Here is a 116,191-nt window from a genome sequence, read left to right as displayed (position 1 = left end):
GTTATCCTTACTCAAAGGAGCATTAACCTCAGTGGTTTTATGAGAGGAGGCTTAAAAAATATACATTTGTGGTGTTAACTTAGCTCCCAGATGAAACTGTGTTGTAGGGAGTTAATGTGAATCTGCCTGTTAAATATCTATTAGATAAATAAATAAATACTTTTCCTTTGCCCAGGCATGGTGGGAGAGTCTCTGTTTTCCATTTTTAGAAAGTTATTGTCTGAGAGATATCCTCTTGTGAGAATTTACAAAGCACTGTAATACAAATCTAACACTTTACTCATTTTAACTTAATTTTCCTTGATAGTCTCCAAACATGTGTTAATGCTTTGGTGTGTCATTGTGTTTGATATGAAAAATGAGCTTCCTATTTAACTGCCCTTAAATACTATTGCTTGGTGATTGTAACTGAAATGGTTACAATCTATCTATGGTTGTGAACATGGATTTCTGATTAGTGTTCTGTTAGTAGAGCTGACAGAACTGCATTTGAGTACAGGTCTTCAATCATACTTCTAAGCTGTTTTTTAACTGCATTAACATTTTAACTTTCCTAATAAGGTTTTTTGTTGATTTGTAAAATTATCTATGCAGTGTTAGGATGCTGCATGTACCACACATGCCTGTATACTTGCCACTGTCTATTCCATGCACAGGTGTTAGCAAGGAGTGTTAGCATTTGGTCATAGGTCTTTGTTAAACTTCTTAAACAGAAACTGATAAAATAGTTTCCCTCGCTGTGGTCTGAGGAAAGTGAGAGTTACGAAGATTAAACTAAAAGCTAGTACTTTTTAACCTTTTTTAATTTCAAATGTTGGAAAACATTCTCCTTTTGAGTTAGAAAAAAAAAAATAGGCTCTAACAAACTTCAAACTGCGAAGCTTCTCAGTGACTTATGTGCTTTGATTCAGGGCATGCTTATTTACTTTAGAAATTAACTGCCATTTTCTTTAAGTTTCTCAGGCAGCAAAGAAATTAATGCCATTTAGTACTTCACTACTTCACTAGCTCTCTTAATCATTATGAAATTTAAAGAAATTTCCTGGCCATCTATGTATCTGCTCTAGTTACATACTCATAGAAGTCCCAGGCAACAATTTAAAAGCTGAAACCAATGTCATTGTTTTTTTCTCACTGTGCTGAAATAGAGCCAAATCCTGGACACCAGACAGAACACAAGTAAACATGTATGGGTAGAGGTACGTATATGAACCACAAAACCCATGAGATCTTAAGAGTGTTAAAAACAATATGGGACAGTTTCACTTCAGCAGAAGCATGCATTTATTTCCCCTGTATGGCATGCAATGCACTTTCCTTTGTAATATTTTTTCAGAAATTGATTGAATATTCGGTGTTCAGATACTCGGGTGAGAGGGAATGGCAGATGAATTGTTTGCAGGGGCATCAGAATGATAGGATTTCAGAAAGCTGGAATATTGAGACTGTAGGATTAAGCCAGTAAATCACTGTACAGTTAGACCATGATGCCTACCTGCCACATCAGTGATACGGTAATTCTCGTTCACCGACTTGCTGCCCTGTGACATTCTCTTATTACAGCTGATACCAGCTTTCATATTTTGCTCTGCCTGAGAATGGAAAGCAGTTGTAGTACTTACAATGTTTGTAGCCCTTAGGCTATATAAATACTGCATTGTGAATGCTGAATTAATAGAGATTTAATAAATTATCTTTCTCTCCCATTAACTTTTATCAGCATGTTAAATGTTGCAGTGTAGACTGTAAAATCAGTGGTAGTTTCCTCAGTAGTAGAGGTAACATATAAGATTATGCAGTGTGATCCAAAACGTGTGTGTATCCTGTAATGGCAGTGATGCAGGGGTGAAGGGATAAATAGAGGGGAAAAAAAAAAAGAAAACTAGTAACTGACATCTTTCTGTACAGTAGTACTAGTTTAGCATTTACCCATTTTTCTCCTGTTCATATTCAGTATATAAACTCTTGTGAGTCTGTAGGAGAAGGATTCTCCATTCTTTGTTAGACACAAAATGTGTAACACACCATTTATTTAAAATGATGCCCTATGCCGCTGTGTTACGGAAGCAAATGCAGCTCAAAATATGATGGTGGACAGAGTTTCCATTTCGTTTCTTGTAGAGAAACACACTGAAGACAAACAGATTTGTTCCACCCCCACTTTGTTATTTTTTTCATACATCTTAATTTTTTTAAAAAAGTAATTTAGATTAAAAGATTTTCCAGAAGGGCTTGATGTATTTCCATGAAAGGAAGAGCTAACCTCATCCTGTTAAAAAACATCTTGCATCTTCACCTATCACTGCTAGACTGCCATTATGTGTACTGTTTTCCCCTCAGCCCAGCCTATGAATTCACCGGATCATCACCTGGTCTGAGAGAATGTTTCGCCCACACAGTTCACTCTTCTCACTTCCCCTGTGCTTTAGAACTGCACATGCACACTGTCATTGTACTGACGTCCTATATGGCCCAACAAAACAAGGCAATAATGATGTTTCTGTGTGAATGCACATATGAAAAGCAAACACTGTCCTTTACAAATTTTACAGGGTTTATGGGAGCCAAGTGTGATCCTCAAGCCATGAAAACTTCCCCTCTTGGGAAAATTAAGAGAGGTAATGTAGTAGCTGTCTTGTTTTAGGACATTCTAATCCTCTAATTATATACTTAGAAACTGGGTACCCAGGGCCAATAGAGAATGTTTCTGTTACAAGGCCAGAATTCTCACCTAGGTCTGTAGTTTATTTCAGCTGGTTGCAAAGATAAAAGTGCCTATCAGCAGATAGGAGGGATATTCCTCAGTTTAGTATGCAGTGATACTCTTTTTTTTTTTTTTTTTAAACAGTTCTAGGATCCTAGACTCACAGAAAGCAGCTAACTTTATTCCTTCTTGCATTAGTAAGTTTGGATGGCTTTTCTATAGCTGTGACTTAAACTGATTTTTACTTAATACAGCTCGGCCTTTAGAGAAGAAGTTGTCTGTAACTTTTTAACAGATTATGGGATACTGACAAAAGCTCATCTTAGTTTATTGAGGGTACTCTTCACTCAGGTCAGTGTGGATGGGGAAGAGAGGGTTTCAAATGGTAATTCAGAATAGTTTCTGCTCTGTTGTTTTCTTAGCCTTACTAAGCTAAAGTTAGCTTTTGTAAATACCATTCTTCCACCTAAATATTTAGAGTAGGCATGTCAACCTGACCAGTATTTTAGGTGAACATAAATTGCATCCCTGGGTGAACTAAAATAAATTTGGGATGCCGCTGTTACACCTGAGTTACTGGAACAGTATTGTGTAGGTGCTGACTTCTATTCAAGTAGGCATTTAGCTGGGATGACAAAAAAGTGTATCTCTTGTCTTCCTGTCTTTTCTTGGCAATGATTGCTTCTGTAGGTAGAAATCATTAAACAGCACAAACATATCTTCCTTGACTTCTGTAGTGCACAGCTGGTAGCACTCAACTAGTGTCAGTGTTGGTTTTTGTGGCGTTACTTCCCTATGCTGTAACTGAGGTCATCAAGAACACATGCATATCCCTTCAGCAGGGGCATCTAGCACAGGGGCAGAGCAAGCACCTGGGAGTGGCCACCACCTCTGCTGGCCCCAGCAAATTCTGCCACCAAATGTCAGTCAACAACTGCAGCGCCTTGACATGTAAAGACTGGCTAGAACAGCCAGGTGGCAAGAGTACCTCAGATGAATTGTGAAGATGGAAAACACAACTGGATGGGGAGCCTTTTGCTCTAGCACCTGCATTCACGATAATACCTGTGCACGTAGTAAGGCTGTTATAACTAAAGTGGAATGAGCTGTTGGCTACAGTCCAGTTCTTAGCATGAAACGTCCAGTTGACAACCTCAGCACGAACATCAGTGGCAGAAAAAGGGCAATTAATTTTGTTTTAGTCCTTTCAAGTACAGTATCTCCAGATCAAGACTCAGGGTTAGCAATACGGGCTTCTGTGAGTTTGTACTGTTACTGTCTATGATGTAGCTGGTCTCCTAAAAGAATGTAATAATTTATATTCGTTGACACTTCTATGCAAATTAGCACAGAAATAGGTGTAATGAGAAGATACAGGCCAACTGGGTGTGCAGTTATCTGATACGCTTCCTTGTGATTCAAGAAATGGAACTGGGAAATGTCTGGCATATTTCTATCCACTATAGTTCCCAGTATATTGACTGCTCAGTATTTTGCAGACAAGTTCATAACCTTCACATGGCAGATAAAAGCTATAAAATTTATTCTGCTAATTTGTATAGATTAGTCTATTAATGAACAAAATACAATGTTGAGCTCTGTCAGCAACCTGTGCATGTATATTATAAACACACCCACAGTGCATTATGAACTGCTGTAGTTTAACATAAGACTAGCACCAAGAGGATCTTCTTTGATAAGCGAGGAAGTGGCATGATCTGTCATTAGTTTCCTCCTAACGAGAAACAAGTATCTTCAACCACATCTTTAGACTCCCACACCATTGTGGATATCAAGATCTTAAGCTCGGTTTATTTTAAAGGTCATCATGTGAGATCTAACACACAATTTCTAAACTATAAACATAACTCTACAAAAGGAAAATGCAGATTATCAAAAGTGAGTGAAACTTAACACGATGTCTAAAAATAGACTCCAGCATTACTTTTATGACCTAAAAACATTAGCAGTTATACACAAGGTTTCTTGGGATTTTTTTGTTGTGAGATGAAACTCAGGCCTGTGTGGAATACAGTTTTATCATCTATATTATAGCAATATCCAGAACAGGTCAAGTGTTAAAAGTGTATGGACCATCGGCTATGAAGAATTTACCATCTAAGAGAACAAACATGAAAGGTAGGGCAGACAGGATATAACCGTATACAAAGGGTGTAAGGTAGGGAGGAGCACAAAGCTGACCCATTTTTCACAAGAGTAGAGGAGAAGCTGGAGTATATCTTCTTGTGCTCTCTGTGACAAACATGGTTGTGATAAAGGAGGAGGAAGCTGAGGGACTTGGCGTGGACTCGTGTCATAGTCAAGACATGGGAGAAAGGAAATCTTGGTATGAAGCAGCTTAAAGAATGTGTTGTAGAAGGAACCAGTGAGAAGAAAGTTAAACCAACCAGGGATTGAACTGGGGTTACGTGAAGCCATATCAATGTCAGCGTAGAATGATTTACCATCTCCCTGAGTGCTTTTATTGGTCATTTAAATATGGTTCTGAGATGCTGAATAATGTCCTGAATTCAGATCTACCCACTACAAATACGGGAAGTAGTGACATACTTTCTTATATATGATTCTTGTCAGGAGATGATTTAAAATGGAGACCAGCGTTTCAAGTTTTTGTTAGTTGACTATAAAGCTTTAGAGTTAATTACTTATAAAGGATTAAATGCTGGGTAAATTAGATGGATTAAAGTAAAATATTTTGCATCTAAGTTCTCACAAACTTAAAAGCTATTTAGGCAAGGAATTCTGCCTCAAGCCCTCTTCTGTTTGAGATTTTTTAAATGTGTGCCTAAGAAGGAATTGGTATCCAGTACTTCATGGGGACTGCATGAGATTTTTTTGTGAAATGTATTATATTTTAGTGAGATGGGAGATGAACTGAAGAGTGGCAAAAAGGGATACTGAATGACCATCTATTAAGGAAGTTGCTACCTGTCCTCTGGTCTCATATGTATTTTGACACTGTGTTCAAACTATGTTGCCGGTGTATTCTGGGGACTAATTATTCCTGAAACAAATACTAGATTATCAAGGCTTACATACTAGGCTGTGGTTCAAACCAAGTTATGAAGTCCTTGCCTCCTGCTTCTTGTTGCAACCTCCATCGCTTATTACCTCTTCCATTGTGCCAGCACAGATGCTTGCTTATGGTTGCTTTACCTGAAAAATAAAATCAATTCCCTGATCTGATTTACTCTGGGACCACACAAGAATTAGTGGTGACACAACAGCAAGGGTGGCACTTGGCAGTACCTGGGAATGGAGGGTGCCTAACGAGGGGAAATGGGGGCCGCTGAAGTCAGCAGTCATCACCTAGGAAAGGTCAGTACAGCCACAGCCTCGTTGGCTTCAGGCCCAGAGAAGCACCTCCTGGCAGCCTAACCTTTGCATTTGTAGATCTTGTTTATGGCCAGGGTTTATATTAGTCAATTTGGAGTTGTATTTTTTTGCATCAAATGATCCCTACAAATGGTGAGAATCACGGCAACAGAGCCCTCCTGAATAAGAACACTGTACACTGGGAAACAGTTTGCTTTGCAAGTTCTGGGATTTCTGAGAGCAGCTAAGACAAATGTTATTTCCATGTAATTGAAGTTGTATTGTTAAAATGACTGGCTACTGGCAGAACAGCCAGACCAAAACAGATCTCAGAGCTGGCTAAAACTTCTCAAGTATTTATTCAGTTTCGCAGAACATCATGGTCCCCTACAATGAAATCTGTGCTGCAGGGGTTCTGTTAGCAACAGCTAATACAGCTGCTTTATCGCCAGGCTGGCTGTGCCTACATGAACTGTAGCTCTAAAAATGCCTACAGTGTACATACACCCTTGGTCATAGCAGGAGAAGTTGGTGGGCCAGCATCTGCATTACTTAATGGTAAAACAGTTGTAATTCTGGTGGACTACCCATCGATTTTGATGCATATGTCAGCAATGCTATTTTGTAATTAAAATCTCCGTTTCTGAGTGTAGATTGTGATTTTAAGGAAGACCGTATCTTTTAAAGTGTAGACAGTTTATTGCCTCTTGGTAGTGCACAACAGAGATCTGTCAGTATCTAACATTAAATACCTTGGTTTACCTCTTTTGTCCTCCCACTATTGTTTCCTGAAAATTAAGAATATTTTTGAAATAACTGTTGAATCCGCAGCACACTTCTAAATGTTTGTCTAGGGAATTAGCACTTTGGAAAAGGTTTGTATAGGCTGAAGTCCTCTGCCTTTGATTCGGATACAGTGTGGTCCAGTCAGTTTTACAAGTGTGTCTTGTGAAGTCAATTCTAGAAAAATGACCCTGGACATCTCTTCCTGCCCGTGCATTGCCCTCTCAGTTCTGCAAGTGCAACTATGTATGCAACCGTTTGGCTAACTAGACTGGTGAACTGATGCAGAGTTAAAACAAGACAGCAAAATAGAGTGTTTCTGTTGGGTGGAATTTTTTGATAACCAAGGGCCACTGCTGCCAGAAGAACTGCTCAGGAAACATTCTTATTCTCCTCTAGGATGACTCTGAACCAGGGTCTATAGTTCCTGGGCTATCCAGGGCCTCACAGTTCACATTACCAGATGCTTTGGACAGTGTCTCATTCCTAAATGAAAGATGAAAATAGATAATTTTTCAACACAGAAGTGGCAGCTGTAAGTATTTAAAGGGTAGATATTGGCAACTACAAATGAGCTGAAATGGAAGCTAAGTGGATTCTTGCACGGCTAACAGAGAAATAGCATTCTTGTACAGGGTTGTCTTTCCTGGCAGTAAGGCAGTCAGAGTTGTTTCTTAACTGTGTAACAGATGCTGTGCCTTTTCTGTGTGCACGTAAGATAGCAGCATTTAATGTTTGGAGGGGGGTTAGTCTGCAGCAAGCAAAAGTTGTGGCAATTCAAAACATGGACAAGAGATCAAATGTATATCATCTTGCAGGAGTTTCTGAGCTAACTGGTCTTAATTGTAAAAGATTATTTTTAAAATAGAACTGCCAGAGGCTAAACTTTACAGATCATTAAAATATAAATACTTTTTTCCAAATGGTCATCAGTTTCTCTCTTTAAAGAAGCTGCTATACAGTTGCCTACTCCTATGATATTCCTAGGGCTTCCTAGTGAGATTTCACTCCTTTCGTCTAAATCATGGTATTCATTCACTTTGTTTCGGGGTATTAATAGCCATGGTAACCAACTGTCAGTGAGAACCTTGTCCAGTTCGTAGAGTAACAGGAGCCAACAAAAAGGAACATTTTTCTTTCATTGCTTTCCTATAGTTCTCTGATCGTTTGCCACAAAAAGCAGATTATTTTGACAGAACCAGGTTGGGGAGTGCCTCTGTGTGTAGTCAGAGTGGCAGATCTGAGAGGACTGGAAATTACAGGTGGTGTGAAGGAGTTCACCCCTTCATACAGATCAGCTGCACAAGTCCGACTATGTCCTCAAGTTCAGTAATGCTCCCTTTCAGATCAAGGCAGGGAAGATGGAAACTCCATTCTCAAGGTGCTTTGTGATACCAGTTCTTCATTCCAAAAAGACGAGGCCAAATAAATGCTCGGTTTATGGTCCGTATGATTCTGAATGATAAACTTGAAGTTCTGATTGCTCTAGACAGGCAAATGAGCTTGATCCTTTGCTTTACTTGGCTGTGAGTGAAGCCAGGGTTTGCAGAGAGATCATACTGGACTGGTCCCAAAGAGCATAAGGGATGGAAAAATGTAAGGAAAGGTTCAGGGGAAAGATTTGAGAGAAAACTTGTTCCAGGATCCACACTAACCTTTTTTGAATACTCTTTGATGCTGTTTCTGAGGATCTACTCTTTTCTAAACTAACAAGGTGATGACATCTTCTACGGTATGTCTTCTTGATGAATCCAGGAACTTCTTACAGCTGCTGAGATAGGTGACAGTCAAACTAGACATTGTGAACCATATAACGTATATCTGGGAAAGCATATAAACTTTTTGACATTATTTACTCTTGAACTTTAAGGCAGATTGGCAAAAATAATATAGTTGGCTCCGACCTCCATGTTCTTACCACATCTATATAAGCCTAGATAAGATAGAAGTTCCTTTAAAAGGATTTATGCATTTTAGTTTTCATCTGACTCCTGGCTCCATATTTTTGTCTATAGATTAAAAAAACCCAAACATGCAGGATTACCAAGAGTCATTTCTAAAGGGAAAGGTTTGAGAGGGGAGGAGCAAAACAAGAATGTCCCTCTGTTCCCTAAAACAAAAGGATATTCTTTGGATCTCTTTACAGAGATTCTACACAGGAAGCATATACACTGGTCGGTGTGTGAAAGGTACTCAGTCTAGTCCCACTGCCCTTCAGAAAATTTACCAGGCTCTGGCAGTATCACTGGGGAGGTAGATGTGACCTGTAAATAGACCAAGCATTAGGGATTACCTCCTACCTTATGCCAAAACAAGTACTGTATTATATGGAGTAATAACTCAGTCCTCTATTCATAAAAGTGGGGAATGAGCAGCTGCTTAACACTTCTTTTCTGAGTGTTAGAGAGCCTTTAAAAATCTGTCTATGAATTTTTCCCTACAAATGCCTATATTGTATAATCTGGTTTGGGGATAGGCAAACATACTGGATCTTGGAAGTTTGTAAATTTATGTGCGGTTATAAAATAGTCTGCATATTGTAATTTTTAATCTTCCAATAAACTGCAAGAGTCAGTAACAACAAGCTTGTTCATACAAAAGCAATATGCAACTGCAACAGTACTGGGGTGGGAAGGAGAAAGAGGGACCCCCTTGAAGATTAAGCAGAGTGAGTTTATTATAATGTGATCTTAACTGTGTGTGACCGTTTTTAAGTGGATATCTCCTTGATCCTCATAACCCAAGTCTTGAATTACAGGTAGATGTTCTTTTTTGAAAGAAAAGGGCAATGTCATGTAGTCTGTGCACAGACAAAATGCCAGCTGAACTATGACTTCTAAATACAATAATATTGAGAAATATGACCCTTCACAAATTTTGAAATTTTAATAAGAGCTGTCTCTACCACACAAGCCTTGTGTAAACAAGCCCAGTTTTGCACACTTGGTAAATGTGCTATAATATAGATTTGCAAAGAAGCAACCAAAAGTGTATATTGCAAGAAACTCACTGAACTGTACTCAGACTATTTAAATGGCAACCTTATGGTTTCAGTTCAAAGGGGAGTTTTCTTATTTAAAGGACAAGTTTTGTTGCCATCTTTAACTGACACCTTTTGCTTTCCAAGAATTCTCCTTCAATTGGCTGCCTAGATAGGTAGCAGAAACATCTTATGCTCAGACAGGATGGCTGCTGTAGTTTGATGAACACCTTTTCTTGTGTCAATGCTCCTCAATCCCCAACTGTTTATTCCCCACATCTTTGTCACTGTCTCAGCTGTAGCAGTACAATTGTTCATGGGACGTTGTGGTAAAACAGACTAGGGAATTGATACAGGTTAAAACCAGCCTCTTCTCCACACCTCTTCCACCAACCCTCCAAACAGTTGTTTGGAGGCAACAAGGGAGAAAGAAAAAAAAAAAGGAACAAGGAGCCTGGAGGCAAGGGTGGTCTAAGTGGGCACTGCTGACAAAAGCTGTATTTATCAGATTATGTTCTGTAGATATTAGCTACCTGGTTGACTTGGATGTCTGTGCCATAGAAATCTGTGAAAGACTTCCCAGTAGAGCTAGTCCAAGGAAGTATAAATCATAACCATTTGTTTCAGCAAAATAATACCTGATCTGTCAAAAGGGAGAATTGCTGTTGTGGAAGTGATGTCCTATTTCTCTAGCTGCCCTTTGGTGAGGTAGAGCAGTCTACTGGAGCTACAACATGAAAATTTATGTGCACATGTACACTGTAGCCTGTCCCTGCGAATTTGTCGCATAAACCTGTTGGTAAAAAAATTTCAACAAGTACTTTAAAAGTTCAAGTTCCATTTTTACAACTGATACTGGAGACTACATCCCACTGACTTATAGTAGAAGACTGATAAATTTCTAAGGCATTTTGGAAATTAAATTTAGTTTTTGGAAGTAACTTATCTCCTGTAGACAATTTACTCTGTCCATAGCTAAGTTCCTAGTCCTACTTCTGTGTAAAGCCAAGCTTCCTTTCAAGGCACTGCCATAAGAACTTGGTGGTTGTCAGAGTTATTATTCAAGTTAATTGAGAGAGGCATTTTCGATTTAGTGCTACGTAACAAAATCAGAAGTTGTCTTTCACAGAATCACAGAATCATCTAGGTTGGAAAGGACCCTGAAGATCATCTAAGTCCAACCGTTCGCCTAGCACAGTTCCCACCTACAGCATATCCTTAAGCTCTAAATCGACCCTACTCTTGAACATCTCCAGGGATGGGGACTCCACCACCTCCCTGGGCAGCCCCTCCCAACGCCTAACAGCCCGTTCTGTAAAGAAATGCTTCCTAATATCTAGTCTGAACTTTCCCTGGCACAACTTGAGGCCATTCCCTCTTGTCCTGTCGCTTTCTACTAGGCTAAAGAGGCTCATCCCCAGCTCTCTGCAGCTTCCTTTCAGGTAGCTGTAGAGGGTGATGAGGTCTCCCCTCAGCCTCCTCTTCTCCAGACTGAACAATCCCAGTTCCCTCAGCCGCTCCTCATAGGACATGTGTTCCAGACCCTGCACCAGCTTTGTTGTCCTTCTCTGGACATGTTCGAGTAACTCTATGTCCTTTTTGTAGTGAGGGGCCCAAAACTGAACACAGGAATCGAGGTGTGGCCTCACCAGTGCCGAGTACAGGGGCAAGATCCCTTCCCTGTCCCTGCTGGCCACGCTATTGCTGACACAAGCCAGGATGCCATTGGCCTTCTTGGCCACCTGGGCACACTGCTGGCTCCTGTTCAGCCGGCTGTCAAACAACACCCCCAGGTCCCTCTCTGACTGGCAGCTCTCCAGCCACTCCTCCCCAGGCCTGTAGCGCTGCTGGGGGTTGTTGTGGCCCAAGGGCAGCCCCCGGCATTTGCCCTTAGTGAAACTCCCCCAGTTGGCCTCAGCCCATGGCTCCAGCCTGTCCAGGTCTCTCTGCAGAGCCTCCCTACCCTCGAGCAGATCAACACTCCCACCCAACTGGGTGTCATCTGCAAACTGACTGAGGGTGCACTCGATCCCCTTGTCCAGATCATCAATAAAGATGTTAAACAGGAGTGGCCCCAGAACCGAGCCCTGGGGGACACCACTCGTGACCGGCCACCAACTGGATTTAACTCCTTTCACCACAACTCTCTGGGCCCAGTCGTCCAGCCAGTTTTTAACCCAGCGAAGTGTGCGATTGTCCAAACCTTGAGCAGTCATTTTTGCCAGGAGAATGCTGTGGGAAACGGTGTCAAAAGCCTCGCTAAAGTCAAGGTAAATTACATCCACAGCCTTTCCCTCATCCAATAAGCAGGTCATCCTGTCATAGAAGGGGATCACGTTTGTCAAGCAGGACCTGCCTTTCATAAACCCATGCTGACTGGGCCTGAGCATCTGGCATATTCAAGTTGAATATGTGGGGATTTTTTCAACTTGTAAAATGGAAACAGTGATTTCTTCTTTAACTGCATGCAACTCCTCAGTTTTCAGCGAAATTTTACTTTACCGTCGCATTGTCTCTTTTAGTAACAAGAGGCAAAGTCAGTTTACATAGGATAAGAGTCTCACCGTAATCTTCTATTTTTAGAACAGAACTTTTTCCCCACAACTCTTGAAGACAAAACACCATGTGAGAAGTTGACTACTCTCATCGTATTCCAGCTGAGAACAGAAATAAAAGTGCCAGCAACATCACAAATAAGCCTTTTTCTCACGAGACTTACAGCACATTTTTTTCTGACAGAAAACGTTCAGATGAATTTCCAAACTCTTAGATGTTTATCTGAACTATACCCACATTTTTTAACCCTTTGTAGCTCTTATATCTGAGGCTAAAAAGTATATTCACTGGGGCCATGGCTTAGAACAAGTCATCCCTATCGGATAGATTGTTTGTTTTCAGAGTTACTAATATGAATTGGGAGGGGGATAAATTGATGAATTGTTGCCTAAGTGTTTTAAAGATTCTCTCTGACTTGAAGTAAGTTTCACTCTGCTTTTCCAGATGATTTACTATTGTATATGACTTATTTCTGACAATGATCCTTTGAAGTGATTATCTTTCTCTTTACTGCATACAAAATATATCTCTAAAACTAAGGTTAACAAGAGAAAATCCTGTAGCAAATAATTCGATAACCTGGACTTTATCACTTGTAATAAACCTCATTATTTACTTTTCAGACTTACTTTCTCCAAGTATCACTACTGATCAGCCTCATCACAGGTTTTCTTCTAAAGTCGCTCTACAGCAATGTATTCACAACATTTAGCTTTGAGATACCATCTGCTCACTTATATACCTGTTCACGTTTTTTTTTACTGTAGTTTGTAAAGAACATTGATACAACAGCAGTGTGTTAGGGAGTTTCTCTCAGGCTATTGCCGCTTGTGGGCATGCACAGGGGCTAGTACTGCTCTTGCACTTTTCTCTCACGACACAAAGCATTTGGCAGCAGTAGTAACTTAGGATATCCTTGGTCTGCATTGCTTATTGCAGCCACTACACCATCCCTGAACAGTTGTGCTGACACAGCTTTTAGTGGGGCCACACTGTGGATCAGACCGGGGAACGTACCTGACGTGACCAATCTTCCCCCACTGCCCCCGTTAAAGAATGAAGCTGGGTCGGTTCCCTTGGCCTGGCTCACAGGGGGGGCTCAAAAATGGTTGTGCCGAACCAGCTGAGCAGGTGGCATACTTCATGATGCAGAGAGAAGGAAGAAACCATTAAGCTGGTATTGCCTAATACCATATTCTTATTAAAGTACAAGCAGATGCAAATATTAAGTTTATTTCCTTGTTATTATAACTGTAATTTACCTTAATGGCTAGGTTGCTGATTTTAAGTATAAATTAGTAAAGGAGGGGGTTTTGAGACTTAGTTGTTATAATTATGTAGTCTAAATTAATTTATTTAAATTGATCAAAATGTTGTTAGAGAAAGTTCTGTACTTAATATACCTAGTTGGCATTAATGGCTGTGGATCAAAGCGTTGCTTCTTTTGATAATTATTCTTTAATTGCTAAGTTAGTATCATCTTTGGTTTCTTATCTGGCACAGTAAAGATACATGTTTAAAACAGCAACAGAGGTCCTGCAAATGGGGTCAGGTTTGGCTCTGTTCCCTAGATTAGAGTGTGCTCTGGCATTCAGTCAAATTGAACGGATTCCAGTGATCTCTGTACTGTACCTGACTTGGGCTGGCTTTTCCTGCAAGTCTTGTAGGTCAGAAACCTGTGATTGTGCATTTGCTGCCCTGCATTCATTCTCCATAGATTGTTCTTTGATACAACCTTTGATACAACCATGTTTTAAAGGCTTTTTTTTTTTCCTCTCTACACTTTTGCACAAGGCAGGCAATCAACAGTTTCTGTTGTAGCAGCAGGTTCATCCTTAGCAGTACCTTATTTTTTTGAAACTAGGTATGTTCAGTTGGTATAAATTACTTTTTTTTCTTTTGTTTTGTTTTATGGTGAAGGTGCATTGAAGGCACAACAATAGAGGAACAGGAAAGGGCTATATGCAAAGCCTTGTCTTTCACATGCCTGTTGTGGCCTCATTGCAAAATAGGTGCACAGTGAGAGATATCTTGATACACACCCACAAGATACCTTAGAGAACTGGCTCTGGGGCATAGGCAGGTGGGATGTTGGTGAAGAAAACTAAGGTGATAAAGTTATGACCAAAGCACAGGTTCTATCTTGATTTTCAAAGGGAGTTAATGAAGATCTGCTGTTTAAGCTGCGTGGGCTAATGTGGCTTATTTTAACTGTAGCTGAAAAGGGAGTGCTCACTGCTTTGCTGTGTAGGTGGATGGGACAGGTAACTACCTCACTGAACCCAGGACATGCACCCATAGCCTCAGAGGCAAAGGCAGCAGGCTGAGCTGAGCTTCCAAGAAAAAGTGATTCCATTCCCACCTTATGCTGCCCCAGGCAGCAAATTAACAGCAAAAGTGAGTGAGCCATTTCCATCTGGTTTAGTGAGTTAAGTCAGTTCTCTGAGGGTCATATCAGAGAAAGTATGCAGAAACCCTCCTTTCCATAACAGGGAAGGGTTAAGACTGGTGCAGCTATCTCACTGCACCTTTACTCTGTTGGCTCTAGTTTACAATTTATAACGAGTCATGCTGGGTGATTTGTGACTTTCTGCTGAAAGATGTTACTGTTCCCTTGTCAGAAGTATCAGATTTAGTGAAGTTTCATCTGTTTAATTTACTAGCTGCCATATTAGTGGAACCTAAAGCTAATTATAGTTTAAGTTAGTATTTAGACTGTGAACTATGGGGCTCATATAAAGATGGTTAGCCACTGGCTGCTGGACAGCTGACGGTCCCAGGGGTTCTCTAGGACCTTACATCAAACATGCGTGAAACTGAGCTAGCCAAGGTCCCTCCCTTGTGCCACTCACGCTACCATATAATGAGCCAGTTCAGGGAACCGAGACAAAAAGTTGCTTTCTTTGGAGAGCTAGTTTTTAACTGGCTCAAATCCCTGAGCTGACTTACTGCACAGTGCTCACATCAGCACAAATCACTGAGCAGCTAAGGGTAGGGTGGAGGGCCAGCCTATGGCAACTGTAAATTAGGTTGGCTTAAGATGTTACAGAAATACACCCTAAAGTGAAGCAGAAAAAAAATGTATAAACTTCCCTTTAAGACTACTGTTTTTCTTAAGTGATTGAGCCACTGCTGAAAAATGCAGAGATCTTAGGTACAAAGGAATTTAAATCCTACACAATTCTAATTTAATTTTTAATTTGGTCATATTTGGGCCAGTTATGTTATAAATATTGAAGATTTCTCAAAAAGGAATTACTCCCACTCTTTTGTTTAAATACCTGTCATTCTGGTGATTTTATGGGTTAATTAGTTCATTTTCTGAAATGTATTTCTGGGATATTTTCCCTTTAACTACTTCGACCCATAACCTCATGTTCTGAGAGTTACTTAACCTTTGGTCTTGTACAGCTTACTGGCAACCATTCCTTTCCTTTTAGGATCTTTCTTATTTGTGATTCTCCTAGCAATATAAACCACATATAGCTACTATTTCCTAACATGTAGCCTCACACAGTGAATTGATGTTACATTTAAATAACAGAAGACTTTTAGATACTTCACAGGGTTATTGGCACCAGGGACACTGTACATTAATACCAAATGTTTGACATCATTTACTGTAATAAGAGATTGTAATCCCAGATTAAAATCGTATTAAAAAATGGATCAAATTTATTTTCCGACTGAAGGGCTGCTATAGGAAAGAGTTAACATTGCTTGGATATACTATATGAAGTTCTATGCCTTAACAAGTTTGGATTTCTTTCAAGTTTTAGTCTAACATTTCTTGGCTTACAGTTGTTTTCTACTCTGATTTTAAACTTTTACAATCAATTTTATAACAGCCTCGGTATAATTTGTTAGGGCATTCCCAATGAGAAAAAGTCCAAAAAATCCAGTAAGACTGTTTTTAATGCTCTGAAGGTATATAAATACTGATGTTGGAACTATTTTTAGTTTGATCTTTTGTCTGATTCACTGTTACATACCAATTGTTGTGTACCAAGCACAGTCAGAGCCTGGTAGCCAGTTGAACTGGGTTTACAGCTTCGGAAGCTGCTAGACAAATAACTTTCATGTACTGTCTTGACTGGAACAGATTCATTTCCAGTTTATGGTCATGCTGTAGCAGACACACCCCTCCCTTTGTGATAATAAATATGAAACAGTATTCTGTGATATGGATCTTTAATATATTGACTGGTTTTGGAAGGTGCTACTGTAAAAACTTTAAAAGCATAGAATACGCTTTTTCTTACTATAGATAAAACTTTGAGTAAGTAGTTTACAATTTGGTGCCTCCGGTGCTTTAGAAGGCTTTTGCTTTTAGTGTTTCTTGAACAACTGTATAAACCCAGAGGATTAGAGTCTGCCTAAAGGAGAGCACCAAGAAGGGCAGCTGTTGTTCTCTTCAGCATTTTTTTGCTGAGCAAAAGCATGTCAAAGCCATCAGGACAGCTTAATGCTACTACATGCTAAAAAAGTCATGCATTACAGTGATTGTGGGTATATGCAGTCTTGCTGACTACTTCCTGCTGAATCTCTGCCCAGCAGAAACCACTTCACGGCTGATTGATTGTTTCTTCTTTCTTAATTGAGCAAAACTGGAGAAGAGGTATATGTTTTAATTCAAATGGAAAACTAAGTAGCAGATTCCAGAGACTTTGCCTTTTCTTGTCTGTGAATACATTTAGTTCAGCAAAAGGGTTTATTAAGTTAATGAAGAAATTTTCACAAAAGTACTAGCCACCTCCCTGTGTTTTATAATTTTAGGTTAGTTTATAAATATTAAAATATTTTTTCAAAAAAATAACTTAGTTCCATCCTTTCATTTAGAAACCTGACATTTTGGTGGTTTAATGGGTTAATTCATTACTTATTTTCAACTGTGTTTATGATGTATTTTCACTTCAACTGCTTCAACCCATAACCTCCTCCTCTAAGAGGAACTTAACCAAATGCATATTACTACTACGCACACTATTGCTAAGGCACATGTTATTCCTCAGGATCTTCCCCTTGACTAAAATTTTCTTTTTACATGTTTCAGAAAACATTTTGGACTGTTTAGTTGCAGACTGAACAAAACTTGGAAAAGGGGTGTGTTTGGTTTTATTTAAATAGGAAATAGGCTGATACCATCCTGATATTTATTATCGCCAGCTAGTGTGCCATGAACATTTATTTACAGTGACAGTGTTGCAGTCATACTACTGTAATCTTTTGAAAATGTGCCCTTTGTTCTCCTACCCTGGATTTTAGCCCGATACCCTCTGTTCCTGCTGTCTCAGTGGCTGACCAGGTAAGAGTCTGTATATACAGCACCTATTTCCATTAGTTTATTTGCTGTGGTTCTGTGGAGGGCACTGTCAGCGGTGCCTGCGTGCAAGTGTACTTAATCATCTCTTTACATCACTCTCATAACTTCTAGATGTTTACATTAAAACCCTTATATCTACAGTCTGCCTATTTTCTTTGTTTATAATGGGATAAAAGTTAGATGCCGTATCAGCAGTGCATGTTTTACCTGGAAAAATTACCCATCTTTTCGATTATGTCTTGCTTGGCTTTTAGTCTATAAAAATAGAAAGAGTAAAGGGAGACAGAATAGGCAAAACAATAGTCTTCAAGCTTTTTTCTTTTGTATTTAGATGAATTCTCAGTTAGAATATCTTTTTTGCTGTGTTCTTGATTTTTTTTTTTTCTTTCTCAAATGGCCATCAAACTCTTTCTTTTTGTGAGTTTTCCCCATTGTATTATCTTTATCAAAAATGTATCTTTAAAACCTCATTATGTCCCTATGAAACAACACTTTACTCAATGCCATGCAGTAGTTCTGACTTTTTTTAGATATTCAGGGGTTTTGCATTCTTTTTCATCCAGATATTTGTTTCATAGCAGTCATTGCTAAAACCCTGGTTTGTTTTAGTCTTCTATGTGTGGAAAAGGCCTTGAAGATGTACATGGCATCTTTTTAATCTTCAGGATATTGGTTGAAGGTGTACCTTCAGCTGGTAGACCAGAAGGTGTACCAAATCAGTTCTGACCAGAATCTGTTTCCAACCAATAGTTGAGCAGTGTTAGTCTGCAGGTGTCAATATAACAATGATACCTCCATCTCTGGTATCATTATTGCAAATGTCAGTCCTCCTGCCCTGGAGTGACGATCACTGAAGTGTACTCGCTGGAGTTCACAGTGTAGGGCATCGGTTCGTTTAGAATTTGGTGCCTAAAGTGGGTTTTGTGCTAATTACTTTTCTTTGCTGTTATCAACCCAGCATCTTTTACAAACCTTGTCTCCCTCTTGGTTTTGTTTAAGGAACTTTATTTTTCAAGGACAAAACATCACTTTGCTGTGTTTCTGCTACTTCGTGCATGTTACATATATAGTATATAGAGGTTTTCTAATATATTTTTTGTCTTCTATTCTACTTTGTCCCTAAATGGCTTTTAACTTTGATATAGTGCCTTTCATTTAGGGATATTAAACTGCTTGTTACCAATCACTTACCTTTATCATGGAGGTGACCAGTTTCCATTACCTTATATTCTTTGCCTCCCAGCTGTTACTACCATTCTGGATGGAGCTGCTATGACTTTTTTGCCTAACAATGACAGAAACTAGATGTAATTGGCCAGATTAGATAGAGAGTAGCCTGCATGCTGAGCAGTTTTCTAATGATACATTTTGCAATTGTTGGCTGCTTTCTGATCAATCAACGGATTGTGAACCTTGGTTTATAAGGAAATGCTTTATAAAAAAATCAAACTGAATAAGAATTAAAGTGAATAATTTTTTTACCAGTAACCAGTGCAGTCTTGAACACTTTCAAAGTAAACTAGATAACATTTTAAGTAATAAAGGCATATAACATATTGTACACATAATCATATCTTCAGTCTGTCAAAGCCAAGCAATGTTAATGCCTCAAAGTTAATGCAATGAGTATATGAGAAAAAAGATTCTGACCACTCAAAATCTGTATCATGATTTAGAATGGATGTATTCTTTATTTTAACATGAATTGCTGTTAATGTTATAGTTTATACAATTGTTTCAGACAAATTTCATTTTTTAATGGGATGAGAATCTATTTAAATTTGGTAAGGACTTCACAGAATTATTTACTGATCAAGTAATGTCATAATGTTGAACTTAACAAGTTTGGCCTTTTCTCTTACTGGTTTTCTTAATCTGAAAATATTTGTTCTGTAGCTTGTCATTAGTTACCTCCTCGTGGCTTATTGGTATTATTTCTTAACATATGGGAGCACCAGGCCCTGGTCTGCATTTGTAGACAAATTATTTCTGCATATTCAGATATTTGTGGCCTTTTTGATAATGAAAGCAAAAGGACTGATCATGTGATTTGTTTTTGTTCGCCAACTAGATGACATGAATCCTTGGGATAAAATATCTAGTTTGAATACATGTTAAAAATCCATTGTATGTAAGCATTCATTGAAATTCTGTTGTTTTGTTCAATATAAATTAACAGCTAAATCATTCTTTATACATACCTGGTGAATTAATATATGGAATCTGCAAAGACAGCAATAAATGGGTGAACCTCTACTGAGCACTATTTTTGCAGAGCTGACTGGGATCACTTTATTAACTGAATAGCTCATTCTCCATCTCGCAAGAATACAGAGATAGTATTTAATCAGTTATTCCTTTCTGTGTTTTGTCTTTTCTACTTTCTATACATTTTTAATACACAGCAATACCTTTATCCCAATCCAGCCTGACATATAAGTAGCCAGAGCATGCAGCTAAGCCTATTCCTGGGAAGGAGTTAGAGTAGAAAGACAAGGACCGGGACCAGCAGCATAATATCAGATGACTGACTGTAGCAAGGATTGATTCAGTGACTGAATCAAATAGTTAAACCTCCCAACCCTTGCTCTGTCAAAGAAGAATCAATCCTCTTACATGCAATCTGGATAGCAAGCCAGGTAGAAACTCTGTCAACTAAAAAACTGAGAGGCAAGAGTTGCTAATGAAAACTATTGCCTCTATTCCAATGCAAAGGAAAAAATAAATGTAAACCACCTGACTGGCCTGTTTGACTTTATGCGGGAATGGATCACAGCAAAAAGACACACAAACACCTGCCACAGCTGGGATATGGCAATCGTGTTCCACACTTGTCTCTCAGCTGAAACCTGTTGTATCCAAATTAAGACGTTGGGTCAGAAACTTCATTAGGCACAGACTAAGCAAGTGGTATGAGCATATGTGATCTAATGACTGCAAAATGGATCCAGTTCCACAGAGAAAAGGTAGAAGTTCAAGATCCAAACTACCAGGGAGCCTTTAAAGTTTTCCACAGCATTAGAACCTATTGTTTTATGTTGGCTTAGTCTGATCTGAGTCAAGGACAAAAGAGTGGTTTGCACAAGGCTGATGGTCCCTCTGTCTGAAGAGTGAGCCTATCGGGTTTCATACAGAAACGGGGAATATGCGTATGAAGAAAAGATTAGTAATACATTTATTCTGGTTGCTTATTATGAATTATGGTAAAAAGATGTAAGAGGGAAAATATTCTTTTGCTACCCCTGAAGACAATTAATATACTGATAAATAAACCTTAGTTTACAGATAAGCAAAGGCTATGTATCACGGATTAAATTACAGTATAAGGAGGAATGACTTAAGCACATGAAATTGTGGTTATATCTAAGGTAACCAAAGGACATCAAATGTATATATGGAATACAGAAAAGCTGGTGCACCTGAAACTGCACATGCATTACACTTGAACAAAACAGAACCATATCCTAGCAGTATCATAGTATATATAGATCCTAGAACAGAGTAGCTAAAGTCTCAGAGACTGGGGTTTCATTTTGCTATACCAGTTGGATGATGCTTCTCCTTTTCCAGTACAAAGAGAAATATTAGCCCAAATCATCTAGCCAGGCTGCTTGACTGTTCAAAGACAATGTATAAGAAGTATTCCAGACTTGAGAGTCCTTACTCAGAGGCATTTGCAGTCTAAGTGAGAGGAGGAACAACAGAAGCTGTATTATGCTCACCTTAGAGGGAAATTAAGACAGTGTTTTAAGTGTCTATATAAATAGCAAGGTACTTCTGCTGCTTTGAGAAAGTCTGAAAATTAGACTACAAGAAATTGGAAGCTTGGAACAGAACCTGTATTTTTTTTATATCCCAGTCTTGTACAAGAGGGCTGTCTGCTGGCTAATGAACAGTCAGAAATGAAAGTTAAAATATGGAAAAGTCAAATGCCACCTTAGTCTTTGTATCAAGACTAAGAGCTTTTATGAAACCTCATTTGAGTTTCCACAAATATTTATCTTACGCAAACATCACTGTGCATTAAAGGAGTTTGCTCTTGTTCCGTTAGCAATCTCGGTTGTCATCTGATTTCACTCACAAACCACTTTTAGGCTTTGTAATAAGACTTTAAGGTATCTGTAAAAGCAGTCATTTCAGAAGCAAATAGTCATGCCTGGAGTGTCCTTATATATTTATATCAGTAATAATGCAGCTGATAAATTTGCTTTCACTTGATGATTTGAGAGCAAAATACTATGAATATGAAGTCTGTGAAGAGAGCCATGCAGTTAAGAGCCAGATTTCTAGACCCTCAAGTCTTTTAACATGTGTGATGGTAACCTCCAAATGGGAGGATTCCAACCTGCTCTGTAAAACTATAGAAATATAAAACAGCAGCAAACTTTATGAAGTAATGTCTGCTTTACATGGCAGAATGTTAAACAAACAATAAAGCAAAGCAATGATTGTTTAATGTAAAAATATATTGAAGAAAAATATATTAAAGTGTACTAATAAGTCTGCAGTCAGTTTAGGAGAGCGATGAAACTTCTTGGGGAAAACTGTAAAATGGTTAAATGAGACTGTGGCCTCATTAAGTTTTTATGTAGGTATGTTTTGGTCAACACACAGCTTGTAGGCAATCTTTTTTTTTTTTTTTTTAAACTTTGTAATCTTGTTATTACAAATGCCCCATTGATGAAATGCTGAGCACCAGATCTAGATAGGAGTGTTGCAGTTAACAGTCATGGCATAGGGAATCTTAAAAGGATGGCTGCAGATTTTCACTGAAAACTTAAAATATATCCAAGTTCATTCAGATTACTCCCTTTTATGCTATCTTCTGTTACCATGTATTCTAATGCCTGAATTAGGACAACTCCTAATTTTCCTACAAAACTTTCCAATGCTAGGCAATCTAATTTTGTTTCTGTTTTCCCTTTAATTCCCCAATGGCAGAAGTTTCACATTTCACCCAGGCACGGGTAATTAGCCAAGGAAATTATTTAAAATGCCAGATGTCACATATTAAATATAAATAACCTCTGACCTTGTGTGCAGAATGCAAACCCCTTTCCTATATGACTGCTGAATTTAACTTTCTTGAACATAGCTTCTATACTGAAATAGTATCTTTCTCCTACATAACACCATTCTGCATGCTTAAAAAATGGATGTGCCTTGTTAGCTGTAAGAGGCATAAAGGCTGTGATAATTTGCTTATATGCCGTTTGCAAATGAGTTTTAAGTGTGTAAATATACGTTCACACTGGTCAAAAAATTTCCCTTATTTTACTCATGCTTTTTTCAATAGCAGCTGTAAAAGGCATAACCACAGATGCAGCCAAGGACCCCTATCTGCTGATTCCAGGAGTCTTTGTGCTTTCTCATCTGCCCTTTCTAAGCCACGCTGGTGTGTGTGGCTTCTAAACAGGTCCAGATTCAACCACAAACGGGAACAAGATCAAGCGCATGAAATACAACCTTATGCGTTGTATTCTTAATTTGAGGCTGTTTGGTTTATTGAATCATGCAGAACGAATGCCTGACCATGCTTCTTCCAAAGCCTATTCTGGCTACAATTGCACAGCTGGGTTTGATTTGCTGCCCATAGGAAGGGGGGAGGAATCCCCATAACTCCAAGACAAATACAGATCTGGGATGTGGCTGTAGATCCAGAATTCCTAGCTATCCAGCATAGGATGATGTGTGGAAAATAAAACACGGCACAACGTAGCCCTCAGGTTTTTGGAGCTGAAAGTCACAACACGCCTAGAAAATAGCCCCAGTTTGGCAAGGGTTCAAATACGACAGGAAGCGCGTTCCTTCCTTCTCAAGGCACATGCAATAACTCCAGCTTCTGACCAGATCAAGGTGTATCCCCATCTGGATGCAATAACACAGCCTAAAAGCAGCAAGGACAGAAACCACCTATGCATATTAAATAAATGAATAAATAAAAGCACTCCCTCCTCACAAAACCACAAGTGAAATTAAGTCGCCCTCGTTACTGCCACCATTTAATCTCTCAATAGCAAGCCAAACGCAAATCAGCCATGCCTGCCGTGGCCCTCAAGCACAGAGGTTGACATAAGTCCCTGGAAATGGATGTAAGCCCATGTCAGTCATTTTAAGGCTTCTGCCAACTCACTCTCAGTCACACCCCAATAACTCTTTAGCTGTATAGAAAGGGTTGGAAGGTGTTTTTCTTTTCACTAATTCAAATACAGAAAGGATGCGCATTTTGGAGCAGTAGGACAGAGACAGCAGAATGAAAAATATGGTGAAGACAAGACAAAAAGAAAGGATATTGCTGGCAAGAAATGCAGATTGTGAAATCAAAGAGATATATCTGTTGTAAAAAGCTTTATAAAGATTACTGTAAATAACTATTAAGTGCTTACAATGCCACCTTACCTTCTATATATTCTGTAAATTCTTATCTTGTTAGCTAGATGATCATGACATAACCAATTACTCTATTTTAGGACTGACATTTATTTTTAATTGACAGCTGTAGGTAGGACTAAAAGCACTGCCTAATGACCTGCATGTATCATAGTCTTCTGAATGAATACTGCCTCAAACATGGGAGAAAAGATTTGTTTTACAGTTAAGGGAAAGGAACAAGACAATAATATACATATTTTTCATTTAGTATACTAATTATAAATACACTCTGAGCATCTTTATCAAAGAACATGGACCAAATACTTGTTTGTGTTGAAATTTCCCCTTATGGAGAGAACAAGTTTGGTTGTATTTTTCTCTGGGGACATGCATAATGAATAATCTACTAGTATAGCAGAACAGGAAACTGCTATGGTTACTCCACGTGCTGTAATCTGACACAACAGTTGTTTAACAGTAAGACAAATTCTAATATATCTGCTTTGAAAATGTGAAAGATTACACAAAAGTTTTTAGAAAAAATTACCAGCTAAGAGCCATTTTTTATATAGTATATTTTACTGAATCATTCATTGTAGACCTGTTTTCATTCAAGAATGCATGAGGGTTTTTCTTAACCGTGGTTAATCCAATTACACATTCTTTTCCAGCTTGTCTTGCTACATGACCTTGGATTTAGAGGTAAAAAGAGGCTACAGGCCAACTGGGTGTGAGCTTCTTATAAAAGTTCGGGCTTCCTTCACGTGAGGGAGTTGGCTACCCTAACAAGAGCATCAACGTTTGGATTAAGTATTGTAGGAGCAGTGGCTACAGTTGCTCGTGTATTTTAGGTAAAGAAATAGCTAGTGGTGTGTGGAAAGTGACTATAGAAAGGACGGTGCATTAGAAGATTAAGTAAAATATCAACATGAGGCTGCTTTGTATTCTGGGCACTAGAAGTAGCTTCCCGTTTTCACTTGGGCAATCTCCTCCTGTCCCAAGTTCTACATAGTACTTTTTAATGATGCTTTCTGTTTCCGCTAAAATTGCAGGGTCACACAGTAACTTTTCATGTAGTCTTGCTTTCTTCAGCATAGATTACCGTTCTTCCTTAGGAGTTCACAGATAGATACAATTAACTGAACTCTGTTAAAAGCCTGCTGGACTGACAATGTTGCACTGTAGCCATTTCTCTTCATGTTAGCCTGCTTTTCTCACTTTCATTCACAGTCTGTGAAGAGCACATCTGGATACAAATGCACGCATGGGATTATGATGTGTCTGTTTGGATCAGTCTAAACAGAAACAAACATGAAAAGATCCTGTGCACAGAAACAACTTGTATTAGCTATTTATGAATCAAACAGTATTAACAGATAAACCTATGATTTCCACATGGCCAAAGAGTCACGACACACTACTCTAGTTCGGTTAATTTTTCAATTAAGTAATGAAACCTGGTCCTTTAATTTTAAACAGATATAGCAATAATATTTCTGGTTAATACGAGTTTTCTGTTCAGTCCGTAACATAAACAAAACTATCACATAACTATCTATAAGCAAATGTGAGACTGGCTGCAAATAGTAATTTAATTCCCATCAATGCCCAAGTTTCAGCACAAACCTAAAATCTTCCTGGATCACGTATATTGAGGATTAATCTCCTGCTAATTTCACAGCACCCAGTGCTGGTTTCACTAAATTGTAGGATTAAACCAGGATTAGACTGCAAATTCCAGACACATCAGGCCAGTTACGGTTTCTACACTGCCATCGGCTGCAGGGAACAGATGCTTCTCCTGTAAGAACAACTTAAATTCTACATTTTATCTTGCCCTTTTGTCTTTCCAACCTTAACACAAGGTAAAACAATAGGTGGTGGTGCGTTACTGTGCAGTCAGTGTTCTGAAACTTCTGTGCTGTTCCTAATGATTTCTTGGCTCCCTTTATGGGTGCCGTACGTTGCTAAAAAGTATTTTAATTAGTCTCCTCACAGTTGCTTCATCGCCACTGTTTCCAAGGAGCCTGGAAGGTAAGTGGCTAACTGCTTGGAGCCCTTCAGCCAGCATCTGTTATCCCAGCTACATTCCTCGGTTTACGCCAGCCTACCTAATTACCCGAGTCATTAGCTGGTGCCAAGGACACCGCCTATTTACGTGCGGGCGTCCACAGAACTCTACCGCGAACCCCGCGCCCCGGAGGGTTTCTGCCCCGCTGTGCTCGCAGGCGGCCGTGGGCGCCTCGCGGGGCGGCTCCCACGCGGGACCCCGAACCGGCCGCGTCCCGGCTCCGGCAGACGCTCCGCCCGCTCGCTCTCTCCCCGTCCCTCCCCTCCCCGTTCCGCCCCCCCTCCCTCCAGCTCTCTCTCCCCGGGAACGAGCCGCGCGGCGACACGTGGCGCCCCCACCCCTGGCGGCCGCCCCGCCCCTTTGGGCTCGGCTGGCTGCAGCCGATTGGGCGCCCGCTCCGGGCCGACCAACCAACTACAGCCCCCGGCAGCCCTCGCGGCGCGCGGGGGGGGCGGGCTCTCCGCGCCACGTGACCTGCCGCCCGCCGTCCCTCCCCCTCTAGAGGCACCGGCGGCGGGTCACGAGGCGCCCTCGGTGCCGCCGACGTCACCGCGTGAGAGAGAGACCGACTGTGGGAACCGCCGGGGGCGGGGCCGCGGGGCGGGGCCGCCCGGGGGCACGGCGCGGGGAGGGGCCGGCGGGCGCGCGGGCCGGGGCGGGGCCAGCCGCGGCCCGTAGCAGGCGCCCGCCCTCCCTGAGTGACAGAAGGCGCCCGGACACGGGAGCTCGCGCTGGGGCTGGAGTCGCCGCTCGCGCCACCGCCTCCCCGCGCGCTCCCCTCCCCCGACCGCCCCCTCCCCTCCGGCCGCGGCGCCATCCGGTGTTATGAGGCGGCCCTGAGGGGCGGCGGCGGGGAGCGCAGCCCGGCAGGAGTCCGGCGCGGCCCGGCAGGGCGACGGGGTCTCGCTTCGCCTCGCCGGCCAAACCCATGACTACGGCAAACTGCGGCGCCGCCGACGAGTTCGATTTCAGGCTGATCTTCGGGGAAGACGGGCAGCCCGGCCCCGGGCCGCCGCTGGGGCCTGCAGGTGCGCTCCGCCGCAGCCGGGTCGCGGCCGCTCCCCTCCCGCTCCGCCGGGGCCGGGGGGGGGGCGGGTGGGGGTGTCGGCTTCCTGTTTTCCTCCGAGTAAGGCGAGGGCGGGGAGGGGGGGAGCTGCCGCCGCCGCGGGAGGCGGGAGACCGGGGCGGGAAGCGGCGCCGCCGTCCCTTCTCCCTCAGGTTGCTGCCGCTTCACGGCGCCGCTCCGCTCCCTCGCGGGACGCGGGGCTGCGGAGGCGCCCCGGGGACTGAGGGAGGGCGATACCGCCAGCGGAGCCCGGCCGGGGCTCTCCGGGCCTCTCGCCGCCGTTACAACTTTCTTTGGGAAAAAGGAAACCCCAGAACTCGCGTCGTGCGGGAGGAGCCTCCCCCGGGGCGCGGTGGCTGTGGCGGGGGGCAGGCCCCGGCGCTCGCGGAGGCAGGGGCGGCCCGGGGCTGGCGGGCCTGCCCCCCTTCCCCGGCTCGGGGGCGGCCCCGCGTCCCTCTGGCGCAGGTGGCGCCGGGGGGTCCCGCCTGCCCTCCCCGTGCCTGCGGCGCCGAGCCTGGGTCGCGTCGCAGGGCTCGGGGGAGGGCAGGCGGCGGGGGGTCCCGGTGTGGCACAGCGCGCCGTTAAACTCGGCGTAGGGCAGTGAGCAACCCGATGTTAACGGGCTGGGCTAGAGACTTGTCTGGGACTCTTGCGGTGAAAAGTTTCGACCTAACTGTTCCTTGTATATAAAGCATCATAGTTTTGTCGCTGCGTCCTTATAAATTTTGTGTACGTGCGCGTCTATTTGTGTGGATGGGCAAAACGCAGCGTGTTGAGATGTGATGGCTGTTTGGGTCCATATGTACGGATATAAACCCACCATTTCCCAGTGGTTCCATTTTATTGTTTTGTAGCATTGGAGCCCGAAAATCTCGTTTAAAAGAACTTGTATTTCTTTAAACAGCACGAAATAAAGTATTCCCTGTAAACTGTGATGTGGGGAATCAATAAGAGCCAGCTCTGCAGTGTGTAGCTGTACCGGAGTTCGATGGCTGTGTGCTTTTTTTCCTGACCTGCTTGAAATAAGTATTAATTGGTAGTGCACTGTCTTAAGTCTAACTTGTTAGATAATAAGGTAGCTCTGAAACATGACTGTATCTAGGCTAGATGATGTAGCCATGTTGTTTTGATCTCAGACTTGGTTGTCTGCACAAGTTGATTAGGAAAAGAATTGTTTGATGCACTCTGTGTATGTAATCCAGGGTGAACACTTGGGATTAATTGCTTACAAAATTTCGAACTTTATTGATGCTAAGACTTAGCTTACAGATTCCTTCGGATAAGGGGATATTTTCTTTGCCTATTTTCCAACTTAATGGAATAGCAGATGGTGCTTTTGGGAAGGGGGCCTGAGTTCTGCAAGCCAAATATATGGTACAGTAAAGTATTTGAAAACAGTGGGGAATGTTAACAAATTACAACAAAAATAATTGACATCCCTGTTTCTATTCTTTTCACATAAAACTAGCAGTCTTAAACTATGGTCCTCTCAATGATAGATGAGAATGAGAAAACAAGTTGCTCAGAAAACTGGAAATACTAGTGGAACTTGCTTCACTTTCATAATATTTGTATTTTGGTAGCATTCCTTAACTAGCTGTTCAGATATTATTCTGAATATAGAGAATTTTCCATGCTTGATAAGTTAAAACTGTTTTTAAGGCAAATTTTAAAATTGGTATTTCAGATCATGAACTGATTTGTTTATTGTAGCTTGCAGTAAGAAATCCTGCATCTGCATGTGTAACTCAGTAATTTCATGGTTTTGTGGAGTACTGGAGATTATATTGCCTGCTCTGCACAGGTGTGGTCTTAGAATAGGTCTCTGCCTTCAAGTATTCTAATAAAAGGATTGCCAGGGTTTAGCTGTTAATTCTGTCTATGTATTTTGCATGTGAAGAGCTAGATTTCATATGAGGGGACTCATATTGGAAATCTGGTATTTTTCCCTTTCCCCTCTTCCAAGTATATTAGTTGGATGAACAAAAGTTCTTCGATCTCCCGAAGGCATATATTTCATAATCCCATGTCACTTACTTCAATAGTGTTGTCCATTGTGCAGCAAAGTCAGTGCAAGGGTATTTTTTTCTAATGTATACTAATAATAAAACATGTAGGTTACACGGAAAGTTACTTAATAAGAAATAATATCAAAATTACTCATCTTCCATGATCATGGAGAACGCTTGAAAACATGTCCTCTTGCTTTGTGGTGTATCTCTAGAAGTTTGGGATTGGCATCCTTGTGAAAGAATTTTCTAGTACCAAGTTCTTGGGTAAATAACATGGAAATCTACATTAGTGCTTTCTTTTATGCTGAGGCTACTGCAATGTTGTGGGGATTTTATTCTTTATATATGTACATACATAAGTATACTTATATAATTTCTTGCTTTTGATTTAAAAATGCAAGTAAAGATAAAAAGTGAGCTATTCTTTCATTACATTTAATATACGTTTGATTTCTGGACTACTAAGAAAATGCTAGTCCCAGGCAGTAGATTACCCTTTTTATTACATTAAAAGGACAATAAGGGAAATTAAATCAACTGGGATTCTCAGTTACTATACAGAACAATTTCAGTGAGTTGCAGGATAGTAGAACTAACATACTTAGTTTTGTGCTAAGTGGCAGGAATTTAGACTAATGTTCTGCAGTAGTGCTTGTGTGCTTGATCTGAAAGTTGTAGTTCCTGCTGCAGATGGGAATGCATCAAAGATGTTTTACAAGTGCTTGAAAGTCTGTAGTCTAATACTGCTGTCTGCAGCATACTTGTTGAAATCAAAGGGATAGCCCATTTCATATGGCTTGTGAACTGAAATAAAAATCTGCTTAGGTGGTTGGTAAATAGGAGATTGTCAGAAGCTCTTCAGCTCCTTTTAAGTGGAAGTTAGGGTCCAAAGCACCTTCTGCAAAACCTTGCTCTCTTTCTCTGATAGTTTAGTGTCCTTGTCCCAAAGAAAAAGGAAATTAGCACTGATTTTTTAGCATTCAGCACTCAAAGCAAGCGGTACAGTTCTCGGTACTAATGAGTCTCATCTTTTCCTGACAAAATAATTCAGGCCTCAAGTGCCCAAAGGTAATGCTATAGAGTGCTCTGAAGTGAACCAAATCTCTTTGGTATACTCTTTCTTGTGAAACTGTTTGGTTAGTTGCAGTAGCATCTGATTGCATCTTCCCACCTTGTATCAGTTGCATTTGAAATGCCTAAGTAGGCATTTGAATTACAATATCGTTCAGATCCCGTAAGGTCTACTAAAATAGACTGTAATGTAATTACCTTTGTCATTTAATGTATTTGAGGTGCCACCATGTTTACTCTTTAAAGAAGAGATTTTTGAGATGTAATACATGACCCTTGAATATTTCTCTAATGATGCCCCTATCCCCTTCCCCCCTGCCACCCTATTTTTTACAATACTGTTCAGTATAATTTTGGGAAGTTCACTTAGAATTTATTAAGCATTAAAGTCTTAACACTACAGTTAAAGAGTGTACCACATCCTCAGCAGAGTTTTAAAATGCCAGACAGTGCAAAAGGGGAGCAAATACAAGTGCTATAATTGATTAAGTTTAATTTTTATTTTAAGGGTTCCTCTTCTATGTTGAATAATGAATTTTTACAAAGTAAGGGCCTTTAAAGAACTTGGGATATGTAGTATTAAGTTGGGAATTTGGGATCTTGTAAGGTTCTGTAACATATGAAACTATTTCTTGTTGGTATGTGAAATCGGGACTGGCTTAAAATTAGAGGCCGCAAACTGATCAATGTTCAGGAAATTAATTATTTAATTATTTAGGGAATTCTGACAGATGAGTGACTGACACTGCTGTTTAGAATCCTAAAATGTTATTTCTAATTAAATCTTATAAGAGCAAAGAGGGGCTAAGATTTTGCTACCCAGTAAAATAGGGTGAAATTCCACATAATACTCTAACATCTACCTTTTGTTCTTGGGTCATGAAGTAGAGGAGGAGAAACTAATACTATATTTGGATGTAAATAATCATCCTTGGTTGATTTTTTTGTTTGCTTTCCCAAAATATGAGTGCTTTAAAGGTACCTTCTTGGACTTCTGGTTCACAATATCTGTTGTATTTTTTTGGAAGCTATGAAACAAGCTGAAAAGAGGTTCTCCACATTTCCTGTGACTTAGTATTTGGTTAAGTAATGTGTAGTAATCTTGTTACAGATGAATCCCACAGTCTCTTACTTTTCTCCTGAAAAGTATGAAAAATATTCTAGTTCTGTGATGAATGTAGTGACATCTTTGTGAGCTGGAGCCTCACTCTGGATAAGGATAGTATATCTGGATTTGCATCTTTAGTTTATCTGAAAACTTCCATAATCTTGTTCTCCTTTGAGGCTTTTTTTTTCTCTAGCTGAGATATTAGCTTATTGGTTTGAGGCTGTTGCTGAATGTCAAGGTTAAAATACACATTTTGCCGTCGTGACTGTCAAAGTAATACCTGATCTTTTCTTTTGAAGGTTTCTGCGTCTGACCTTCTTTCTCTATGAGCATCTGCGAGCTGCTTGGGCTGCTCTGCCCATGCGTTAAGTGCTCTGAAGTGATGACAGGCACTGAATTTTTCTTCAGTAGCTAGGCAGAGTTCTCGATAGCAAAAACTGGTGCTATATATGTGTAATTTAATTTAGATATGTAGTGAAAGTGTTAAAACCAATTACTTGTGCTGAAACACCATCACAATACTAGTCTTTATAGCTTTGCTTTGATCATTAATATGTAAAGTATTCTTTTTCACTTCTTAAATGTGTATTAATGACAGGTGTTGCTGTCAGAGATTGTTGGTAAAGTAGAGAACAGCCTTGGCTGTTTACGGAAGTTTGCACTGTGCTTGAACTTTTTGTTCTTTTACCTAAGATGGTGATTAAGGTAAGCCATACTAAGAAAGTCAAGTTGTGGCAATAATTGTGAACTTGAGGTGTGAGCTGACTGAGGGTTGTTCTTGGTGAAATTAACTTTTATGATCACGTACATCTGATCCAGAAGTGGTACAAAGTTTTTGTTTTCCTTGGCTGAGTAAGAGAAACTCATGAGATATGATCTTCTGAAGTCTTTTTAGCAGACTGTCTTGCACACCTGTATGGTTCACCAGAAGTTTTATTCCTTTTTAAAGTCTTTTTATTGTTTAGATTTGGTTGCCTATGTAAATGGGCAGGAGAGAAAGTCTTTGCACAAGATGGTAACTCTGTGGTTAATATGTATAATTTGAGCCATCCATATAAATACAGCGCTCTGTGCTGGTCTGTAAACATTTGCTATACAAAAGAGTGCTCATGTGGATTAAGACTAGGATCAACTGGTGCAACTTTAAGAAAGGAATGAGTGAATGAATGGACAAGTTGCTCAAATCCACTTTTCTTTTTCTCCCTTAGACATAAATGATACTTTATTCCATGTTGAGCATTAAATGTATTGTGATACAAACCACCCCTTCAGGGAAATTTAGTTACTATAATTTTATTTTACAAGCTAGTGGATGCTGCTATCTGTGCATGTAAAAGATTGACACATGGGGACACAATGCAAATCAGTCATGGGCTGTGGTTATATAATCTGCTGATGGAGGGGAGGAGGGAAAACCAAACAGCTGCATCTGACCAAAAATAGAGGGTCTGTAACAAGAACCTTGTGACTTTGAGATAACTTAGAGACATTGAGGAAGAACCAAAGGAAAATGTGTATTAAAGTCAAATCTGGTATCAGTGGAGTCAAGAGGTGCCTGGCTATTAAGAGTAACAGATTAAGATTGTAATCATGGGAAGATGATGTGTTCAAATATGTTGTGTTTTTTCACAGTATGCTGGCTAAATGAAGGCTTGCCGATTTGGATAAAGCTTGACCAGGACGAGACCATTGGGAAAAATACCAAACTCTCTTGGGTGCTGTTGCAAAGCAGTTGTAGTTGCACCTGATCTAATGTCATAACTTTTATGGTTTGGCATATGCTTCTTGGATCACTACACAGTGCATTGAGAATCACTATGTAGTGAGTCACTACGTAGTGCAGGGATTTGAAACCGATCCCCAGTTTGGCAAAATGTCACTTTTGTGTGTGAATTCATAGTTGCACTTCACCCTCTGTCCCCTTCCCTCCCATCTGAATTATGGGCACGGTGCAAATGAAAACAAATCCTGAGAGCTGGGATGTGGGAGATAGGGTACAAAAGCATTTGTGCTAATGCTTTTATCTCCTATATTTCTGAAAATTATAAATAAGCTCTTTTTCTTCAAAGTAAAAAGTAGCCCCCTGCTTTAAACATGATGGGATTTTTTTCTTTTGTTTGTGTTGTACAACTGCAAGCAGTTTATCATATCCCACCTGAAGAGTAGCCAAATAAGTAATGTCACCGGGAATGTGTGAGAAATGAGAGTAGATTGAGCCTGGCTCAATAGTAAGCAGCAGTTCGGCTGTTCACAGCAATAACGTAAATACAGGAGTTGTTGCCTAAAGCTGCCCTAGTGGGCCAGGGAAGTACATGGAGCAGACTTGGCAGGAAGCCCAGCCTGTAAAACAACATCCAAGTTCTTGCATTTGTCCAGGCATGCTATGGGGGGTTCGAATGACAGTGGAATTTAAGATGAGTGAAATGATCAGTAAGGCTAAGTAAAATGGCAAGGCAGGAGCAAGCTTATTAACAAGCCAACTTTCTCTTCTACCTTGAGTACGCCTGTCTTGTGGGTATTCTTGTGAAATACTGGCGAAAGAGAACATAAAAAATTTGTGGAACTGTTCAAAGTCATTCAGAGAAGATGAGCTGAAATCTGAAAAACTGCAGAACTGGTTTGATAAGCAGGCTCTCAGGCTGTGTTGTGGCCTGCACATCTCATGAGCTAGCTGAACTTAATCATTTACGTGGCTCTTCTGATTAAATGTCTCAGTGGCATTGAATGCTTGTGGTTACTTTTCAGACAAAGGACGATAGGTGTGATAGAAGAGAAGATACTTCTGTCAGTTTTCTTTGGGAGGCCCAGTCCTCATTTTTATGTACCTGGGGGAAAGAGAGAAGAATCAACTTTCTGGGGACCTGACTACAAACCCATGATCTTTCAGCAATGAACTAATGAAAATAGAACTTTGGGTTTAGTTTAAGTTTGTGTTTGTTATGTTGTAGTTTTGTTGGGTTTTTTTTTAAAAAGCAGAAACAAAAAGTTCATTTGAGGCTTCATAAAAGACATCTGTATGTAGAAATGTGAGCAGGTACTTAACAGCTAATTTATTACTCCCAGAAATGTAGAATCATATTATTCATATTAATATTAAGATTAATAGCAGTTGCTTGTTTTAAAAATGGTTTCTCAGACAGAATTTCAAAGGTTTTGAAGATTAGCCATCACTACTAAAAATGAGAAATACTTTTAATATAGCAAAGTTGCTGGATGGAGTTGGATTTTTCTGTTTTTTAACAGGTTGGTGGAGACGTTATTTTCAAAATCTTGTGAATATTCCTTTTTTGTATTTACTCTTAGGTCCTTTCAAACCAAGATCTTTCGATTTTCTTATGTATGAGGTTATTCACAATTGCAGGAGGCAAATAACTTTGAATTCACTGCTTAATCAGTCTTCATGCTTTAGTGGCTGGTAACTTTGCTTTTTAGGAACAAATGCTGGGAGAAGTGTTTATTTAATCCCAGATTTTAGTTTTTTTAAATGGTTTTGGTAAATAGAAAAAATGGGAAGACCACTTAGACATAGATTCAGTGATAAGCAGCATTTGTACAGTGCTGGAATTAGGACTGATTGTAGCTGGGACAGGGCACAAGCTGTTACCTTCTAACTAAAGCTGTTTACAGAGTAACTCTTTGTATCTTCATACCCAAAATGAAAGCATACACTAAAACCAGAGTGACAAGCTGATAACACAGTCAAGGTGCGTGTATTAACCATTAGTGACAGTGATTCACTGCTTTTGATGGCTGCATAATGGGCTGTAATAATGTCTGCAATGATTTATAGCTGCTCATGTGTATCATAGTTGCTTTCTAGTAGTTGTTCTCTAAATCGGGAACAAAAAGGAGATGAGATGGAGTAACTGTATGATTACAAAAGGCTTTAACGGTGTCATTTAGGATAACTGTACTCAAGTGACAAGGCCACAAGAGAATGTGTACTTGAATCTGAAGAACAACTAAGAAAACCTGTCAACATTTTGTATTTTGCATAGCTTCTTTAAATTAGATCAGAGTACCTATGTATTTCATCGGTGTAATTTGTTAAATTTAGCTTTTTGAAAGCAAAGGCTGCTGTCTTTCCAACTGCCTAGCTTTTTTGGTTGGGGACAGCAGGTTAGGCTAATAAAGTACAGTAGGTGGTGAAACCTCCACTTCTGCTGGAATAAATGCAACGTATTTAGGACTCTGAAGAGATGCAAAGTTGCAGGGCTTGCATGTGGCACAGTCATGAGGCATGCTAATATGTCTCCCTTGTATTTTGTGGGATCAGTTTGAAAGTGGCTGAAAAAAGGGCATTCATGCTCTGCTTCAGCCACCCCTTTCTCATTTGGCTGTTTCATTCCTGATTCTGCCTGTTATGCTTACTGTGTTACTGTGTCAATCTTAGCAAAGTGAATTCGAGGTGTTTCTGATTCTACATTCATGTGAGCAGCTGGGAAAACAGGAACGTTTCAGATTATCATTCTGGCTCATTTCAGTTCTTTGATGTGTGTGAGTTTTGCGCACCTGAAGTCTGCATTAAAGCTGTATTATAAAATACATTGGTGAAAAGCTCTAATATTAATGATTTGAAATACTGAGTTAACTATATGGTAGGATAGCCTGCTGTGGAATGGTTTGCCCTCTGTCATGTTGCAGAAGTACAGTGTAATTTTGCTGAGGTGTGAAGAGTTTCAAAACTAGTTTGTTCAGATAGTATCAGTACCAGTTCTCAGCCTCTGTGTCATACTCTGTTTGATAAACAGAAAGAAGCATGCCCCCATTTTGGTCTCCCCTCCTCTTACTGTGTAACCTCTCCCCACTCGAATTTCTTGCCTTGGTTTATTGCATTCCTTTTCTACCAATTTTCATGGAGACTCTAGCCTATGTCACTGTACTCTTCTATAAACTACCCATTTTCTTGCACACTCCTGTCTCTTGTCTTGTTTGCTGTGGCCCTACTTACACATTCTGATCTTGGAAACTTGGGTTCTGCTCAGTGTTTGGTTCAGGAGGTGTCTCTGTATAAAGGAGGAGGTTGCTATCAGCATGCTCACTGGTGTTAGAAGTTGACCGATGGTAAAGGCCTCCATGTAGGTAGGTAGGTGAGGGTTCAGTTTATAGGTACAGCATCAACCAGAACTTTGAATAACTGGAGATCCTTTTATGGAGTCCTTTAGTTTTGCTCCCACAAAGGAAGAGTTAGGCTGTGGATAATAAATTGGCCTGCAATACCAGGAATCTAGACCAACCTTCAGCTGGCAAGTACAGCACATAATTCCCTTATTCTCTTCAGTCAGTATTTGTCTAATGTCCTCACTTATCTTTGCGATCAGTCTTCTTCCTGTGGATCAGGCACAACACACCAGTTTTGGAGTGCCCAGTCTTGTCCTGGTTCCCATGTCTGCACATACCAGACACCTGGGGATTGCAGGGCTGCAGTCCTTTCACAGATTATAACTGATGATACAGAATAATGTACTTCATCCTCAGCACAGCAGTGACAAATAGGCTGTTAATACTGTATGTTAGTAACTGATGCATGGGTGTATTGTGTCCTTTTAAGAATCTCCCCAAAGGCCACACTGTATTTCTTAATATCTCTAAACTACTGGGTTGTGTTAAGCTGACTTTCTGTCTAACACTGCATGACAAATAAGGCTTCACCAAACTGGAGGGCAACAGCTTCCATTTTGTCTACAAGGGTATTAGGCAGTAAAATACTATGCCCTCTTGAATGGTGTGCTCACAGAGGAAAAAAAGGAAGCAAAGAGGAGCCATAGAACTTAGAGATGTTTTTAAAGCACGAAATAAATATTTTTTTTTCTTTTAACCTGTTATGAGTGTTAATGAATAATCCTTAAATACTGAACCACAAGCTCTGTAAAGTTTTTTCATTTAAAGTCATGCTTCATAATCAACCAGAAATACCAGGAAAGCTGGAGAAGGCACAGGTATAAACACTGCCTAGCACTTCCGGTTGCTATTTTCTGTGCTTGTAACTGAATTTAGAATGACTCATTCTTGTTGAACCTTACAGTTACAAGCTGGATTCTTTACCTGCTTTGTATATCACTTTTTATCAGCATATCTCAAAGCACTCTGCTATGAAAGATTCTGAGAAATTTTTTTTTTTAAAAAAAAGGAAAAAAAAACCTCAGCTGAGAGTAACTCCATTTGCTGCAACAGAAATACCTAATTTTCTGATACGTGCTTATGGCTTAAGCAGATGCATCTGATTTTCATGTTTATTTACTGTTTTTCTTATATGCCAAATAAAATGTCATGACTGTTATTTCCCTATTTGGTGCTTTGGGGTGAAGCTGGGTGCACTCTAAGACAGCCATTGTAGTTTAAACGCATGCCAAGCTGTGGCCTAAGGGTGTAGTTGCATGTTACACTTCTATTTGAGAGTGAAAACACCTGCAGTTCTTGTCCTTGTTGCTCGTTTCTCCCCATGTCCTAAAGCTTACCATCCTGTCCATTGTATACATACAGGTGTTTATGTTAGTGCACTGCAAATCTTATTACCAAAATCATCTGGGTTAAAAATACCTCTTCTCATTTCCCCTCCTCCTTTGTGTGTGAGTGTGTGTGGGAGGGTAGCTGCTGCTGAAAAAACCATGTAGCTACGCCCTAAGAGCCACTATGTTCTTATTTTATTCGATGTCAGTTGTAAACATTTGATATGCTCTATTATTATTCTCTTGCTTGAACTAGTGCAGCTTCATTATTCTTCTGCATTTCTATTGAGGATAATAAATTGTCATCCAGACTAGAATTTGGAAGAGACTCATTGACGAGCTCCCACTGTTGAGAAGATTGTTTTTCTTGTACATTTCCAGTATTCTTGCTTAACACAAGAATAGAAGTGAAATTCTGATGAGAACAACAGAGCTGCCTCTGGTGTACATGATTGACAGAAGTAAAATTTATTTTTATCCTTTTTGAGTAATCTGATATGACCATGAAATGGAGCACAAAACCACTGAAGAGAGAGAACTGCTTTGTAAAATGACAGTTGTTGTAAATAATCCTTTTCTGAAAGCTAAAACTTGCACTACTGTTTTGTGTGTTGGTGAACTTGGTCTACAAGGATGTGTTTTCCCCCTTTTCCAACTTGCTACCTTAATTGTTTTCACAATTTATACTTTTTAGTACCATATTTGGTGGCTTACTGATCAGTTATACTTATAACCTAATGCATTGCTGTGTGTTTTAGGGGGTTTTTTGGGTTGTGTTTTTTAAGTTGGTGTTTAAGCTTGTAGGAAGTGTCTCTGCAGAACTTATAGCTTGCAGTGGAAAACTGCAGTTAAATATCCAATTTTAGAGCTTTAGTGTGGTAGTGTGCCAGCAAGAACTCTGATTGTCTTTTTAAGTGCACAAAAGGAAAACTATGACTATTGGGTGTTGCAGATACTTTGTGAAGATTAAGACTCCTCTTTCATCCCAAGAAATACATGAATTGATGTGAATCAGTAGGATAATGAAATCAACAAATGGAGCTGCATATTCTATTTGCTCTTATTTACAGATATTTCTGTGGCATTCTTTCCAATACCATCGTTTTCAGAAGGAGGAATTGTAACTCTCAGAACTGAAAAGCAGAAGAGGCTGTTACTCTTTTTAAAGTTTGGGAGTGAAGACAGATTATATGACTTGCTTGAGAACACACAAGATGACTGTGGCAATGCTCAAGTCTTTCCCAGTGCTATTTAAAGGACTTGATTACTGATCCTGTTTTCACAGCAGTATTTTTATAAGACCTAGGTCATGTTGCGTTTTCTTAGTACCTTATAACAACTTCTATTGTCTGAACCTGTTTGTTTATGGGCTTACAAACATAGAATACTAAAGTGGTTTGGATAATTCTGGCATGGGGCTTGTGTTCAGACATTTGATAGTAATTGACCTTCCTTATGTGGAGAAATTGGGCTCACTGCACAGCTGCACATATGCATGTGCCAGTACATCATTGAGGAGTGAACAACTGGTGGGCAAGCATTATTAGTCCTGAATGCGTAGTCTGCTACAGGAAATAGCAAGCAAAATGTACTTTAGGAGCAGTTGTTCTGGATATTATTTAACCATATTCTCCAGTTAGACGGTTAGCAGCTTAGAAAGGGATGAGCCAGTGTTGATTTAATACTGAACAGAAGCTTCTGTGAACTAGCGTGTTTCCAGACAGTTGCAAATGTACATTCAGAATGACAGACCTGGTCCTCATGGATAAAGGATGACACCGATGTAAGATTGCAGTGGAAGTCTGCAGCTTTATGTAGCTTATGTGCACTGTGTGAATATAGAGCATCTGCTAGCTTTTGTGATCCCTCAGTAGTAAATCTGATCTCAGCAGGGTGGGGAAGTCGACTTCACTGAATTTCTAAAGACTCAGTGGCTTCTCCATGCATGGTAATGCTAAAAGTCCTAAGTTAAAACGAAGTTGAGTTTCTTTCTATGCTAGCTATCCAGAAGACCTCATTTGATTGTAAAATAAAATTTGTTGACACAGTTCTTGTTCTTAGCAAATATTGACTTGTTTTGTTTCCCTGACTCCTTTTAAATGCTTACTGGAACAAATAAACTATTAATACTACTTCTAAAACTGAAGTTCAACTTATTGGGATGTAATTCTTCAGTACTTTTTAACCTTTTATCTAGTCTAGTGTTCCTTACTCTGCGTTGCTATTAACTTTGTTAGCAATTTACTTGGCTGACTTTACTAAAGCCAAAAGCATTTAACACACCTGCCTTTTCAGGGTCATGGCAGACTTTTGATGTGAATGGCACTGCTTCTCTTGGTCTTTGAATTTTGCTGTGTCTGTCATATCTAGCATCTCATCCCCACATGCTTGTGGTAGTTTTTATGTTCTACCTTAGTAATCTAACCTAGTTTCTGTTTCCTGAATACTTTCTGGTATTTCATGGTCAGTGAAGGCCTCATGATTTGACCAACTTCACTTTACCGTCTTTCCTCCCCCAGTAGGATTGTTGGGATGTAATAGCTCTCCTGCTAAGTAACCAGATATCCATAACTCTGTTTTTTGCCTTGGGCTTCTCCATAACTTTTTGCCTTTCACTTGTGTATTGCGAGACATCCCTGAGTTTGTTTGCCCTCTGGTTTCTTGAAACCCTGTGTTGGATATTTTTTTGAGCTATTCTCATTCCTTTCTATCTTAAGGGTTGTCAGCTGTTTGTTTTTTTTTTTATTATTTTTTCCCCATTTCTTTCACCCAAGTTATATTCATCTTTGTATGTTTACTAGTTCCTTCAAATTGGTTAGAAGGCTCTTCCAGATTGGATTTTCTCTACAGTCTTTAATAGGACAAAAATAATTATTGGTCTAGTAGAATTAATGACATGATTTGTAAAGGTCTTAGTAGTTAGTGCTGTCCTTTGTATGAGCAGCTAACAGGTTATTTTAATGCATGCCTCTAAGGGGGAGGATTTGTGTGTGCAAACTAAAATAAGTTTACCTGTTTATTGATGGTGTCTGAAAATGGTTTGGGTGATTTAGACTTCAAAATATATTGTTTCCACAGTCTTAAGCATGCTTTTAGGATTTGGTGTTCATTAGATGCGTAGTTCCTACTCTAGGTTTCTAGCTTCCTGTTTTTTGAGTGTATGTGTGTATGCTGCTGGAGAGGTGTAATGGGAGAGCACGATGCCAAACTCTAGAAGTTGTTTGTCGTGGAGAGGGACCAAAGAAGCCTGAGTCAGAAGAGTGCTCTCCTGCCTTCTCCATCTCTTGCCCAGTTCTTCCCAGCTGGTGTTGATAATTCTGTGTGAGTTTGATCTTCCACCTCAGCTCCATGAAATTTAAATTTTGAATATGTATCTGCTTTTTGTAAACCCCAGTGACATTGAAAGTGGAGAAATTGTCTTAAATATTTTAAGATTTCTTAATTATTGCTGCAAGAGAAATAAGGCTTTTTGCAATGGTGAGAGTTTTAGCACAGTGTCCTAAAGCTATTACTGACAGTAAATGGTTACACACCGGACTTGAAGACTTCCAGCTGTTGCTTTCCTATAACATTTTTTTATTATTTCAAAATTTCTGTAACTGTTCTAAGTTTTGAATAGCTGGATAATAGCTTTGTTTTAGGATTGTCTTTTTCTTCCCTTTACACTTCTAATACTGAGTTAGGAAACAAGGACATCTGTGATCTTGCATGTGAATATATGATAGATGTGGGAAACTAACTACTGTCTGCATTTCATGTTTTGTGATGGGGAAACAGCAAAAAGAAAGGCTTCCAGACATTAAAAAAAAAAAAGTTTGTTATCCTTAGAGAAAGGATATGCAGTTCTGATAGTGTTCAATGTAGTGAGCTTGTGTTAATTAGTTGTATGATATACAAAACAGTCCTTCCTGAGTATCCTAATCCTTTTAGTGTGTGCATATTTAGAAATTAACCTATACCCATATTTTGTGCTCTTAACAGTTAATGATATATATAATATATATATGATCACACAATGCTTATAAAACTACTTAGGACTAGTCTTAAATGCAATTTTGTGCCTCCTTTAATAGATAGATTACTAATAGAGCTCTTCCCTGCCCATGAATCTTCTTTGGTTTTGGTTTGTGGTGTTTTGTTTTTTTTTAAAGTCTGAATAACATAATCTGTTCCTTGGTAACAATATGCTTTATCACCATTTGAAAATGCTTCCTTGTAATTTCTGAGATGTTGTTTTGTTTTCTGTTTTAGTTAATTTTAAGCTGATTACAATTAGTGAAACTGATAATAAAATGACTTCATTAACATACTAATTTTTTTCATTATGGAAAGGCCTAAAATACATGGCTTCCTGTCTAGATATTTTATCTGATTATGACAGACTAGACATTTTAAAACAAATATTAATATTCTACTGATATTCAGAATAAAAGCAATTTTTTTAAAAAGAGCAAATACCCAAAGATGCAATTAATGTCATCCAGTCTGGATTTATGGAAAATAATTGCATGAACATGATGTCTCATTGTTACATTTGACACAGGAGCACTTCAGTTTGCAGAAACATTTCTGCTTTCCCTACTCCTGAAAAAATACTTCTAAAAAATAAAAACCCACATGCAAAGCACTAGAAACTATAACTTTAATGATGTTGTTAAATGTTAGTGATGGGTGAAAAGCTCTCAAAGTGATTCAGCATTAAAACAAATTACTTGGGTTGTAGAGCCAATATTGTTAACAGGTTTTGAGACTAATTTCAGTGTCTGATGGGGACGGTCCAAGTACGTTTAATTTCATTTGCTAGGAGAGGATAGACTAGTGAACTGCCTGAGGTCTCCTGGTTACTTTCTATCATTATAGCCGGAAGGCTCTATTTTACAAGGGACAGTAAACAAGAGTGGAAGCATAATGGTTACACAATAAGAAAAAAGCTGTTTTTTACTGTTGTTTCAGACAAATGTCTAATACTGGCAGTTAATTCAATATCGAGAAGCAGGGCAAGAAAATCTGCTTCAGTTCTGTGAGACAAAGCTGCTGGTTTTTGTAACTGGACTTGCACTCCCTCTCAATTGCTTGTTTTTCTTTGGAATATTTCCTGTGTTTTGGATAAGTTAGTGAGATCTGAGAATATTTTGTTTTGTCTTTTTTTTGCTGAATAACTTGTGCTCAAACTTTGTGAGACTGCACTTGAAAAATGCCATTCTGTGGGACAGACACTTGAGAGTTTTCTAAGCAACCAAGAAAGATCTTTGGAATAAGATCCTTCATGTCTTTAACAATGTTCTTTGTTAGACATCTTTTGATTGCATGTTTTTAGTTGTTTATAATCTTCATTGAAGTTTGAGTCACTGTAAGATGCTTTCTAGTGTTAGATAAATATTACGTATGAGATATTCTGGTGCTTGTAGGTATTGACTAGGGGGCTTGCAGAAAGTATCCTACTCCTATTCATGCCAAAAAATTTTAATTTTTAATGGATTATGATTAAAAATGTTTAATTATGAATGGAATGTAGTTCTGAAAAATAAAGTTTGAATTGAGTGTTTCATCTTAGATCCCTTCAAGATTTTAAACTAATTTTCTGTATGTATTCAACCACTGAAGACATGTATAAACCGTGGAATCTGGTTGAAAACAATATTTATGACAGAAAACTATGATGTAGTCATAGTTAGCTGTAAATATGGCTGGGGAAAATGTAAAATTAGGAATTAGCTTTATTTTGTGTAGCTAGTGCAATGGGAAATGTCTGGGATGTTGAAAACAGGCCATACCTGGGAAACAAAGGGTTTATGGCATTTTTCACGTATTGCGTTCTGACTGTTGTTTTTAATTTCGTTTTCAGATCTTGAGTCAGATGACTGTGCGTCCATATACATCTTTAATGTAGACCAACCATCATCCTCTGTAAATCAGCCAATTTGTATTCCTCGTCATGGATTGCAGTCTCACTCCTCTCCTCTGTCACCACCAACAAGACTTCAGAGTCATAAGAACTATGAAGGAACTTGTGAGGTACCAGAGTCCAAATATAGTCCACTAGGTGGACCCAAACCCTTTGAGTGCCCTAGTATTCAAATTACATCTATTTCACCTAACTGTCATCAAGGGATTGAAGCGAATGAAGATGAATTGCACACAAATGGCACAGAAAATGAGTATATGGAAAGGCCTTCACGGGACCATCTCTATCTTCCTCTTGAGCCATCATATAGGGAATCATCCCTTAGTCCAAGCCCCGCCAGCAGCATTTCTTCCAGAAGTTGGTTTTCAGATGCTTCCTCTTGTGAATCCATTTCCCATGTTTATGATGATGTAGACTCAGAGCTAAATGAAGCAGCTGCTCGATTTACCCTTGGCTCTCCTTTGGCATCTCCTGGTGGTTCTCCAAGAGGTCCCAGTGATGAATCTTGGCAGCAGCCTTATGGATTTGGGCATGCCTTGTCACCTAGACAGTCTCCCTGTCATTCTCCTAGAACTAGTATTACAGATGAAAATTGGCTAAGCCCTAGACCAACATCAAGGCCCTCATCGAGACCTACATCCCCCTGTGGGAAACGCCGACACTCCAGTGCTGAGATTTGCTATGCTGGTTCTCTCTCTCCTCACCATTCTCCAACTCCATCACCTGGCCATTCTCCCAGAGGAAGCATAACAGAAGACACGTGGCTAAACGCTTCCATCCATAACGTACAAGGCCTTAATTCTGGCCTTTCACCATTTCAGTGTTGTACAGAGACTGATATTCCTCTAAAAACAAGAAAGACCTCAGAGGATCAGACTGCCACTTTATCTGGAAAAATAGATATCTGTCCTGAAGAACAGGTTAGCTTATCATCGTCCCTTGAAACTGCAGTAGATGACTGCTCTGGATCTCAGCACACATTGAAAAAAGATTTGCCTGGAGACCAATTTCTTTCTGTTCCTTCGCACTTTACCTGGAACAAACCAAAGCCTGGTCATACTCCTATATTTCGGTGAGTGATTAGAAAGTCTTTCCCTCCCACTTTTCCCCTCCTGTGCATCTTAATTAGAAATATAACAGTGCTTATGTTTCATTACGTTTTATTTTATATAACAGTACTTATATTTCAGTGATGCATTACAACTTCTTAAAGACGACAACTTGCAGACAGGTAGATGATATAATTATGAAAAAGCAAGTTAGGACACCAAATACCTATCTTTTTTATTTTAAAAACACAGTAGATGCATTGTAACATAGGATTACTTTTATTTAAATAAAGTTTGCTTGCATACGTGCACAGAGCCCAGCTGAATCAAATGTCTGCAGATTGTGTACATTGTGCAGTTCTGTCTAATCTGAGCAGTTAACATTTTAATATAGCTAAAGAAACCTGATTTACATGATTTTATAAAACTGTGAGACCACAAAAGAGGTGCGGAGTTTATTTGCTTTTGGTTTTACTTGCTGCTTTGGGCTGACAGGAATCTAGAAATAGAATAGACAAAAAAATTTGCATGCTATACTGAAAATCATCCAGAAAGAATTGGTTTCTGGGTGGTAGTTCCAAGGGTATTTCCACCATCATGGTGCTGAGTTAAACTAGCTCTTTTCCTTTTGTAGTCCTGTCATGAAGCTAGCAGGACGATTTGTGGAGGCTCTGAAGAGGGAAATAGTCTTCTTGGGGGGGAAAAATTCATCCTCCTTTTTATCTGTTACTTCTTAGATGGAGCAGTTCTGTGATCTTTCCAACTATTATAGCTTCTGGAATCACTTTGCCAGTCTAGTGCAGTGGATGGAGTAGAAATGATAACTCCTTAAGCAGCACTTCTGCTGGGTGAACAGATATTGTGATTACTGAGCTTGTTTTCCATTTGATTCTTGAACCTTTTTCTTCCTTTATGAGGTTTTAAAAGTAAGGGGTAGGGAGGTACTGGGAGAAGTGGTAGATGTTTTGTACGAAAGGTATCTGTATAAAAGCCATATTATACGTTTAAATGTCAGTGCTTTCATGGTAGTTTGTACTGATTTTAAAATAACTTTGATTAAAATAGTATCATTCTGTCCACGAGACAATCCTTGAGATTTGCTCTTGAAGGATGTAGTGGATGAAGCAGTTCCTCTTTCTTCTGGAGGTGGGGAAGATAGGGTAGGATTCTCCACGCATAGACTTTGTTTTGAAAAAGGCAAAGCTGAAATCCTAGAAGTTAATGATAAAATATAGTGTTCTCATTGTAAAGTCATCTTTGAAAAGCACTTGGTTTTTACACTCTGTATTTTGAATTTTAGAAAGAATGGCTTATAAAATATTCATGGTTTTATCATTTTTCTCCTTGCTACCACCTCCTCCCCCAAAATAAGTGAAGCAAAATAAAGAAACAAGTGTTTCTGACCAAGCTTCAGAAATGCCCTATAGGAGGCTTTTTTCCCTGGCTCTGAGAGTTTTAAATTCTTAGCAGAAAACTGGAATTAACTGTTGCCCAGTAAGTTAAGCTTACTGGAGAGGTACTCTTTTTGGGGACCTCCCTCAAAAGCACCATGTGTTGAAAAGTGGCTGAGGGCTTTCATGGCAACATGCTAGCTTTTATACAGTTCCCCTTTGTATAGTGGCTTTTTCCAAATTCAGATCTCATTCTTGCATCACTTTAACATCTTGATGTTTGTCCAACAAGTCATCAGGAAATAATACAAGCCTGTTGAAAAAAATGTTTTAGAATACCTGCTCTTCTTCTCTGTCAGGTACATGAATATTCTCAGGACTGTCCACCTTGTGGAATACAGAAGCACTCAGTCATCTTTTAAAGATTGCTATAGCTGACCCTTCCCATGTGTGTTTTAGGCAGAGAACTAATGGAGAAAACTGAGCTGTAACTTCTACTGTTGAGTACCTAAGAAGGAAGGTGCAAACACAAATGGATGAAATATGAACCAATACTTTCAGGGTACAGTGAAACATCCTTAAAACAAATGGAAGATAAGTGAATCATAGCTTTAAGAGCTTCCCAAAGGGTAACTTCTAATGGGTACTACCAAATAGATGTCAGCATTCATCCGAGTTCATTGTTAGAACTTTTCAGTTTTACTGCTGAACGTATCCTATGTGTTGATAGATAAGTGTCACACAGAAGGCTCATTTTTATTAATACCAAACTTCTGTTTATTTTAAAACTTAGGTTTTGTATAAATTCTTTAGAAGTTATCAACTAGCTTAGATTGTTAATATCCAAGTATATTTAAACAGTGCTTATTCAGCCATTTGGTCACGTCTACATGATTGTATAAGTGCAGATTTTAGTTTCTCCTCTCCTCAGAGATGTATCAGTTTTGGTGAGTAGAAGTTTGGTTTGTTTTTTCTTCTTTAATGTCCTTCCACATAACTGTGTATGAACATTAAGCTTAACAGTAAGACACAAAGCTGCTAGTTGGAAAATTCTGTTTTACCAGATCTGAAAGTACTATATTGACAGATACATTAACTGTCTTGAAGGGGGTTTTTTGTATTCTTTTGCAGTCTTCTCATCTGTTATTAAAGGTGTTCAGTCTGTTACTAGAATCTTTTCATTCTAACTAAAACAATGATCACTATTTTTCCTTAATTTGTGTATTTTGGAATTGCATTATATTTATGTAGGATACTCAGCAATCCTAACTTGGCATTTCTGTTAGCTCACAGGCTAACATAGTTCATAGAATGTGAGCACTACTGAAGGGTAAAAGCACATGAACAGGATGGGCTGTGGATCAATGGTTCCTTTGTGGGATGACCAAAATAGTTACAAAAATGGCTATTCAGTCAAACCTGCTTCCTCTTGTAGCGGGGAAAACGGAGTAAAAGTCAATTTTACTTTTTTCCATTAAGAAGTAAAAATACTTTTTAAATGTCAGAATTTATTTAGAAGCTGGCAATGAAGAACTTCTCTAAATATAAAATGGGCAAACAGGCAGAAGACAATAAAGACTACACCTATTCACAAGTAAAACTAAATAAAATATTAAGCTGTATACATTTGCTGCCAAAAATGTAGTCTGACTATTGAATTAGTGGCAATAGCTGCATCCTCAGTGAAATGTTGAATTACTTAGTGGTTGTAGCCTGTTCCACAGGTGCTATGAGAGTGTGTATCTTCAGCATGTTAAAACATTTCATTCTGACATATAATATTTTAAAATTTTGGCCCTTATAAAGTAGGGGAGACAAATTGACTCTTCTTTTATGAATAAAAATAAAATGCAAGAAGATCCACTGTTCGTTAAATAGCTTGACAGTGACCAAAAGTTAGCACCTTAATTGTCATAGTTATTAATTGCAATTTATATCTTTTATTACATATTCTACATAGCCATACATTAATTGTAATATAAATTACAATATATAATACAATTAATACACTTTTTAAATGTCTTGATTGTCTTGTCAAGTACAAAGTAGTGCATGAAGTAAACTGGAGTATTGATTCCAAGCATATGAAGTGACTCTGACCAGTGTGCACACTCAACTGTAATATATTGACCCCTGGTAGAGGTAGGGAGAACTTGCCTCTCATGTGACATGGCATGAAATGTGCAGCTAGCACCTTCTTCTCTGAATACTATCTAAAGTTTTGTAAACCTGTAATCTAGTTTATCAAGTCCTGACTGTGTTTTCCTTCTTTATTCTGTGTTCAATAAGTGTGCAATACTTAACAAAATTTAAAAACGTGTAACATACTTTTGAGCAATTTAGTCGTATTTCAGATGCCATCCAAACAATTTTGTTAGGTGACAGCTTGTTATTTGGTCACAGAAACCCATATTCTGCCGGTGTGTAGCACATGAAAAATGTATGTGTATTATGTGCCCTGAGTCCTATTTTTGCTTCTTTGTCAAAGATAAGGCTGTAGACAAGTGTCAATGGACAAATGATGCAGCGATTCCTTTCAAACAGGTTAAAAGGAACTATTAGGTAGTGTCTTCTATATCTAGGAATAGTGAAGGTATCTATGATGATGTCATTAACCAATTATCTTGGCAGATGAGCACTCATTCAATGGCACATTAAATTGGTCATTATACAGATATTCAGCAATTAATTATTTGATAATTTTATTTACTACATTGTTACTTTTGTTATTTAAGATACCTTTCTTCCACCCCCAGCCTCCCCCAGAATGATGGATAAGAAATGGCTTTATCTATGTGTCTCATGTTTCCCTCATCTCCACCTGGAAAATCCCTTTTTTGGAGGGATTTTAATGTAGTGATAGTACATCTGACCTACCCATTTGGTTATTACCGCAACATTTCATGAAGGTGCTGACTTTATGACTTTTTCTTGCATATCTAGTGATGGAGCTTGAGTTTTACTCACAGAAAAAAACTCAGGTGTTTTTTCATTAAACCTCATTAAAAGATCTATTTCTAGGCTTTTGCATAAAGTTATTTCAGATTTATTTATTAAATGGATTCTCTTTTTCACTCCTTTCCCAAATTCTGTACTGGCTGTTGGAATGTAAGCATAGATGCCTGAAGTTCACTTTCTTATACAGATAGCCTATGTCAGTATAGGTTATAAATAGTCCAGAAGAATACCAGAGAAAGTGCTTCTTCCTAGAGTCTATTCATATTCAAATATCTGAATGTGATCTGCTTGCTCACGCTGAGGCACCATCTGAAAGGAGTTAGTATGCTCATGTGAATTATCTTAAGTGTATCATTAAATCTTTGAAACTTTGTGAAATTTCTATTTAGTAGGTATTTAGTGAATATTTCTGAAACTGTATAATATTGGGAAGCTCTTCAAGACTTACCCCTTTTTAAAAATTAAGATTTTCTTGTTTAGATTCCAGTCAGCCTTCTTGAGTACAAAGCTGTTGTATTAGGAAGATGAGTAGTCAATAGTATATTGAAGTGATATGTATACTTGTTTTACAAAAATTAATGTTCTCAGTTACAGTGTATATAGCTCTTCTGGGCCGATCCATCTCCCCTGAAAGTGGTTCACAGTTGTAAGATTTCCAGAAAATGAAAAAAAAAAAATTCAAACCAAACAAGAAAAACCTACCAAGTCTATTTTACAATACTTTTTAAAAAACTTGATCAAGGGGAATAAAAAGAGTATTAGGGATGACCCAGAAAACATCTACTGAGCAATCAATATAATAATACCTTTTGGTGAAGACTTGTCACTAAAAGTACTAAGAGATCAGCAACATCTATGGTGTTAACAGCTGTGGTTACATTGTTCTGGAGTTAACAACCAGCACAGACGTGGCCATTACTGATGCATGGGGCATTTCTTTAGAAGAGTGGTCGGTGATAATGCAATGGAAAATGATGGAGGTTCTGTTATTTTTGCTTTTAGGTTTGTTGGTTTGTTTTCTTTTACTTTAAACTTAATGACTTTTCACATGAATGCCTAGTGGAACAGTAAATTTTAGGTTCTATGAAGTAGATCTTGAGAGTCTCATTTGTGTCTCAAGCAGATAGGCACTTTGCAGGGTAATAAACTTAATGATTTTTTTTTTCTTTTTCTTTTTTTAACCCCTGAAGTATTTGATGGGAACAAATGGTGCTTTTGTGTCTGGGTAGATAACGAGGCAATATTCACTAATGGTCAAAAATCTTGAAATAAAGCCTAGTTTCTTTTACTGTGTCTTCCCTTGTGGAGGTCTTAGAGACTTGATTTAAAAACTGCTGTATGAACTGATGTTTGTCTTCAGACTACAATGGCACAAATTTAATCTAGAGCACTGAGAAGTGACAGTATCAAGTAGTTTCTTTGTTCCAGGGGTGATGAACAAACAGGCTTTGATAGATGTATTTACAGCTCAGGAATCTCTTTAGTGATGGATACATAATGACAGTTTGACAGTATTTTACCTGCAATTATCTGGCAGCTACTGCTGGAAACCAGGATTGATGACAATGTTGCTTACTGTCGCAGGAAAAAAATAGTTTAAATAGTGGTAGATGGTCAAATACCGTGAAAAGCTTCTTGCCTTGTCTGAATCCTTCTCTTGGAAATCTGGGGAGTAGAGAGAAATAGAATTATGTTCCATTTTTAACATAACTATTGGAACTTTGGTCTTAATTTTAAGAAGAATAAATCTTTCAATGTGAATGGACTATAGGCAAACTTAGTCTGCCCAGCACTTACCATATTATTTTGATAAATAGAAATTAACACCAGCTGTGCTACCTTAGCAAAACTTTAAAGTTAAAATATTTGCAAATAGCTGACTTTGAAGATAAGGACCCACTTAAGTGAGACAAGCAAGAGAACTTTGAACCTATTAGATTTTTCATAAGCTAGGCTATCGCTGTAATGTTTACACACCATTAATGAGTCCAGAGAAATTCAGGTAGTGTTTAATGTGGTACCTTTGTGCTGTACATGTGAATCGGCACTCTACCTTGTTCTGAAATGATAGAATTTAGATTTTACTTGGCAGTATACTATCAATACTCTGAAAGCATAGTTAACTGTGGACTTTCTAGTAGTAGAACAGTGATATTTTTGGCGTAAACAGTATTTAAAAGTCTACTGATACGCCAGTGTGGCAATTGGATGACCCTAAAATTCTTAATTTCAGAATTACTCCACCAGGGAAAATGTTGCCTTGTTCTAGGTAGTGAGGAGCAGCTACAGCAGTATGTTGGCTCTACAAGCATTCTTGAAAAGGACTGTAGTATTGGGTCATAATTACAGTTTGAGATTCTTAGGGGTTTGCTGAGTTGCAACATTGACTTGTCACAGGATATGCTGTTGGTTAATCTCTGCAAAAACTTGGGTGGAGGAGAAAATGTGGAATATCCATTGTATGGGCAGTGAGCTTTTTCCCTTTTGATGTGTTGGGAGGAGTTGTAACTTTAGTGGAAACTTATTTTTGCTGCAACTAAGAAATAATAAAAAGAGTCATTCCAGGAAATCTGTGAATCTCAACCAATGAAGGAAATAAAAACTTTCATAAGCATCTTGACATTCTAGTGGGTATCTTCAAAAGGTTATTACTAGAGTTAATGAATACAAAGAGGCAGGAAGATGTTCACACAGAGTGTCTAATATGAGTTCTTCTATGGGTTCCACCTGTGCTCAGATTTTCTAAGGAGTCTAGGAGAGCATTAGACTAAAACCCAGCTAATGGCATGTGTGCTTCAGCTAAGGTACCAGAGTTAGCAGTTTACCTGCACAAATCCCCAGCTACTTGTCCAGTAGATTACCCAGGAAGAGTGCTACAAATGGAAGGTAACTGTTTCAAGTTTTTAACTGGATTGTTTTTAGTGACTCTCATGGGCCTTGTTATTTCTTCTGTCCCACATGTACTGCTGTGGGGCCACAGTCAAATGCAAACAGTCAGTCTTTGTTTCTTCCTGTGTGAGAGGCATAGTCAGCCCATGAGCTAGGCCCTGACTTCTATAGGTCTGAATACTGAGGTCTGCATGGACACATTTGGCTGTTCTTATGCTGAACATTAGATATTTCCTCATCGATTTGTGCAGCCTCAGTTGGTTCTGGCTTAGAGGTAATGATTGCAGAAGAACATATCTGTTAAATTAATACTGATAAAATTATCACTTCAGTGATAACTTTAAATGCAGTGGCTTCTGCTGAAGATGCTACTGAAGCATTCCTTCTTTACTTCTGAGTTTCCTTTAATAGCTGCTGTTCTCTGAAGTCTTTAATCTTGATGTGATAGGAGTCTGAGCTTTTGGAGGCTTGCATTAATCGGATTGTAAAACTCTCTTGGTATTACTGGAAGAACATTTGTAGGTTTACAAATTGGTGTTGTTTCAACAGTGTGATAATATTAATGAAAGTTTTAGAATGACTGTCACTCATTATTTCTGTTTCCTGACATGTGATTTGGTGCTTTAGCAGGTTATTGCATTTTTAGTAAGTTTTTTGCTCATTTAAAGAGAAGATTAAAATAGAGAAACTTCTTTAAAAGACTAAGTTACAAGCTACTGTATCAGTAATTTGACTATGAACTGAATAGAATTTTGTAATGAAACATGTGGAAGTGTGTGCAAAGTGTTGCTTCCCCATCAAGTCTGAAAAGTGAGGGGGCTTAAATAACAAAGATTCTTATTTCTCTTAATCTTTGAATCTAAAATGAGTTAGAAAAAAAACTCAGAATCAGCAGCTGATCTGGATTCTGGGTTGTGAATGCCAAGTTAGATGGCTTTATTGATAATGCAAATGCTATCATGCTGTGTGTAAGCTGGGGGAGACAGAAATCTTTTTGTAACCCCAAATTTTTGCTCATTTCTAAAGTGACTGAGCTTCTTAAACATGTTCCAGGTATTTTAAGAGTAATGCAGCACTAAAGTTTGAACTTATGTAAGTTTTGAACTATCAGAGATCACTGGAGTTCAATGCAGTTTACAGCTGATAAAGTAACTGATGAGTTAAAAGTCTAGGAGTTTTCCTGCTGATGCTCACCTAGTAGTGTAGACTAAACAATATTTTCTTGAGAACAGATCCTTAAATGCAGTAAAGTTATCAGCTTCAGACTTATTTTCCCATAGCCAGCATCTGGTACAAAAATAACATTTCTACACATTGAAAAGTGTTCAAAATCTATGCAAACTTGTTACCTCTTGCACCCAAATGCTGACATGATTCTTCTTATTTGATACCGATTTCTGTGTAGTAAAAAAAAAAAAAAAAAATAATTCCAGGTGTTTGTAGACTGTATTCTGATTTTTAAAAAAAATTTAGTATCCAGAGTTTGTGGGTTCATGTGACTTTCAGAAGGTGATAGTACTGGCTAGGAAGTTCCCACTGTGCTTCTCTCCCACTAGTTCTGTTTGAAGAAGCTGTAATAGACAACTGGGACTCTGGTAAATTAACAGGATTCAAAAATTTACCTTTCAAAATGAAATAAAGTTAGATCACTGATCTAGTTCAGTATGTATCTGCACAGAATTTGTCTCAAAGTGAAAGGGTGATGTGGAAGCAGAAATACACTAAACTGATATCCTCACAGGACAGAAAGGTGCATGACAGTGTACCCTAAAACTTTTTAAGTTTCCACTGCTGCTGAGAAGTTGAGGGTGCTAGAGACAGCAAGAAAAATACTCAGAGCAACAACAGTTTGGGTATCCAACAGAAAACTCGAAAGGGAAGCAGCTGTAACTCTCTAGCTTGCTAAATCTAGAAAACATCCATTTGGTGCAGCACAGCCTCAAAGGCCATGTAATTTATTTGGAGGACTGTGTTCTGAAAGCTTTCAATTTTTTTTATGTTTTAGGCATCTACACATGTGTTGTGTGCTTGCTTGCTCTCTCATGCTGGTATTTTCTATTTGTTTTCAAAGAATGACAAAATCTTGAGACTCGGTTGTTTTCTTGTCTCCATGTTTGTGCTAGTATTCTGACTATTTTTTTCAGGAGTCTGATACAGCTTGTGCCACGTTTTTATTAGTTGCAGAAGGAGTAAACCTCTCTGAGAGGCTGTATGGAGAGCGGTCACAACCAACAGATAGTTTTTCTTGACTGAGTTTATTATTAAACTTTCAGTAGTACCTGCCAGTAATTGGTATACAGTCTATGGTGTGTGTTACACCAAGTCCTCTTAGGGACCATATCTGTTCACTGTCTATACCAACTATTTTGACATAGAATATTTTGTTATATGGGGGGGAAAAAGGTTTCTAGAAATACCAAAGAAAAATTTCTCCCATGCTATATTTCTTTTTAAACTCTTTTTAGTATCTTCTAATCCTGACATTTTCTTTCCTTTTTCAGACTGAAGACTTGAGACCTCTTCTTCAGTAGCTTTAAAAGTGAATGGCAAGGTCTAGTTGATAGCCAGTAGTAGCATTTAGGCAGTGCGCCTTGGCCTGGGGTAAGTATCTGGAAGGATTGGGCTTACACTGCATTCCTGTCAGTTTGTTCTTTCATTGCTGACGTCACCAGTCCTCTCCTACCCAGTAAAGACGATTGCTGTGGAAGGACCAGTCATCAGACCTCCTTACTGGGGAAGAACAGTTTTTGCTGTACACTGAATGCTTGTGGAGATGATCTATTGCTCACACTTCTTCCTTTCAGTAAGAAGAAAGGGAAATACTCTTCCTCCCATTGCTTTCAGAAGGGAGCTTCAGGAGATGAGACTTTATATTACATTAGCTCTCTCCTGAAGTGCACAGCATAGCTACTCCATGAAGCAGCAGGTCAACAGGCTTGTAGGTTGTTCTCCTGTAGGAGGAAGCCAGCAAGTGGTGCTGTTTCTTCTCCCTCTTTTCCGTGCTTAGTGACAGTGATTTTTGTGGTAAAAAGTAGATGTATGGTGCTGCAGGCTGAGCCCAAGTCCATCCAGATACTTCCTAAAGACAAAGCTTCGTTGTTTTTTTTTTTTTTTTAATCCAAACATTATTTTCTTTCACAGCTGTGGATATGTTTTATAAGTCTTAGCTAAATTATCCAGAAGGTATAATTTGTCTTTCTTGGACCCGTGGCTATTCATGTTTGTAGAAATTTGCATGGCTTTGGATTGGTGGTGGGGTTTTTCTTGACTTCCTGTAAAGCAGAAAGAAATGGAATTGAGCTTTCTCATATGATGATACAACCCAATATTTGTCCATCTCTTTTTAAAACTTAATTTGATTTGCCTGTCAGTCAGACTAAGGTAGTACAAAAATAGAAGCTTATGTTTATTTGTAAATGTTCTTGTTTGGTACACAATACTATAAATGTTTACTTTTAAATGTTCATAAATTAATTCTCTATACCAGGTAATTACTGACTTGAATCTGACTGTTCATCTTATTAGAATCATAAGTATAGATCTATGCAGGTAAAAGGATGATAGGTATGAAAACACTGGTGATACCATGTGGCTTATTCCCCTTTGCAGTTCTTCCATATTACTTGTATTTTGTTCTCCTTCTTCTCTGGAGTGACTTTGGTACTATCTGTAAGGGTATATATAGTCTGTGGATAAGCTAAGCATGTACTTCATTGCAGTAAGTCTTTATGCTTAGATAGAACTACTAGCTTTAAAATTTTAGTTTGTCATATGGTGTTCATTGTTAACTATCATTAAAAAGTGCAGTGCTTACCAATCTTAGAAAAACAAAAATAACAAGCTGGAAGGTGTTAATGCAGAGATTAAAAATATAATGATTTAGAGACTGAATTTAGACTTCCTACTAAACAACATTTGAACTTGCTTGCTGATATACTTGAGGCATTATAGAATATCACTGGTCATGTGGGGTGGGTGAGTGGGTCATACAGTACCTTTCTTTTAATCAGGTATTGGAAGGAAGAAGTTCCACTCTAACAACCTCAAAAGAAAGACTTAATTAAAGAATTTAATGTACCAGCAAAAGTTTGGAATTTTCCAGTAGCAGTTTTAGGCTAATAGCTTTTCTTATTTTGTCTTCATTTGATAGGAAAGTGACATCATTGTCTGCATCTTCCAGTTACTTTGTTTGTACTGTGCCAAATGGTATACTTCATTTAACCATAGTGTGCCGGTCTTGATTGCAGCACATCTTCGTTGCCACCTCTTGACTGGCCTTTACCAAGTCATTATGGGCAGTGTGAACTGAAAATAGAAGTCCAGCCTAAAACTCATCACAGAGCTCACTATGAAACAGAAGGAAGCAGAGGAGCAGTAAAAGCATCTACTGGAGGACACCCTGTAGTGAAGGTAGGAAGTCTGGCTTTCTTGAATAGAAGATATTTTTTTAACTACAATTACCTACAATTAACTACAATTAAACTGGTATTTACAGTGCTGTGAATTGTTACCTTGTGTGAAGCTTACAGTATTTTCTGGGTAAGATTTTCTCCCTTAAATGTAACTTGTTCAACACAAAAGTTAGTTTTAGATGTTTAAAAATTTAGTTTGCTACAGTTACAGTCTATGGCACAATTTTATGCTGTATGCAGTTTTATGTTTGTGAATGGATTCATGGTGCAATAGTGTATTACTTAACGTGTTCACCGTGAACTTTAAGGAGGAAGGGAGCGTGCATGGGCACAGACAAGAGAAGACATGATAATAGATTAGTTAAAGCTATACTGCAATATGATGTAGCTTCATTTGAGTCAGAAATTGTCTTTTGGTGTTGAGACAGCTTCTGAACACTATAAATGCCTCTTGTTCATGTTTTTATTAGGTTATTTCTGTGAAAAGGTACCTATAAATTCTTCTAACTTTCACTTAAATGTTTGGAGTAAATTAAACTTAACTCCCTTCTTCAGCATGAACCAAAGGTGGTTACAGTTTAATGGTAGCCATCTCCTTAAAATGGCATCACCTAGTTTCATTAGATTTGAACTGGTTATCTGTAAGGGCAAGTAAGACTTGTTTCTTTCTTCTTTTTGACCACATTTCCATTGTCTCAAGAGTCCTGTAAGCTTTCTTGTCTTTCAGAACAGTTTCAAGAAAAGCAATAGTGCAAGCAACAGTTCTTATGTGGGTAACAGAGGGTGGTGACATACTGACTGTTCTGATAACTGCTACCTGCCACTAACAGTTGCTTTGGCTGGCTTCTTCAGCTAATGCTAAATATTCCAAATGCTAATGGCCTCCAAAGCATATTATTTAAATACATTGCAAACACCCAATTATTTTTGAGCTCGGAATTAGATGTAAGGTCCTGGTAAATTAGGCTTGACTTTCATAAGAAAGCTTTGCTATCATATTCTTTTTGAAGGGAAAGGTGTGGGGGTTTGGTACTGTGTGTATACTGTGTGCACAAGCTGTGATGTGTTCCTCTCTGACTGAGTTCAGGTGCGTGCACAAGTATCTTACTCTATGCTGTGAAGGCTTCTGGATTAGTTAGGAGTAGTCACAGATGTCTCCTTTAATATCTGCTGTGCCAGCTGGCTCATGCAGCTTGAGAGGGAACCCACCCTCTCATTCACTGGACATGGGGAAGGTTGTGCTGAGGAACTGTGGGGCTTCCTAAGATGCCTTGACTTATCCCTTTGCCACATCCTTCAGTGAAAGCAATGTCTCTTATTCACCTCAACCTTGTTTAATGGTGTTTATCTTCATCCTAAACCAGGTTAAAATAAAAAATTAACTGTTCATTTGTAAGTCAAATCAGACAACAGTTAAAATTTTTATAAGACAAATAGGAAAAAAATACTAATCCATTTACATTAAGGTTACAGCAGGGTTTGTCTTCCCCCCAAGTCTAGGATATATTCTGTTCGGGTTTTTTTCCAGCAAAATGGCAGTCAGGTTTTCAGTCCTCAGTCTTTCACTGTTGAATCATAGAACACCAGGTGGGAAGGGACCTCAAGGATCATCTGGTTCAACCTTTCTGGTGAAAGCACAGTCTAGACAAGATGGGCCCACACCCTGTCCAGCTGAATCTTAAAGTGTCCAATGTTGGTGAATCCACCACTTCCCTGGGGGGATTATTCCAGTGGCTGATTGTTTCATTGTGAAACGCTTTCCTCTTGTGTCCAATCGGGATATCCCCAGGAGTAACTTGTACCCATTACTCCTCCTCTTTTCCGTGTGATTCCTTGTAGAAAGGGAGTCTCCATCTTCTTTGTAGCCACCCTTTAAATATTGCAACGTGGTGATAAGATCTCCCCTAACCCCTCTCTTCTCAAGGCTCAACAAACACAATTCTCTCAGCCTTTCCTTACATGGCAGACTGCTCAGCCTTTTGATCATCTTTGTGGCCCTTCTCTGGACCCTCTCCAGCCTGTCCACATCTTTTTTGTATAGCGGGGACCAAAACTGGACACACATTCCAGGTGCAGCCTGACAAGGGCACAGTAGAGTGGGATGATGACTTCTTTATCTCATCTGCTGATGCCCTTGTTGATGCAGCCCAGCATCCCCCTGGCTTTATCTGCCGCAGCAGCTTGCTGGTCATTCCAGTTGAGCTTGTTGTCCACCAGGACCCTCAGGTCCCTTTCCACAGAGCAGATCCCAGCCGGGTAGATTCCAGCCTGTGCTGTGCTCCTGGGTGATGCTTTCCCAGGTGCAAGACCTTACCCTTGTCCTCACTGAACCTTCATAAGGTTCTTGTAAGCCAATCTTCCAGCATATTCAGGTCTTCCTGCAGGGTGGCTCTCCCTTCTGAGCGTCCACTTCCCCACTCAGTTTGGTATCATCAGCAAAGTTCATCAGGCTACACTTGATTCCATCATCCAGATCGCTTATGAAGATATTAAACAGCGTTGGGCTCAATATCGATCCCTGGGGGACCCCACTTGTGACAGGTTGCCAGTTTGAAAGGGAGCTATTTCCCACCACCCTCTGGGTGCGGCCTGTCAGCCAGTTCCCCACCCACCACACCAACCACTTGTCTAGACCATAACTGTCATTTTATCTAGATGGAGGCTGTGGGGAACTGTAGCAGTCTATACATTAAAAATGTATTTGATAAGTTTATCCTATTCTAGTAGTTGGAAGTAACACATTACTATTTGTGACCAGAAAAAACAGATCTGTAATCTATGTGACTTACACCAGTGATTTTAAAAGCTATTTATTTGTATTAGAATTGTGAAATACCTTGCTATGACAAGAATGCTGTTTTTAAAATGGGGATAGTATTTATGTGTCTGACAGTCTCATGCTTAAACATATGGATTGTACTATGCCTTTCTAAATTAAAATGAATACAAATGAAAATCAATATTCTATTTTGCAATTTGGTCTCTTCCAGCTGGATTAGAAATTGTGCTTGATGGGGGGAGGAAGTTGTTATGAAACAAACCATCGATTTGTATTAACTTTTACTCACTGCCTGGAAAAACAGTATGCTAAGGGACAAGTTTGGTGAAAGGTAAATAAATACCGAATAGCTGTGAACAGATGAAAATTACTTTATTTAAATACAAAAGTGAAATATTTTCCAGCACTTCTGGAAGCTTATTACACAAATCCATTCCACAATATGCATTACTATTTGTTTATGACTTAGTTAACTTTTCTTTTTGGTGCTCTTAGCTTTATACTAGTGACTTCCACATGTGTGATCATTGCAATAAAGTAGCATTTCATTGTCTGAAATAACTGCATGTTAACCAATGTCAGAGACAAGAAAGATGTGGGTGAATAGAATAGAGTATTTCAGTTGGAAGGTACCTACAATGATCATCAAGTCCAACTGGCACATCTTTGGGTGCCTGAAGGCCTATGTGCTTTTGCTTCCTACACAATTTGCTTTGCTCCTGAACATTATTTTATAGAAAGATAGAGTATTTACTTTATGAACTGTGAAACCGCTGTAGTTTTGCATGTGTAGTTGATGCATTATTTAAAATAAAGATTTGAAGATAGTACATAGCTTCAAGCCATTAATCTATTAGTGCATGTCATTAATCTATTACTAATACTGTACCATACCTGTTGCTAAGAGACTAAGCTCCTGACAAATTTGGCATCATCTGTTGTGAATAACTTTAATCAGCTTATTTCCAAATGTGAGGAAACAAAATGAGTGGAGCATCATGCTTTACTTAGCAAATCCATTGACTTTAAGGAAGCAAATGCTATAAGGAAGTTGTCCTGTTTTCAGCTTTTTTAATGCAAAATGTTCTAAATAGCAGATAATCTGTCATTTCTCTTTTTTAGGATTATGTTCCAGCTAATGCATGTCATCTGGAATAATTTCTCTTACCTTGGTAGGGAATCTGCAAGATAACACCGACAATTTTTACAGAGGGAATAAATAACTTGGCAGAATGGTTAGCAAGGAGAAAGGTGGCATGTTGAACTTTTGTCATCCAAATTATGTAAAAGATTTTGTATTGCACTGTCATAAGTCATAGGAAGCCTCTGAGCACTATCTACCTTTACCATTCTAATTCAATAGATGAAAGTACTTTGTAGATGGGTACACTAAGCCTTTTAAAGAAATAGCTACCACATTTCATCTGACTCTAAATGAATTATCATCATTGCTTGAATTTCCCACCCTTTGCATAGGTCAATTTGTACATAATAAAATGTTCACACTTATGTGCTAGACTGAGTTTTACTGTTATCTAAAATGGTTAATGTTTGTCATGAGGCTTCACTTGGATCAAAAACACAGAGGCATTTTAGAGCAGATAGGCACATGATAAAGATAGTTTATTTTTATTTCCATATTTTAGCTTTCTGATCTAAAATTACTTTTTTGTTTTTAAAACAAAGCTGTTTTGTATACTGTCCTCCTGCTTATTCATGTTTACTTCTGCAATTTTCTGAGTCTTCTTAAGTATTTTAAATTTAATTATATCTTTCGGTAGTAAATGCCATAAGATGTGTTATGCACAACAAAGTATTTCCTTTTTGTCATTTGTCCTGTTGCTAGTGAAGAAGGTGATCTGCATGGTATTCTTCTTGATAACCATACAGTATGATGTACTGAGGGACTGTTGAGCTAACAGCTACTTATTGGCACCATTCTCTATGCAAGAAGGAGTATCTGTCCTGTGGCCATTCACCAGAGTGGAAATCAGTTTTAGATGTGTACTATTAGGAGGGTAATTTATTCTAAAATGGTAGATGTGTCAGCAACAGGCACTGTATAGAATCCAGTTATGCCCCATGCATGCGAGACAAATTTGGGGCAGTGGTAGCTATTAAGAACTCACTGGTACCAGAAGTCTTTTTGCCATACTATGAAGGACTTAAGGATAGAATCATTCATCAATTACCCTGTTGTAAGCAAAATTCTTACTGTAGTTGCTTCTGCAGTAACCGAGGAGGGGGAAGGATTGTGTAATCCAGACGGACAACTCAGCAGTATTACAGCTGAAGAAAGTTGTATGATCAAAAATGACAGAGATGTTAAATAAAACCTGGTTTATTTAAATGGTTATACCCTTCTAGTCACTGACAAGCGAACAGTAACTTCCTATGTGAGGTTTAATGGAGACCTGCGAAAGAGGGATTGAATGTCAGCTCTGTTTAAAGTGATTGCAGAGCTTGAAGTTATGACTGAAGAGCTCCAGTGGAAGAAAAAGTAAACTAATTGAGCTAAAGTAAACTAATTTTGAACTACTTTGAAAATTCTGAAACAGGAATGTGTTTTCAAAAAGCCTCTCAAACTCTGAGTTCTGGTGGAACAAACTGTAATCTACAAGAGAGGATCTAACCAAGCAATGTCAGAGATGATCTGATAAAAATAAATTATCAAAGGATTGTCTAAATGAGTGTGTGTTTCCTGACCTGTAATTCTGTGGCTGTTACCTTTTCCCAGGTGTTCTGTGTGGCCATTTCATGTAATTATTTCAATAACAGGAATAATATCAGAGTTCTCCCTGTTCTCTAAGCCAAATAAACTGAATGCCTTTTCTGTGTTTCATGACCCTTCCCATTCTTCCTGCCTTTCACTTTTCAATTTTTACTTTTGTCTTGAATTCTTCCCTATTTTGTACAGAGCCAGAAGGCAGGCTGTATCTCAGCTCTAATTCCCTACTGTTGGTTGGTGACAACCACCTGCAAATAAATCTAGAAGGCAGAAGGTCGGTCGTGGGCTGTATTGGGAAAAACACTGACCTTTGGAAGAGAATCTAAAAACATTTATCTGTTAAGAACAGTTTGAATATTTAGGCATCGTCTGCTTCAGAATCCCCCAAATAAATAGTAAAAGCCATACTGCTGCTTCTACTACGTTTGAATACTCAATCTAGAAAATGCAGTGATTAACAGGAAAAACATTAAGAATGGCACACTGCATGACAGTGTCATCTGCTTTTTGCATCATATGTTTACGAAAATGTGGAAACATAGTAATTTTTTTACAAAGTAAAATGAATTAATTTTTTTTTTTTTTGCTATATATTATGCTGGAATAACCTATTTCTATCCTGGAAATGCTTGTCCAAAAACTGCCTTTAGCATCATATAGCACTGGGAGTGTATTTCAGGAATAGCACACTTTTTTCAAGAGTGTAGAGCAAACTGCAGATAGGTAGTGTATTGTGATGGCTAGTTAGATGTGACTGGCAATTCTGCACTGTGTGAATTCATACTCTTGGTCTAACACTGGTTAAGCTATGAATTAATCTCCTTTTTTGGGTAGTGTAGAATGGGACAGGACTCTGAGCGAAAACACTCTTCAAAATATACCTGAAATCACTATTTAAAACGCTTTCAATTCAGTCTGCAAGCAGTGAGTGTGTAAGAGTGAGATTTCAGAAACAGAAATCCAAGTTTTTTAAACCTCAAAGGATGTTCTATACGTTGTGTAAACATGTGGTATCATGACCAGTAAGCACTGATATTTGCAATTACATATTTGTTTTAGACCTCTGCAGGACCTGTTTGTCTTTGACCTTTAAAATTGGACTTGTGCCACTACCTAATAGTTTATTAAAGTTTGTTCCTTTTATGTCTCATTATTTTTTTTTCAGAATTGCAAAGGTCTGTACTATTTTAAAGTCTTGAAGTCAGTCTACTCGATAAGCTTATTTAGCAAAAGAGGAAGGAGTATGCTTTTTTGATATGCATAGTCTTCCTTCTCAGTTGATGGAAAGGTACATCAAATGACTGATAGAAAATAGTACTGCACTTCAGGAAAGGGAAGTAGGTGTTGTTTTTGTTTAACATATTGTAAAATCAGATATTTAACTTTTTGTAACATTATAACCTTCACAGAATCAGAATGAAATAATAAAATAAATTCCCATGTGCTGTTAAGACTTTCTGAGCCTGTGGTTGGGGTATTGCCTAATAGATCTGAGTGGAGTCTTCCATGAATTTATTCAGTTTCTTTTAAACAGTCCATTGAAGATTATAGGTCAGCACTTAGTGCACCTCTGCAAGGCCACAAGGGATGACTGTGGTCAGCCTGACTTTTCATAATGTCCCTGAACTCTACTTTCTTGGTTCTATATATATGGTTTGTTTCAAGCTATTCAAAATGTAACTTGATAAACTAATGATAAATTGTACCACTGGTGTTAGCCATTATGTGTGTTTTGTCAGAAATTATGTTCATCTTCATGCCTTTGGATCTTTGTCATCCCTTGCATATATTCCCAGGTCATTGTAAATAAGCGTGCTGTACTGTGCAGCTTGGCAGAGTAGCGCTTCAAGTTAAACCAGCAGTCTTCACAGTTCTTTAGGAATGTTGCTGCATGCCACTCTGAAATTCCTATGGAGAAATGTCTGAAGAAAAAATTTGGTTCTTCAAAGCCATGCATCAGTGCCCCTTTGACATTGCTGTCCAAAAGATTCAAAACTTGTGGGTCACATCTCCATTGTCTCAAGGTGCAAAACATGTCAAAGGCATGCTTTGCTTTTTTTCCTTTAAGTGAAATTTAAAAAAAAAAAAAAAAAAAATTTAGAAGGGGACTGAAATTTTAGCAGTGGAAGTTCTTTCTCTTTAGTACTGTTTAGGTTTCACAGTGAATGATATCTTTACTCATACAGTCTTCTAAAGTAAAAATTAAAATAGCTAATTCAAGAGAGTAGCTTTATCTTTCCTTTCACCTCTGCATAATGGGACCTCAATTCTCCTCTTTTGCCTTCCTTTCCTTGTAACTTTGGAGGGTGTTCTAGGGAATACAGAAGTTGCTGAAATGCATCCAGCTGCCATGAGACTATCAAGGAGGCAATAACTAGTTAGGACATGCTTTTCATATCAAGGTGTCAAAGTCTAAGAAATCTGTCTGAAGTAAATGCTTAGTAAATGCCTATAGTTCTTGACACAGCTGTGTGTTTCCTTCCCCATTCTTCATGTTGGAACTGAGGATTTGTATATGGATACTAGTACATTTGGTGAAGATAGAGTTGTTAACTTCAGTGAACGAAAGACTTTATTGTCTCATACTTTTCCCCTGATCTATCTTGTCTTTCACAACTGTGCCTTATTTTTAGGGAGGCCTGTTTATATGTAAAATCTTTCTTTCTAATCAGCCTATTTTACCAACCCAATAATGCCATAAGCAGTGAATTAATTGTGCAAAGGAGCACTAAAGTGTTGATAGAATCTTCAATTTAGCCAGCAAAGAAAAGGCACGTAAAAGATACAAGTATAAGTATTAAACCCCAATGAAAATTTGGTTAAACATGGCAATTTCCTAATAAATGCTGGAAAGTTTGGCAGGAAAACTGCTTAAAAAATACAATCATATGGGGTTTGGCACTGTCTGAATGTCATTACTATTGTTCAATTGATGAGTGTAAAACTTCGGTAATTAAATTATTTTCTAACTCCCCCCCCAAGTTTTAGTTGCATTTCTTTTTTTCCTTAGTTTTTAGTCTGAAAGAGTAGGCATGTGAAACCCTGACACGACTTCTGGATTCAGTACACTATCAGGTATTTTGTTTTTTGTAAATAAACAAAGGGGGTTTGGTTCACAAAACCAGACTATTTTGAAGTATACTAGTATTGTCTGATAAGTACCTGTTTACTGTGAAGTGTGTATTTTCTGTTGAATATTTTTCTCAAGTCTTATTACAGGTGATAACTTCTTTTTTCCAGGTTGATGCCTCTTATGTGACCTATTTGCTTTTGCAAGGAAAATGTTCTCACCACTGACACAAAATTGCAAGTTTACATGCTGCTGTCTTCAGTGATCAAATTAATCTATATAGTCTCTAATGTTATACAGTTTTAAGGGTTTTCCATATGTGCATTAAGAACATATGAATGGTTTTATCACATACAACTTCTTGATGATCCAAAAATTCTCTCATTAACTTACTCTCTTCTAGCTACTTGTTAAAAATTGTAAATTAAGTATTGACATGCTTGCATGAGTTTACCGCATTGCAATATAATAATGTGGCTGGAACTGCTTTGGCGTGAAGCCCTTCTGGCTTATCCTGTAGTGACCTTCAGTCTTTAGCCTTCCAGCTTTAGTTTAACTTACGCATGCACTGACCTTTGCTATGGAAACGATATAGAAACACAAAAACAACTTGGCTGAGTTTCCTCTGCAAAGCAGTGGGTGGTGTATCAGTATTCTATTACAGAGGAGGAGGGTTTCTAGAGGTCAGTAGTGACAGTGTGCAGTAACTTACTAGTTGTCTACAGTATGGTGTTTGCTACTCCTGGGAAAGTGAAGTTTGTTGTTGGTTATTTTTTTTTTTAAGTAAAATAGTTGGTTTGTTGTTTTGGTTTTTTTTTTTTTTTTGTAGCATGCAGCTCTAGGATTGTACATTAGTAGAGTAAATGCTGGAAGGCATGCTTGAAAATACACCTAGTGTTCAACCAGTAGTTTCAGTTACTGCCTTTCTGTAAGTGACCCATGACTGAATCCTGGGCAGGCTGATACTGAAGCAATTGATTGCCAGTAGGTTGTAAAGTGGTTTGTCAATTTAAATACTTATGGTCTGTATAGAGACACTATGTTCTTATTTGTATATATTATGTATTCTTCACTATGGTGAACTAAAGGTACAGGTACCATGGCTTCATTAGGTATTTGGACAGAACACAGTATCTGTTCTTTCAAGTTAATTAGGCAGGTATTTTTCTTGAGGAACAACTAGCAATTTTTTTTTTTATATACTGACTTACACATTTGGGCTGTTAAACATACAGAACTGTGCGTAAAGCAGATGAGGTAATAGTGTGTGTCACACCACTGTCAGTGAAACTAAGAACAATCAAGTTTTCTGAATTAAAACAAAACTGTACTTAAAAGAATGCATTTTAAATTCCAAAATACATCATTTTTTCTTGACTTGAAGTTGATTTTGAATAGTAAGTCTCTTTCACTATTCACAAGATAGTATTCCATCACTAATGGCAATTCAGGCTTCAAATATCATCTTTCTTTTGGGGAACAATTGACACCATTCCTGGGAGGGAGAAGGTAGTTCAGATTCTGTGATAATTCAGTCTCCAGTGGGGACCGAGTGTGATGGGCAGAAAGTTTTTCTTTGCTTACTATGTAAAGGTTTTGTGTAAAGAGAGACACCCAAGCAATTATTCATATAATGGACTTCAGAGTACTTTCATACTTTTCAGCAAGCTGCTGAATGCAGCTGCAGTTAAATAAGGTAGGAGCACTTTCAGGTGAATTAACAAAGTAATCCAGCGTTGTCCTCTGTTCGCAGGAGTGGTACGATATAGACTGTCTTTAATTATGTGGCGCTAGCTAGGCACAGCGTGTTGGTTTCGCTGAAGGCTTTGAATGATTATGTAATAGAAATGAGATGGGATATGCAGGCATCATCTCCACAAGCTGTTGGATCACTTTGTACTTACCCCTTAGCTCACTGGCCCCCGCAGACTCTTCTCTTTGATTAGACATGCTGTAAATTTTCAATTTTACTCTTGCAGGATCCATGTTATGCCTAGAGTTGTCAGCTCAGTTAGACAAGATTTAAGGGGAAACTGTTAATTCTAAAGCACAAATTTATAATAAAGGTTTTTTTATCAGCATGTTTTGACAGTCTCTCTAGCTGCCTCAGTCTTGGCTAGTGCGTAAGGCTATCTCATTAGCATCCACAGCCTATTAAGCTTACTGTCTCTTGCTGTAAATATGGCTGTTGGAAACATGAGGACCCTGTGCAACCTCCTCATAGCTTGCTTAAGACTGTGATATATTTCCTTTTTATGTGTGCCTATTACTGTGATCAGGCCTTGAATTACAGTCTATAATGTGGGAGAAAGGGTTATTCTTTTCTTCCCCACCCCCCAGCTTCCTTAATTGCCTCACTTACTTGCACGTATCAGTTAGTTATATTTATGCCTTTACATTGTTTTCCTTTTATGCTGTTCTCTTTATTTTAAACCTTGAATAAATGCAATAAATCATCTGTAATGCTAAGTACAAATTTATGAAGTCTCTGCTACCTTGCCAATATGTTACTACTCTGCCAAACCATATATAGATATATATGTTCCGGTGCCTTTAACAGGACTTGATTGCAGATCCTTTGCAGAAAATCATTTGAGACAAAGCTATAGTGTAAGCATCTGATTGACATAGTTTGGGGGGCCCTTGTTGGCCTGTTGGTTTGTTTTGAGACTGGTTTACACTAGCATGGCTATTAAGTACATATGAAATTTTCAGGGATTTGTCCTGATGCTATTACAGACCATTTTTGAGATGCCTTCTTTATATGTTTCTGCATTATAACATGCTTATGTTTCTTCTAAATAACTATAACATATATATTATTAATTTTATATATAAATATATTTTATAATATTTTATAAAGTTAATATATAATATTGTATATTATAATCTTTGTAGTTTCTTTGGGGCATTTGAGTTCTTGTTTGTTTTGATTTAGTATGTAAACCAGAAGGAGAATGACTAAAGGTGGTACTGCTGTGTGGGGTCTTGTTGTAGGGTTTTTATTATTTCTTCTGAAATGGTAGTAACTTAGTTTCAAATTTCTACACTGGTATAGCTAATGTACTGCAGTGATGTGAGACAGTCAACAAGTACACAAGCCTGTATCACAAGAGCATCATACAGAAAATGCACTTGATAACCTATTGATACATAACTAATCTGTTGGTCAGGTGGGCATTTTTTTTGTCAGACCACCTTCCCCTCCCACAACGTGCTTTGCAGAAATGAGGCCTTATATGTCTTCTGTAGCATATCTGGGTGAGCATAGAGGGTGAAACTTTGCTCAAGAACAATGGAAGCAAAACTAGCATTAGACCAGCTTTGGGCAATTGTATATGGCCATGGAGTCTCATGGGCAATACCACTGCAGCTGCTGGCATGGGGTGTATTTTACTTCACTAAATTAAGCTCCTGGTCTCTGTAGGCTTCTGTGGAAGAGTTTCTCCACTAACTACACATAGACAGACCTGCTTAGTTTTACGAGTATCCCTCTCTTTCTACTCCCCACCCCGCCAGCCCTTTCTCTCCTATCAGTAGTATCTTCAGAACTGTTGTGTACATGGCCATTGTTAAGGAAGGGGAAGATAGCTTTAATTGGAAATGAGCTTAGTCACAGTGACCCCATTTGGAAGTTATTCAAATTTTTGAATAGGTCTGGCTTGTAATTTATATAATTCCCAGTATTAGAATGAATGCATTTAACAGACGTCACATGTAGGCTGTATTCCATTGTGTTAAGATTTAATTTTAACTTTGAGGAAAATGGATGGTGGAGTCACAGGCTTGAGAACTTGGGACAAGATGGCTGCTGTAAATGCTAAACTAATACATGTCCTTAATTTTTCTTTAAACTCCTAAAATAATTCAGACTCACAGAGTTCTGAAAATATTCATTTAGTATTTAAAAAAAAAAAAAATCTTTTGAAAAGATGTTGCAGACCTGCATCAAGGTTTGTTGTTTGTTGTTTTTTTTTTCCCCTGGATTTAGGTCTGTTTGTGGTGAGATCTCCAGTGAGAACAAAAATATTTTACATATTTGACAGAACAAAAGCCTGCAAATAATAAAATAAAACACAAATAAATGCAATCATATAGGAAATTAGTTAGAAATATGTCAATTATAGGACAGAACATTGTATTTGATAAAAGCTGACATGACTTTTAAAGATTGCTTGGCTTTTTGTGGCAGATTTTTTCAACCTCAGCTGTAGTCTGTGCACAACGCAGTACAAATGTAGCCTACATTTTATGGTAAGAGTTGAACTAGACTGGCCCCTTAAAGGCACAACAGGGAGAAGATGGTGTGCATCTCCCAAGAAAGGTACAAGGAGATTTGAGGACAACGGAATTTGGAATTCTTTGTCTACAGTCCTGAAGAGCAGCACAGTCTCCTTACTGCAGTAATCACCTAGGGATCTCCCACCTAGCAAAAGCAATAGAAGCAGTAATTCTGAGCTGTTTCCTTTCTTTTCATTCACTTAAAAAAAATAAACAACCCCAAAAAATAAAGGTAGATTGGGCATGTTCTGAGAGCAATCTCATAATGCGGTGATTGTAACAAATAATGAATTCAGTCTATCAACCTTTCATGTCAGCTGCTCAAGATATGTATGTTGTTGGTCAGTAACAGGTGTATGCTGTAGCTTGTCTGTAGTATGTGTTGCTCAGAAACTGTTTTAGATTGTGTGTGTGCTGGATATGAAGAGGTGAAGAACAAGCCTCAGTTGTTCTGGGTTTGAGTAAGCTCAACTTTGTCTTAGGTGGTCTAGATTTTTGCTCTTCTGCTTCTTAATCACATTTAACCTCATTGAGCAAATGGGAAGAATGCTAACTAAAATATGACCAACACTGTTGTATCTAAATGGTTTAATTAATGAGTATTACATCTTGGACAAAAGCATTCATGTAAGGCTGAAAGCTTTGAGAATGGCTCTTTAAAGTTCCAGACTTCTGTCATAAATTGAATTTTTCTTCTTGGTTGAGAAAACTCTAATAAATGTGACAGGAGTGGCAGGTGCCATCATAACCAATTGAATATAGAAAACAGGCGTCTGTTTGGCGTACGTAAAACTTACTGCCAATAGTAGCGCATCAAGATCCGAGGAATCTAGAGTGGTGCTTCTGACTTCTGGGTGTGGGTGTGCTTTGGGTTTTTTGTACTGCTGACTACTGGCATTAAATTACTCTTATGAGTAGGTTAAATTGACATGGCTTTGTTTGTTTTTTAAGTGTTAGTTCTGTAAAGAGCTTGGATAATATTGTTGTGTGACCAAATAACTCTTCCCTAGAGACAAAAATATTGACGTGACAAAACTACATTTAAAGAATGGCTGTCTGGCCCTCCCTCCAGTTTGAACATAAGTTGATGTCAAAGTCAGTGAACTGTAAATTTGTTGCACTGCTTTTTAGAAATTATATAACTTAGTGTGCATCAATTTGCCGGTTGCAGGGAGGTGAAGTCAACTTCATGGATTTATAAGACATGTTTTATAGGCTTCAGATTTAAAATTGCAGCGGCTAAAGGAACCTTGCATATTACTGTTGGTTAAATTTGTTTCCTTTTATCTTCTGGATGATATGTTACCAATGTACTGTCATGAAACTAGTTTTTCCTTTTAGAGTTAGATGAGGTTTTTTTTTGATGTTTTAATATGTTTTACGTCTAGAATTACTACTGTTAGCTCAAGCAACAGGTGATTTTATAACAACTGAGTGCATTGGTGCTTAGTCTTCTATTTAAGAAAAAAAAAAAAAGCATGAATTAACAGATAACAAATTTTAGGCTGTAAAGCATTTTCTTTGCAAAAAACCCCAAACCCCATGCCTGATTTTGTAGCTAAGAATTTTCTTTGTCCTCACATAAGAGGTTTTGTGAATGCAAATGTATTAATAAAACTCACTGGTATCCATAGAAGAAAAAATAAACTTCAAAATTTTTAGTATTCTAGAAACTAGGTGTATCTCACTAAAACTAATAATTCAGCTTTGATTAAAAACAGTATCAGAAATGCACCTACAACATAGCATAGCTTTGATGTAGAAATTCTATAGGTAAAATGATTCTTTTCTCTTTCAGAAATTCAAAGGTAATAAAGATATTTTGATATCCATTTGTTCAAGTAATTGTTGTTGCTGATACTTTTATTCGGGAATGTATCTGTATTCAGTTTGCTGATTTCTGAAGAGATTGAAGAAGTTGGTAATTAAATACCACTATTTGACTCTTAATCCTTTGTACTAGTTGTGGATTATATATTATGCACACACAAATGCAGTAAAAGTCAACTAAAATTTTAATACTACATCTGCTTTTTCATCAGCTCCTGGGCTACAGCGAGAAGCCAGTAAACCTACAAATGTTCATCGGAACAGCAGATGATCGCTACTTAAGACCTCATGCATTCTACCAGGTGCACCGAATCACTGGAAAAACAGTTGCAACAGCTAGTCAAGAGATAATAATTGCCAGCACAAAAGTCTTGGAAATACCACTTCTTCCTGAAAATAATATGTCAGCCAGGTACATCACAGCATAAAGTAGCTGTTTGGTTGCTATGTGTCTTTTTTTTGGTGTGTGTGTAAAGATGAAAGAAAAAACCTTGTAGAACAGCGTATTTTCCACAAATATATGGCTCATGACTAAGATAGACACATCACTGTAAACACGCAAATGTTTAGGTAGTCGGAAGTAGAGGGATGGGGAGGTAGAAGAGTGCTGCTGGGACTATGCTTCCTCATACAATCCATATGTGTATATGACTCCACATTTGTAGAACTGCATGTGAGTGACTGGCTGGTAGAATTTTTGATTTTACAAAGGCATAAGACTTTTTTCTATGAAAATACAGTCATGCAATTTAGCTATTTGTTTCTTGATTGAATGTGGTGATATAATTTCTGGCATCTTGGTAAGCCTTTTTCTTGTTTCGGTTATTTATTTTTAGCAGTTGCATTATTCTGACTTCAGGTATTGCCAAATAGAATGTGCTAGATAATAGTTTAATGGTTAGTTGTAGCAACGATTAACTGGCTCTGTTCTAGCTGGCTAGTCAGTGAACAGCGTAAAGCACAATCGTTTGTTTATGTAGCACATTTATTTCGTATGTAGACTTCTGAAGTCAACTTGAATTTCCTTAGTTGCAGACTTGGTGCTAGTTCCATTGAATGCTGTGAACCCACAGTGATGTGCAAGATAACACTCCTCACAGCTTATATATGTGTTACTTGATTAAAGTATCTGTGTCTCATATGGATAATTAGTAACTATGTGGAAGGGTAGCTGGAATTTGATGGCTATACTTTTGTCATTCTCTAGTCCTTCCTAAGGCAGAACTAAATATAGGCCTCTTGCTCCTTGTAAATGATGTTTAATATGTACAATAACTTTGAAGGTTAAACTATGTGCAATGACATATAACCTTTAAAGGTTCAAAAAAGCAGCAGCTAGACATTTACAAGACAAAATGTTTCAACAGTGTACCTGCTGCCATTTTTGACACTAACAGATCTTTTAATCTCAGACATTTAAAATAGCATAACATGGGGAGAAAATAGTGCTCTTTATTCTTTAACAAAAGAAAGGTTTACAGAACATACTTTGGCAATAGTTTGATTCATTTTCTTCCATTTCTTTTCTGATCCATCCGTCCTCGCCTATCTTCAGTATCGATTGTGCTGGTATTTTGAAACTTCGCAATTCAGATATAGAGCTCCGTAAAGGAGAGACAGATATTGGAAGAAAGAATACCAGAGTGCGACTTGTGTTTCGTGTTCACATCCCACAGCCTAGTGGAAAAGTCTTATCTCTGCAGACTGCTTCCATACCTGTTGAATGCTGTAAGATTGCTTTAACTATACATCATTTATACTCATCTTTTCTGCATGTCTCAGTAGTGTTGTCATTCTGACAGTGTTTATTGTCAGAATTATATAACAAGTGTGTGTAAAAAGCATTGTGTGTAAAGAACTAGATTTTAAAAAATTAATGTATCTTTAAAGATGGTACTTGCCAAGTGGCAGCCTAAAGGTTTGGAAGAAACAAGGTGTTTTAGGCTTTAAACTTCATAGTGCAGTCACACAGCTAGCAGCTAAGGTAATTCCTGTATATGAGCAGAGGCAGCTGATATATCTCAGTGAAAATAAATATTCATTTCAGGAAGAACTAATACCATTTCATTTACAAGAGTCTACACCATTACTTGTCTTTATACAGTATTATCTAACAAACAACTTCTAGAGTTCACTTGTTAAATGCTGGCACTAAGAAATCAAAACATAACCTTAAACAATCTGAATTTCTCCTAGAATTCATTTTATCTATAAAATACTAAAGTAATTTTTGAACCAATATTCCTAAACTAAAAATTTAATTTTCTGTAACAGTAGAGATTGTTGTGATTCATGGATTCTTGGTGGTTCATTTCTATAATTATATAATTTCAACATAATTTTAAACCCAAAGATAAATCATATACAAATATGATTTATATATGTAAATAGATGGACATTTGTTTCACCCCTGGTTATTCTAGTTATGATCATAAAAGAAATGTCATTATGATTAAAATTGAGAGTAGTAATTTTTCCCTTAATATTTTTTTAAAGCTCAGCGATCTGCTCAAGAACTTCCTCAGATTGAGAAGTACAGCATCAATAGTTGCTCAGTAAATGGAGGCCATGAAATGGTGGTGACAGGATCAAATTTTCTTCCAGAATCCAAAATTATATTTTTTGAAAAAGGACAAGGTAAATGAATATCTCTGTTTTGTTTTCAAGCAAAAAAGAACACTATCTGAGCTTGATTTTTAGGAAGTAAGGATGTTTTAAAAAGAAAAGACTTAAGTCACAAGCAGCAATCTGAAACTTCAGTTTGGACACCTATCTATATATGCTGGTTGGCAATTATCAATTAAATAGTACTTGTGATCCAGGAAGACAATTACAGGCTAACTGAATTGTGTGTATTGGAAAGATGCTGTTGACAGATAATACCATGTATTTTCTTTCTTATTACAAAAAAAAAAAAAAAAAAAAAAAAGAAAATGGGAATTAATGGCAATGTACTATTTGGCATGGATGTCATCATGTAACATCTGATTTAATCATTGCATAAGAACTGACTTACTCCTAATGGAATAAATGTTAGTGAGAAAACGCTACTGATTTTTTTCCATATATTTGCATAAGATTTTCTGTAGGAGTTACTCTTAAGGGAGACGCATTTTTTTAAAAAGTCTCAAGATCTGGCTCAGATTTGGTGTGCAGTGTCTGCTTCAGCTGTGTCTGTGCCTCATTTGCATCTGTAAACAGGCAAGTGTGCATGGAGGTAAAATAGTGGCAATAAGCAGTGGTATGAACAGCAGCGACCTTTTGTACATGTATTAAACATTTGTGTGCTTGACCAGCTCGTCAAGTACTGAATTGCCAGGAAATCAGAAATGTTGTGGTCAGTTGTATTACAAGGTGCTCATTCTCTAGAATCCAAGTTCAGTCTTCTAGGCAACGCTTAGTTACGAGTGAGAACTGCAGCAGGCTTACACTCGTTCATTAGCAGAGTTAAAAATTATCTTGCAGACATGCATTTCGGTTAAGGTATACTAAAGACTTGGTGTTTCCTTCATGCAGTGAAATCTGTAGGAAAATTTAACTGATTCATATTGATCTCATGAAATAAAACAAATTATTCTTTGAGAGGGTAGCAGATTAAATTTTTCAGTCTAATATACAGGAAATAGAATCTCAAAGTAAGCAAGAAACTTACAGATTTTGGACGAATATTTCTAAAACCTCTTTAAATGTAATGAAAGTTGTATTTTTTTTCCTTAAACCCACGTTCATCCTCTTTCCTATCACGTTCATAATGATTCAACTCCATAAACTAGAGAATTTAACACCAAAAAAACCCCTATCAAATATTTTCTATTTTTATTGACTACGAACAGATATAATGAATGTTTTTTTTCAAGTTTTCTTTGGTTTTGTTTGGTATTATACACGGGTGCGCATATACACTCGGGTACATATATGCATATTACTCAAAGATGTTCAATTACTCAGCATTCCTACCTGATTCTGCAGCTCTTCTGGATATATGTCTTGATCTTAATATTTCTGACTTAGACTGAAATGCATGAAAAATGACTGAAAATTTAGGACTAGCTGTCTTAATATGTTGAGTTCCTTTTCTTCCCTGATTGTCCCTTTAATATAGAGAGTATAGAATCTGAACAACTGAAATTATCATTGCTGTGACTTGAACACCTGATTTGAACTTTTGGGGAAACAGTAGCAAAAGTAAATCATTAAAAATAGAAGTCTGCAGCCAAGTCCAGTTCTTCTACATCTTATTATTTCCTTAAATATTTAAGTAAAAGAGTTGAGATTTTTTTTTATTAGCAAATACAACATAAGTAGGGGGTTTCTGTATCAAGGTGAATGCCTTTTAAAGAACTACTGCTGCTGAACAGCAGGCTCTCTGATAACATGTACAAAACCCAGTAACCAAGCAAACTGAGTGTCAGATTAAGGATAATGAGTTAGACTAGGTCAGAGCAGGGAGAAGTTCACCAAGGTGATTTGCTTCTCTCAATGCTGACAACTTGCCTGGTTTTTGAACTACCGGCTCTTTTGGTTAGGGGTGGGTGTTTGTTTTCAGTGTATAACCTGGGGGTACATGAAGATGTGGTGTATGTTATCTCTCATCTGGTGCCTTGTAGGTTAAGTCATCAGCATGTTTGAGTAATCACAAGTGTCAGTAGTAATTTAACTACCTTTCAAAAACGTTTTTAGAAAAACAGGGGAAAAAAATCTCTTTACGCTTACAGTGCACACTGCCTCCTTTGGAATGAAATGTAACTGTAATCGGCAGGTTCTGTTAAAATGCAGAATCCTGCACAACAAACCTCTAAATCATCTCTATACTTCAAACTTTGTTTACAATATATGTCAGCTGAATGGCCTCTATGACTGAAAATAAAAGCAGTTTTATATTAAGTATGTAAGTATTTTTCAGCTTAAGTATTTAAGTGGTTTAGAAAATGCTTTTTGCTTGAATTATTTGTAAATTTCTCTCAACAGATGGACGACCTCAGTGGGAGGTAGAAGGGAAAATAATTAGGGAAAAGTGTCAAGGGGTGAGAAACAATTTTTCTTACTTTAGAAAGCTTTCTGTTTTAAAATGAGAAACTAGCCATCTTCATTGTTATTCTGAAATGTAGACTTCATTTAGTAAAGTAGATCAGTGGCTAATTCAGAGAGACAACTGGAGACTTCTAAATTGGCTTAATACTATAGAGTAGCCATTAAGAGGATGCTTTGAAGGAACTGCAAATAGTGTGCTTGTTGTGAAAGCAGTGGAAAAAAAATTAAAAATTGAAAAAAGAAAACAAGATAAATTTGCTAGGATGACAGATAATTTCCAGTGCATTAAAATTTTTCCTAAAAGCTTAATGATCCAAAATGCAGTTCTTTGACTACTAATCTTCTTATGCTCTGGCAGATAAATAAAGCATCCTTTAGAAGATGTGTCTATTTAGTTAAAAGCACTACCTTCAGAACACTTGTGTTTAAAAGAAGAAAGTCTCCAAATAAAAGTTTGCATATAGTACTGTTTCACTATGTAATATGCATAAACTTGAAGTTTACCAATTTCAAAATATCATTTTGCTTTAGTTCTGCAATAAGTGTTTTAGTTTTTCAGTAATTAAGAACAGTTTCATTTTCATTTGATACGTAAAACTTATTTATTTCAACTTTTATACAGGCAAACATTATACTTGAAGTTCCTCCATACCATAACAAAACCATTACAAATGCAGTTCAGGTGCAGTTCTATCTCTGCAATGGCAAGAGGAAAAAAAGCCAGTCTCAACGTTTTACTTATACACCAGGTATTAAAGAAAAAATAAAGTTGCATTTTATTTTGTTTTTTTAAAGTAGACATTTGAAAATAATCCAGTCTTGTATCTTTGACAGGTAGATAAGAAGTCTAGCTTCAAATTGTTTGTAAAACAACTTACTTAAGCTTGTCTAATTAAAAAGCTGAAATTTAGAGTAATGAGCTACAGGGCTATAATTACAGCCAGGTATTTCTTCGTTACGCTTTTTACAGAATAATTTGCATTCTATTTTTCATTGAGAATAATGGCGAATCTCAGAAGCTGCTTTTCTAAATAATGCTAGTGATGACATGGAGGATAGTGAGATCATAGAACAACAGGTTTCACACACACATGCACACCCTGCCCCCAAATGTCAACTTGCCCCCCCTAGGTTTAGATACAAGGAAGATAAAATATTTTTTCCCCCTTCTAGACACATTGCAGCATGTTGAGAGGAAACGGTTTGTAACTTAGCCAAAAGCAAAAACTGTATGTGTTAACTGTAAATGTAGTTAAAACATCTTAATCCCTGCCCTTTGGTGTTGAGGAAGTGGTTACCACTAGATATGCAATGCCTGCTCCTTTGCCTGATAATTTTCTTGTACAAAATTCATACCCATTTAGAGTAGTCACAATTCACAAGGTCCTAGTGATGGTGCTAGACCATGTTAGTACTGTTTGGAGGATCTGAAGGAGTCTTTGAACTCAGATATGGATATTAATATTAACTTCTTAAAGCTAATGTGTACGCTGACAACGCCAACTACCATTAGTTTACACTATTTAAAGTAAGTTTTGCTCACTTGTGCTTTAAAAGTACCTGCTTCATACCTTCATGTGCCATTTAATCAATGTTACCTGGGTATTTGGTACACTAAGTATACATAAATTGTGTTTTCAACCATTCTTAAGAATATCAACTTCCAAGATAGTTACATCTTAAACTATATTTTTGTTTGAGAAATCCATATTTTAAACTATTTAAATGGTGAAATGAAGTAATGACATTTACTGCTTAAATAAGAAGCAAGTTTAATTATAACTGCAGCTGTTATTGCACAAACATTTTAAAATCCATTTTGTCTATAAATAAATATAAGTTTCCTTAACAGTGTATTGTATCAAGGAGGAATTGAGCAGTTAAGTGTTAGCATTTTTCTGCTATTTGTACTTAAAGTCAGTATCTTCTCATGTGCCTACCAGTAGCTTAAAAAAAAAAATCCTGTAACTGAAAGTGTGTCAGTTGGTAACTCTCTGCACTATAAGACCAATTGTTGCTATCACTGAAATTGGGGGATATGGTGAAAGAGCTGGTGTAATTAAAACAACACCCACTACTCAACTAATTTAACTGTGTTGGCAGAGTTCAGCTCTCATCTTGATCAGAGGCTAAGGAAAGTGAGAAGCCAGTTAAAAATTTCATTCCCCTTTTCCTGGTGCCTGATACTGAACTCTTATCTGCGTGTTTTCAGTGGAGCCCAGCAGCAGCCCCCGCCCCCACCCGGATGAGCAGTATCCTTTAGATGTACTGGACTTTCTCTGGCTGGGTTTCAAATGTCTTCAAAAACATACGTTGCATAGAAGGGTATTTTAAAGGGAAGGTAACTGCCTTTGAGTAAATGCTAGGAGAGTTCTTCTGGCTTTAAAGAGTTAATATAGCAGGCATAAAGTTTTTTAAAAAAAAAAAAAGCAGAGCAAAAGAGGGAAAATTAGAGCAAGAACATTAACAATACTGTTGTGGCTGTTAAACAGCAATTGGTGTGTATTTATCGCAGGATACAAATGGATTGGAATTCTAATAGTGTTTTACTTTTTCTAGTTATAATGAAGCAAGAGCACAGAGATGAGGTGGATTTGTCTGCTGTTCCATCTTTGGCCCTGCCTCACACAAGCAATGTCCAGGGCCTGCATTCTATCCGAACTCAATTGCCTTCACCAGAGCAAGGGCATCCCCATGACAATTTACTGTCTACATCACCCAGGAGCCTTGTGTGTCCAGTTCAACCACCATACCCAGCAATGGTGACCTCAGCAGTACCCCACCTGCCACACATGCAAGGTAGAAACCTTAGTCCAAGTGAAGAATGTCATGTTTTGCCTCCTGCTGTGGTTCAGTCTTTTCAGGTAACATCAGCACCTCCTGTGAGGCCTTCTTACCAGCCTATGCAGTCTAATGATGTATACAATGGACAGTCTGGTCTTCCTATGAACTCTGCCTCCAGTCAAGGATTTGATACCATTTCATTTCAGCAAGACACAGCTGTACCTCATTTGATAAATCTCAGCTGCCAAGCTCTACCACCAATGCAGTTTCATGCTTCAAATCCAGGTTCTGTGTCAACATCAAGTACCACAGGGCACCCGCTAGCACACCCAGCTCATTCGGGACAGTCACCTGCTCACCTACCGTCGATGGGATACCACTGCCCAAGCGCTGGGCAGGGCTCCATCCCTTCTGCAATGAGTCGGTCCCTTGGGCCATCTTCTCCCCAGCTGCAGCAAGTCCCATACCATTCTACAAATCCAGCATCCGCCTCATCCCCATCCCCAACCGCTTCCCACCCTCTGGTCCATTCACCCCTGTCTGGACCTTCTTCACCCCAGCTCCAGCCTATGCCTTATCAATCTCCTAGCTCAGGACCTGCCTCCTCTCCCCCTCCAACCACTGTCAGTCACTCGGGACAGCACTCCCCTCAAGCACACAGTCCAGCACTGGGAGCCCTTAATGCAGCATCATCCCTAGTGCACCATACCGTATGTGATTCATCTCCATTTTCACCAGATGGGGCAGCTATTAACATTAAACCAGAACCCGAAGATCGAGAATTGAATTTTCAAACAATAGGACTACAAGACATCACGCTAGATGATGGTAAGTAGATACAGTATTTTAATACTGGGATATAATCTACATTAAACTACAAAGTGGGTGTGGGAGGGTTATTTTGTTTAGAACACACTCCTCTTCACAGAAGTAAATTTGTATCATCAAAATGGAGTCCTATTTTTGTCCAAAGCAATGACTGACTTAAATCTAATGATATTAGCTGTAAATCTGTAGTTATACAATTCAGGTACTTTAATCTAATTTGCCCATAGACTTTGTTTTCGTCATAAAACAGGGCCTGAGGATTAACTCTTACACATTGACACTTTATATACAAGGAATTAATTTGAAGCCTTTTCTCTTTGTCTTGGTATCTTTCAGCAAAAGTCATAATAATATGTCTTAAGTTGCATAAATGTAGTTTGGAGTCTTCTTTCTTGGAGTCATCCCAGTTTTGAAGGGCAGACTAGTTTTTTTAAAATACATCATATGCATTTTGGCACTGTCTTAGTCTCCTCACAGACATTCTGTAGATAAACTGCCATCATTCAGCACCTCTGCTGACAGTAGCTGTTTGCTTTCTCCTTACCCCTCTGGCTACCTTTTTGAGAAACTCACTTGTTTAACATGAACAGAACAAGGACATTCTAGTGCTAAAGGCCAGGCTATAAAGTTCTCTAAATTAACACTGTCCAGGTATTTACAAAACTTGTCCAACCAAGTGAAAAGAAAGAGGTATCAGATCCTAAATGTCAGCCCATTTGAGGCATGGATGCCAAGCAATTTAAAGAACATGTCATGTTAATAAGATTGGAAGAACAGAAGGTCTGGCCTTAAAAGGTGTGTGTTTGGTATTGATGATGGGAATCTTTGTGGTATCTCTTTTCTACAAGAGCTTTAACTGTTGTGGGGTGTTTTCTGTTTGCTTGGTTTTTTTAATCATCCTTAGTAATTATTTACTGCATCAGCAGCAGTGTAAACACTTAAGTGCAGGCCATCTGTTAAATATCCATGTCAGTGCCAGTTTCCTGCAGAAATGGATCTTTGCTATTGTTACCTCCAGTCAGTAGTAAGACAATTTAGTAAGAAATGCCTTTAAAGTCACAGCATACTAGGAAGAAAATGAGAGAAACTGATAATATAGTTGGGCTTTCAGTTAAATAGCCACCCTGATTAAACAAAGCTCTCTTTTTAGAAACACTGTTTATCAGTCAACCTAACTTTTTTTAGAAAGGAAGGATGAGACTGCTTTGATCAAGGACTTGCTGCGGGGAGAAGAGCAAGGCTTTATCAAACAATGCAACAAAACCACCAGCATGTTCTACTTCGGTACTAGGGGAGTGAGAAAGAAATCTCATGTTTCAAGAAGTGTCATGTTAGAACCTACATTTTCTCATCCTTCTTCCCTCCACCCCCACAAAAAAGACCTAGAAATAAATAAAGCACAACTAAATACTGTAGTCAAACTTTTCACAATATAAGCAGAAGTGTTTAGCATTTATGAGCATCTTGGCAGTTCATTTATACTTGTTCAGAAATTAGAATGAATGCACAGTAAAAAGAAAGCCTTTTTTTCCCCTATATCACAAATGTTAGTTGCTTTTAGAAACTATTTCAGTTGATTAGCACAGTGAAAATGCCAAGTTGTTTCTCTGCTGACAAAGACACTGAATCACAGGAAAACTGCAAGAGCCACACTTAGAGCATGGCCGCTTGCTGATAGTTTAGAGAAGTATAATCAATATACATATGAGTCAAATGGCCACAGTCTTATTAATTTCTTTTTTAAAATAATGTTTGCTATAGAAGTTTAAAGAAGATCTGATAACTGGTAATTAAACTATACACTTCCTATACGGAAAATTGAACATGGTTTTAAATGCTAAACTAGCACTTGGCAGCAACAACACCTTTGCAAACACAGAGACCACCTTCATTTCAGTTTCATATTACTGCCACTCAGTGATTGCTTGGGGGGTTGGGTTCGGTTGATTTTTTTTTTTTTTTTTTTCCCCCCCCCCCCCACTTCCAATCTGCAAATACAAATCAGATGTCTAGCTTGAAACCTGCTGTTCCAAAAATCTTGAAGGGCATAGTGACAAGAAACAAGCTGCTCAAATCTCTCAACATGAGTAACTACTTCCTCTGCTTAATCAGCTTTAAATAAAAAAATCATGTTTCACCGGGAACGCTTTTTATAACGTATCTAACATATTGCTGTGGTTTAAAAAAATAACTTCAAAATTTTTATTTTGTGTATAATTGCATTTTAGTTTCTGTACAAATAGAGCTAATAGACACAAATAGCAAACCAGTTACTCTACATTAACATTCAATTAAGGAAAAAATCCAAACATAATTGCATACATAAATTAAGGTTGATACAGTATGTTCTCCCAGCTAATATATCAAACCTGAAAGCTATACTTAGTTGGAAAATAGGCTTTTAAGGGTTACCAATTAAGGCAAATAAACCTCTCAAAATAAAACACGAAGGCAAAGCCAACTGAAGATTTTGTAAATCATGTCTGAATTACTGACCTTAAATATTTAAGTCAGTAGTCTCAGAAAAAGTAAACAAAAAAACTCAAAAGACCTCCACTACATAAATAATGCTTTCTTTTAAGTAACATTCACTATTTCAAAATTAGCATACTAGATATCTTCTTTGCCAAGAAAATAAAATATTTTAAGAAATTTTAACAAAACTTGAGTGTAGTATGGACGTGCTACCTCATGACAAAATTAGTTCTGGAATTACAAAGCTGTTTAGCCTGACAGAGGAGGATTTAAAATTATGTAAACAAAAACCAACAAAACCCCACAACACAATAAAAAACCCCCGAAGAACTCTGCCTATAGAAGTGGCAGCCTGAATAGTAGTTACATAAATTCCTTTCAGCAAGACTCCTCAAAGTGAATCTTACTGCCTCTTCAGCCAACATTCAGGCTTCTTCTTCAAAGCACACCAAAAAACTCCAAATCTGCTACTTAGTACAGAATTACAAAGCTGCTTCATCCAACAGTGCTCAAGGCAAGAGCATCTGGATTAATCTTGATCCAGCATCTGGAAGGTATAACACATGTGGATTCACCATTTATAGCTTCTCTGCAAAGTCCAGTATGCTTGCCAACGACCAGAATAGAGTATCTTTTTAAATTCTTGTATTTGTATTGTATTTTTAGTATTTAAAATTGTATTTAAAGTTGTATTCCTTTACCAGTTAGAGCAAGCTGGACTTTGTTCAGACTGACTGAAAAAGGATTACATAATTTAAAGGCAGAAACTCTACCTGGCTGTCTGCATAATGTACACTTTTTTTATACCCCACCACCTCCCCGAGTTTGTGTGGCTCTTTGGCTTCTTGTTTTTCAACAGGATCTGATTGATGTCTTTAGACTTTTCTAATCTCTACCTTGAATTTGCTTTTCAGTTTGGCTTCCCAACTCTTCCCATCCTTTCTTCCAACAGGAAACACTTTCTAATTCACTTGATGAAGGGATCAAAACGCATGAGGACACGTAGATATGAAATTCAATGATATTACAAAAAACATTTGCAACCTAACATAATTTCAAAGTAATTTGTACTGTATGCTACACTTAAAAGGTGTTCTGAAAACTAGTACTTTTTTCTGTTTAGGTCTTTGCAATAGTCTATCTGCACAAGCTGGGTAAACTTTTGGACTGAAACTACATAAAAGCAGCTTCTTGATCTTTATTTGCCCCCTCTGCTTTTCCTTTCCCCCAGGCTGCTAACGTATCCCTGTATAGATGGTGCAATATTTAGGGCTGCAAATAGGCAAGGCAGCTGAAATGACAAGAAACAGGCAGTTGGTCATTCCTGTCCTTTCCCATAACCATCATCCATCCTGTGTGCTGTTGTATGCTCAGCTAACAAAGGTGCCATTTCTTCCCCATTTGGAAAAAAAAAAAAAAAAAAAAAAGCTAGTCAAAGTTAGACTCAGTCTAATTATATGATGAGGCCTTGTTAATTTTTTCCCCCACTGTTTTTAAAAAGTGTTCCTAGTGTGTTGGTTTACCTATCCCACTGTCAAGTTTTAGATTTAAATCTATTCTATACTGTTGATCTGAAACTTACTCTCTTGTGGTTTGCAGTTTAGGAGTGAGTTTACCTTGGATTTCATGGCTTTCTACAGTGATGATATTTCTAACATGTACAACTCTAACCATTTTTAAGGTATTATGTTAGGCTGTATTCAGCAAATCAGGATGACCTTCTACTAATCCTCTTACATTTTGTTACTCATTGCATCTCCATTACATAAAGCTGGAGATTAGAAAATCCAGTATGTGGATTTACTATAAATCATAACTAGAAATCCTCTAACTGTTTTGTGTACATAAAGCAGTAAGTCTGCTTTGTCAGACACGTTCCATGTAGAATTCTAAGCCATTTGCATTCATTCATTTTAATAGTTCTGTGATAACTCTCTAGTTGATAAATTCTCTTGCTGGGAAGATCAGAGATTATTCTGATCTTTGCTAGAAAATTTGTATGTCTTTTCCAGGTAGCTTTTTTCTGTAGCTGCAGTTTAACTTCTGGAGAATCACAGTAGTAACTAATAACTATTGGAGAATGACTGTACTTTTTATATTTAAAAGCTGCATTAACAGGTCATTCTTAATTAAGGCAGCATCATGTCAAACAGAGCACTGAAGTTCTACAGAAACACAAAGAATACTGAATGCTAGAGTCTAGTTTAGTATGGAGGAGAGTGGCTCAAAAACCCAGTGCAGCTGAAACTTGAGATGTTCATCTCAAACTTCAGGTTTTTTTACTGTCTCCTAAGCACAGAACAAAATGTTGCATCTTGCAGTATGCCTGAAATGGATTTGTGTGACAAAAACTAGCCTACATTGTACATGGAACTCTCCCAATATTCCTGCTGATAAAAGGCATTCTGAAAATTGTACTAGTATAAATTGTTTAATAAGGTTGTGTTCAAACTCCTTTCTTAGTATTCTGTATATAATATATATATTGGCAAGCAGTATGGAGGGAGCAATGAAAAAGCAGTTTACAGTTCTAATTTTTCTGTTAAGTTTATGGGTTTCTGCATTGAGATGTGGAGGTTGAGTAAGGTGATAAGGCAGAAACTGAAATGTGTTGGAAGAGAATGGGGATCTACTTTTAGAAATGGGTGTTATGAATGAAATAGAGAAGGATCCAGACTGAGTCGTAGATTAAAAGGCAACAGTTGGAACAGTAAGGAACAGTGAAGAGAATGTAACCCATCTGGGGCTGTCAGCAGTTAAAGGATGCTATGACCATATCTTCTAGAGGGTTCATTCACTGTGTTCATAAAATCTGTGCTAGCAAGGCATCTCATGAGAAGACCAGTTATAGACTGATAATGAGTAAAGAACTTCAGAGAAATCCTCAGGCATCTATGACTAGCTAATGTATGAAACTTCCTATTTGCCTCCAAGAGCTACAGAACACCTTGTAACTAATTCAAAGTAGAGCTAAATTAGTTGCACCACCACATAAAGATTCCCATTTAAGAATTAGAAGAGGTTAGAAACCTACTCTGTGAGTGCAAGTGGCATGTTTACATCATGGTGCAGACACTTGCAATAGCAGCAGCACTGGGCAGAGTTGGGCACACCCGCGTGACACTGGCAAAAAGTCGTGCAGACACTTTTGCACCGCTTTCCGCTGCGCAGCATGTGTCCTCTAGCTCAGAGGTCCTTGCTTAATTCTTACTGTGTTAGTCATCTGTCTCCTTGTGTGAGAGAATGGGGTAAACATGACTTAAATGAGTTGGTTTCACTGTGATATGTAAATGCAGAGTGTGATGTCATAACCATGACGTGAACAGGGATATCTGTTACCATGCCCCTGCAGGCACATCCTACCTATACAGCTATAAACATAATGGGCACAGGAAAACTATACTCCTCCTAACATTTCACACAGCCTTATTTCATCAGTTAATTTTAAAAAAAGGTACTACTTAGTAAAGCTGGCATAGAACCTGAAATTACTGCCAGTAAGCCTGTCTTATGACTTGAAATGGTAACCTGCAAGGCAACCCACTATGTCCTTGATAAATCTGCCATTGCAAACATGGCCTGCCACGTAACTCTCTGATAACAGACCAACAGAATCAGCTGGCTTCTCCACAGCAGAAGACAACTGAGGGTTAATTACAGCCTGGCAGCTTCAATTTTTTTTTTGTTAGGGAAAGTTGACACTGTACTTGCTGGTCATGTGGCAAAACCAGGCTAAATATACTGCACTAACCAATGTACTGTAGCTACAGAGATTCTTCACATAAATGCAGCCAATGGAGTTCTATCTGGGGCTGACAGAAGAAAGCCTCTATCTGAGGAAGCATGTGCTGCACTTGTCTGTATTGTTCTTAGAGGTTTATTGATGCTCATTGCCTCAGTAAATAAAGCAATTCACTCATCTCTCCTCTAAAACACATGTATTCATATGTGGATGCAGCAATAGTACCAAACCTCAACAGTTGATATGGCCTGCCATACAGTTATATCAATCTTATTTTTGCAAAGCACAGTAAAAACCCTCATTCTGTGCTACTTTAGCAACACTGCAAACAATTATGCATTCTAGAATATTTTGGAGGATCTACTTTTCTAAAATCAGTACATCTTCAAGTTTAAGTCCCCTTGCCCATACAACCTAATTCAGTTCAGTAGTAGTAAAGGATACACAGGTGAAACTTTTAATCACATAGTGGTACAAAAATTAACTTGCTTGACTATTGTAGGAAGAGATCCTGAAAACCAAATGGTATAACTCCAGCAGCTTTTTGGTCTGCCTGTATCCATAATATAACTCTAATTTTAAGGTGACTTACTGCTTTGATCCAAATCTGGTGCAGATAATTGAGAGTTTAAAGTTGGGTGGGTTTCTTAACCTTTCTTTACTTAAGAGAGGAGCCTGGACAAAGAGGTGGATCATAAAAGTATGAATTTTTGGTCAGTTAAATAGATCTACAGGATGTCCATTTTCTTGATTTCTATTTCAATTTAATAGTGTTAATTTTAGTGTTGCATTCTTTGGGTACAAAGCACATTTTAGTATTGCTTAAGGAAGTAGAAACTTTTCTCAAATGTTTATGAAATTGAGGTAGAAAGCTATTTTTAATGTCTGTTTATCTGGCACCTTGAGTTCTATCTAACTTCAGTGTGCACTGAACAAAATCTTTATGCTATATTGCACACTTTAAAAGGCTGTTGCTTTATTTACCACATTTCACAAACAACAAATATTGTGTGCCTGAGGCAAGTGCATGCTTCATTCCAGAAGGTGCTGGCTGGAGACATGTTACACGTGCTATGCATGACATGTTTTGTCAGGGATTTATAAAAGCAAAAACTCAATACTGTCAACAGCTTTGTTAGAACATGCAAGAACCTCAGAATCCCTCTATGTATGAAATTAATCAGAAAAATAGCTCATAATCATAATTCTCTGCTAAAATGACAGCTAATCCTTATTGTATAAGCTATGCAGACTTTATGGTGTAGAGACTGTTGCTAATTAAGGCCACTGTTCTCTGGAGGCTTTTTGTCAGTGTCTTTGTTGTGTGCTCCTTTGAAAGCCTGAGCTTTAAAGAGGATTGCTGGTAAAAGTTTATTTCATCCCAAGGTAGTTTTCTGCCCATCTCCTTGGACTGATTAGATCTTTATTTAAATGTCGCTTTCTTGCTGATTCTACCATAGTTGGTGGGGAAAAAATATTCTTTTCTTAATCTATTATTTGACAAGAATTTATCCTTCATCTATTCCTTTCCTTCAAAACGGCAGTGGACATTTTCATTGAAACCAAGATAATGCTTTCTGCTTCCAGTTTAAATACACGTAACTTTATGCTTTAAACAATTAAGCATAAGAAGTCATCCAAAGTAGTAATTTGAACTGCTTGAGTTTCAGGAGGGGGTAAGAATAGGCTCTTTCATTCTCCCAGGAGTCATCCCTGAGCAGGGCTTAGGTATCATGCTGGCAAAGCAAATGTGTGGCTCTATCCAGAAGGCACAAATTAGCCAGTTTCCAGTGTAATTTTGTTAATTGTATTAAAGCCTAATTTACTAAACTCACAGCTCTGTCTCCAGCAGGGGAAAAAACCAAACCCAACCCCATATATTGTTGTAAGCTCTCTACAGTCACTAATCATAACTGAATAAACATGCACTTGTTGGTTAAAGTAATAAATACACTATTCTATGTTCATTTTTCCTCCAGGAAAACCAGTTCAGTGGAACACAGTTCTCCACTTCCTCCTTGGTTTCTTACACTGCCTTGGTCTGATAGAGCCATCTATACCAGGATAATACTTAGCATTCTGACACTTCAAACTGTGTGTGGCCTGACCGCAGATCAGTACCTTGGGCAAAACGTGCAGGTAGTCTGACAAGGAAAGGGGAAGCTAACAGCCATTTACAGCAACAGCTTCCTTTGTTTAAAGGAGGGGAAAAATAAAAATAAAAGTTTTACTTACTAGTACTCTTTCGCCTACCTTGTTCAGTGGAGGTGCTGTCAACAGGCATAAGCACGTTTAATTTGACCGCAGTAAGTAAAGCAGATGGAGAAAATTGGAGGAATGTTCTAAACTAACACAAGTACTAAAATTAAATTTATGTAGTATAAAATTCATGATGATACAACTAGGCAGACATCCAAAAATATTAACCATTACCTTTATGGCTCTGGCTGCTAACCGAAAAGTAACTAAATATACAAGATAAGTGATATTGTTTTTAATAGGCACTCTGATAATTTATAAATAGTTACTTATGTCAACATATGTAGTAGTTGTGAATGAAACTGGGTATTTAAAGTTAGTGCTATTAAAAGAAAACTGAAAGTCACTTCCTGGTTGAGTGAACTGTAACTTCTTGGTTTAGTCCAGTCAGTAGTTATGTCTGTCTTCTTCTCTGACACAGACAGTTTTATCTCTGACCTGGAATACCAGCCATCAGGTTCAACAGAGAAATGGACTCAACATTCAGCACTCATGTCCAACTCCTATGTGGAAAATCTAGAGGGTGAGTCTGCTTACTGAAATGCTTCAATGTTTGAAATTGGAGCACAAAGGAAAGGGGAAAGTGTTTTAATAGTCTTAACATCTACAGGTGAAAAGTGCTATGTAATATTGAAGTACTGCTATAATTGGACACCTGTGTATTCTGAAATAATCGCAAATTCAGAAGTTGTGAACCAGGTGTACACTCATTCGGTAAAAACCTCCACTTAAAGTATGTATAGCTGCCACAGAACTTCCTGAGTGCTGTAGGATCAGTAGAACAACAGAAGAGGATACGAAAATCTTAAGCCAAATATGAGCAAGGTTGTAGAGTGGCCAGATCAGTTAACTATGAGAAATTGAGAATGTTCTTCCTTTTTTTAAAAAGATGAAGTATTGTCAATTTAAATAGATAGAATCCAGTGGTGTACACTACTAAGCTAAGGATTAGGAATACAGATTCATAAATAGATTTCTAGTTGAATGTGCATTGTAATTGGGAAGGATCATCTGGATTTATTTTAAGATGCTTTCAGCTTCTATTTCACATATAATAATTACACACTATGACTTTTAAAAATAGTAACTATATTAGAAATTGACTCATGGTATACTGGTTGTGTTTGTGTTTATGCTCATTCTTAAGTGTTTTTCACTTGATTACAAACATGCCTAAAATGCCCAAGAACTGTAGGGTCTTTTTTTTGTCAATATATATACACACACATATATTTTAACACATACAACAGATTTTACTTTCCCCATAGATTTTTAAAGGGGATACCTGTAAGTGTACAGTAGATTGTTAACAGTGAAGTAACCAAGCTCTGTGTATAGCCTTAATAAAACTCACGCAATTAGTGTGTAGACTGGTCTTAAATTTGCCCATGAAACTAAAATAAATCACAATGTTGGACTTTTACCGTCTTTCAAAAAATTGACTTAGTTCTGCTTTCTTTACCTTACTAGTAAATTTTTGCTATGTAAGTAGCTACTATTCAGAATGGTAAAACTAGGAAAAGAACTCTGTACACTAAATTGACATTTCTATATCTTGAAACAGCAAATTGATTAGTAAAATACAAGTTATGGCTCAGATTATTTCTGTGTTCCAGACTGTATCCTGTGCAACTCAGAATCTCGTAGGTACAGAATAATTGTTGAAGATCAAAGTTCTTGAAAAATGAAAACTCAATAATAACATAACCTCCAGATATCAGTATCATCAACTAAAGAGTGACACACAGATTGGCAAACCCCAGACTTAGAATTACGAAACACACGCCAAACAGGTCCCTTTTAAAAAGGGCACACAAACAGAAAACTAGACCCAGAGAGAAATACTCTTACACACAAATGCTAGAATCTGAGAAAAACAATTGAGAAACATGGCATTTTTAAAAATTTAAAGTAATGGGTATTTTAGGTCTTGGGTGTAAGAAATATAGTCAGTGTGGTATCAATGTGAGAGAGATGTTTACATAGGGAAGTTAGTAGAATGGTTCTGTACCTTGAAGAATGCATAAGTCAACTCAGACAAGGTAACTGTACTAGTAGTACAGAATGCTTACAGATCTTTCAGGCTTGAAATCGGAAGAGCATAGCTTCTAAATTATACTGCTGAACAGGAGCGCAACCATAACTCTAGTGTGCTGCAGGAGATCAGACAATATGTAAAGGCAGGAAATACACTAATGGAATACTTGAGTCATCCTTTATAGAATGGGTACGTGTGATGACTGCTTCATGGAGCACTAAGTCATGAGAAGAACCCACAAGGGCAAACATCTCTTTATTTGGTCCAAAGGAGCGTACAGGAACTGCTTAAAAAAAAAAAAAAAAAAAGTAACAAAATCTTTCTTCGTATGTAGCAGTTTCAGCACTACAGGCTATGACAAACTTTCAAAAGGGGAACTGTAGGAAAACAATAAAACTTAAGAAAAAATAGGTGGTCAAGGATAAAATAGATGCAAGCAGTCTGCAAACTATTTATGAAGCTTCAGATTAAGTGTACAACTACACTGCAGTGAGAGAGACCACAGGCTGCTTCCAAATGCAGAAAATGGGAAAAAACCTGAAAATTATTAGGTTAAATGTGAAACCTGGCCAACAGATGACAAATCAGGAATTCAGTTAAAATTAGATAAATGAACTTATAAATTAATGCTCATAGCTAAGGAACTAGAGCTTTTCATGCCAAAGTTCTTTGAAAAAGGGAGATGTTGCAGGACCTGTCTCAAGTAAAAACTTTTCAGAACAAACAGATAAACAGACAGTGGCAATCACCTCAACTAGGTGACATGCCGGACAACAGCTCTAAAAGAGTAAGCATCCGCTGAACTATTAACTGTGGTGTAAATCTCCTTAAATCTGATTTGGAGCCAGGGCACTGGAAGTTAATAAATGTGACACTGATGCTGCTCAGCTATTCAGAGTAGTGAAAACCAAAAACTGTTTAGAAACCTCTATAAGAAGACCTTGTGATTAAAGAAAATGAGTGGAAATTAGGGTAATGGAAGGAAAAAGAACCCTTCTCTAATTGCATACATACAGTGACAAGCTCTCTGAACTATGCTCATTTAAAGTAATCTTGAATTTAAAATGGATAATTCCATGAAAACTTGCTCAGTAGTGTTAAAAGTAGTCTTAAAAGGGTGGATAAATCCTATGAGTATTTAGGAAACCAGCAGAGAATGAAGAAATGCTACCATATAGTTCTGCTACGTGCCCACACCTTGTCCCTGATGTCACAAAAGCATCAGATGCATAAGTGTTGTTTTGTGGGGTGTTTTGGTTAGGGACAACTAATATGACCAACGAGTTGGAACAGAAGTTACATTGAATCAGCTAGGACTCTCCAGGCAGAAAAACAAATTAGGGGACTATGCCAAGTGTAATAAAATTAATGGGTGGCATGGAAAAGGTAATGGACAATACTTCTTGGGAGAGATGATAGTAAGTGTCCACCAAGTAATCATGCAGCAAGTTCAACACACATAAAAAACATTGTAAGAGCTAGACATAATTAAGCTTTGGAACTTACTGTTTCAGACTGTTGCAGATGACAATTTTGCACAGACCTTACAGACCCCAGGGAGAAAAAAAACACATGAGACCATTCAGCACAAAAGATACTGCCTCTGGCTTGGGAATTTCCTAGGACAAAGACATTTTGGAGGCTGATGGAACATCCTGGGGAAGCATGTTGGTGTGTTTTCCCTAGGTCTGCTGTTTCCCATTACATGTCTTTGTAATCTGAACTGGTTGGCTTGTAGTTCTCCATAGAAGTTTTCAGGCAGTATTTTTAACCTAAGAAACCTAAAATGCTTGGTAACTGCCTATTAGAGAGATTCACTTGCCCTGTAGAAAGTATAGATGCTGATTATAGATTACCAGCTTCCTGCAAGGGAAAAAAAAGTCACTTGCACTATTCCCAGAAAGGCCTTTAGGTTCAGGAACTGCTTATGCTTACTTTGTGGTCTAGTACAAAATATTTGACTCTTGGCATTCACAGAGATAGGGGGAATTAAGTACAAAGCAATTTTGAAGTATGCTAGTATTTGTTTATCATTTGATTTAAAAAGATAATGCCTTTACTTCTGATGTTAGAATTTTAAATGCCTATCCTGGAGATCATGCTACAACTAAATGTGGTTTTATTCTAATATAAAATCCTGAGTAAGGTGGTACAGGTGCACAAGCTGGCTGACAAATTATGAATTGGTCTGACAGGTTAATTTAACCAAATCTACAATGTCACCTTAAACAAACCAGTGAGAAAAAAACATAGATCTTACAAACATACCAAATCACCAGTTCCTCTTTTAAGAACTTGTTACTCCAAATTTTTATTTTACTTTATCCAAAACACTCAGCAACTTATTATTAAAAGCACCAGCTTTCATGATATTGTCACGCTTCATAACACAAGAGCTTTGTTCTGTTCAAATCAGCTAACATGAGTAACTTTTTGTAGGTGAGAATTTCTCCTGAGAGGTTGGTCAGTGCTGCTGACAGGACCCATCCCTGTTGGAACAGCTGATGATGAGGTTACTTCCCCTAGGTCTACATGTCACCTGCTGCACAAATGGCTGAGCTGTTCAACCTAATTTTAGTTTATCTTAAAACTCTGGCTTGCAGATTGCAACAGTTTTAAGACCTCTTCATGAACAGTCTGGCTGTCGATGCAGCAAACAGCTGGAGCAGTAACTTTATCAGCTGTCCCAGTGCAAGTCTTCAGTGACCAAGCAGCAAAGCCTCAGCCTGAAAGATAAGGGCAGGGAGTGGGGGGAAGAGGTGTCCATGGGGCTGTGACCCAGTTTTGTCAGCCTCAGTGGCTCGGCTATCTTTCATGTGTGCAGTCAGTAGGGACTTAAAAAAGCAAGCAGAACACTATGTGAAATCAAAACAGTGGGAACAACCCACTAAAACAGAATATGTGGTTGCTCTTGTTTTACAAGCTTGACAGCAGATCCAAAAGTCACAGCTAGTCTGACTATCTTCTACTCTGTGCCTCTGGTACTGATGTTAGTATGCTGCTTAATTTTCTTGAAATCTCATCAGCCTCCAGATGACTTCCAGTGCTTTTTCAGGGCAACGTGTTCATGCTTTTTCGATGCAGCACAGAGGGGGAAGAACAAAACCAAAAAAACCACTTTGGAATACAATACTACAGTATTACCAGTATTGACAGGTCCAAATCTAATCTGTCTGTAGGAGAAGATTTTCTCACCAGTGTTCTGTTCTGCACATTCTATTTTTAACTATTAGCATAAATTTACCAGCCAGCTTACACTATGTATAAATACTAGGGAAGAAAAAGGTGAAACTATTGCAACTAAAGTAACAGCTGAAATTCTGAAATCTGGGATAACTGTCAAAGATGTCAATTAAATAGACATAGGAAAGTTGTTAATTCCCATTTCACAGCCTGATTGGGGGGGGGGGGGGAAGCTGTATTGCGTTTTGAACCATGCCATATCTGACAAACAAGATTTCAAAATCTAGTTATCACTTCTGTAGTAGAGGAATCTGCCACATTTCTATAGTGTGGTCTGTGCCACCCCTCCCTTCTGATCTCATCCAGTCATTATTTCCACATTAGCAACCTTGATTGCTAGCACATAAAACATGTGATAACACTTTTGTTGTTACCCACTCACTTGACACTGATCATCCCAAACAATTTCAGGTGATCAGCAGGTAACAAATAAAACTAGCTAGACCTTTGTAATTATTTAGTACATAACATATTTCTGGTTCCTTCTCTTGACAGTAGAGGCCCAGGGTGTGGGATCAGTGATCAGAACCCCTGGCACCAAACATACCGACTTGGGGGTGGGAAGAAAGTAGGAGATTGACAGTTACGGTCCTACTCATCTAACTGTTCACTTCTATCTTAAATCTCATAAGATGGGGTCTCTTCAGAGAGGCAACAGAAGTGTAAACTGCATAACACAAATGAACCTGGCAGACAGACCATGGAGAACCTCAACATACTTGAGATCTCTGTTACTGAATTCCAAAAAAGCTCTGCAGCCTTCCCCTAGAAACTTGTGCTGAAAAAAAAAATGTTTTTTAAAAATAAGTGTGTGTATTAAAAAAGCCATGCATCTTGGTTTCCCAGTATCTACCTGATAACTGAATGTCTTTTAAGGTTAAGCAAAAGGGTATATGAAATCTTTCTAGCTATGTTTCTAGGACAGTGTAGCTCATGTATCCCACAGTCAAAAACAGGAAAGGTGGAATAAAATGTTCTTCTGAAAGTATAGAAAAGGGAGTTTTGTCTGTAAAGCGTTATCAGTATAGGCTGAGCTCTGTCCTTTCTCAGGACTGTTGAAATGGACTTCCTCTCCCAATTTGACACCTAAGAACTTAGATTTTGCTAGACAATGTCACAGAAAACCTGCGTTCATGCTCATGAATTAAGTTTTAATCACAGACCACTAACTGTTCTGTGATTGATCCTGTGTGGAAGAAGGTAATGTGTCCTGCATTCAAAGACTAACCTTTGGATTTCTGTTTTAGTCTTTAAACTAATACAATTTTCTTCATCACAAGTTAAGATTAAAAGGAAAATGCTATATGATTTCACCTTCAGTCTTGTACATTTCTATGCAGGATTTTAACTCTTCTTACTGACTACATGATTTACATTTTAAACTAATTTATACCACTCGCCTGTCAGAAAGATAAGTTAGTTATGTGCTGGTAAACACAGGATGTCCTTCATATAAAGCCAAATGTTTCCCAATTTAGATATATGCAGGCATCTCATTATTTGCTGCCGAGTTGTACATCTCTTCAGTCAGCTGTTCCACAAAAGCCTTCCAGCCTGTCTACCTTTGATAAATATTCAGTGTGGCTGCTTAACAATGCTTTTTTCAGGCTTTAAAAGACCAGCCTTCTCTAGAAAAGCTGCTTTCCTGGTTTAAAGGCCCACTCCTCCACCCGCTAGCCTGCGTGCTGGCTGGGTACTCCCCACTGTCCCTTCCACTGCCTCTTGGGCACAACCCATCTGGCAGCAGCCCAGGGCCCTGCTGGGCCTGACCATGTCACCCCAACACTGCCCTGCCCGGCTGCCTCAAACCTGGCAGCCAGGCTACTGCCCTGCAAGAGGTTAGCACGCTTTCATCTCAGCTGCTGCCTTCTGCAGGCTCTGCTTGCTTTGAAACATTTTTACCATCATCTGTACATAATCTAAACCAATGTATAGTCTTCCGGAGTCTGCAGGCTTTCCCCATCCACTTGTTGCCTACAGCCTTCCAGACAGCTGAAATGGGCACACTTGGAAGGTATAAAATAGTAAGATGTGTTAGTCAAGAGGCTATAGTCAGTGGAAGAGTGAAAACACACCTTTGCCAGACACAGCAGAAAAAGTATTCTGGACTTTTATTTAGGCCTGCCCAGTGCTCTGACAAAACACTGATTTAGATACTACTTTAAAAAAAGAAAAAAAAAAAAAAAAGAAAGCACACTTGATTGGGTTTAAAAATTAGCAATCCTAACAAAATTACTGTATCAAGTAAAATTTCTGTTGGGAAGAAGACAAGGTACTGAATTTCCCTTAGAAATGGTAGATGTTTCTAATGTAAATCCATATAAACCAGATAAATCTGTATTGGCCACATGCTAAAAATGTTGCCAAAAACATTCTCCAGCAGCAAAATGAAAGGTTATGACAGCCATAGCACTGAGCTACACAACAGCTTCTTGTAAACAAGTTGATTAGTTAAAAAACCCAAACCAACATAAACTCACCTGCAACTTAAATTTAATACTCTACATAATGAATTATGCAGAACTTTGGCAAATAAAACACCGCATGATCAGCTATTGTATTCAGTGTAATGTGATTTTGGAAAATTTACTGCTACATGCTGTTCAATTAAACACCTCTGCCTGTGGGAACTACAAAACATTGCAACAATATAGACCAGTTTGTTCTGATGTTGGCAGTACAGTTTAGATATCATCTATCAAGACTTAAAGGAAGTAACCATCTAATAATTTCAAAATATAAAGGGTATTTAGCTACGTTGCTTTTTATGGTGTCAATCGCTCATCAGTTTTAGTAGTACTGAACAGCTGCAGTATTTGATTTGCACAAAGCAACTGTTCCATAGCACACAGTAGATAATAGCTGTTAGGGGTCCTGTAGTTAGAGCAAGCTGATGGAGCATAGTTCTGAGAAGTGAACATCTGCATTTTGGTTTAAAAAAAAAAAAAAAAAAAAGTCTTGTATTTTAACAGCTGTTTACTTAGGCATTGTGTTGGCATAATAAAAATACCTGGAAAAGTATCCTACCTGCAGTCACAATTTTCAGTGTCATAGTGCCAGTTAAGTTCCTTGAATTAAAGATTTTTTTTTGAAGCCAAATAAATTGCAAGTCTTGTAACGCTGGAGGGAACTGGTTATTATGTAGCTCATCTGAACTGTTTTAACCTTTGGGCTGCAATAATGTGTATTTTTAACAAGCTGTCCTTGTATTCATGCAAGAGAATACCATTGCCATTGACTGACTTTCAGATCAGAGGCACCTCATCCGTGGTTACATACGGGTATGTGACATACGGCGATTTTAAAGCTTTCCTAAGTAAACTAAAAGAATATAGCCAACACCTGTTTTCAGACTTGGATTGTATATACATTATACATACTGCAGAGCGTTCACACTATTATAACATTCTCTTTCAGACCCATTCATGCTATTGCTGCAGCAAAAGACAATGCTCAGGCTGTTGAACACTCTATAAACAGAAAGAGTAATTCACACTACCTGTAGGTTGGTTTTGTTATGCTTCTACCAGACAGGAATGGTTAGTAGGAAGCTAAATCCTGCTAGGGAGAATTAAGGAAGCATTAAGAAGGGTGGTGAAGTATATCAATTTTGTTGTGTGAAGTTACCCAGTGGAGAACAAAAGAGCAAAAGCCTAGGTTCCAAATCTGTTAAGATTTTCAATAGAAGCAGCTTGCCAGCAAAACAAGAAGTTCTTGTTTTTACTAGTAATGGTCCTTACTCAACAAAAGGATCCCATTAAATATCTGTTTATAGAGGTCCAAACAAACTCCTGTCAGAGGCTTTTCTTTTATTACTATAATTCAGCATATTCAAAGTCTTGTTGAAGAAGCAATGCTGTACATCTACTGATACTCAGTCATGGAAAACAATATGATTGGCTGCCTCTTCAAACCATTAAATAGTAGTTAATATTAGATGATACAATACCAAAAATATTTATCATAAGTGTGTTGTTACTATTTAATGTGATTTTTTCATCTCCACTTAGACTATCACTCAGTTTTCTTAAACTTACCATTGCCCATCTTGTAAAATGGACATTTATATCACTCCATTTACTCTTATCCATTAAAATAATTACTTTTGTAATCTTCCAAACTCAAGTGTACTGCAATCAGTTATCCAGGCATTAGAGTAACATGTTAAAATTGTCTTTGTTGATAACTTAAGTGCTACTTTGTCATACTCACAGTGGGGTCCCTCACTTGAAAATAGCGACAGTTGACTAATTGTTGCTGAATTTGACACTCACACAGACACACAAACCAACCTGACATGCATATTAGACAACCTTAATTCTTCCCTATAGAAAAGCTGACTGATAACTAAGGAAGATTTTGTAACTGCAGTTTCAGTAATGCAAATATTCAGAAAACTGGCCGATTAAATAGGTATATAGTATTAGAAGAATATTCTATTAACCCAAATCCGAGTTCTGAGGAAGTTCTGTAAGTAGCTTGAAAGCACCAAGAGTTATTAGTTATTTGTTGTGCCTGTGACACTCTTGAACAGAGAGTTCTGTGGGGAGATTTGTACTGAACTGACCTGTGCTGTGCCTTTCAGTTACCGGCTTGCCATGAATATGTATGTGCTTATTTTCTTCAAGTGTTCTAGGGACTCTCCAACATGGATTATAGTAAGTACAAAGTGTAACACTAAGAGAAACTAGGACACTATTTTTTCCCCCCTTGCTCACCTGTTACGGAAGTTAGGTTCCTCCTTCATCCTCTATTACTTAAACTGCATCAAGGCTTAGGACTGAAATATTTCTTTTAAAAGGGCTACACTGATGCGTTCTGCCTTTCGAAAAGCATAATAACAGTCACTTTTAATTTTTTTTTTTATTGTAGTGAATGAGATCATAGGAAGAGATATGTCACAGATCTCAGTGTCACATGGAACAGCAGTGGCCAGCCAGTCTGCACGTACATGTCCTGGATCTCTGGAGACAAGAATATCTGATGGAATCCAGTAACGGATAAACTTACAACTAAACATCCATGAAAACCATTTTTTTGAATATTTCTTCGTCCTCTTCCTCTTTAGACTTACTGTGCTTCCAACTCTGTGGCCTTTATGAACTGGAACAGTGGATCCTTGCAAAGCCCTTTTAGTGGGTTACATTTTTGATGTAGAGACAGAGCATTTTAATTATAGTTCCTCAGATGCTGTAAAGAGACTTAAAACAGACACACAGAATCTACACCAGATATTTTAACTGTTTTAAAGTTACAAACAAGCTTTGCTTTTTGCATTTAAATAGCATACTTTTATATTGTAAGTGCTTCAGATGTGTGGAGATGTTAGTTTGCTCTTATAATATTCACAGTACTGAATGTGGAAAAAGATTTTAATACACATCTTCAGTGTGCTGCTTTCCCTTAGAGATAGTATAGTTTGTAACTGATGATTTGTAACACCTTTTGGTCATTTTGGAAAGCCTTTAAAGCTTCTATTGTTTAATTTTTTTTAATATGATCTTCCAGTGGCAAATCATACCTGTCATCTGAAGCCAATGCCACGGAAGCCATTGTGTATGCAAATACTGTAGTGTTTTCTTTCTTAGATTCATAGGAAGCAAAGCCAAATGTAGATCTGCACTTGTTTATAAACTGAAAATGTTACTTGATAGGCTGCAAAAAGACCATTCCATCATGAAAGTGTTGGGATAGAAATGACATTCCAAAATTTAACTTTTATAACTTTGTGGATAATCTTCCTGTTCTTTATTAGCACAGGCTCCTTCTTGAAATAGCTTTTTCTTAGAAAGTTACATTTGTAATCAAATTTGAGCAGTAGGATTTTAGATTAATGAACAGCAACATCAAAGCCATGTTAGATACAGGAGAAGTTTTAATATTTGCTGAGGATCTAAGTGTTCCTGTTACCCCTGCAGAATATGGTTCTGAAATCATCAATTCAGTGGCATTCAAGTTTTCCATGCAATAAATCACTTGATCACATCTGTATCTTTTACATGCTGCATGCCTGACCAGGCCACTTGGAAGTCCTAAGGAGATGACAGTTACAGTTCCTTAACTTTAAACTGCTTCTAAACGTCAGTTTGCTAAAAAGTCATTTACTGTGAACTAGTGGTTAGGTAGGATAATTTGCCCATGTTTAACTATAAACGTGTGAAGCAGAAGCTACCAAAGAAATACACAAGATGTGCTCAAAGGATGCATTCCCCTTACCCACGTAATCTGGTACATTTGAAACAATCTGTTTACACATAGCTATTAATAATCTCAGGCCTCTATGATTAGAGCCCTAGGAGAGGATCTGAAACTGCCTGCTTAAACCATAACATTTCCCTCCCCCAGAAGATAGTGTCGTTTACAGAGCTTTCTGATACGGAACATACAGGGTACAACAACCACAGTGAAGTAAGATCAGAAATACATTGAACCTCAAAACATTTAAGATGGTAGTTTTAGGTCCTCGTTTTAAGTGAGCCACGATGCTCTCATGAAAATTAAGAGCGAATACACTCCAAAATTTTGAAATGCAGAAAGGGTATTTGCATTGAATCTAGTTCAGACAATGGGGACATGTTAGTGGTTTAACACCTGTGGAGCACATTGCCTCTTTCTGTAGAAGGTTACTACAGACTCTTAAAATGATAGTAAAATGGTCTTAAAGTGGATACCATTACTGAACTATAAAACCTGTAAGAGTAAACACAGATCCCACTGATGTTGCATTTTGGCAGGCAGTCATCGGGAAAACTTTATACTGAGCCTTTTTCAGGCAAAACTTTGCACCTAAGTTTGAGTCAGCACCCAAGCAATACCATGAAAGTAGCTATAATCACACCTTTGTAATAGCTGAATCATGATCTTTTAAAAAACAGGTGAAATTATAACTCTTCATCCTGTACTTCCTTTTAAAGAGTGCAGCCTAAGGCTACTATCTTGATGTTTCGTAGTTATTTCAAAGAACTTAATGCAAGGCCACTATGTTCGTGCTGGGAATCTTAAGCATCCTTTGGTGAATGTATTGTTCAATGGTGCAAGGTTTAAATTTGCAGAAAAAAACTGACAGGGCTGTAATCTAAAAAGTGTGATATTGTAATTGTCCCTCAGCAATGGTGCTTTACTCTGTCCTCTACTCATTTACCTTAAAGATCCTAGAAAAGGATTCACATGCTCAGAAATACATCTAATGCTTTTAACACCTTAAAAAAAAAAACACACTCAAAAACCACACACCACTGTAAACTATGTAATTGTCTTCAGACTGTGCTGGTGGCAAGGCATGTTCCAGTTTTCATTCATGTATTGGGTCTTTTGCATTAACCATTGTTTGTAGGAGAATTCTAACTTAAAAGCTTTTCATACTGTATGGGATTAATGCTCCTTTATCCTACTGGTACAGGCTCTCCTTGCAAGTTCTCCAAGTAGCTGGAATTCACACTGTACCTAAAAAATAGGAGCCCAAACAATCCGGAGTTGCTATGCACTAAATTTTCTGATGCCTTTAAATACCTTGATGCCTGTAGACATAGAGACGCTTTCCTATTTAAAAATTAAATAAAAAAAATTACAGCTTTGGATACTAAAGCAGTTTTGTATTTGCCTTGTAAAAGCTTCAATACAAGGGTCTTAATTTTATTTTAGCTTGTGTGATAATGTAGGTAAAGACTGTTAATCTTGTATAATTTTAGTGATATAAAAAGCACACAATTTTTATTGGACTATGCAAATTTCATTAAACAACAGAACCCGGCAACTGTTGATATTTTGTTGGCATCCACTTCCTTGCCCTTAAATCCTTTCTTCTCCCTGAGTACTCTTCCAAAACTTTTTAATAATTTAGATTATCCTGAAGGAAAGCCTTAATGATGAGGTAACTTTTCTATAAGGAAGGTCAAAGATAAACGTCAAAAACAAAATTAAGGAGTCGAGTATTAATCTGGTGGGGGAGGGGGGGTAATTTACAAAATTACCATAAACTAGCAATCTGAATTTCTGTAGTAAAACTTTCATGTTATCAGGGGAACTGCCGTCCTTTTTAAACCAAAGAATGAAAATAACATGAAGTTTTGTTCTGATAGAAACAAAGCTTTGAAACTCTATTTTTGATACTCATAACGGATGTCATTCCTTGAGGTTCAGAAATTGTTCAAATTGAAGTTTTATATTTAAAAATGTGGGACAATAAAGATTAAGTTCTAGATGTTTACAGAGCCTTGTATTGTAATTTCATGTACATTTTGTATTTTAAACATTTTTGTAAGTTATGATTGCAGTGCTACTTGCAGAAATAAAGGGAAAAAAACTTGCATTTAGGCTCTTAAATCATAGTGTTCAAATAAATAAAGAGAATGCAAATGCATTGTCATTTATTTAAAATGCAGACCGGGAAGAAACTCCTGCTTTCTGATGCAGTGGTCAACAGCTGTGCTCAGCTGCCACACATGAAGTGAGGGACAGTTACTGTTCCCCCGGGAAAGGAGCAGCTTTGGAGCGATAGGGTAAGAGTTTGGGGTTCAACTTGGAGCCCGCACCAGTGAGCCTGTACACACGTAATGGGTGATCAGCAGCGCTGACAGAGCATCGGTTTGCACAAGAACCAGTGATTTCCTATTCACAATTATCATTTCAATTAGACAATCACAAAATTATTTTGAGGAATTATTCCAGAAATTGTTATTCAGGGAGCACATCATAAACGGTAATTTACGTTCCTGATAAGATATTATCTTAGGCAAGATGCAGTTAAACTCTCAGAAATAGATGTAAAATTCCTACAAAGTCTAAATTCTTTGCCAAATCTTGGCTGATCAAGCAGTACCGAGGGAAATGCCTTTGGGAATGGTACAGTAGATTCAGCCCTTAAAATCTGTATCTCATCTCAGTGATATTAGTGCTACCGAAAAGATTCTTTTATCTCCCTTGCAGCTTTGTTACAGCGTCTTTTACTTAATAGGCCCAAGGATTCCACAGATAAGGTACAAGTGTTCCAAACTCAACGTTGAAGCAAAAGCTCTGGCCTTTGCTCAGCAACACGCACCTGCTGAGAGAGCAGAGGAGCAGCGCTCACGCAGTGATCTCCTCGCACTGCCCGGGGAGAACAGGGCAGTTCGGGATTAGCCTCTTAGCTAGAGTGCAAGTCCTGCCCCATCACCTGCACCAGTTTTTTATCTGTCAATATAGCAGAAAGGGGTGGCTACAGTGCCAGTAGCTGAATGCAGAGTAATTGTATCTGAGTTTTACTAAAAATAGCTCAAGCAGTTTGGAAGCTGTTCCACATGTTTTCTAGTATGATTATCCAGTATATAATTAGCAAATACCAGCACTAGTAATAATCCATGGATTGACTGCGTATACTTCACTGTCAATTCAAGTCTTTCAGATGCAAACAGGCTGAGGGCTGCCTCCCTGGGACTGCGGGGACAGGGAGGAGAGGCTATGCACTCAGGCAGGGCGTTCCCCGCTGAGCAGGGCTGACCCTGGGCACTCCCGCAGACCCCCGGGGCTGGTGTGCTGCGGGCACCACACTCCGCTCCAGGCAGCGGGGAAACAGCACCGCGACCCTGCAGAACGCTCTTCTGTCATTTCAGGTAATCGGAGAGAAGGGACGGCTTGTGAAAGTCAGTTCCTTTAGAAGAGTAATCAGAAGTTTCTGTTCAGTTAGGACCCGAACCCAAAGGAAGCGCTGGCAGAAAATCAAGGTCTTAATTCTCTTATTGCAGCTGGTATTTCCTTACAATATTCCACAGCAACTTGTGCCATCTGCTTCCCTCTGCTTGTTTTTGCAGCCTGCCAGCCCTCTCCCTACTATCTCTCCCAGCCTAACTCAAAACACCACTGTATACTCTTTGAACCCAGTGCTTACTCCGCTGTAGTGAGGGTTGAGATCTCTTCCAGATGGTGTGTCCCCTCCCATTTTTTTCTCCTCCCCTTAGCTTTAATGAATTTACAAGAATAATATTCAGGAAGTAGCCCCTGCTATAGTGATTAAAGTATTAAGGTATGTGAACGTACTCAGTCCAACATGGAAAAGAAAAAGGTTTTCTAATATATTTAAATTCATGCATAGTTTTGCATACAGACTTCTCTGGTAATGGCAGCTAACACCGAACTTTATTCTGCATACTAAAAAGGTTAAGTTGATCAGTCATTCTTAACACACAAAAAGCATTGTCATTTGCTGAGATTCTCTAAGAAATGAATTATTTTACAATAACCTACTGTTACCTTCGTTAACAGTAACATCTGCTACATGTAAAAGAGAACAGAAGGGAAAAAAGTAATCAGATTTTAAGATAAAGAAGCAATAAAAATAAGAGTACTTGCTTTGCAAAGCTTTGTATGTACCATGAATTCTGTTTTAGAAAAGATTGTTCTGCTAGCAAAGTCAAGCTATACAAGTTCTCCAAGCTGTTTCTGCCAATTTAGAGTGAAGGTTTTGTTGGATTATTATCTTTAAATATTGCCTAGAGACTGAAAAAAACCCACAACTTATCCCTTCCTTACTGTCATTGTTGTGACATCTGCTGGTAAGAGCTGGAAGAGTGTTTGTAGCCTGTGCTTGTGCCCATTGCAAGGGCTCTCCCTCCAGAAAAGTCATCTCTCATTTGACACCTTTATTCATAAAAACACCTAGTTACTGGTGCAATTGATGTATATCACAGAGAAATGCACACGGTCGTAGATACAAAAACCCTTCAATAGCTCCTGCCTAAATAAAACAAAGAGAAGTCACGTCAAGCTGCTGGTGCACAGCTTAGTCTGTTAGCAACCTAAGTTAACTTCTGTGTGCATCAAATAATTTAGTCCTGGCCTCTTAATACACTGCAGAAAGAGTTAAACCTTCTATAAAGAAACACTTGGAACAGCTCTCAGAAACCCAGTCACATATATTCAGTGATAATGAAATGGAAGCATTTAAGAGAGTTAATAAAACTGGTTGGGGCAAATAAGCAACATACAAAACAATCTTAGAGTCACTGTTTGTTTTTTTTCAGCAAGGCCACATTTTGGTGCAAGATCATTCATTAACCAACTCAATCTTGTTAAAAGTCATTTTTGTGACATTTAGAAAACACACATGTATATCTTAAATCAGTGATTTGATGCCCAGGGGCCTCAGCCCTTGCAGATTTATTTCAAAAGACAATGTTGCCATTCAACTTTTCTTACAGAAAGATTCACCATGACAAAGCAAATAAAAAAGACCAATGTATCAATGATAACTACTTCTCCATGTAGGAGCTGTGTTATCCATAAAGATAAAAGGAAACCAATGAAAGTATAAAAAGTTGGGTCTGGAAGAAATCAAAAAGATGTACAGCACAGAAAATTCCTGAAGGCTGGACAAACTGATTCTCTAGGGGAGAGGGTGGGGAGCATGGGCTAAAGGGCCTGAAAGTGATATAGGCAACACAGCCTGAAAATAATAAAGAGCAGTTCTGACCAGAGAGGTCGTGCCCCTCATACCAAGAAGTTCAATGCCAACAGGTAACTGATAGTTCATATTGCAAATAACTGACAGTGACTATTTGAACCCCAGATGCTGTTTGTTGGGTGTTTGCTTTGGGGTTTTTTCCACCAGTCATAATAATCAGACTCCACTTTTGTTTCTAGTATCTGTGCAGTTCCATCTGCTCATGCACTCATGCTCTTTCCTATCCACCCGACCTCTAGTGTACGAGAAAAACCTACTGTCAGTCTGTTCTTTTCTGTAGTTTTTGATTGTGTCATAATTTTCAAAGAAAAGTAATGCACCTAAAAAGGGTTCAAGACATTCATGAAAATATTGCTTGGGAATGCAGGGTTGGATATTCAGTGATATCACATGAAATAAGTTGGAGGGGAAAGGGAGCAATTACTTTTAGAGGTTCCTGTGTCAGTGAGATGAGAAATGACTGATGACTTGGAAACGTCCTTCCTTTTATTAAAAGCAGAGAGGACAAGGAAGCAGACTGTTGAAAATCCTGACAGTTGGGAAGGCAAATGTTTACAGAGAACAGGTAGTGTTAAGAAACAATAAGCACGTCTACACCTCAACAGCTGTAGCATCTAATACCAAATATACAAGCTCCTAAACCAGACTTGTAAGAGCAAAGCCAGCAGAGCACTGGCTTTAACACTAACATCAGCTTTCAGGATTTTATCTGGCATTGAACATTTTTTAGGACAAGGCATGACAGGTCAGGATTGCCTTCCTAAAGTTTGGTACAAAAGGTGCAGTGGATCCTCTCTGCCAAGACAGCAACAACACTGCAACAAAAACATACACAGCACAGAATAGCTGAGCCTTTTCCCGGTTCTCTTACATGCACCATGAATTTCTTCCTCACTGCAATAATAGGATCTGTTTGTAAATATTCCATGAGCTCCCTGGTGTATCCACCAGCCAAGTCTTTCTTACAATGTGTTGGAAAAGGACAAGATAAACTTAGAAGTCAGTATGTCACTGTTTTCAAGTAGGAAATTCTGCGAGTATGACGTAAGAACAGATTTTTCCAGTCTTCTGTCATTTGAACATGTGCCTTCAAAGCTGCTGCACAGACTGCTCCAAAGCACTGGTTTTCTATGGTTTAAGGAATTACGTTTTAGTTTTAAGGTCTGGCACTGCAAGAAATGCATAACGTGCAACCATTTAAAAATCAGAAGCAGTTTTAGTTCACAGCATGTGTTCAGATTTCTAGTTTAACTGTCATTAATTCAACAGGTACACTGTGTGCGGTTCATGCAGTGTCTCCCTGCCTACTGCCTGCTCACTAAACCCTACAGCTGCCTGTTACTTGTAACAGTTCCCGTTGAGGTCTGTGCTGTGTCATTGTCTTAACATCTTGTAGTAATTGTTCCTGTCTCTAGCTGCACTAATTGGCACACTTACTGTTTTGCTGATACATGGATTTGCATAATTCCATGTTCCCACCACTTCTTCCCTTACCAGGAATAAAAGTTTGCTTATAAAATCTACAACAGAAAGCAAATATGAGAGGTCATGGATAACTTTATTCAAGTAACAGCAAATACCACCCTGTGACATTTGCCTGGCTGTAGCCACAGTAGCTGGATGAGGAGTACAAATCATCAAGCCAATAGGACAAATAAGGCAATACTGAAACTGAATTAAGTGCTACTATGGGATTATTTTTTCTAAGGATATGAAAAAAAGAAGCTATGCCAAGAATGTCATCATTGCCATCTGACCTCACCATTGACAGAAGTTCTAATGGAAAAGTTGCACAAACAATGAAGGAAACAAGCAATCCAACACTGGCCAAACTCTGGGCTGAATGACATCGTGGTTTGGAGAGGCAGAGACAGACATACATTTTGTGGCTGTCAGCAGAGTTTCACTGAGAGTCTAAAATGCTGATTGTCTGAGCCTAAACCCTTTGGAACTAATCCAGCTGCTAAAATGACACTGGAGACCAATAAGGTTTCCTTAGCTAGAAAGAGGAATACAAAACATAACAGAAAAATAATTTTTGGGTTACTGATCAGGTCTCTCTCCAACTGCAGCCTTCCACTACTACAAAAGGTTAACCTCAACTCCTACTCCATAGCAGAAATGAGAAAAATCTTCCACAAAGTTCTTAGAAATACTTTTTAGGTGACTGTTAAGCTGATAAAACATACCACTGCCTGAGCAGGGTATGTTCTAGTGTTTATTGTTCAATTTTTCTGTGCTTCCCTCCTGGATCCCCCCTACAGCGACTGTGCCTTCATTGCTTTATATCACTTGCACATATATTACGCTATGCTCAAGATTTTTTCCAACAGTACATGAACTCTTAGCAGTTCAAACAACATTCGAACTAGCTGAGTAAAACGGAGTTCCATCAGTTGTAACAGAAAAATCCCATCTGATTGGAAGGACACAGCCTAAAACCAGTACAGTACTGAGTGACATTAGATATTTAAACTAAACAGTGACCAAGTCTTTCATAAGCAAAGTACTGAAAATGAAAATGGCAATTAAATTCTATCTGTCCACTTAGCTAGTAAGACAGTTTTTAAGCTACATGGTGTTTCTTTCATCCAAAATACACTCAGATATCTTATGCATCACTGAAAGCCACTTTGCAGACAGCAGAGATCTGCTGCAGATGGGCCTAAGCAAGCAGAATCAGAACTGGATATCATGCAACATAAAAAATGCTCAGTGGTGATGTTAAAAAAAAAAAAAAAAAAATCACATTATGGAGATATGTGGAGCTCACTTGTTCAGCTGTTCTGGAAGCATTTCTCAAGCTCTCAGATTTGTTTAGAACAAGCAAGAACCTTCAAATCTTCATTTGGTATTGCTGTCACTCTACTGAGTCAGAAAATACAAAGTTTCTACTCTCGACAGCATACTGACTTTCTCAGGGTTACATTTTTTTTAGAAGGCAAACTACGGCTGCGGGGGCAGGAGCAGGGTTGCTACAACATTTAATCAGTGTAGAGATCCCCTCTTTATGCCTGCTGTTCTAATGCCTCCCCAAGAAAAGTCAGGGGTAAGAAAAGAGTTCACAAACAATTAGACAGAACTCGAACTCATCTTTTCGCGGCGTCTTCAGGACACTTCTTTGTCTCTTTTGCAAGACCTCAAGCAAATGAGGTGCAAGTGCTCAGGAAACACATACCTGAATCCAGCTTATACTTTGTGAGCTTCCCAAAGGCACAGACACTGGGACAGGTGAGAAGCCAGTGGCACACCAGCCTTAGCTTTCTATTTGCAACTGAGAGGGAGGTTTAGGATCACACGCCATTTGAATGATTTCTCCCCATTTGTACATTTTGAGTCACCTTATTCTCAGTATGACTCCCAAAAAATAAGCATAAGCAAGCAGGAAGAGGAGATTAAATCTTACATTCAGAAAGGTCACTGAGGAAAACCGCTTTGGCCCACCTGCCCTGAACCAAACAGCTGATCAGGAGGTTCACAACTTCTGTAGCTTCCCTCTGTACCAAGCTCCTGTGAAGCCACTGCTGCTGCTAACTGACTAAGGACTGGACTATCTTCTACCTTTCGCTGACCATAAACAGCAACAGAAAATAGCCTTTCGCAGAAGACGCTAATGGAATGACAGCTAACCAAGATACAAGGTCTCTGACTGAAAGCAAAATCTTAATTTCTGGTATCACTGATAACACAGCAATCACATACACTTAATGACAGGGCTGAGGAGTACAAAGCAGAAGATTCAGTGAAGACTTGCTTTTAAAATGAGAAAGCGCTAAGAAGCCTACCAAGAGGAAAAAGTCAGAAATCTGCTATTCCTGTGTGGTGGGTAGCGTCTGGTCTCTATTAAGAGCCAGTAAGAAGCTGGCTGCTTTCCTGTACAGGCTGGTAGGGAGCACAGGGCCCCAGTGACCCTGTTCTGCAGCAAGGGGCAGGATCCTTCAAAGGGAGAGGAGAGAATTTAACACCTCACTGAGTCAAAAACTAAGCAGTTTAGTGAAAGAACGGATGCTTAATATGTGGAAACTTTACATTCATATGGAAGGGAAAACAGCCTTTATTCTAACTAAGAGGGTGGCCTAACTGTCTCCTACTCAAGAAAAGAATAGGATCTAGTAGAAGGGGGCCAGCAGGAGACATTAAACTGGTATGAATCCTCTAGAAGACCTCAAAGGGAATAAGGGCTGTAAAAGCTAAAGATGCCCCACCAAAAAGGAGGAAGACAAAGGCTAAACCCTTAAGTAGCTCTTATCAGAAGGGGAAAGAGCAAAGCTCTTTATTGCACAAAAAGAGAGTTTTCTCACATAGAATAAATGCAACTAGACTAAACATGGGGCTGTCTGTTTATTTCTACTCTTACATCTTTTATTAAAAAAACAAGCAAACAACAACAAACCTGCTTGCTCTCGGCCATATGATTAAACACCATATTCACAATCTAAATCACACTTAACTCATGCTCGTTAAAGTAATGTGAGTAACAGCAAGGCATTCCTTACCCTAACACGTGGTGACTCTATAAACCCAGGCTTCAGGACAATTGAGCAAGTGACCCAGCTACGCAATACTGCAGCCACTCAACTGAAATAGTTGCAGAATGAGTTCCCAATTCAAGAGGCACGGCTCAGGGAAGAGCCGACAGCCCTCGTGTCAGAGGAGCAAAAATAACTTCTAGTAACTGTTGGCCATACTGGAGGCTCTCTGCTAGTTATTGGGTTAATCAGTTACTGGGTACATAATGCTCAATGCTCATGGGGGGGCAGAACATCACAGCATTGAATAAGCTTTGGTAAAATGGATAATGGATAAAGATATCTTAGGATATACTCATTTTCCATTATCACTGTATCATAGACAATTTGTGCTATAATTTCGGTTTTAACCCACTTTCTATTATGAAGTATTTCAAATAAATAAATAAAAAATTCATGTTAGTCACCAAGGAGACAACCTCCACTCAGGTGGAATGCAGCAAGTGTTTAATATTAATCATAGGAAGTCAAGAAACTAAGAAATATTATAGCTAGAGGAAATACAGACGAGTTTCAAGTAGGTATTACATAATTATCTGAGCTTGTGCAGGCCACTAGGGTACATGTTTTCTGAAGCATTCATAACTTGAATTCCATCAAGTTATTTTCCACTATGTCCCACAGAGATAATATAAAATCTCTGTTAAGTACTGTGATCCCCCATTCCCAGAACTCAATATATGTTTTGGTTGAAATTTCAGGTCACGTATATAAAGCATTTTAGAGCCTTATTGGTTATGATGTGCACCTTTTAGTCTCAGTATTTGCCAACATACCACATATTGATCATGAACTGTTCCATCACCGATCTTTCCCACAACTCAAACTTTCAACCATTCACAGCTTTATCAATGATATCCCTCCCTACCCCCAGACAGATTTACCTTTTAAAGTCAGTCCCAAACCAGAGAAAATTTGCGGTGCTAATGGAGGATAAGTGCTTCTTTCCCCCTCCATGCCACTTAGTGAATCTATATCGGATTCCACTTGGGAGTAGAGAAGGACCAGTGATACAGATCCTCCCAGTTAGGAGCCCTAATTCAAAAGCCAGGATTAGGCAGGTTCAGATGATGCACTCAGCAGGTACCCCGCTCTCGCTGTACTCCTGAAGGAAGCAAGCTGCTAACCAGCAAGTGTGTGGAGAGGGGGCAGGAGTGCTACTCAAGTGCTTATATTATCTGCAACATCCATCTGCAATGGCAGTAATGCCTCCCACCAGTTCTTTGGTTAGAGAGGGTTATCTCACTCCATTCTGTGGCTATTATTTCATATTTACAGTCCTCCTTTTCAGCTCCAAAATTCTGCTGTTACTGAAAGATACTCAGTTTCGCCTAATACCTTATTTATGCCCCAACATCAAATCCACTTAAATAACAGGTGGTAGTTGATGAACCCTAGAAAATTTTAACATGTGCTTCTCTTCTCAGTTTCATTAATTTAAAAGTAATCAATAATTTATATATAAACAATTAATTCAATGTCCCTCTCTTGTTCCTACAACAGTACAGAACCATCCAAACCACATGAAACAATTGCCTTAAACACCAGCCATGCTAAACAACTGCTCAGAAAGTCTTCATTCTGCCCCTGCCACAAAAGGCACTACCTAAAATTACACAACCGGTTGTTTCCACTAAACAAATACACAGCTAAAGAAAAGGACACATGAAGATGTATTTATGGAAAGCAGCATTAATTAAGTCTTACAGAACAGATTCCTGGTATCCCAAAATTTACCACAGTGCATGTCTCAAAAAAAAAAAAAAAAGGGGGGGGGGGGAGGAGAGAGAGAGAATAAGTCACAGAACCAAACCCTCTACAGCCTTATTTGTCTAAAAGGTAATACTGAATTTTGCATGGAGAAATCTCTCTTTGTAAGAAAGAAGATACTTGGCCAAAGGGGCTGGATTCAGAGCCACGGCCAGGTAGGACTGATGATTCACTGAGACATTTCAGGAAGGGAAGCCATTTTGAAAGGAAAAAACTTGTCCTTCAGGAAGAGGGCTTCCTGCTATAGCAGGGTTAAGAGGAAATCTTTGTTTGCTCAACGTTGGGAACATTTAAATTATCTTCTCTAAAAAGTCTGCATAATTAAGGCTGGCCTTGGTTGGCCTTCCAGCAACTACTGTAGCCACTCCACTGGCTTCACACAGCTGGAGCGATGTTTACAACAGTTGAGGAACGGAGCTCTTCTCAGAACATGGTGGGTGGGCTGGGAACAGTAGGCACAAAGTGTGCTCACACTGCACAGCGGCCAACTCTGTTCACCGCCAGCAACACCCTGCTCCCTGCTCTCAGCTCCGACTTCAAAGGCAAACCATGCACCTCAGTTTGTCAGGCACCCCTTGATACTTCCTATAAACATCTTCTCATCAGCATGTCCTCCCAGAAAAGTCCATTAAATTACTCTTACAGCAGTGCAGAAAGGATTATTTATAAAGCTCTGCATTAGCAATCTTTTAAGGAACGCTGCAGTAAGATAAATGCAAAGGCACTTTTTGAAAGGGAGGAATGCTTTCCCATCATGAAGCATTATCAAGAGAACATTCTCTTCAATACTTTAATACATTTGAGGTAAAAGGCGATTTGTGTGGTTTCACTATTGGTCTGAAATGGACTGCATTTACTGTATTCACCTAGAAAATAACACTTTTTTTAAAAAGTTCTTTCTTTGTGCTTCTAAATGAAAGTCTGAACAACTTATGTGGGGGGAGGCACAGGGAATTAAAAAAAAAAAATAAAAAAAAAAATCACAAGTTACTGATCTTATTCCCTGTTGAGATACTTGTAGAAAACAAAGATAATTTTAAACTAAAAGTTACCATCATGCTTCAATGGGCTCCTTTCACAAATGAAGCCTAGATTTAGGGAGTATCAGAGGAAACCTGGGCAGTGATGGTTGTTGCTTTGGACAGATTGCTGGCCCAGCCTCCTTGTGCAATCCATTCAGAGAAAGGTTCAAAAAGTCACACAACAGATAACTCAATATAAAAGTCTTGCTCTGCAGAGGTTACAAAGCGTCCACCATACAGAAGTGAGGTATATTCTGAAGAGGGACTATGCAAAGAACAGGCCAGAGAAATGTGAGACACTTAAATCTGAAACACAGTCTAGGCTGTGCCACGAAGGCGTTCTGGAAGCACAGTTTGAGGAGCTACTCACGAGTGTCAAAAGGCAGGACAAAAGCTTTCCTTTCTCACTAATTTTATTATATCACCTGTGGTATAAATTGCTACTTCCACTTTCATATTAAAAAAACCCAAACCAACCTACCATGCTTTACTCTTTTTAGCACTGTAAAGCATCCACAGGGACAGGGAGTAGTTTGGATTATTTTCCACATTATTCAGTATTATTTGCAAACCTTGTCATTGGTGAAGAAGCAGTGAGGTTGAGTTTCAGATCTTAAGAGTATATTTGTCATTCACAAAAAACTTCTTGTAAATTTATCAGATCTGGAGTGATTAAAGGGTAACAAGCATGAAACTTTATTATATAATTCTTAAAGCACATCAGCAGAACCCATTTAAGAGAGAAGAGAGGGTAAGGGGCATTTTCTCGACTTTGTATGTTCCAGTGAAGCACATTGTCATGCTAGTTACCATTCTGCACGTCTAAACGACATGGATCTGCAAAGCACTGTGTGTTACACAATAAAGGTACTCAAAGACTAATCTCTTAGGTATCAGTGTTCCCCCATCACTGTTGATGTGGGGGACTAAGGATGGAGTGTTTTCAATAAGAAAATTCAAAAAACACCCTATGGCTTATGTGGGTAAAAAATAAAAATGAATTATAAACCACGGAATCTTATTTTTCCTGCGTACACTGAACAATAGAGAAAAACATTCAAGTGGGGGCAGGGAGGGCAGTGGTTGTGAGCATTCAGGAAAAAAATGCAAGTCCTCTTATACAAAGAGTTTGTAGAGTTTGATTTTTAGTGGCATGGTCTGTTAAATGGCAACCATATTTTTCCTGTATACTTCACAAATTTTATATCTATAGTTAATATGAAACTGAATATTTCTGAAATCTGTAACAATACATAGGAATGGGAAGAATTTCTGAAGAGACGTGCTGTGCTTGCTAAATAGAATTCAAAAAGTTACTCATTAATTCAGTAATAGCTTTTCTGAAAGAATTTCTGACTCAAATGCCAGAGTTACAAATTCAAGGGTTCTAAGGTCCAAGAGTGTCTCCTTCATTAACAACTCCATAATTACACCTCAATGTTACGTGCTTTTTACAGTGACATCAATACAAATATTACATGTTCCCTCTTGCTAAATAAGCCTTGTTTTAAGGGACGAACACTCAGGTGCTGGCATAAGAAAAGCTGTTCCTTGGGTCTTCCTTCTGCTTTCAAATCCAATTTCCTGTTCTAGAGGCTAAACCTTCAGTATTGCTCAATGACAGACACGCAATGAACAAACTGCAGTTGCATCCAGCAACCTTGCCCCCACTTTGGTTTATCTTCATCGTCTCAAAAAAAAAAAAAAAAAAAAATCTAGAGTCCATCATTTTATAATCAGTTGTGACTGCAGCTCATGAGACTAGCAACATGAGCAGAATGACCTCTGTGCTGTTAACTGCTTCCTTGCTTGTCCAGCTTTTTGATGTAACTATGCTCAGCGCTGCTGAGGCTGCGTTGTGTTCCAGAGCTACCCAGCTCAAAGCTGGTTTAGTTAAATCTACAACGTGTTTTGACTGATTTTTCTTCTCATCTTCACTGCTCCATTTCTGGCTTATCCAGAATTACCCCAAGAACAGTCTGCCAGCAATCATGTCTTTTGCCTCCAGCTCAGCCCATCCTACCCACAGTATTGGCTAACGCTGCAGACTGCCTCCTCAGCGTATTTCCAACCTGCTTTTCCTGTTCAAAACAGGTCAGAAAATCACACCACCTTCTAAATCCTTAGAAGAGCGATGTTAATCTCTATACCACTTGCCAAAATAGCCCAGTCATTAAAAAATTCCAAAAGCCACAATATCCAAAACTAAACTTGCCCTGTACTTGGAAAGTCTTCAGGCTCACTTCATTTGCAAGTTACTACACTGCATCACCATCACGCTATTTCCTCAGAGTGGCTATATTTAAAAAACAGCAATTAGATGATCTGGTGTCAGTAAACAGAATGGGGGGGAACCAACCCAAACCCTCAATATTGCCTTCACTGCATTCACAATTTCCCTCGTTAGCACACTGACTCTCTCATCAGTGATATTATAACTTACTTGGCATTATAACTTACTTTCTTTTCCAAACCAGCTCCAAAACTCTCCTCGCAACTGAAAATTCATAATCCTTTTTCTGGGAGCTTAGTTCTTACAAAGTAAGATCAGGATACTTTAATAAAAACACTGACATGCTGATATCTCTCAGTCACCTGTATCTTTTAGCTGAGCAAAAAGATTAAATTTAGAGACAAGTAGAAGACACATTTCACTGAAAACATGGAAGCCACCACCCTTATAAGCCTTTTCCTCCTCACAAGCAAGAGAAATGGTCTATTATTCACATAAGCCCTAACAGGTATAATTCCAACTTTTTACTGCTTGTAAGGAAATATTTATTTATGGCCTGTAGATCATCATCTAACCTGTGCTCCTGATCCCATCAGGAATACGATGTACTTGACCTGATAAGTCATTTTAGAAGGATTTAAGAAGTAAATACCACACACAAAACATACAGCATTGCAAGCGATCCTACAATTCACATGCAACAGGCATAGATTACTTCAGTGCCCGTAAAACTTTATCAAAATTAATGGTATTCTTAAGTTTCTGCATTTCTTTTCAAAGAAGGTAGTCCTGACATTTTCATGGACTTAAAATTAATATTCAATGTAGTTTGTGTGGATTTTCACAGTAAAATTCATGATTGCACAAGGACTGCATTGCATCAAACAAAAGAAAGACACACCTAATCCAATGGGAACCAGACCCATATTTTCAGAGCATGTTCAAATAAGAATTTGTTGGATTAAGTTGTAAGAACAAATGTTACACTCAGGATGAGACTAAAACTGTCTTTTCTTCACTTAACCTCTTATGTCCTGACTAGAGATGAGGAAGCACCTATTCCCTGCCTGCCTTTCTGCTGCCAGTTACACCACACCTTTACTTTTCTCCCACAGCAGGTCTCTGTCTACCTGCCATCCATAATGAGGCAGTACACACCCGGACCTAGGAAGACCGATCCCTAACAGCAAAATAGTACAGAAAACATCAGGGGAAGATCTTACTCTTCCTGACAAGCCCACAAGTGCTAGCTTTCAATGCAGCAAAGAAAGCTAAATTTTACTGCTACTCCATTGCACACATCACAGAGATTTTTCCAAAGTTTTCCAGAGCTTCTGGAAGAAAATTCCTGTAAGTTCCCCCCTTCCCCAAATACCATCATACATTTCACTCTTTCTCCTCAGTTATTCTGACGTTGTTTCCTTCCTCTAGTCCTGTTCTTGCAGATGATGGTAAGAAGAAATATAATAATGTCTCTTTTAATTTTGCTCTCTCATGCTTTTTAATATTATTCATTCAAAAGCACCCAGATTAAAGATTTTAAGCTTTTTGCATATAAATACATATTTTTAAAGCTACATTTGCATGAATTTCAAATGTCCTAAGTTATTTTAAAAGGGACTATACACATACAAGTGACCCATGGCAGTACCTCATTAGCTTTTCCCCCACCAAGCAGAA

At 38.3% G+C, this 116,191-nt stretch overlaps 1 protein-coding gene across 2 annotated transcripts; it reads left to right on the top strand.

Annotated features, from left to right (window-relative positions):
* Positions 1 to 26,842: 26,842 nt before the first annotated feature.
* On the top strand, positions 26,843 to 101,867 carry NFATC3 (nuclear factor of activated T cells 3). 2 transcript variants are annotated; one of them, XM_074913741.1, is made up of 11 exons: positions 26,843 to 27,153; positions 43,677 to 44,808; positions 56,271 to 56,433; positions 71,336 to 71,535; positions 72,679 to 72,851; positions 73,620 to 73,760; positions 76,092 to 76,147; positions 76,777 to 76,903; positions 78,714 to 79,766; positions 88,664 to 88,765; positions 98,396 to 101,867. In XM_074913741.1, the coding sequence occupies exons 1-11, from the start codon at positions 27,054 to 27,056 to the stop codon at positions 98,518 to 98,520; spliced, it is 3,372 nt and encodes a 1,123-aa protein (XP_074769842.1). In that variant the 5' UTR covers positions 26,843 to 27,053; the 3' UTR covers positions 98,521 to 101,867. The 2 variants fall into 2 exon arrangements, with proteins under 2 accessions (XP_074769842.1, XP_074769843.1); XM_074913742.1 differs by lacking the exon at positions 88,664 to 88,765.
* The last annotated feature ends 14,324 nt before the right edge of the window (positions 101,868 to 116,191 follow it).

This window comes from Athene noctua, chromosome 9, assembly GCF_965140245.1.
Source record: "Athene noctua chromosome 9, bAthNoc1.hap1.1, whole genome shotgun sequence".
Taxonomy (NCBI): domain Eukaryota; kingdom Metazoa; phylum Chordata; class Aves; order Strigiformes; family Strigidae; genus Athene; species Athene noctua.
This window is presented reverse-complemented; position numbering and strand designations above follow the sequence as displayed.

Excerpts from the sequence above, each read along its gene's own strand:
- NFATC3 (XM_074913741.1), top strand. The coding sequence starts at position 27,054 with ATGACTACGGCAAACTGCGGCGCCGCCGACGAGTTCGATTTCAGGCTG. Across the intron at positions 71,536-72,678 it reads GAAAATAATATGTCAGCCAG|TATCGATTGTGCTGGTATTT; the intron begins GTACATCACAGC and ends GCCTATCTTCAG. Across the intron at positions 72,852-73,619 it reads TTCCATACCTGTTGAATGCT|CTCAGCGATCTGCTCAAGAA; the intron begins GTAAGATTGCTT and ends ATTTTTTTAAAG.